At 32.0% G+C, this 144,179-nt stretch overlaps 1 pseudogene; it reads right to left on the reverse strand.

Moving 5' to 3' along the window:
- Nucleotides 1-20,388: 20,388 nt before the first annotated feature.
- Nucleotides 20,389-20,741, reverse strand: LOC100922975 (annotated as a pseudogene).
- Nucleotides 20,742-144,179: the final 123,438 nt, after the last annotated feature.

Here is a 144,179-nt window from a genome sequence, read left to right on the forward strand (position 1 = left end):
CTTTCATTTCTCCCACTTCTTTTTTTCTGCTTTCTGTCATATGTTACTTTTTCTTTATAGAATGAAAGCACCATGGGGATGTGGGAAAACAGGTTCACTAATACATTGTTGGTGGAGTTGTAACTAATCCAAACATTCTGGAGAACAATTTGAAATTATGCCCGAAGGACTTTCAAACTGTACATACCCTTTAATCCAGCAGTTGGTTTCTTCTTGATCTGCATACCAAACAGATCGTCAAAAAGGGAAAGGGACTGACATGCGTAAAAAAAGTTTTTAGCAACTCTTTTAGTAGTAGCAAGGAACTGGAAACTGAATGAATTCCCATCAGTTGGGGAATGGATGAAAAAGTTATGGTATATGAATATTATGGAATATTATTGTTCTATAAGAAACAATCATCAGGATGATTTCAGAAAGGCCTAGGAGATATATAAACTGAAGTTAAGTAAAATAGAATCAAGAGAACATTGTACACAGCAACAGATAATGTGATATTCAACTATGATGGTCTTGGCTCTTTTCAACAGTGAGGTGATTCAGGCCAATTCCAATAGATTTGTGATGGAGAGAGTCATATGCATACAGAAAGAGGACTTTGGGATCTGAATGTGCATCACAACATAGTATTTTTTGTTGTTGTTTGCTTATTTTTTCCTTTCTCACTGTTTTTCCTTTTTGAGCTGGTTTTTCTTATGTAGCATGATAAATGTGGAAATATGTATGGAAGAATTGCACATGTTTAATATCTATTACTTGTCTACTTGTTGTTTAGGAGAGGGTTGAGGGGAGGGGGGCAGAAAAATTTGGAATACAAGGTTTTGCAAGGATAAATGTTGAAAACTATCTTTGCATATATTTTAAAAATAAGAAAAAACTATTATAAAAAAAAAAAAAAAGAATGGAAGCTCCATGAAGACAGGAACCAACTTTCTCTCTCTTCATGTACATATTCCTGGAGTTTACATGGTGCCTGACAAATAATAAATGCTTAATAAAAGCTTCTGAACTTACTTTGAGGTCTATGAATAACAGCACACAAGTGAAAGATTTTATTAGACTGAAGAGATTTAATCTGTACTACTGCCAAAGGCAATACATTTCTTTATTGCTATTTGTTTTGTTTTGTTCTACTTTTCATTATTGTCTCCCATCACCTGTATAATATTAATATTGATATTCTTAATTTTTATTTATATTCTTAATAGAATAATAGAAGTGAGAAACTCACTTATTATATTTCCATTCTTTTAGTTGCAAGACATAGGAAAAGTCACCACTTCCCTAGGTCAGAAGGAAACTCAAAAGCTCTATAACACACACCTGAACAAGAATTCTCTCTGTAAAATACCTACCAAGTATTTATCCTACCTTTACTTAAATGAATTTTCATTTTAAGTAGTGGGAGGAGAATATTCTAAGATAACTTGCTCCAATTTTGGAGAGCTTTAATTGCTCAGAAAGTTTTCTGCAACTTGAATCTGCTTCTCTATGCAAATCCTGTCCCTTATTTCCAGTTCTGACTCCTGAAGAAAAAACAGAACAAACTGAATCCTTTCACAGGATAGTCTTTCAATATTTAAATAATACCCTCCATTTTGACTCATATATATATTAGTTTTGGCTTCCCAGCATGATCAAAAGCTCCTTGAGGACAGGTATGTCTCTCTTTTTTTTTTATTCCAGGTTAAACATTTTCAGTTCTTTCAATCATTGTTTTTATGATATGACTTCCAATTTATTCACTATTCTGTTGCCCTCCTTTGGATTATCTGTTTTTAATATGAAAAGGTTAGATAGCAGTTTTATCTTCAAACAAGTGGTCCAAGGCATGAGGCCATTTTCTCATTGGACTGAAATAGAAGTGGGAATTTGGCTGGCCCCCGGGTATCTAAGCAACTTTTTTTTAAAGCATTATACTAATTATCTCCTGGTGTTAAGAAGAGTTTAAAAAAGGTCTATTTCACTCAACCCTGAACTTCTTGCTGTGATGGGAGGGTATCCTATCTTGTGGTCAAATCACACCCAAGAAAGTAATCACACCTTGTAAAGATGATTCCAATTTTACCAGTACATGGAATGGATGCATGCTTATGGACCACACAAAATCCAGCATGTCTGAAAAATAAACAGCTCTTGTTGCAAGAGAACTCAGGATTCAAATAGCAGCCCTGAGTGAAACAAGACCTTCAAACAAAGGCCACCTTATTAAGGTCAGAACTGGAAATTTGTTTGTTTGTGTGTTTTTGTTTTGTTTTGTTTGTTTTCTTATTTCCTTTTTTAGAGTGCTCATAATGATTGGAAGCACTGTGAAGTTGTAAGCTTTACAATAAAAATTAATCTAGTCAGTAAACTTGTATGCTCTCAAAAGAAGCCAATTACAGATTTGATAGCAATGTCATTAATTTGCAGGAAAGTATCATGCCCTCACAACCAATGCATATGCTTTCACCATGATCAACCATGATCAGGTCAAAGAAAAAAATTATGAAAACCGGGATACACTTATGACTAATATGTCAAAGAAGGACAAGATTAAGCACAGACTATCAGACATTGCATGGAGATCTTTGAGAAGAATGGAGAAACAATTTCTACTGAAGACTTGTGTACCTTATGATCCTCTCATCACTAACATTGTCTTCCATTTTTCTAAATAAATAAAACTTCATGGATTCACTCTGTTAGCAAATATTGACATTTGATAAACTAAGTCATTGTATGGATAAGAGAAAGATAAGATGTGAGAGTGGTATAAATTATGTGATGTTTAAAATATCAAGAGGCATAGTTTCTGGGTAACAATTTTATTAAAAGAAATGGTCATAATTAGAGGAACAAAGGATAATCTACCTCAAATCAGTGGAAAAGAAAGGAATTTATAGCCAAAGAAGAACTAGAATACATTATGAAATGAAATATGATTAATTTTGATTATATTAAGTTAAAAAGTTTTTGTACTGTTTAACATGTATGGAACTGCCTGCCATCTAGGAGAGGGGGTGAAGGGAAGGAGGGGAAAAGTTGGAACAGAAATGTTTGGAGGAGTCAGTGTGGAAAAATTACCCATGCATATGTTGTGTCAATAAAAAGCTATAACTGATGAAGAAATTAAGACCTTTTCTAATCATATGAAAAAAATACTCTCTAAATCACTATTGATAGAGAAATGCAAATTAAGACAACTCTGAGGTATCACTCCATACCTCTCAGATTGGCTAAGATGAAAAGAAAAGATATGATGAATATTGAAAGGGAAGTGAGAAGTTGGGCTACTAATGTATTGCCGGAAGAATTGTAAAATTATCCAACCATTCTGGAGAGCAATTGGGAACTATGCCCAAACTGCTATCAAACTGTGTATACCCTTTGATCCAGCAGTGTTTCTACTGAGCCTGTATTCCAAAGAGATCACAAAAAAGGGGAAATGATACACATGTCCAAAAATGTTTGTGGCAGCCCTTTTTATATTGTCAAGGAATTGGAAACAGACTGAATGCCCATCTGGCTGAATAAATTATGCTACATGAATATAATGAAATATTGTTCTGTAAGAAACAATCAGCATGATGATTTCAGAGAGGCTTGGAGAGACTTACATCAACTGATCCTAAGTGAAGTGAGTAGAAGCAAGAGAACATTGTACATAGCAACAAAATTGTGATGATCAATTATGATAGATTTAATTCTTTTTCACAATGAGGTTATTAAAACCAATTCCAAAGGTCTTGTGATAATAAAAGCCACCTGCATCCAAAGAGAGGATTGTGAGGACTGAGTATAGATCACAACATAGTATTTACATCTTCTTTTGTTGTTGTTTACTTACTTATTTTTTTCTCATTTTTTCCCTTTTTGATCTGATTTTTCTTGTGTACCATGATAATTGTAGACATATGCATAGAATAATTGTACATGTTTAACATATATTGGGTTATTTGCCATCTGTGGGAGAGGGCTGGAAGGAAGGAGAGAGAAAAACATTTGGAACAGAAGGTTTTTGCAAGCATGATGTAGAAAACTATCTATGCATATATTCTGAAAATAAAAGGCTTTTAGAAATCAAAAAGTAATAATCATTTGACCCTCCCTTTCTTAAACCAAAGATCAAAATGGCAGATATTTCTTATATGTTTTGGAAAAGTGGGTGCTCTAGAGGGTACAGATTAATTCTGATTAATTAACAACTACTGATAGGTGGACTGATTCTAATAAAGAATTGGGAGAATGTCATCCTGTCACTCTTGAGCAAAGGGATTACCCCATGTCCAGACTACTAACAGTCTTGGGCTACATACCTAAAGAAAGGGTCTACTTCCATCCAAATTAACTTCAGTGAAACACAATAGATAAGAATTCATTTAGATTAGAAGTGTGATGTAATTGGGGTGGTTTAGTAATAGCCAGAAGGAGGAGAGTATTAATCTTATCTTCCATTAGCTCTGAGAGATTGGGCTTCAGATAAAGAAATACAACAGGGCAAAAAGTTAAGGTTGCCCTAATTTTAATAATTGGCTATTAATCTGAGAGAAAAACAATTAGAGAAACAAACATTTCTTTCAATGTGGAGCAACACAATAGACTGATTATAATATCCTCTTCAAGCTAAACTTTTGCACTCAACCTGAGGCAGCCCTAAAGCAAGATGACTACCAGAAGATTTAACAGATTAGAGTGCTTCTCTGAGTATAAACACTTCTTTAATAACTTGAAGGGAAACTTTAGCCAATATAGGGTTGGCAACAGTGGAGCAAAAAAGAAGTGGGCAACTTTCAGAGATTTGGTGCTAAGCTGCATGTCCATCAGAATACCCTCAAAGATAAATATTGATTTGATGAAATTGATAGGGTAATTCAGAATCAGATAAATGAAAGATGAGAACTCCACAATGTTTACCAGCATGATCATTAGTCTCTAAGAACTATAAGTAGTATTTAACTCCATCAAAAGTAAAATGCAAACAAAAAAGGAAGTCTTGTCTCACTAAGTAGGAAAATGGAATTAAGTAACCAGTAATTAAATTATCAGTAAACTGGTAGCTACAATGTAAAGCACCTTTATGATGGCCTAAAAGTAACTCTGTGAAGACTTTAGTTAGTGATAAGGCCATAATCCTGGAGAGATGAGCTGAACATTTCCACATGGCTTCTTAAGAGATTGTCATCATCAATACTAAAGCCATTGCCCATATATCTCAGTTTGAAGTCAATCTCGTTCTAATTGAATTTTCACTTGAAGAAGTTTAGAATGGCATTAGGCTTCTTTCATATGGCAATTTTATTTAATTGCAATTAAACTTCAATTTCTGATTGTATTTAAACTATTTAAACAAGGTGGAGAATCCATTGCTCATACAAAAGCCAACTGAAATCTGCTGGGTAATATGACAATCAGAGGTTATCTCTAGGAATTCAATGTTACCACCATTGCAGATGTACATTAAAGAAAGTAACAAGCATAGTGGGATCTCTCTTAGTCATTGCCTACAAGATTCTTACCAGAATTCTCCTTAAAAAACTGATTCTTCATCTCAACAATAGTCATCAACCTGAGAGTCAGTGTGACTTAAAAAAGGGCCAAAGAATAGTTATAGTATTTGTTGCTTGATGATTCTATAAAAAATACAGGAATGGAAAAGAGATCTGTATATAATGTTTATTGATTTAATAGTCAATACTATAATTCATTAGGTTTGTGGAACATCATGTCAAAATTTGGTTCTTCACAGTAATTAATCATAATTGTTTGTCAGTTTCATGATGGCATCTTTGTAGGGTTCAGGATAAAGGACAATATTGTCATGATTTTTCAATCATCAATGGAATGAAGCAGGGCTGTGGACTTGCACCCATGGTTTTTATCACAGTTTTTTTTTTTTTCCACAATGTTGTCAGAAGCTTTCTATGAAAATGAAAATGGTATTGAGGTCATCTATATCACTGACAATAAATCATTTAATTGAAAAGCATAGAAGCTGAGACTAATGTGGAGAGAGTTGATGCATTTCTTTTTGTTTGTAGATGACTGCAGTAAATGTCTCTGAGGCTTAGATATTAGAGTATGGACTCATTCTCTGATGTTTGTACTAATTTTGGCCTCAAAATCAAGAAAACAGAGTTTTTCTGCCCACCAGTATCACACTATTCATATGTGGAATCAAGAGTTACAACAAATGAAGAAATTTTGATTGTTGTAGATAAGTTCACTTAACTTGATAGTATACTTTCAAATGATGTACACATATACATAGAAGAAAGTTGATATATAGATATAGATATAGATAGTCAAAACTATATGTTTGAGAGACTTGAAAGAAAAGTGTGGAAGAGAAGAGGTATTAGATTGTAGCAAACTGAAAGTCTACAGATCTGTGCTAATTCCATTGTTGTATGCCTACGAAACTTGTAAATTATACCAGCACCATACCAGGAAACTGAATTATTTTCATTTGAATTGTTTTAGAAATATTAAGAAGATCATCTGGCAAGATAAAACACCTAATAGTGAGATCATTTTTTGAGCCAAAGAATTTAAAGTCTAATGTAGAGAATGCAACTCCAGTGAGCTGGCTATGTTGTTTGAATACCTAAAAAGACTATTTTACAAAGAACCCATAAAAGACAAACACTCACATAAAGATCAGAAGAAACAATAAAAGGATATAAAAGCCTCTAAAAAGCTTTTAAGTTGATTGTGATATATGGTCATCCATCAGCATGTGTCTGCATAAAAAAGTTATCATATATATTCTATGAGGAAAAATTATAGTAGCTCAAAAGAAATATTAAGTGTACAAATTTGAGCTATCATTATGCAAAGTGTTCATGTCGACTTTTTACGTCTAATCTATGGTAGAGTATTCAGAGTTTATATTGATCTGAGCAGTCATAGTCAGATATACTATATCTTGACCCTAGCAAAATCATGTCATTTTGGTTCTCTTCAAGAGTGAAGAACAACCAGCCAGCCAATATCCTAATTTTATTTATCCAACTCAGTTATAAGTTAATTGAAGGCACATATCCCATCATTTCCAAAATGTCAACAAAGTATTGAAGGAAGCAATCATTTATTAAGTATATATATATTTCACTCACTTTACACATATCTTACTTGTTCCTTATAATGAGGTGATTAAGATAGATATTATTATGTTCATTTGCACCTACCATTCTGGTCACTTGCATTGGCAATTTGTCAGAACCTCTTTTGTTTGGTGTCTTGTTCATGGCAAACATAGTCCTACCTACTCTCTCCAGACAAGAGCTTAATTTTCTGTGCTGGCAATTTGTCTTCTGTGCTGGCATTGGAGACTGCTCCACTGGTCTGCTCTGCTACTGAGTCAGAACAGAAGACTCAGTTGCTGATTGTCTGTGATTGAGACCCTCTTTCTGACTTTTCTGGACACTGTCTGACCTGGACTGAACATCTTTTTTACCCCAGTGAGACTGACCTTGAAGTTTTTCTAATCTATCTTCAGTTGGAGAGTTGTTTCATTCCCTTAGACTCTGTTCAGAGGCTTTCTTTCATTTGATTTTTGATGGAAACTGGGAAAACTTAAGCACCTTCCTGACATCATCCTGACATCTTTGTTCTTTCGCGGGATCTCTCCTCCTTTAAATAATGACCATAATACGTCAAAAACAAAAACAAACAAACAAACAACAACAACAACAACAACAACAACAACAAAAAACAGACTATGCCAAATGGTAAAGAAAGTTCTAAAAAACCCAAGGAGTATTGTTGGAAAGAAGCTTAATTACAAGAATCCACCAATTACTTCTTGAACAAGATCTCAAAAGTTATAACTCTAGGCAATATTATAGCCAAATTTCAGAGATCTAAGGTCAAGCAGAAAATATTTCAAGCAGCCAAAAGGAAAAATTCCAAACACTATGGAGCCACAATCATAATAAAACAAAATTTAGTAACTTCTACTCTTAAGGATCAAAAGGTTTGGAATATGATATTTCAGAGGACAGAAGAGCTAGGATTACAACCAAAAACCATCTACCCAGAAAAACAGTAAATTCTTTTAGGAGAAAAGTGTATATTCAGTGAAATAGAGGACTTTCAATCATCTTTGATGAAAAGACTAGAACTGAATAGAAAATTTGACTTTTATATAAAAAGCACAAGCAAAGCATAAAAAAAAATACCCAAGAAAAGAAAATCCTACATAACTTAATAAGGTTAAATTGTTTGATTTCCTACATAGAAGATTACCTGTACACATTATTAAGAACTTTCTCATTATAGGGCAGTTAGAAAAAATATTTATATACAAAGGACTTAGGTATAAGTTGAATATGAAGACATGATGTCTAAAAAATAATAAAATTAGGGGAGAATATAAATGGGGAAAGGGAAAGGGAGAGGCAGAATAATGTGAATGGAGTAAGTTATCCTCACTTTCATCAGAATTGACTCAAAGAGGGAATAAAATACACACCCAATTGGGTATCAAAATCTGTCTTAACCTATAGAAAAATCAGAGGGGAAGAAGATAAGAGAAGTAATAGGGTGATAGGATGGAATGCAGATTAAGGGAGAAGGTAGACAGAAGCAAAACACTTTTGAGAAGGAATAGAGTGAAAGGAGAGAAAGAGTAGAAGAAACAGGTAAAGATAGAATAGAAGGAAATAGTTATCAAAAATAAGTGGAAAATATTTTTATTATTGTTATTTTTTTTATTTTCAAGACACATGCATACACAATTTTCAACATTCACCTTTGCAAAACTTTGTGTTCCACATTTTTTCCTTCCCTTTTCCCCAACCCTCTTCTAGGGTTACATGTTAAACACATAATTATTATATATATATTTCCACAATTATGATGCTGCACAAGAAAAATCAAATCAAAAAGGAAAAAAATAAGTTTTTTTAAGGTGAAAGATTTATGTGTACAAAAATATTTATAGCAGTTCTTTTCTGGGAGCAAGGAAATGGAAATCAAGAGAATGTCCATCAATTGGGAAATGAGTAAATAAACTATGATATTTTATTATGACATATTTGTGCTATAAGAAATAATGAGTAATATACTATCAGAAAAAACTGGAAGGGGCAGCTATATGACATAGAGGATAGAGTACTAGCCCTGGAGTCAAAAGGACTTGAATTCAAATCTGGCCTCAGACACTTAATACTTATTAGCTGTATGACCCTGGGCAAGTGACTTACCCCCAATTGCCTTAAAAACAAAAAAAAAAAAACAAAAAAAAAGAAAGAAAAGAAAAGAAAAACCTGAAAAGAGAACTTTTGTGAAGAGTAACATACTGTGCACAAAATAACAGCAATATTGTAAGATGATCAGTTGTGAAGGAATTATCCATTCTCAGCTGTATAATGATCCAAGACAACTCTGAAGGATTTATGATGAAAAATGCTATCCAGAAAAAGAATTGACTGTATCTGAATACAGATTGAAGAATACATTTTTTAAAGTTTATTTTTATTGATTTTTTCCTCTCTCTTTGGGGATCTATTTTTTCTTTAACAACATAACTATTATGGAGATGTTTTGCATGACTACAGATGTATAACCTATATTGAATGACTTGCCTTCTTAATGAAGGAAATGAGAAGGGAGGAAGGGAGGAAATATGATTTTTTTTATTGACTTTTTTTGCTGAGATAATTGGGGTTAAGTGACTTGCCCATAGTCACACAGCTAGGGAGTGTTAAGTTTCTGAGGCCATATTTGAATCAGATTCTCGACTTCAGGGCTGGTTCTCTAAGCACCGTAAACCTAGCTGCACTAGGACTTGTTTTTAAAATGAATGTTAAAAATATTTTTGTGTGTAACTCAAGGAAAGTACTAAATAATTAAAAATAATACATTTTTCATAATTCAAAATGTGACAAATTCTAACTGTTGTTATTGTTGTAAGATAAGTACTTTAAGTATCATTATGTAAATGTTAATAGCTATTATTAGAATTGATTGTTTTAGGACTCTTTTTACTTGATACTGCAGCATCATTCTAGTATTTTTATACAAGATTTTTTAATATAACTATCTATAAATCAAGGTTCTTAATATGCAAATATGTGTATGGGGTATATATGTGAGTTTGAATGTGTAGATGTGGAGGAAAAAAAGTAAGAGAAAGAGAAAAAGTGAGAGAGAGAGGAAGCGTGAGCTCTTTTGATATCTAATGAAGCTTATAGACCTCTTCTCAGAATAAGGTTTTTAAATGAATAAAATAAAATATGAAAAATTTAAACTCCAAGCTTGAAATATCAGCTCTAATATCTGGCACATGACAGAGATATTATTTTTCATCGAGTTGAAGGGACAAGTTATTATTATTATTATGTGTTATTTATCTTGCCCCTTTTCAGCTATCAAATTTTTCTTCCTCCATTCCCCAATTACAACTTCAACCCCCATTACAATTATAAGTCAAGATGAACAAGAATTTGGGCTCTCTAAATATGACAGGTTTTAGCATATTTGCACAAAGTCAATAGATAGATTTAAATATTTAGTCTAGGGTACAGTTAATATCTATTAGCAATGACAAATATAGCAGGGGCAAAAGGAAAAAAAAACATACTTCATGAAAAGACCTGATGCATTAGAGTAAAAAAGAAGGCATGTTAATTCAAGCCAGAATTCAAAGGATAACAAAGTTAAGAAAGCATTAAAAAGATTTGGTCATAATGATCCAAAAGTTGGGATTCAGCACAGAGTAAAGAAGAATACACTCTGATAGGAAATGATAGATATCAGGTTAGTTTCACCTAATTTCTCCAGTTGAAATTGTTCTTTTATGGTAGATAAAAGTTAGATAAACTCTTTCCTTAATCTTCTGTATTGGTGTTGCTCTGAGTCTGAAGAAACTGAACCCTGGGAAATTAGAAATAGGACAGAGAAGTACAGCTTAGAGAAGAAATCTATAAAGATTTGGCATAGGGGGCGGAGCCAAGATGGCGGAGAAGATACACGCGACTTTCTAAGCTCTTCTCTTACCCTCTTTATCAATATTATATGGAGCCTCAAAAATAGTCTTGACTGCTACAATTCATAAAGATAAGAAGTAGAACAACTCACCAGCCGAAGAAAATCTGCAGTCTCGCCAAAAAAGGTTGGTTCCGGGGTCAGGGGGGAGATCAGCGCAGACTGGGAGAGAAATTAGGTTCCAAGGAGAGTCTCAAACCGAAAGTGAAAGCACAGATCTCAGCACAAGCGCACAGCCCCAACCCACAGTATGGGGCTTTTCCTTGGGGCAGTTGTGATCCTGCACGGCAGGAGGACTCAGCCCGGGTTAGCCTCCAATCTGCAAAGTGGGGAGCTCGGCTTGGGGCCATAGAGCTTTTCCAGGGCCGATTTGCATCAGGCAGAGACACTGGGGCAGAGTTCGGGGCGGTCTGTGGTCAGCTGCTAATACTCACAGTCCCACAAGAGGCTCCGGCCTGGGGCAGTGACACTTTCACCCCTTAGTCTCTAGCCAAGGGCAATCGCTAACCCACTCAGCCCAACTGGGCACTTTGTTAGCTTGGCCAGTGCTGAATCCACTTCCTGTTGGGGGAATGGAAAACTCTCCCTCAGAGCACTCCCATACCTCAGAGCCGGAAATCAGTTTACATCTTTCCCTGCTCTGCAGAGGAAGCTGGTAACCCCCTTGCCTAGGAGACCTACCCTAAAGGCTTTAAAACATGAATAAAAAGATGAAAAGAACGATGGACAGCTTCTATGCAGAAAAAGAGCAGGTCAGCAAACCTGAAGAGACCTCAAACAGCAAACATGCATCAGACTGTCCTCCTTTACATGATGCTCTCATAGAAGAGACCATTAAAAGTCTCAAAAGAGAGTTAGAAGATAAATGGGGAAAGGAAAGAGAAGCCTTACAAGAGAGCAACAACTTCCTGAAATACGAATTGGAAAAAGTAAAAAAATCTCAGGAAAGTAAGAACTGTGAATTGGAACAAATAAAGAATTCACTAGAAAGTAGGATTTGTGAATTGGAAAAAAGAAAGAATTCACAAGAAAGTAGGATTTGGGAATTAGAAAAGACAAAGAACTCTTAAGAAAGTAGGATCTGTGAATTGAAAGAAAGTAATTCACTAAAAAAAAAAAATTAGTGAAATGGAAAAAAATTCCACAGACCAAAACAATACATTTAAAACTCAATTGGACATATACAGAAAGAAGTAAAACAAGCTAATGAAGAAAAATAATTTTTAAAAATTAGAACTGAACAAATAGAAACTAATGATTCATTGAGACAGCAAGAATCAGTCAAGCAAAACAAAAAATGACAAACTGAAAAACCATGAATTATCTACTTGCAAAACGACAGACTTGGAAAATAGATTCAGAGATAATCTGAGGATTATTGGACTTTCTGAAAACTATCATGAAAAAAAGAGCCTAGATACTATTTTACAAGAAATCATCAAAGAGAACTGCCCAGATGTAATAGATTCAGAAGGTAAAATAGGCATTGAAAGAATTCATCGAACACCTTCTGAAAGAAACCCTAAAATAAAAACCCCAAGGAATATTGTGGTAAAATTTCCGAACTATCAGATAAAGGAAAAAATTTTACAAGCAGCAAAAAAAAAGACCATTTAAATACCGAGGTGCCACAATAAGGATCACCCAAGATCTGGCTGCCTCTACATTAAAGGAAAGAAGGGCCTGGAATATGATATTCCGAAAGTCACAAGAACTTGGGATGCAGCCAAGAATAAACTACCCAGCTAAGCTGGGCATTTTCTTCCAGGGCAGAAGATGGACATTTAATGAAACAAATGAATTCCATTTGTTTCTGAAGAAAAAACCAGAACTAAACAAAAAATTTGATCTCCAACCATAGAACTCAAGAGATGCAGAAAAGGTAAAAATAACTCTTGAGAATTGTATTTCTGTTGTGGATATACAAAAAGAATACATGTATAATTTGATTGTACTGATATAACAAAAAAAAGGGAAGTAGATATGGAAAAGGGATGATGGCAGAATAAGGTGGGAAGGAGGGATAAAAAGAGGGAAACCACATCCCACAAAGAGGCTAAGGAAACTTATCATATCTGAGGGAATTTAGAGAGGGGGAGGAACATTGTGTGAATCTTACTCATCAGAGTTGGCTCAAAGAAAAAATAATTGACATTTGTTTTAGAGAAAATTCTCTCGCCTCATTAAAAACGGGGAGAGGAAAAGGAAAAGAAAAAGAGTAATAAGGGAAGGAAGGGGGGAAAGACACAAAGGGGGGAGGGAGGGATTATAAAGAGGATAAGCATCGTGATACAAGAGGGGTACATAAGTTTAAAAGGGGAAAGAGGGTTGGGGAGGCAAGAATAAGTAAAGCATAATCTGGGGTTATTAGGATGGTAGGAAATACAGATTTAGTAATTCTAACCGTAAATGTGAATGGGATGAACTCCCCCATAAAGATGAGGCAGATAACAGACTGGATCAAAAGTCAGAACCCTACAATATGTTGTTTACAAGAAACACATTTAAAGCAGGGAGATACATATAGACTAAAGGTAAAAGGCTGGAGCAAAATTTTTATGCTTCAGGTGAAGTCAAAAAAGTAGGGGTAGCCATCCTTATCTCAGATCAAGCAAAAGTAAAAATTGATCTAATTAAAAGAGATAAGGAAGGAAACTACATCCTGCTAAAGGGTAGCATAAACAACGAAGTGATATCAATATTAAACATATATGCACCAAGTGGTATGGCATTCAACTTCCTAAAGGAGAAGTGAACAGAGTTGCAAGAAGAAATAGACAACAAAACTGTAATAGTAGGAGATCTCAACCTTGCACTCTCAGAATTAGACAAATCAAACCACAAAACAAATAAGAAAGAAATTAAAGAAGTAAATAGAATATTAGAAAAATTAGGTATGTTGGATCTTTGGAGAAAATTGAATGAAGATAGAAGGGAATATACTTTCTTCTCAGCAGTTCATGGAACCTATTCAAAAATTGACCATATATTAGGACATAAAGACCTCAAAAGTAAATGCAAGAAAGCAGAAATAGTAAATGCTTTCTTTTCAGATCATGATGCAATAAAAACTACATTCAACAAAAGTTAGGGGAAATAGACCAAAAGTAATTGAAACTAAACAATCTCATCTTAAAGAATGATTGGGTGAAGCAGCAAATTATAGATACAATTAATAATTTCACTCAAGGTAATGACAATGATGAAATATCATACCAAAATTTGTGGGATGCAGCCAAAGCGGTAATAAGAGGGAATTTTATATCCTTAGAGGCTTACTTGAATAAAACAGAGAAAGAAAAGATTAATGAATTGGCTTGCAAACTAAAAAAAACTAAAAAGACCAAATTAAAAACCCCCAATCAAATACTAAATTGGAAATTCTAAAATTAAAAGGAGAAATTAAAAATATTGAAAGTAAAAAAAACTACTGAACTAATTAATAAAACTAAGAGTTGGTTCTATGAAAAAGCCAATAAAATGGATAAGCCTTTGGTAAATCTGATTAGAAAAAGGAGGGAGGAAAATGAAATTAGTAGTCTTAAAAATGAAAAGGGAGAACTTTCCACCAATGAAGAGGAAATTAGAGAAATAATAAGGAGTTATTTTGCTCAACTTTATGCCAATAAATTTGATAACCTAAGTGAAATGGATGACTACCTCCAAAAAATACAGACTTCCCAGACTAACAGAGGAGGAAGTAATTGTTTGAATAGTCCCATTTCAGAAAACGAAATAGAACAGGCAATTAAACAACTCCCTAAGAAAAATCCCCAGGACCAGATGGATTTACATGTGAATTTTACCAAACATTTAAAGAACAATTGGCCCCAATGCTATATAAATTATTTGATAAAATAGGGAATGAAGGCTTCCTACCAAATTCCTTCTATGACACAGACATGGTACTGATACCTAAACCAGGTAGGCTGAAAACAGAGAAAGAAAATTATAGACCAATTCCTAATGAATATTGATGCTAAAATCTTAAATAAGATATTAGCAAAAAGACTACAAAAAAATTATCTCCAGGATAATACACCACGACCAAGTAGGATTTATACCAGGAATGCAGGGCTGGTTCAATATTAGAAAACTATCAATATAATTGGCCATGTTAATAACCAAATTAATAAAACCATATGATCATCTCAATAGATGCAGAAAAAGCATTTGATAAAATCCAACATCCATTCCTATTAAAAAACACTTGAGAGTATAGGAATAAATGGACTTTTCCTTAAAACAATCAGCAGCATCTATTTAAAACCATCAGTAAGCATCACATGTAATGGGGATAAACTGGAACCATTCCCTAATAAGATCTGAGGAAAAGCTGCCCATCTATCACCGTTACTATTTAATATTGTATATAGAAACGCTAGCTATAGCAATAAGAGCTGAGAAAGAGATTAAAGGAATAAGAATAGGCAATGAGGAAACCAAATTATCACTCTTTGCCGATGACATGATGGTATACTTAGAGAACCCCAGAGATTCTGCTAAAAAGTTATTAGAAATAATCCACAACTTTAGCAAAGTTGCTGGTTATAAAATAAACCTACATAAGTCATCAGCATTCTTATATATCACTAACAAAATCCAACAGTCAGAGTTACAAAGAGAAATTCCATTTAAAGTAACTACTGATAATATAAAATATTTAGGAATCTATCTGCCAAGGGAAAATCAGAAACTTTATGAGCAAAATTACAGACCACTTTTCACACAAATAAAGTCTGATCTAACCAATTGGAAAAATATTAAATGCTCTTGGATAGGGCGAGTAAATATAATAAAGATGACAATATTACCTAAACTAATCTATTTATTTTTTTTTATTTTTTTTTATTTTATTTTTTTTATTTATTTAATAGCCTTTAATTTACAGGATATATACATGGGTAACTTTACAGCAACTAATCTATTTATTTAGCGCTATACCAATCAGAGTCCCAAAAAACTATTTTAATGACCTAGAAAAAATAACAACAAAGTTCATATGGAAAAACAAAAGGTCAAGCATTTCAAGGGAATTAATGAAAAAAAAAATCAAATGAAGGTGGCTTAGCTGTACCAGATCTAAAATTGTATTATAGAGCAGCAGTTACCAAAACTATTTGGTATTGGCTAAGGAATAGATTAGTTGATCAGTGGAATAGATTAGGTCCAAGGGATAAAACAGTCAACAAATATAGCAACCTAGTCTTTGACAAACCCAAAGATCCCAGCTTTTGGGATAAGAACTTACTGTTTGATAAAAATTGCTGGGAAAATTGGAAACTAATATGGCAGAAACTAGGCATTGATCCATACTTAACGCCGTACACCAAGATAAGGTCAAAATGGGTTCATGACCTAGGCATAAAGAATGAAATTAAATAAATTAGAGGAACATAGGATAGTTTACCTCTCAGACCTGTGGAAGGGGAATGTCTTTATGACCATAGCAGAACTAGAGATCATTACTGATCACAAAATAGAAAATTTCGATTATACCAAACTGAATAGTTTTTGTACAAACAAAACTAATGCAGACAAGATTAGAAGGGAAGCAATAAACTGGGAAAATATTTTTACAGTCAAAGGTTCTGATAAAGGCCTCATTTCCAAAATATATAGAGAATTAACTCTAATTTATAAAAAATCAAGCCATTCTCCAATTGAAAAATGGTCAAAGGATATAAACAGACAATTCTCAGATGAAGAAATTGAAACTATTTCTAGTCATATGAAAAGATGCTCCAAGTCACTGTTAATCAGAGAAATGCAAATTAAGACAACTCTAAGATACCACTACACACCTGTCAGATTGGTTAAGATGACAGGAAAAAATAATGATGATTGTTGGAGGGGATACGGGAAAACTGGGACATTGATGCATTGTTGGTGGAGTTGTGAATGAATCCAAACCATTTTGGAGAGTAGTTTGAACTAGTCCAAAAAGTTATCAAACTGTGCATACCCTTGATCCAGCAAGTGTTACTACTGGGATTATATCCCAAAGAGATTATAAAGAAGGAAAGGGACCATATGTGCCAAAATGTTTGTGGCAGCCCTTTTTGTAGTGGCTAAAAACTGGAAACTGAATGGATGTCCATCAGTTGGAGAATGGCTGAATAAATTGTGGTGTATGAAAATTATGGAATATTACTGTTCAGTAAGAAATGACCAACAGGATAATTTCAGAAAGGCCTCGAGAGACTTACATGAACTGATGCTGAGTGAAATGAGCAGGACCAGGAGATCATTATATACTTCAACAACAATACTATATGATGACCAGTTCTGATGGACCAGGCCATCCTCAGCAGCGAGATCAACCAAATCATTTCTAATGGAGCAGTAATGAACTGAACTAGCTATGCCCAGAAAAAGAACTCTGGGAGATGACTAAAAACCATTACATTTGAATTCCTAATCCCTATATTTATGCACACCTTGCATTTTTGATTTCCTTCACAAGCTAATTGTACAATATTTCAGAGTCTGATCTTTTGTACAGCAAAATAATGTTTTGCAGGTATACTTATTGTGTATCTAATTTATATTTTAATATATTTAACATCTACTGGTCATCCTGCCATCTAGGGGAGGGGGTGGGGGGGTAAGAGGTGAAAAATTGGAACAAGAAGTTTGGCAATTGTTAATGCTGTAAAGTTACCCATGTATATATCCTGTAAATAAAAGGCTATTAAATTAAAAAAAAAAGAGAAAAAAAAAAAGATTTGGCATGAGTAGTAAATTGAACTTAACTATCATTAGTGTTTTAAAAGATAGAATCAATCTTTGAGGTAGCAGTCTCTGAAACTTACACTTGACTTCTGTGTATCCACATTCAACTAAACAATATCCCCTATACAACACAGAGAATTGATGTCAAAGAGAAAGTGTGCTAGAGTAAAAAATAAAATAAGCATATATAAATAAGGAGTCTTTTATTATAGACTTACCACTGCTATACTCTGTGTAACTTTTATCAAGTATTATCTTTATGGCGTGTTTTATTTTTGAAAATAAGATTTCTTGAAGATATCATAAAAAGGCCTTTACACTTAGAAGAAAATGGGTAAGAAAAACTAATGCTTCCATTTATCCATAGAAAGAATCTTTCACCAGGAAAAGTAGCAGATGAGACACCTAGAAGTTCACTATACACAAAATCCAAGAGAGGAACCAGTGGAAAACTATTATCAAATGTCATTATCAAACTACTAAATACAAATGCACAAAGTATAGGCAGGCATAGGCAATATCAAGTAGATATCTAAATTATCATTAATGACTGGTGAGATTATGTTTGTGATTCAAATAAAATTCTATAATGATATACTTCTTTGAAAAGAAACAGGAGAGGATGGATCCAAGATGGCAGAGAGGACACATGCATCTTTCTGACCTCCCGTACTACCCTCAAACTATTTACAAAGTTCAGCCTCTGAATCAATGCTGGACTGCCAGAACCCACTAAGATTGCCAGAAAAGGTCAGTTTTAATGGTGTGTGCAGGCACAGGAGGAGGCCAGGCCAGGTGCAGGCATAGGCAGGCAGATCAGCAGAGCATGGAGGAAGGCACACACTGACCAGACCAGGGGTGGGGCATGGTCTCCATAGTGGAAAATCTAGGGGGAGGACTCTACCACAGTGTTGGCTACTCTGGTTTGGTTACAAGCCAGTAGATCAGCAGAGAAACTATAAAGCTATAAAAAAGCTATAAAGCTATAAAACCTCCAACTAGTCTGACCCACACTTAACACCGTTATACCAAGATAAGGTCAAAATGGGTTCATGATGTAAATATAAAGAATGATAATATAAATAAATTAAAATAACATAGGATAGTTTACCTCTCAGAGGTAGGAAGGAATATGGGACCAAAGAAGAACTAGAGATCATTATTGATCACAATGTGGAGGAGGAAGGAATCTGCGACCAAAGAAGAACTAGACATCATTATTGATCACAAAATAGAAAATTGTGATTATATTAAGTTAAAAAGTTTTGTGTACAAACAAAACTAATGCAGACAAGATTAGAAGGGTAGCAATAAACTGGGAAAATATTTTTACAGTAAAAGGTTCTAATAAAGGTATCATTTACAAAATATATAGAGAATTGACTCAAATGTATAAGAAATCAAACCATTCTCCAATTGATAAATGGTCAAAGTATATGAACAGGCAATTTCAGATGAAAAAATTGTAACTATTTCTAGGCATATGAAAAGGTGCTCCAAATTATTATTGATCAGAGAAATGCAAATTAAAATAACTGAAATAACACTACACACCTGTCAGATTGGCTAAGATGACAGGAAAAGATAATGATGAATGTTGGAGGGAATGTGGCAAAACTGGGACACTGATATATTGTTGGTGGAATTGTGAATGGATCTAACCATTCTGGAGAGCAATTTGGAACTATGCTCAAAAATCCAGCAGTATTACTACTAGGCTTATATCCCAAAGAGATCTTAAAAGGAGTAACCCATTTGTGAAAAATGTTTCTGCAAGCCCTTTTTGTAGTGGCTAGAAACTGGAAATTGAATGGATGCCCATCAATTGGAGAATGGCTGAATAAATTGTGGAATATTATTGTTCTGTAAGAATTGATCAGGAGGATGAATTATGGGAGATGAGTGTGGACCACAACATACCATTCCCACTCTTTCTGTTCAATTAGAAAAGGAGGCATAAAGCTCACTGAGGAAAATAATTTCTTTTTTTTTTTAATTTTACATGGTTTCCTTTTATCCAGTTTGGATATAATCTTTTCCTGAGTTAAATCTACTTCAGCTTATAGATGAAATGAAAATGTAGAAAGGTCTACTTCATATTGTTGGCATATTTGTGGGCAACTCTTCTCTTATTAAATTCAAGCTTAATTAGCAAACAGAATTTAGATTCCATTTTCATAAGCAGTCAACTATAGAAAAATCCATGTGAAGTTTTATATAGAAAAGTAACCTAAGGCTAGGCAATGATTTCTACAATTATCCTTGAGGGAACAACTGTTCCAAGTGACTAATTTGAGCTTTAAAAAAATTAGAACAAGAGGAATTCTTGCAAATAAGTTTAAATGAATTTTATTTTAGACAACTTCTTCTTTAAAACAATGTCTCCACTCCAAACAAATTAAGGTCAAAAATTAATAAAGCTCAAGATGACATCAGTCCAAGTTTGCCCATATCCTGGTATTGTATAGAAGACAAAAAGCAGCAGCCAGTTATGGTGACAGGTGATTCAAAGTAAGAAGCTAAATTTTATTGCTAACATTTCTCAAATCTAAATCATCTTTAAAGAAAATCGTCTATGGGATCACACCATCCTGATAGAAATCCAAGAGAGCCACCATGCTAACTGGACTCATGTTTGCCCATGAAGAACTGATAGTTTGTTGTTGTTGTTGTTGTTGTTTTTTAATTAGCAAGGATATGTTTAATTTGTTCTGCATAAAAGTTTTGCTTTAGGTGGATTGTGTTCTTCAAATCTGCCTTTAATTGATTTCATCTAATCTTTGATATAAATTTTGTAGGACTCTTTTGTAAAACTAATTTCTTGCAGGTGATGGTTTATTATTATGTCAACTCCAGTGATAACAGTGACATTTGTTTCTTCATCCTCAGGAACTTCAGCAGAGGTATTTCCACCAATGAGAGAGTCATCAATAGTTCTGTCCTACTGATCATTTTCCCCTACACCTTCAGGCATAGATCTTGTAAATGTTGGAGAACATCTCATCATGATTGATGAGGTCCCAGTAGATGATCATATTGGCAGAAGGAGGAAGGCAGCACTAGCACTGTGAGGGGATGGAAGGGGTCAGGGCTTGGAAACAGCACAATGCATCCAGAGCATTGCTTAGGCACAGGAGGAGTCAGTGTAAAAGGCCAGGAAAATAATTTCTTAAAAATAAGAATTGAACAAATAGAAGGTAATGTCTTTATGAGAAATAAAGATACAATAAACAAAACAAAAATGTAGAAAAAAATGTTAAATATCTCAGTGGAAAAACAACTGATCTGGAAAATTGATCCAGGACAGATAATTTTAAAATTACTGGTCTACCTGAAAGCCATGATCAAAAAAAGAGACTGGACATCATCTTTCAAGAAATTTTCAAGGTAAACTATTTGCATAGTCTAGAACCAAAGGATAAAATAGAAATTGAAAGAATCTACCAATCACCTTCTGAAAGAGATGTCAAAATTGGAACTACCAGAAATATAATAGTCAAATTCCAGAACTCCCAGGTCAAGGAGGAAATATTGCAAGCATCCAGAAAGAAATAATTCAAATATGTTGGAGCCACAATGAGGATAACAAAATTTAGCAGTTTTTTCATTAAAGGACTGGAGGGCTTGGAATATAATATTCCAGAGACAAATGGAGCTAGGATTACAACCCAGAAAAAATGAGTGTAATCCTGCAGAGGAAAAGTTGTCTTTCAATGAAATAGATGATTTTTCAAACATTTGTGATGAAAAGATCAGAGATGAATGAAAAATGTGATTTTCCAATACAGAACTCTGGAGAAGCATAAGGAGGTAATCAGAAAAGTGATATCACTTTTCTGTTTTCATTCCTACATGGGAGGATGATATTTGTAACTCAATAGAACTTTCTCATTATTATGACAAAAGTATATAAATTTAGAGGGTATAGCTGTGAGTTGAATATTAACAGATAATATCTTTTTAAAATGATGAAATTAAAGGGTAAAAGAGAAATATAATGGGAGAAAAGGAAAGGGAGAAGTGAAATGTTTTAAATTATCTGCCATGAAAAGGAGGCAAGAAAAATCATTTACAGGGTAGGGGAATATAGGGAGGGGAGGATGAGCGAGCAAACTTTACTCTCATCAGAATTCACTCAAAGAGGAAATAACATACATAATCAATAGGAACATAGAAAGCTCTTTTCTGCAGGAAAATAAGAGGGAATGGGATATGAGAAGGGGAAGAAGGGGAAGGAGAGAGCACATTGAGGGTAGGATTAGGCAGTACCAAAACACTTTTGAGGAGGGACTGGATGAGACAGAAAAAAATGGAGGGAAATACTTTTTTTTTGAATTCTGAATTTCAAAGCAAATTTCTCTGATATTTCTCAAACATGGAGGGAACTCAGTCAAGTTTATAAAACATAAGAGACATGTTCCTACTAGTAAATGATGAAAAGATATGATCTGTGCTCAAAGAGCAATAAATTCATGCATATCTTTTGACCTAACAATACCACTACTTGGCATAAATATCAAAAGAGATTTGGAGAAAAAAAGAAAAATTATCTTTATTTACAGAAAATATTCATAGAAAAGAATTCTTTTCTCAGGGCAAAAAAAAATTGAAATTTAGGTGATGTCAATTATGGTGAAATAATATCAAAAAAATGAAGGAATGAAAAAGAGATGTGCACTCTTTCAATGAGGCAGAAAGTGGAAATTTTTCTCATCTTGAAATTCAAGGAAAAACTTTTATGGTAGAGGGGTAAATGGATGTGGTAGCAGGCAATGCCTAAACTTCACCCTGATCAGAATTGGTTCAAAAATGGAAGACTATGTATTCACTTGAGTATAGAAATCTATCTTAAAAAATAAAGGAATGGGAAGAGGGTAAAGGGAATAAAAGAAAAGGTAGTGATACTAAAAGGGAGTGCAGATTAAAGGAGGCAGTGTTGGAAGCAAAATAAACTTCTGAGGAGGGACAGAATAAAAAGAGAAGAAACAAATAAATGAGATAGAGGCAGACAATAATTAGTAATCAGATCTGTCAATGTGAATGAGATGTGTATCCCATGTGAATGGGATGAGCTCACCCATAAAATGGAATCAGGTAGCAAAATAGATTAGAAATCAGAATCTAACAATATCTTGTTACAAGAAACTACCTTGAAATAGAAAGACCCAGACTGAGTTAAAATAATGGGATGGAGCAGAGTGTAATATGATTTAGCTGAAGAAAAAGCCAAACATGATCTCTGGCAAAGGAAAAAAAAATAAAAGACTTAATTGAAAGGTAATCAGGGGGAAAATTACATTTTGATAAAAGGTACAACAATAATAAAATAATTTCAAAAAATTTCATAAGTTTTTATTTGATAAAGTATTTTTCAACTATATACTTACTGAGTGTAGAATTAAGTCAAATTTATAAAAATAAAGGTATTCCCCAACTGATACATGGTTAAAGGATACAGATAGTTAAGTTTTCAGAAGAAGAAAATAAAAATATTTATAACCATATAAAAATATTCTAAGTCACTACTAGAAAAATGCAAAATTAAAATATTTTGAGGTTCCACCTCATATTATGAGAAAAGGAAGGGATGAGGGAAAATAGATACACAAAAAATGAACTAATTCAGCCATTCTGGAGAACAATTTGTAACAATGAACAAATGGTCAAAAAACGGAAAATAGCCATTATTAGTTCTGCATCCCACACAGATTAAAAAAAAAAGACATTGATCTGTACATTCAAATATATTTATAAAAACTCTTTTTGTGAAGACAAAGAATTGGAAATTGAGGGCATGATCATCAATTAGAAATTGGCTGAACAAATTGTAGCATATGATTGTGATAGTACTTTTTTTCTATAAGAAGTAATGAGGAGACAGCTTAAAGGGAAAAAAAAACAACAATGGTAAGAACTATATGAATTTATGCAAGATAAAATGAGAACAAGGGCATCACTGTGCTCAGTAACAGCAATGTTGTAATTGTGATCACTTTGAAATACTTGGATACTTGGATACTTTGATCAAAACAATGATCCATAAAAATACCAAAGAACATGATGAAAAATTTTATCTCCCTACAGAGAAAAAAACTGATGAATTCTGAGTCCAAATTGCAATATAACTTTTCAAAAAAAAATTTTCTAATATGAAAATATTTTGATGATTTCATATGTATAATTGATTTCATTTTTCTTGCATTCTTAGAATGTATAAAAGGATATGAAATAAAGGGAAATAATTTGGAATTCAAAATTAAAAAAGAATAATATAAAATAAAAACTTATTAAAAACAACTGGTAATTCATTTAAAATTATTTTTATCTCATTTGAGTAATTGCTTACTTGTCAGTCTTCCATGTTTCTGATGGCTTTCTACACATCTAAGAAGGAAATCATTATCAAAAATGTTTTATATAAATCATCTTATACATTATTTTTCCTTCCACTACCACTCCTTTTTTGTGCCAGGAATGATATGTCTGCTTTAGAGTGTGAGTATGGTTTAAGGTATGGAATTTTTAGATTAACAATTAATCTACCAAGAATTGAATACTACATACAAAATAATTATTTAGAATGTATATCGATTACCATAATAATTAAAGTTGTATTGTATTCCAAGTAGCTAACCTAATAACAGTTAAATTTAAGTGAACTTTAAAAACAATACAATCTTGGAAGTGAAGAAAGAAACCAAGAGAATTAAGGGAACTTTGTCTTTCACACACAGACACATAAAACTTTGATAACTGAACTGATATGTAATGACATTGCCACTTATGCAAAAAGGATATTCTTTTGTTCAAAGACTTCTTGCTAGACAGTACAATATTTAATATTTTGTATAATTGAATATCATATTTCTAGATTTGTCTATGTGCTTGAGATTGATATTCTCTAGAAGACAGTTTAAATCACTGACTACAAAAAACTATTTTAGAAATGTTTTCCAATGAAAAAAAAAACCTAAGAATTATAAGAAAACAGAACTGAAGTTCATAGTAATTATGAGAAGTATATATACATATATATATGTGTGTGTGTGTGTGTGTGTATAGCAACTATTGTGATCACTAAACATTAATAGCTTAGTCTCTCTGATGACATATCCATTGCCATCACATTTTTGTCTTTTTTATGTCCTCAAAATATCATCAAGCAGAGTAGATTCCCAGATATCTAAATAAATATAAATAATCATTCATATTGTTGTTGCTACTGTTTGTTCTTTACTTTTGAAGGACAAATGACATCATGGGATGTTGTCTTGATTTGTGTGTGAATTGAATTTAAGAGAAGCAGAGTTGTACAAAGTCATCAGTCTCATTCTTTCTTCCAGAGACATTGATGTTCAGTCAAAAGCCAAATTTGTGATGGTTCAGAATGCAGTGGATTACTTTCAATGTCTGTAACAAGCTCTAAGTGCTACAAAGTCTCTATCTTTCTCTGCCTGTTTCTTTCTGTCTTTTTCTCTGTCTCTGTCTGTCTCCGGCTTCCTTTCTGTTTCTCTGTCTCTCTCTGTTTCTCTGTCTCCCTCTGTCTCTGTCTTTCTGTGTCTGTGTCTCTGTCTCTCTGTCTCTCTCTGTCTCTGTCTCTGTCTCTCTCTCTCTCTCTCACACACACACAAATGCACACGCAATTTAATGTTGTGTTCATCTTCCCCAGTGCAATTCCTAAATTATTTTTCTTTGTGACAACATAAATCATACAGGATAGTATACATACAGTACAGTATGTAAAACCATAAAAGCAGTCCATATATGATAATATCAGTCACTGGGCAAGGAATTTATTTACAGATTTTTGCCAAATACTATGGAATCCTGAAAATTAAAGGTGCTTGCTAGTATGCTAAACTCAGTAAATGACAGTACATGCATTCAGATGGAGGAGGGTTTTTTTTTTAATTTTTAATAGCGTTTTATTTACAAGTTATATGTGTGGGTAATTTTGCAGCATTGACAATTGACAAACCTTTTGTTCCAATTTTTTCCCCTCCTTCCCCCCACCTCTTCCCCTAGATGGCAGGTTGACCAATACATGTTAAATATGTTAAAGTATAAATTAAATACTATATATGTATACATTATATATTATTATTATATATTATATATACATTAGTTTAGGTAGTATTGTCATCTTTATTATATTTGCTCGCCCTATCCAAGAGCATTTAATATTTTTCCAATTGGTTAGATCAGACTTAATTTGTGTGGAAAGTGTTTTATAGTTTTGCTCATAAAGTTTCTGATTTTCCCCTGGCAGATAGATTCCTAAGGATTTTATATTATCAGTAGTTACTTTAAATTGAATTTCTCTTTGTAACTCTGACTGTTGGATTTTGTTAGTGATATATAAGAATGCTGATGACTTATATGTGGGTTTATTTTGTATCCTGCAACTTTGCTAAAGGTGTGGATTATTTCTAATAATTTTTTAGTAGAATCTCTGGGGTTCCCTAAGTATACCATCATATCATCAGCAAAGAGTGATAATTTGGAGGAGGTTTAATGAGTTTAATGAGTCAAATGTAGCTAGGAAAATAAAACAAATTGTACATTTTCCTTCCCCCACATGGCTATATCATCTGTAGAATATGTTGAATAGAACCAAGTCAAAAGATTCACCAGCCTACTCATTTTTTTAGCATAGGCTCAGTAACAATTAGTTTAGATCATTTCAACAAATCATAGAGCAACGCTGAAATAAGAAGTAACACCAATATGAAAATATAAGTTGCAGAAAAAGTTTCTTATCCACATTGGTAGAAGATTTTTCTTCCCTAGAAAGTTCACTGTATCAATTAAATCATATATTTGGATTAAAGATGAAAACAATATGATAAATAAAACTTGTAGTCAAAAAAATCTGTGTTTAAATTTGACCTTGGGCAATTATTGTGGGAATAGAGATAAATTACTTAATCATTCTAAATGTTGATGTTCTCACTTATAAAATACAGATAGGTAACATATAGCATTTACTAAAGAAGAATTTAATGCCATTCAAACAAATATCTGTGAAATCATTTGTAAATATTATGGTAATATGTAAGCATCATCATTATTATTAAGGTGAGTGCTGAGTCAAAATATTTATCTCCCACTAAGCCAAAGTGGCTAAGCCACTAAGCCAAAACTTTAAAATTTTTATTAGCTTTAAAGGTATACAATTTTTTTAAGAAATAGAAAATACAAAACCCATTAGTTTACTAAATTGTTGATATCTACTACAATTAAATTAAACTATTTACCAATATACCTTAAAATTGAATAAGAACAACTCTAATACTCTACTGTTCCCCACTTAATGAACAAATAAACGTTTTATTTTATCTGGTTTTGTGTATAGAGAAATATATCTATATGTACACATACACACATGTATGTCAGGAATAGGTGCATCAAAGGACTTATAAATGCTGTTACCATCCTTTCCCACAGTCACATCCCCTCTCTTCATCTTTTGTAGATAAGAAGTGTTTGCATTAAGTGCTCCATGTGGAAAAGAATCCAATATATTTGCCACATACTTTTTAGATACACTCAATATATCTACTGCACAAATATTTAAAATGTGAGGCAGTTTTATACATGTACTTGAAATATAATCTAGTTGTACATTTTAAATGACATAACACTGGCTAATGTGACAGCTTATTCAAATTGGACAAACTCCTGAAACTTTACTTCCTCCAGGAAAATTTCTTTAACTAATTAAAAAAAATGAAGATGATTCAAACTGACTCATAATTCCCACAGTTTTCATTTCTGTTACATACATATTCTCCCACATCAGGGGGAAACAAGAGGACAAACTTTGAATACACTAGTAGGGAGTCATATACATAAAGAAAACACATAGCCAAAACAACTTCTTTCTATCTGATTAGGTGAATTTTCTTCTCATAAGAAGCCAATTTTTTAACTCTGTGGATACAACATTTTAGTATACAGATTATGAAGTTGGAATTCTTGATATTTTTCCTTTCCAAAACTCATTTCTCAATTTCCAAGACAAGTTCACTGGAATCCAGTCATCTCTATTCTCTGATGCCAGAGATCATGATCCTTCCAGTTTATACTTGATTCTTTCTGTCTCTGTTTATGTCTTTTTTTCTCTGTCTCAGGGAAAGAGAAAAAGAGAAAGGTTGAGAAACAGAAGGATAGAAGGAGGGAAGGAAAGAGGGAAGAAAGAAAGGAAGAAAGGAAAGAGGGAAGAAAGAAAGGAAGAAAGGAAAGAGGGAAGAAAGAAAGGAAGAAAGAAATTTCAACATGTCAACTGTATTGTGTTGCATATGCCAATTTGTAGTTCCATCAGATCTTATTCACCATTTCAACAATAACATGTCATGGAACAATTTAAACAACTCTAAACAAAATGAAACCAGTGTTTGTAATGTTCATTAGAGTTGCAAAAATGAATCATAAAACCAATTGTTCTTTGTTGTTTTCTTGGTCTAAAATAAATATTAAAAGAAAATTATGAAAACTCTTCACTTTAGGATTTATAAGCTCTAATATAAAATAAATTTATTATCTATTCAAAATTCTTAATTAATAATTTACAGGGCAACAAATTAATACTGATCTACCTCTTTAGAGGATATGATTGCCATGCTTCTCAGAATGGTGACTAGCTAGAAGACAACTACTTCCAAGAGAAAGCTGTAAAAATCTCTTCCTTTAGAAAGAAATGAGGTTATGGTGCTAGACAAATATTCTTTCTACAACTTGAAAATCACTGAGTTGACTATTCAAGAACTGTTCAAGATTGACTTCCATGTGTTTGTGTGTTTCTTTTTGCACATTTTTCTAGTTTGTTCTTGTGTATGAATCTGATTCCATTTATGTTCAAGCTCTTCCATGGAATATTATCTATTTAATTAGTATAGTAAATAACAGCAAGTACAACGCTTGGGTCGTAGAGTATAGATGTGTAATAAATATTTCTCAGTCTGATCTAGGTCCTCCATTGATTTCTTTCTCTTTTATAAGAGTTGATTATGTTTTCTTTTTAATCTTGAATTCCCTTAACAGATACATTTTGGACATTATAGTACCTTTATATTTCAAGACTTTCATTTTGCTTGCTTTGTTATCATCTTGCTTTTTTGTTACCTTGTGAGAGAGATTAACATTATATAAATTTCAGACAATTAAGTCAGGAGAAAAAAAGAACAAATTCATTTGATGGCATCATAATTTTCTTTAAAAGAACAATAACCTATAAACTTTTTAAATCAGCAAATCTATTTCATATACAAATGCTTGACCTCAATCCCAACATTGGAGAAATGGTGCAAAAGGATTATCTCTCAATGGATTATACTAATAGTATGGATTCTGTTCTAATCATTCTATCATTTTATTTTTCTCTGAGGGATTAATTTTTTTCTGAGTGAAAAAAAGCTCATTGCTGTAGACATTGATGTTATACTCTCAATACTTTTTCACTGACCCTTACCTCTTGCTAGGAAATACTCCATCCCCCACAAAAAAGGGAGAATTGCTCATTGAGATTAAGTAGTGGGTGAAATTAAAGCACTAGGAAATCTAGTTTCCGTGTTGAAAAAGATAAACAATATCAAAGCAATAAACCAAGAGAAAATAATAAAGAAATGTAAACAACAGAAATGAATAAAAATGGCAAATCTCTTTGTCACCAACATAGTTCTTCATGCCTGGCCTCTTTGCAATATGAATAGAAAAATAAATTGTACAATCATGTCTGACTCTTTGTGACTCTATGGATCATAGCATTCCAGGCCCTTCTGTTCTTCATTATCTCTTGAAGTTTGTTTAACTTCATGTTAATTACTTGATGACATTATCTATCCATGTCACCCACTCTCTTTCTCTTTTCCTTTTGCCTTTTATCTTTCCCAGTATCAATGTCTTTTCTAATGACTTCTATCTTGTTATTATGTGGCTAATGTATTTAAGATTCTGCTTCAGTATTTGACCTATTAGCAAATAGCCTGAATTAATTTCTTTAACTACTGACTAATTTGATCTACTTGCTATCTAAGAGACTCTCAAAAATCTTTCACTGTACCACAATTCAAAACCATTAATTTTGTGGGGCTCCACTTTCCTTATAGTTCAACTCTGGGAGTCATACACTGCTACTGAAAAACAAACAAACAAACAAACAAATACAGATTTGGGGACATCACTGTTTTTAGTATGCTGACAATATTTTCCATAACTTTCCTTCCAAAGAGAAAGTGTCCCTCCCCACCATGGGTATCATCTGCAGTGATATTTGAACACAAGATGCCAGCTTTGACACTGCTTCCACTTGTTCCCCCTCTATTTTCCAAGAAGTGATAGGATCAATTGTCAAGATTCTATTTTATTTTGTTAAGCTTCAAGCCAGCTTTTACACTGTCCTCTTTTACCCTTATCAAGAGGTTTCTTAATTCCTCTTTACTTTCTGCATTCTAAGTAATAACATTTACCTATTTGAGGCTATTGATATTTTTCCTGGTATGCTTTATAACAGCTTTTGATTCATTTGCCCTGCCATTTCACATGATTTATTCTATATATGTTAAATAACATGACAATAGACAGCCTTCTTATGTTTCTTTTCTGAACTTCAATCAGTTTTAGTTAATAAAGCAAGAACAGTTCCTCCTCCCCCCCAAAAACCTTTGTTTTCTCCATAATTTAATGAATGTTGGCTATTTGATCATTAGTTCCTCTGCCTCTTTAAAAAAAAAAAGCCTGCTCTTCTGGTAATTCTCAGTTCAAATCTGGAAAGATGATGGAGTAAGGTAGGAAAATACCTAACTCTTTAAAATTTTCCCAAAAAGAAAATGAAATATTAACTCATAATGAAATTTGAGAACCCTTAAAAAGACTTGATCTCAGGGAGAGTTTTGGATAATTGAAATGAAAAACAAAACGAAATAAAACAAAACAAAACAAACAAACAAACAAAAAAAAACTTCTAGACAGACTTTATTGATTCAACAAACAAAAGACCAGGCATAAGTGAATCAGAAAGATGCCTCTACTTCAGGAACTTTCATATATTGCACTGCTATGTGCAAGAATAAGTGTGCACATACTTGACGAGTATAGTAACAGAAGTTAAAGTACCCTGCTGACTGTGGACAGTTACAGAGGAGTAGAATCCCGTTTTCAGTTCCAGAGCAGAGAGGTGAGATAAATTTTCCAGCTCCAAAAGGGACTGCAAGGGACAACAACATTTGTGGTGCTAGTATTGGTAGGGGTCTTGGCTGTGAATCAGATGTTTATAGGACTGCTTGAGTTTGGACCCTGAGACAGACTTCAGGAAACAATAATATGAAAAACTTGAAGCTGAGGCATCATTCCCCATGCCTCTGGAATAGAACTTAAATATAATAACAAGCTACTACTACTAATAATAATATGCTTGGGTAAGGTAGGGGAGGATAAAGGGGGGAAAAAAGAACAAAGAAACAAAATAAGTGTGCATCAGAGAACAAAAGAATCACATACAAGGAAGTAAAGATAGACACTCATGAATATAGTTTTTCTATCATATTTTAGAACTGATAATTTATTGTTATATATTTTTAGTAATCCTTGATGTTCTGATGAGCACATGACAATGTTCTGTTCTGTTTTGCTTTGTTTTCCTTTTTTAAAAAAAATGTTTTTATGTAAAAAGAGTTAAAATGATAATAATAATAATAAGTGAGCAAAAGAGAAAGAATCTAATCATGGATAATTACCCAGAGAAGATCTGGGTTCATACTCAACAAAAAATAGTGAAATTTTAAAAAGCTACTCCTATTTTTTAAAATGTCAAATGATCACAAGCCTAAAAAGTGTTCTTATAAGAACTTAAAAAGGTCTTTAAAAATCAAATAAGAAATGATGACAATAAACTGACCAATTGGGGGGAAAAGTAAATCTAAAAATATAAAGAAAAACATAACTCCTTCAAAACTGAAATTAGACAAAGGGAAACTAATGATGTTATAAGACACTAAGTAATAATAAAACAAAATCTAAATAATGGGGAAAATATAAGAGAATGTGAGACATCATTAGAAAAAACATCTGATTTAGAGTACAGATTGAGAAGAGAATATAAAAAATTGTTGAACTATTTGAAAATTATCATGAAAAATGAGTCAATACAATAATACAAGAATATATCAAGAAAAGTTGCTCTGGAGTTAAGAAAAAGAGCATAAAATACAAATACGGTGGAAAATCCTTCAATCACCACTTGAAAGAAGTTTTTGACAGAGATGACAATCCACAAGAACATCAAGGCCAAGTTTTGAAGCTTCCACATTAAGGAGAAAATACTACAAATAATGAGAAAAAATTAATTCTGTGAAGGTACAGTCAGGATAACACAAGATCCAACAGCTTCTACATTAAAAGAGTAAAGGACTAGGAACAACAACAACAACAAAAAAGAAACAAAGAACAAAGCAATTGCATTTGCAACCAAAAATAACTTATACAGCAAAGCTGAATGTAATACTAAATTAGAAAAAATACATTTAAGGAATTAATAGACATTCATGTAGTTGTGAGAAAAAGACTAGAACTCAATGGGAAATTCTACATATAAAATCTTGGAGAAAAAGAAGGCAAACACTAAAGACCAACCAAAAGAAACTCAGTTAGATCAGACTTCATTTTTCATATAGGAAAATGCAATCTGTACTCTTAAGAATGAATGATATCATTACTTGGAAATATATTTACTTTTACAAAACAAAATGTATTTACAGAAATGTATACTGAAAGTGGAGCTAAGATGATAGAGAGAAGCCAGGAAGTCCCCTAAATTCTCTCCAGTTCCCCCCAGGAACAATGTTAAATCTAACCTCTTAATTCATTCTGGAGTCTCAGAACTCATAGAAAGACAGAGTGAAATTGTCCATTTTAAGATATTTTAGAAGGAATTCAGGAAAGGTCAGTTTCATTTGAGTAACAGAGGAGTACAGTCTAACACAGGCACAGTGTGACCAATTTAGCATCAGCAACTGAAGTCCCTCAGTTCTGGTTTAGCAGGCAGTGACAAGGCAGGCCAGCTGGGAAGACTTCAGTCCCTGCACAGAAGTCAAATTGCAAATCCTGACAACACAGTACAACAGGTACAACTATGCCAGACCAGATTAACCTAGGGCAATGGGGAAGCTACCAGTACCTCCACCCCCAGCAAAGAAAGCCAGTATTGAGGCACCTGTCCTCTAGCAAAAGAAACTTGTGTCCCTTATATCCTAGGAGCAAAGCTCAACTTAAAAATAAATGAGCAAATACAAAGACAAAAAACAAAAAACAAAAAGGCTCCTGACCATAGAAAGCTATTATGGAGAAAGGGAAGATTAGAACACAAACTCAGAGGAAGACACCAATGGCAAAATGTCTAAATAAGGAGCCTTATAAGAAAAATATGACTTGGTCTTGACCCCAGAAAGTTCTGTTGGAAGAGCAGAAAGAAAAGATTTTAAAAAACAGGTAAAAGAGATAGAAGAACAATTAAGAAAAGAAATGAAAGCTATGCAAGAGAATTATTTTTTGAAAGAGTCAATAGCTTGAAAAAGAAAGCACAAAAATCATTTGAAGAAAACAACTCCTTAAAAAATAAATTTGGCCAAATGGGAAAAAATCCACTGAAAAAAAACACAACTATTTTAAAGGTAGAACTGGCCAAATAAAAAGGAGTTTTTAAAAACTAACTGAAGAAAATAATTTATTAAAGATTAGACTTGGGCAAATGGAAGTAAATTATTCTATGAGACAAATAAATGAAAAAAAAGAAGAAAATGTAAACTACTTCATTTGAAAAACAGTTGACTTGGGAAAGAGAGAGAATAAAATTTATTGGATTACCTGAAAGCCATGATAAAAATTGGAAAATATTTCCCCCCCCAAAATTAAGTAAAACTGCCCTTATGTCCTGGAACAAGAGGAAAATAGTCATTGAAAGAATACATTGATCACTTCCTGAAAGAGAATTCAAAAGGAAAACTCCAAGAAATGTTGTAGCCAAATTCCAGACTTATCAAATCAATGGGAAAATACTTCAGACAGCCACAAAAACCAAAATAAAACAAAACAATTCACATAACAAGAAACCATAATCAAAACCACCGAGAACATGGTATTTTCTACATTAAACGTTTGGAGGGCCTGAAATATAATATTCTGGAAGGCAAAGGACTTGGATTACAACCAAGAATCAACTATCCAACATAAATGAGCATAATCTTTCAGGGGAAAAAGATGGTCATTCAATGAAATAGGGGGACTTCCTTTTCTGATGAAAAGATGAACAGAAAATTTAATCTTCAAATACAAAATCCAAGAGAAGCATAAAAAGGCAAACAAGAAAAGGTAAAAACAAAAATAAACCTAATAAAACATATTATTCAATAAGATTAAACTGTTAACATTCTTCCTTGTAAAATTGATACTTGTAACTCCTAAAAACATTATCTCTATTAGAGCAGTTAGAAATAATATATAGAGAGAGTGTGTATATAAGTTGACTTTCTTGTGATTTAAAAAAATATATATATTACTGGAGAAAAGATAAGGGGAAGGTAGAATAAGATAAATTATATCACATAAAGAGGTCCAAAACAACTGTTACAATAGAGGGAAATAAGAATAAGAGCACTTTTTTAACTTTACTCTCATTTGGTACATAGATTTGGCTCAAAGAGGGAATGACATACACACTCAGATATAAAAATTTATCTTATTCTATATAGAAATAGTAAGGGAAAGGCAAAGAAAAGGAAAGAAGGAAAATTGATATAAAGAAGAGAAGATTAAGGAAGGTGGAGGTTAGAAGCAAAAAAAATATAAACTGACTACCTGACCAGAGAAGGAAATATAACATCTAAATAGAGCTATTTAAAAAAGAAATTGAAAAGATAATAAATAAACTTTCTCAGAAAAAGCATCAGGACAAAATGGACTTAGAAATGAATTCTATCAAACATTTGAAGATCTGCTAACAATATTAAATAAGTTATTTGAATACAAAGTAGAGTACTACCAAACTCCTTTTATGAAAAATATAATACTGATATTTCTATGTATATCTATCTATATTTATCCATATGTCTATTTATATTGATCAATCTATCTCTATATGTAAATATTAGAAAGAACAAAAACAGATAGACATGTATACACCACTTTCATAAGTGAATATAGATGTATAAATCCCAAATACTAGCTAGGAGACTACAATATAACACCAAGATAATACATTATGACCAAAAAAGGATTCATACTAAGAATGCAGAGATGGCTTAAAATAAAGAGAACTACTAACATAAATGGTTATATATCATAAACAAAAAATAACAAATATTATATATTTATATCAAGAGATGCAGAAAAAGTTTTTGATAAAACACAACCCTTATTCTTATTTAAAAACCCTCAAAACATTAATAGAAAATACGTTTTCTCCTTAAAATGATAAGCAACATTTGTCTAAAACCATTATTAAGCATTATTTATCAGGAGAATAAGTCAGATAGAGTATAATCTCTATCAATAAGATCAGGAGGGAAACAAGGATGCTCCTCAATATCATTTGATATTATATTAGAAATGTGAGTAATAATAATAAGAGAAGAAAAATAAGTTGAAGGAGTCAGAATGAGCAATAAGATAATCTACTTCTTTTTCAGAAAATATGATGATATACTTAGAAAATCCTTAAAAATTCAAGTAAAAAATAATGGAAACAATTATTTTAGCAAAGTAGTATGATATAAAACAAATCCACATGAATCACCTATATATCTCCAGTGATACCATGGAAAAAGAGATAGTAAGAAAAACTATTTAAAATAATTGTAGACAAATAAAATACATAAAATACGTGGGAGCACACCTATCAAAAAAAAAATAAAACAAATAAACCAACAAAACAAACCAAGAACTACATGAACATAAATACAAAAATACTTTTTATATAACTAAAGTCAGAATTTTTTAATGGAGAAGCAAAATTAATATAATAAGATAACAATTTTGCCCAAACTAATCTATTCAATGCATGTCAATTTAATTTTATAAATGTGCGTGTGTGTGTGTGTGTGTGTGTGTGTGTGTGTGTGTATATTTACTGAGTTAGGGGGAAAAAAGCAAAATTTAATTGGAAAGACAAAAGATAAAAAATATAAAAGGAAATAATTAAAAATTGTAAAAGAATAAGGTTTAGCAGTTTTCTTCTTTTACTAAGTATTGCTCAAAACAAAACAAAACAAAACCCAAGCAATCTAATTTCTCTTTTCTAATCTCTGAAGTTTTGCATTTTGTTTGGTATTTATATTTATTTCCTTTTCTACTTCGACTTTTGTTTTCCTTCTTTCTTAAGCTATTTGCAAAGGTTTGCCAGACATGCATTTTGCTTTTTTATTCTTTTTCTTCTCTGGAATTATTTTTGTCTTTATTTTTGCTATCCCCTTGTACAACGTTTCAAGCCTCTGTCTGTAGTTCTCCATGTGCTCTATCTACTAGGTCTAATCCCTTAAACCTATCCATTATCTCTATTTCATATTCATAAGGAATGTTATTTACATCACACCTATATAGTCTGATGGTTTTCCCCACTTTCTTCCATTTATTCTTGAATTTTACAATAAGAAGCTTATGGTTTGAACCAAAATCAGCAATAAGTCTTGTTTTAAGTAAATGTATAACTTTTCCATCTTTGACTACAAAGATATAATCAATCTGTTTGCATATTGACTATTTAACGATGTCATTGTATAGAGATGTCTTTTAAGTTGTGTAAAAAGTGTTTTTTATGACCAGTGAATTATCTTGACAAAGTTGTATTAGTGTTTTCCTTGCTTTGTTTTGTACTCCAAGGCCACATTTGTTTTTTATTCCAATTATCTTTTGATTTCCTATTTTTACTATATTATATATTTCACATATATAATACACACATATACTATATGCATACATATATATATATGTATAATAACATATATGCATAATAAAGAGAAACTGAAAAATTCATATTCAGATATAGATATATGCTTATAAATATATATATGTTAAATGTAAACATATACATACAGAACTGTTTTGTTACACAACTAATTAAAAACAAAGTAGTTGTCTGTCACTTGGTGAATGATTGAACAAACAATGGTACATACATACAAAATAGAATGTTATTGTGCTATAAGAAATGATGAATGCAACACAGTTTTGGAAGCCAGGAAAATGTATTAGTTGATAAAAAATGAAATGAATAGAACCAGAGAAAAAGTTACAATTATGACAATTATGTAAAGAAAAGCAACTTTGAAAGATATATATAACTGATCAGCACAATGATCAATCCTTAATTCACAATGTTGATGATGCTACATGCCATCTATCTCTTGTCAGAAAAATGATGAAGTAGACCTGCAGGATGAGGCATACATTTTCATATTATGTATGTGATGTTATTTTTCTTGACTACTAATTTATTAAAAGTCAGGTATTTGTTAATTGATGGCATATAGTAAATAGTAATGGAGGTGAAAAAATTAAAAGAGCACCAATAAAACATTTTTTTAAATACATAAGAGAAAAATAATAAAATTCAGAATGGAGAACTTACTCTAATTTTTAATACTGTGTTGAATTTAATACATACTGAAAAACTACATAAATGAAGTTCATGTATGATTTATGTTCTTATCATTTTCATGACAAAATTTTGCCAATGTTATAGCCATAATACTATGAAACAAAAAAAAGATAATTAACAATTATTTTGAAGAAGATAATGAGATAAGTTGAGATCTGAGATGAAACATTTATTCAATCTCATCCATATAACTTCCTTGTAGAGTGAGGACCTACAAATTCCAATCCTTATGCCAATATGACATTAGAATAGTCTTGTGTGACCTGGACCAATCTTGTTTTGTTTTTGTTTTTGCTTTTCTACTTACATATATACATATATCCCCACACAAACATACACATATATAAAGATATATGTATATATGCACATATATTATATCAAAATTTGAAATATTGAAAACCTTTTTTACTTTAATTGGGTTCAATTTTCATCATATCAGATTTTTTTACATATGAGAAAAAAATATGTAACACCTTACGATATCGTTCTTTTAAATAGTTGAACAAGTTACCAAGGAAAGTCATGAAATTTCATCTACTTGATAGCTTAAAAGGATAACCCTTTTCCACAAAAAAAAAAAAAAAAAAGAAAAGAAAAAAAGAAAAAGAAAACAAACAAAAACTCACTTTATACCTACAATGATTCTAATTAAGTCAATCTGTAGTCAGGAACTTGAAGTAGTTGATTTTTATAGTCTTTCCATGTTTGAAGTATTATTTATTTATTTTTAGAAATATTTTCTTGGGCAGCTAGATGGTGTAGTGGATAGAGTACTGACCCAGAGTCAGGAAGACCTCAATTCAAATATGGCTCCAGACACTTAACACTAACTGACTGTGTGACCCTAGGCAAGTTAAATGCTAATTCCCTCACCAAAACAAAAATAAATAAATGAATGAATAAATAAATAAATAAATGTGTGAATAAGTGAATAAATAAATAATGGATAAATAAATGAATAAGTATTTAAATAAAGTTAAATACATCCCAAAGAAAAAGAAAGCAAAAAGGCTATCTGATGATGCTATACAAATAAAAGGAAAAGGTAAGATATATCCCATTGAATGCAGAAGTCCAGAAAATAATAAGAACATATAAGAAACCTTATTTAATGATCTTAATGTATAGAAATCTAACAATACAATAGAATAGCAAAGATGAGATCTCTTTAAGAAAACTGAGACAAAGGAAACATTCTATGCAAAAAAGGACTTGATAAAGGACAGAAATGTTAAGGACCTAAAAGAAATAGAAAATAATAAGAAAAGGTGACACAAATATACCAAAGAGATATACAAGAAAAATTTTAACATCACCAATAATTACAGTGGTGTGGTTATTGTTCTAGAGCTATACATCTTAGGAGAACTAAGTTAAGTTGCACTTACTGATAACACTAAGCTAGTGGAGGGGATGGGATTCCAGCAGAGCTATTTAAAATCCTAAAAGATGATATTGTTAAAGTGCTGCACTCAATATGCCAGCAAACTTGGAAGACACAACATTGGTCACTGGATTGGAAAATATAAGTTTATGTCCCAGTTCTAATGGGGGACAATGCCAAGGGATGTTCAAAGAATAATTGCACTCATTTTTGATGCCAGCAAAACTGTGCTTTAAGATTCTTCAAACTAGGCTTCAGCAATAAATACAGTGAAAATTATCAGAAGACTAGGCTTTTTTGGAAGAGGCAGAGGAACTAAAGCCCTGGTTGCCAACATTCACTGGATTATGAGGAAATCAAGGCAATTTCACAAACAACAAAAAATCCCACAAAGAAAGAAACAAAATCAGAAAACTGCTCTTCATTGATTAAACCAAGACCTTTGACTATGTGGATCACAACAAAATGTGGCAAGTCCTCAAAGAGTTCTGAGTAGCAGATCATCTTATTTATCTCCTAAACAACTTGTTTATGGGCTAAGAAATGAGTAGAAGTGAACATGGGATAACTGATTGGTTTAAAATCAGGAAAGAAGTATGACAAAGCTGAATGTTATCACTTTATTTAACTTATATGCAGAGTGGATTATGTGAAATGTCAGGCTAGATGAATCAAAAGCTGGAATAAAAGTGAGAAAGAGACATATCAACAGTCTCAGATACATAGATGACACCACTCTGCTGAAAGTGGAAAAAAAACAATTAAATGTCTTGATGAGATTGAAAGGGGAGAGTGTAAAAGCTGGCTTGAAGCATTACATACCAATCCCACCCAAAACAAACAAATCAAGATTTGGTAACTAGCTCTATAACTTCCTGGGAAATAAAGGGCAAATAAATGAAAGCATTGCCAGATTTTAATTTCTTGGGCCCAAAGATCTCTGTAGATGGTAACTACAGTTATGAAATTGAAAGATGCTTGCTCCTTGGAAAGAAAGCTATGGCAAATCTGGACAGTTTGCTAAGAAGCAGAAACATTACCTTAATGAAAAAGGTCTGTGTAATCAAACCTCTATTTTTCCCAAATAGCAATGTATGATTGTGAGTGTTGTACTATAAAGAAAACTGAGCATCACAAAATGAATGATTTTGAGTTGTGATTATCAAGAATACTTATGAGAAAATATATAGAGAACTGACTCTAATTTATAAAAAAATCAAGCCATTCTCCAATTGATAAATGGTCAAAGGATATGAATAGACAATTTTCATATGATGAAATTGAAACTATTACCACTCATATGAAAGAGTGTTCCAAATCACTATTGATCAGAGAAATGCAAATTAAGACAACTCAGAGATACCACTACACACCTGTCAGATTGGCTAAGATGACAGGAAAAAATAATGATGAATGTTGGAGGGGATGTGGGAAAACTGGGACATTGATGCATTGTTGGTGGAGTTGTGAACGAATCCAACCATTCTGGAGAGCAATCTGGAATTATGCCTCCAAAGTTCTCAAACTGTGCATACCCTTTGATCCAGCAGTGCTACTACTGGGCTTATACCGCAAAGAGATACTAAAGAAGTGAAAGGGACCTGTACGTGCCAAAATATTGGTGGCAGCCCTGTTTGAAGTGGCTGGAAACTGGAAACTGAATGGATGTTCATCAATTGGAGAATGGTTGGGTAAATTGTGGTATATGAATGTTATGGAATAGTATTGTTCTGTAAGAAATGACCAGCAGGATGAATACAGAGAGGCTTGGAGAGACTTACATGAACTGATGCTGAGTGAAATGAGCAGAACCAGGAGATCATTATATACTTCAACAGCAATATTGTATGAAGATGTATTCTGATGGAAGTGGATTTCTTTGACAAAGAGACCTAACTCAGATTCAATTGATCAATGAAGCAGCTACACCCAAAGAAAGAACACTGGGAAATGAATGTAAAGTGTTTGCATTTTTGTCTTTCTTCCTGGGTTATTTCTACCTTCTAAATCCAATTCTGCCAGTGCAACAAGAGAACTGTTTGCTTCTGCACATATATATTGTATCTAGGATATACTGTGATATATTTAACATATATAAGACTTCTTGCCATCTGGGGGAGGGAGTGGAAGGAGAGGGGGAAAAAATCGGAACAGAAGTGAGTGCAAGGGATAATGTTGTAAAAAATTACCCTGGCATGGGTTCTGTCAATAAAAAGTTATTATAATAAAAAAAAAGAAAAAAAAAGAATACTTATGAGAGTCTCTTGGACAGCAAGGAAATAAAAGCAGTCATTAATTAAAGGAATTAATCTAGGCTGTTAACTGAAGCTGACGTTTAACTATTTTGGCCACTTAAGAAGATAGGACTTATTGGAAGTGTAGGGGAAATCCTGCTGTTGGGAAAGAATGGAGGCAAATGTAAAAGGGGAAGGCAGACAGTGAGATGGATAGATTTTATCTTTGAGCTAATGAACTTGAACTTTGGGAGAATTTGGAATATTTCACCCAAGAAATTTTTATGTTACTATGTACATAGATATATAAAATAACTATACAAATCAAACAATTACTGATATTAAATCAGACTATTACCACCCCCACATTGAATTATGAGACCCTTATATAGGGTCAGGACTCACAGTTTAAGAAGACGGGTTCTAAAACAAGAGAACATGGTACATAGCAACAAGATTATATGATTATCAATTCTGATGAATGTGGCTCTTTGCCACAATGAAGTGATTCAGACCATTTCCAATGGTCTTGTGATGGAAATAGCCATCTGCACCCAGAGAGAGGATTGTGGAAACTGAGTGTGGATCACAACATAGTATTTTCACTTTTTTGTTGTTTGTTTGCTTTCATTTTTTCCTTCTTATTTTTTTCCTTTTTAATATGATTTTTTTTCTTTTGCAGCATGATAATTATGGAAATATGTATATAAGAATTTCACATGTTTAATATACTGGATTACTTTCTGTCTAGGGGAGGGGATGAGGAGAAAGGAAGAAGAAAAAAAATTTGGAACACAAAGTTTTGCAAAAGTGAATTTTGAAAACTATGCATATGTTTTGAAAATAAGAAGGCTTTAAATTAAAGGAAATAATAAAGAAAAAAATTATGATTCCTCTTTCTATTTTTGCAAATAGTTTATGTATTGTTGAAAATAATTATTCTTTAAAAGTTCATAGAAACCCCTTATAAATCCATCAATTCTCAGATTTCTTTTCCTTTGGGAATTCATTTATGTATTATTTAATTTCTCTTTTCTGAGAATGGATTATTTTAGTTCTCTATTTCTTGTTCTGTTGATCTGACCATTTTGTTTTTGTAAGTATTCATCATTTCAATAAACTGAGATTTTATTAGGAAAAAGAAAAAAAGATGGGTCCTGTGGTACATGAAACCCTATAGAAATAAAGAAACATTTATTGGAGCTTAATAAATTAATTAATCCATCAGAAATATTAATAGATTCCTAAAGTTAGACTAGAGGAACAACATAGTATGGCACTGATCCATTTCTGAGCATGGATTTAACATACTTGTGTTCAAATGTCACCTCTAAAATTCCCACATAACTTAAGCCATGTCTTTCTCTCTCTCTCTCTCTCTCTCTTTTTTTTTTTTTTTGTATTGATTTCTTCTTCATTTTTATTTACATTCTTGAATTAGGCTAGAAAAAAAATCTAGAAATATCCTTAGTGAAAGTCTTTTGGGTCCTTTTATATTTTTGTCTCCTTTTCTCTCAATGTTATTTTTATATTTTATTTTATGCATTTATTTTTTTCTGATTTCAATAGTATTTTATTTTTTCTAATTACATGTAGTTTGCAACATTCATTTTTGTAACTTTGTAATTTTGTAATATTTTGAGTTTTTATATACAAAGGAGTATAAAATTATGGGTATTCTTTGACCTAATAATAGCACTACTAGGAATAAATTCCCAAAGAATTTTTTTTAAAAGGAAAAGGATCTATGTATTTATAGCATCTCTCTTCTCAGATCAAAGAATTGGACATTGAGGGCATGCCCATCAGTTGAGAAATGGCTGAATAAATTATTGTATGTGATTATTATGGAATATATTTGTTCTATGGGAAATGATGAATAGGTTACTTTTAGAAAAACTTAGAAGTCCTCCAAGAGCTCAAGCAAAGTGAAATGTACTTTGTACAAAATAATAGCAATGTTATGGGGTGATCAGCTGTGAATAACTTTGCTATTCTCAGCAATACAATGAAATAAGACTACTTTGAAGGACTTATACTGAAAAATGCTACCCATGTCCAGAGAATGAAGTGATTGTGTCTGAATACAAACTGACGGGTACTTTTTTTCTTTTACTTTTTTTAAGAGTTTTTTTTTGGGGGGGGTAGCAGAGTGCTATGCTTTTTTCCCCCCCTCAACATGACTTTTATGGAAATGTTTTCCATAACTCCATGTGTGCTGTCTTCAAAGATAGGGAGAAGAGAAAAAATCTGAAATTCAAAATTAAAAAAAAATGCTAAAATTGTTTTATATGTAACTGAGGAAAGAACTATATTTACTTACATATATACACAAATATAAATATAATAAAATTAAACATAATTTCCTTATATATAAGCAAGCATGCATATATGTACATATGTTTATATATATTTTTAAAAGATTTTGAATTCCAAATTTTTTCTCCCTCTCTCCCTTTATCTCTCCCCAAAATGGCAAGAAATCTGATATAAATAATACATATTCAACCATTTTAAACATATTTCCATATTTGTCATTTTATGAAAGAAAAATCAGAACAAAAAGGAAAAACTATGAGAAAGAAAAAGTAAAAACAAAAGGAGTAATAATATACTTAATTCACATTTATTCTCCATATTTCTATGATGCAGATGCCATTTTTCAACACAAAAGCTGTATCTTTTAATCTCTATTTGCATCAGGAATTCTCCAGACTTTATCATTTTATTTTATATGTTTTGATCATACCAAGTATTTAATAAATATATTGGATGGACCAACTATTAGTTTCCTCTATGGTGATGTAATCTAATTTTTCATGTATTTTCACAAAATTGGAGATGTATTCAGACTATTAGAGCACATCACTTCTGAGTTATTAGGGAAAAAAGAGAGTGATAAGAATCCAGAGGAATGGTTACAAATACTAAAACCACATAATAAAATATATTTCAAGTTTAAATCTTCTTCTGAAAATTGTTGTCATTGGAATAATCAGTCTATCAAGTGGAATGAAAACAAGGTCCTGGGTCAGATGATATTTCCCCTTTCTTTTATCTCTTGATGTCTGTTACAGGACCCATCTACCAAATCATGGCAGATGTTCTTCCAGAGGCTGCATCTGGCATTTTGGTGATTTACACTGACAATTGTATGAATGTTGGAACTGAAAGTGCTGAATTTCTTGGACACAAAATCAAGTGAAAGATTTATAGAGACTCATCTTAGTAAGTTGGGCAATTTATTGTTTATAAAAGAGGAGAGCAATAATCCATTATAAAAACATCCTTCTCTAACAAACTATGAACACAGCTTTCTCTTCACACCATTCTTTCTTTAGAAGAGAGTGGCAATAATAATGCTTCCTTTCTGTGATAGTTACTTGTATTTGGCAAACTATTTAGCTGAAAATTAGCCTTTTAATATATTTTAGCCACAAAATTTACTAAGTTTCATTGAAAATATCACATTGAAGATCCACAATATACATATTTCTAACTTCAGAGAGTAACATATCTGTATGTACAAGTCAACCTAATGTCACTGTGTCATTAGAATTTTCTTCAACAATAGCAAAGATTTTTTACTCTTAAGAACATAACAGATTATATCTCTGTCATTGGATCAATTAGACTAAAAGAAAAGGGAATGACAAGACTGAGAGAAGGAAGACCCCACGTCTCAGCCACAATGAAAAAAAGCATGTAAAGGGGTTATGAAAAGCAATATTTATGCAGATTTAGAGTCAGTTAATTCTCCAAAAAAGAATTTTAAAATGGACAGACAAAAACAGCTTGAGTAAAGAGAATGATCTTCATTCAAGGATGGAAAATGAAAAAACAATGAATATTTTAAAAGTAACAAAGTAACAATAATTAATTCTAACATTAACTAATATTTTAGTCGGTTAACAAGTATATATTAACTATCCAATATGTATCAGTCCATCAACTAGCATATATGTTACATGTAACCATATACTCCACAGAAAAAAAAGACAATCCATTACATCTATTGGCTATTCCTTTCCCTCATATGCAAATCTCCAGTCAGCTTATGTCACAATTTACCTGCCTTTGTTGTTTTCTTGCTTCTTTCCACAACACCTGAATCCCTTCCCCTTAGAACAGAGCCTCTTCAATAGAAATAGTCAGAGTCCATATTAATTAACTCATATCCTCATTTATCTTCTTAGGGCCCAATCCATTTTATTTGTGAATGAAAGAGTGTCAGATCTATCACTGTCTTCACTTTATCTTTAGGATAAACCTATTTCATGCTGTAAAACTTCATATGTCAACTGCTTTTCAAGTCAGGGCATCTTACCATCTGCCCATCACCATGTACATTCCCACACTTACACACACACACACACACACACACACACACACACAAACACAGACATCTTTGCCTTACATTGCTTGGCTTAGGTTGTGCACAATAATTAAAGGGGTGTGATTTCAGGAAAGAATAAATCATCTAAATGATCAATTCTGATGGACATGGATTTCCTCAACAATGAGATGATTCAAACCAGTTTCACTTGCTCAGTGATGAAGAGAGCCATCTATGCCCAAAGAGATAATTGGGAATTGAGGGTGGAACAAAACATACCATTCCCACTCTCTCTGTTGTTATTTGATTGTATTTTGTTTTCTTTCACAGGTTTTTTTTCTTCCTTCTTGATGTGATTTTTCTTGTGAGCCAAGATAACTGTATAAATATGTAAACATATATTGGATTTAACATGTATTTTAACATATTTAATATGTATTGGACTACTTGCCATATATGGGAGGAGGTGGAAGGAAGGAGGTGAAAAGTTAGAACAGAAGTTTTTGCAAGGGTCAATGTTAAAAAATTATCCATGCATATGTTTTGTAAATGAAAAGCTTTAATTTAAAAAAAAAGTTAATAATGGCCATATGGGGATAGGAGAAGGAAAGTCATGAGAGGCCCCATGTAGGAGGTGGTATTTCAGCTGAGACTTCAAATTGTAATTGGGAGAGAAGAAATGAGGAAGGGGAGGGAGTGAGGACATGCAAACTATGCAAAGGTACACACAAACATGTCATATGTAAAGAATAGCCCAAAAGTCCCTTTGGCTAGACCACAGAGTGCATTTGAGTTATTAATGTAGAAAAAGAATAGAATTGGAGGTAGGTACCAGGTTGTAAAAGGTTTTATATAACAAACACAATTTATCATAAAGGTGGTAAGAAGCCTCAGTTTGAACATCAGTCAAAGGCAGCTTTCTACCTTAACAAGGTAGCCTAATCACTACCTTGGACCAGAGCTTTAGTTATTCTCAGACACTTGAGGAATTTCATTCTCTTTTAAATGAAGAATTTGAACTCTGGGACCTCCAAGGCCCTTGCCAGTTCTAAATCTATCATTTAGATCTGTCATCTAAATTCTTCCTTCTACTGGGACAAAATCTGCCTCCCTACAACTTCTAACCAATGGTAATAAGTCTACTTTCTTAAAGCACAGCAATACTAGCTAGTTGTGCTCTCTTAGAAGGCCTCTGCACAAGTGAGGGGAGGCAAATGTTGGTTCAATATAAGAAAGAACTTGCTAACATCTCCAAATACTTTAAAAGGGTTTTCTGATCCCATAAGAGTGTGTACTCCCTCAGCCAGCTCAGCCTGTTTGAAAAAAATGTGTGCTTTGAGTAGCTTCAGAAGCTTCCATGAACAAAAAGTTAAGGATTTGGCTATCATCCTTTTGCTCCTACATCTCACTGCATACAGCGAGGCTGCATCTTGGAAGACAGGCACAGTTCACCAGCCTTACTTGAAGACTTTGCAGCTGGATGGTATTTAAAGCAGCAATTTTAAGTTCTGACTCCTACACTTAATATTGATATGATTCTGTAATCTCTCTGAGATTCAATCAAGTAAAAAAAATAAATTATCAAGGATCTTGCAAACCTTAAAATGATGTAAAACTATAATGGCTGTTTTCTGTAGTGGCAAGGTACTGGAAACTGAGTGAATGTCCTTCACCTGAGGAATGGCTGAATAAGTTATGGTATATGAATGTAATAGAATATTATCGTTCCATAAGAAAAGATCAGCAGGATGATTTCAGAGAGGCCTAGATAGACTTACATGAACGGATGCTAAGTAGGACCAAGAGAACATTGTACACAGCAACAAGATTATGTGATCAACTGTGATGGACTTGGCTTTGTTCAACAGTGAGATTATTCAGGGCAATTCCAATAGTCTTTTAATGGAGATAGCTATCAGCTTTCAGAGAGAGGACTATGGGGACTGAGTGTGAATCACAACATTGTATTTTCACATTTTTGTTGTTGTAGTTGTTTGCTTGTTTGTTTATTTCTTCCTCATTTCCCCCCTTTTGATCTGATTTTTCTAGTACAGTATGATAAATGTGAAAATATGTTTAGAAGAATTGCACATGTTTCTCCTGTATTGGAGTACTTCATAATCTAGGGGAAGGGGAAGAGAGGAAGGGAGGAAGAACAATTTGGAACACAAGATTTTGCAGGGGTGAATGTTAACAACTATCTTTGCAACTATTGGAAAAATAAAAAGCTATTAGCATTAAAAAATTTTAAAAACAAAAAAAGAATAAATCACATAAATCAATTAATAATCTCTGTTACTATCCAGGTCTTTATTCCTCTAAATGTGCCATCTTACCATATTATATGTAAATTTATTTTAGACAGGGATGGTGTTGTTTTATATTTGTATTCTAGATATTGGCATATAATAGAGACAGACAGACAAGCAAAGGAACAGAGAGAGAGATAGGGAGAGAGAGAGGGAGGGAAGAAGTGAAGAGAGAGGGAGGGGAAAAGGGAGAGAAAGGAGCCATTCAGATAAACTTATCATATTCATATAATTTAAAATAGTTTTTACATATGCTTGTATCACATGATTTAGCCTCCAGAAGACCAGAGTGGTAGTAAATAATAAATCTGAAACTAGGTCTCAGATACTTTGACACCACATACTACAATGCATTGTAAATTTTTAGACATTTGGCAGGGGAAGAAAACCAGCCATTTATTAATAACATATAGGTCAAGGATGATATGTCTTCAGCATGTGGATCAGCCCTCACTCTTATGCATCTAACTCACAGAACACTGACCATATCCTCATAATATAATAAATATAACATAGCATAACATAATATAATATAATGCAATAAAACATAATATAATATATATATATAGTTTAGCTGAAATACATTAAGGATCTATATGTTTAAAATTATTTTTGCCCATACTACACTTTGTGTGTTTTTTTCTTTGCTTTATTTATAGAATTACAAGTTCACAAAGTGTTAAGTTGAAGATAATTCAGAAAAATTCAGTGCAAGCCACATTATAGTTTTCTTAAAGGAGGCCCAGCAATGTAGAGAAATTTGCAAGAAGTTATACAACTTTGTGTTCTCTCATTGGTGTTCCACTTTCATTTTCTCCTTTCTATGTTTGTATTTATATGCATCTCTGTCTACTGTTTCTGTCTCTAACCCCTCCCATTTTAATGTCTCTCTTTTTTCTCTATATTCAGTTCCTATTCATCAATTTACTGTAAGAAAAGGTTTTTTGTATAAATCAATTATATATTTGTATAATATTTTAGTTCTTTCTTAGTTAATAAAATGAAAAAATCATCCTTAATTTTATTTTTACTTATGTAGCCCCATATTCATATGTATATATGAGAAATAGAGTGAGAGAGAAAAAGAGAGAGAGAGAAAGAAAAAGAGAAAGAGAAAATTTATTCATTTTTGATAGAAAAAAAGGACATACCTTTGCTGTAGTTCTGGTAAAAGTAGAGAAGTTGAAAGGAGAGAAGATTCCCCAATTGATAAATAGTCAAGGAATAGGAACAAATAAATTTCAGATGATGAAATTAAAGCCATTTATGGTCATATGAAAAATACTCTAAATTGCTATTGATTAGAGAAATTCAAATTTAAACAGTTCTGATGAATTACCTCACACCTCTCAAATTGGCTTAGATGACAGGAAAAGATAATGACAAATGTTGGAAGGGATGTTGGAAAACTGGGACACTAATACATTTTTAGTTGTCATGAAATAATCAAACCATTCTGGAGAGCAATGTGGAATTATGTCCAAAGGGCTATAAAATTGTGCATATCCTTTTATTCAACAGTGCCATTACTGGGCCTGTATCCTAAAGAAATCATAAAAAAGGGAAATGGATTCACAACTGCAAAAAATGTTTGTAGCAGCTCTTTGTGTGGTAGCAAAGAATTGGAAAAGGAATGGATGCCCATATATTGGGGGAATGACTGAACAACCTGTGTTGTTAGAAGGTAATAGAAAATTATTGTTCTATAAAAATGATGGAACAGGCTGATTTTAGAAAGACCTGGAAAGATTTACATGAATTGATGCTGAGTGAAACAAGCAGAACCAGGAATACACTGTACACAATAACAGCAAAACTGTGTTATGATCAATTATGAAAGGCTTAGTTTTTCTCAGTGGTTCAGTGATCCAAAGTAATTTCAATAGACTTTGGACAGAAAATGTCATCTGCACCCAGAAAAAAAGAAAAAACTAAGGAGACTGAATATAAATCAACACATGTTATGTTCACTTCTCTCTCTCTCTCTCTCTCTCTCTTTTTTTTTGTCATTTTTTTGTCTCTTCCATGTTTTTTCCCTTTTGCTCTGATTTTTCTCTCCCAACATTATTCATAAAGCAAACTGTGTTAAAAAAATTAAATTAAAAAAGAAGAGAGAGAGGAGAGCTAAAGGTAGTTTAAAACATCCAAACTGTAAAGCTGGAGAGGATAATGAAAATATTTACAGTGACAGAAGAAAGAAATAGAGCAGGAAAGCTTAGGAGAAAAGATTAGTAACTTACTCTTAGGTCGATTTTAAATCAGTGCTGAGATATCAAAAAAGAAGATAATTGAAGAGAGACAGAGGAACAGAATTGAACAGAAACAGAGGAACCCAATAGCATATGGTTGTGCAGCAGAGCTCCCCACCAAAAAAAAATAAAATAAAATCAGATTGTGGTTATTGGAGAGGGGTGAGGTAGGAAGAACATAAAGGAAACATTGCATTGTAATTTCACAATACAGGTTAGAAAAGAATACTAATTGTTGCTAAAGGAGGAAGAAAGCAGAATATAAAGTTACAAGTTATGTTTTAGTATGAGATTATTATTACTTGTTAGCATGGGACATGGATTTAAATGTTTCATCCAGATTAATAGAACAGAACTTTCTTCATAAGAGAGGGAAATGGAAACAGCAAGTGGGCTGGAGGGGCCATAAGTCGAACATTTTTGATGGGATAAAATTACGGAAAAATTAAGAAACCAGCCATTATTTTGAAATAGACTGGTAGATCAAAACAAGAAACCTAGGAAAGGTATTAGAGGAAATATAGAATTATTATTCTACTTTGAAGTAGAAGGGCATAAAGACAATAAAACAGAACTAAAATAGTTAGGATATGAATATTCAAACATTCTCAGGAATCTAGGTTAATATAAAACCAAATTATAGCAATTTATAATAAGTATAATTTATAGGAAAGAATGAATATATAATCTTTGTTTTAGGTTAGGAATAAATACCATTGTAAGGCTCTGGAAATAAAGAAAAAAATGTCTATAGCAAGGAAAGTGATATTTCAAACATATGATTTTTTTTCCTAAGCAGGAAGACATCATTCTCTCAAGTCTTCAGTAAGAGGAAGTCAGTTTAGCCAGAAGCTGACAGTAAGTTAAATAGATAGAAAGACATAAGACTGAAAAATGAACAAGACAGAGTGAGATGGTAAATAAGACGATTATTTGGGATTTAGAAAAGTCTCTATTTCCAATGATTTCAGTGACCTCTTCATGATCTAATAAACTCTCTTTCACCCACAGTGACTTTTCTCTTAATACACTATTTTCTTTCTTTCTTTTTCTTTTTTCCGAATCTTGGATGGCTTATCTTCAGGGCAACTGCTCTGTTACCATTAACGGGTAAAAAGGTGAAGCTAAGTAAGCAGTTGGAGATCTATGGGGCTTGATGCTAGTATAAAGGAGAATGTAAACAGAAGACAGAAGTTTAGTATGAGGCAGGGGTCCAGATAATGCTAGATGTGTTGAAAGAATACAATAAAATAAAGATAGGAAAAATGACCTTTTTCTCCTGTTCCACTAACCATTTTCAAGGCATATTGTGTCTGCTTTTGTGAACTGCACCAGCTACTCAAACTGCTGAGAATCAACCTGATTCAGTCACTAAAAGGGCTTAACCTCCCATCAGGAGGCTAGCTTACAGATCAGAAGTATCTCGTTCCACATGCAGTGAAGCAAAATCCTGGACATTAACAGTTTTCTCTTATACTGTTTAATCAGGTACATCTGTATGTGTAGGCACCTGATTGCTATTTTGTATAACTAAGATGTTAAGTGACAACTATCCCTGTGTTTAGTTTTCCCTATTGTTGAGCATGTTTTTACTTTAGCCTTAAAAAGGTGATAAGATAAAGAACTAATACGCTATTTACAAGGTTACTGTAGAAGGTATTTCTCTCCTGGGAGCAGAGAAGCCTGAAAGGTATGTGGAAAAAAATAGCATGACAGTAAGGACATTGATCACATGATCCTAGATAGTTTGTGGGAAAGATGGAAAGTAAACAGGAATTTACTGAAGTTTTCAGATGTAAAATGCCTACATCTCAATGAAAAAAAAAATGGAAAATGAAGGGGGCATATGTTTAATTCTGATACCTCAATAATATGAATTGGAAAGCATGTCCCTTTCCTCACTTTGAAAAGACACTAAGAATCCCTTGCTGCCACCTAAGTTCATGGACATTGCTGAAAAAGTTGGCATGGACAGGCGAGGGATGAACTCCAAGCTGTATTTTGAATTATTCATTCATTCAGTAAACATTTGTTAAGCACCTAGTATAAGCCAGTCACTTCCCTAAACCCTGGTGATTATGAGAGAGAGAGAGAGAGAGAGAGAGAGAGAGAGAGAGAGAGAGAGAGAAAGAGAGAGAGATATTTAAAAGGTAATCCTTGTCCTCAAGGAATTTATACTCTGATGAGTTCAAAGAAAGCTTAAATATCAAGTCTATTGACTGGTTTTACAAATAAAGAAGCATGAGGGGAGGCATAAGTATGGGGGAATTAGTTATCCAAAGTGACCCATGTAGTACAGAGTAGAAACAGAATTCAGACCTAGGGTGTCTGATATAAAATACAAGAAACTTTCCACTCTTATACTGTTTTCTAAGTGCTACCCTACTCACATAGGAGTTATTCCATTCAAAGGGAAGAAGCTTGTGGGCACATGTAAGATATATTCCTATGACTGGAGGAGTTCTTTGAGTTCATTTTGTGTGCTCAGTAGGTTTTATTTCACAAACATGTCGAACTTTCATCAGTCTTGTATTTGTATGTTTTCTTTTTATTTTATTTTATTTTCTTACCCTCCAAGCTCTAAGGCTAATACTTTAGTTTTTCTCCTAAAGGGATAAGCCTTCTATTAATCAATGGTGGTTATTTTTTTTCCATTTTTCTAAGAATAAGAATGAAAACTAAAGACCCTAAACATTTAGATGAAGAGAAAGAAAAAAGGGTGGAGGAAAGGGAGACAGGTTCTGTAACAGAATGTTTTGTGAATAAATGAATGATTTTTTTTGAAAAGGTGCTTATCTTGTTTAGCTCCATTTCCAGACAACTGTAATTCCCAAGGGGCTGTGAAACTTCTAAAAGAGAAAAGCAGGAAGAAGAGAGAATCAAGGAGAGAAGGCATAGATTTTGAATGAATTATTTCCCCAGAGCCACTGGCAGGAAAGAAAAATCCAGCATTCCAATATGTTTCTTGATTTCCAGAATCTATAGAACCACAGACTACTAAGTAGACTCAGTAGGAGACTGTTCTTTCCCTGTTAGAGCTAATATTTCATCACATAAAGCTCGCTAATACTGGTATATTCCATCAATTATATCTTCCACGATTACCATCTTGCTGGTTTTGATAAATAATTTTATTTTCTATAATGATCTTTTTGTGCTTTCAAGCATATGGTGAAGTGGAAAAACTAAGCTGTCAATCTAAGCAAGAGAAAGTCAACTATTACCCTCCAGGTCTGGGCAAATGTATTTTCCACATTATATACATGTCTTTGTTATGTGATACTTCATTACATATGTGACAAGAAATGTGCTGAACACTCGAAATACATATTTGCACTCAATACAGTCTCTTCTTTCAAGGAATTTACTTTGTTTTAGGGATAGACAATGTATGTAAAGTAATCACGGGAGAAAATATGACTGGGGTCAAATGTAAACATAGTTGGAGCCAATTAGTTATAGTGATCCATAACATATTCAACAATATACACAGTGTGGTATTCAGATAAAAGTTCCAACACTGAGAAGTTTCAGTTCCTTAGGCCAGTATCTCTGGGTGACTGATGACTCAGATGGTATACATATAATAGGAAGGCAGAATTGGGGCTCTAGAGAGTATAACATCATGCAGACCAGATGGCAAAAAGATAGGCAAGGTGGAATGAAGATTAATAATACTCTGGCAGTCTCTGGATTCCCAAGGGTATGGCTTAAGAATTTCCATGAATTTAAATAAGTGTGATGATATCATGAGTCCATTTGTATGAGTGGTATGTGAGTTCATTCCTTGTGAGTGTTAATTTATTATGAAGCACCTTTTATTGTGAAAATGCCACTGAGATTGGATGCCAGGATATTTCTCAGACATACTTTTGATTGAGCAGTTTTCAAGAGCATAGAATAATATTTCAGTAAAGACTGAATAATGATCTATATGGAATTGTTCCGGACTGTAGGCCAATTGTCTGGAAATTTGTGCAACCTAATAGAATATTTATTGAGTAAAAAAAAAAAGACCTGATATAGTGATACATAATCTTTATTTAAAAAAAGTTCCAACAAGTTTGGAACTTTGTTCAAATATATTGATCCTTGAAACAAATTGAAGCCTGTTGGTTTATTCTTGTTAACTCTGGATTAAGAATGCAAGCCCATAAATTGTTTTCCAGGTACAGTCTTCTGAAAAACTAGGGAAAAGTATGATAGAAAGGTTTAGGACTCTTTTACCCCTGACTTTATTCAGAAGTTCTTTAATTTCATAGCAAATAGTCATATCCATACACACTCATAGAAATGTCATCAAAGCATACTTATGAATTATGTTTAATGCTCTTTGTGGCTAGAAAAATTCCTAAGGCATCAACTTATGTTCAGGAAAAGATAGCTTGATTTTTGATAGAAATTTCATGGGTGGTATTATAAAAATCCTTTCATGCTCTTTGTAGCACCAAATGCGTATACTTTTTTTTTTGCATTAAAAAGAGGTAGATAGGTGATCAAACTGAGGAACAGAACAGAGAATGATTAAATTAGGAAGAAGATGAAAATATTTGTGGGCACAATTTGGCATGACTTTTTTAACATCATACTCACTCTTTTATGTTTCAAATCTTGGAATCACTTACCAGATATTTTTTAAAAATAAGAGACATTTTGTGTTTGCCAAGACATTAGTAATTATTCATTATAGCAGTTTGGGTTCTTCTTCCCCCCGCCCTTTAAATTCATTCCCTCTAATTAACAATGTGACATCTTCATGTTGGTTCAACAATGTTCATCAAAATGATGGAAAGTATTCCTTACTTTTACATTTGATTTCTCTTTTTGCAATTTTAAATTATTTTAACAAAGTTGAATTTAGAATTATACCTAAGTAATATCTCATATCTTCCTTGATTTTAAGTTTTAGAAAACACTTCACATGGATGATCATTAATATATGTGACTATTTTGTGCCTTGTTACTACTATTCCACCTTTCAGACTGAAGCTCTAGAGACAGTGCCCAATAGAAACTAAATCATTTAGCCCTGCTCTCCCTGAGATTATTTTATCCCTCTCCATATTTTCCACCTCTTACTCTGAGAAATATAATTATTTAAAACTACTACTGTCTTTCAAACGGCATCTCTTTTCATCACCCCATGTTTTATTCCCAAGCTATGTGAATTCCTAAGCAAAAAGATTCTTACTTAGCTACCATTGCCCATTACATTCAGACAAAGACAAATCACCTGATTCAGGATGTGAGGTGATGTCTGATTTCTTTCTTTTGTGAAAAATGTATAATGAACCAAAGAGTAAGATAATTTTTTTATTTCTTAAAAATAAATAAAATACCTATGAGCTGAAATAATTTTATTGGCACAGATTATGATTGAGCATTATTTTGAGAATTGTCTAAGGCTAGAATTGCAGAACCTTATGTTCTCTATGCTCATTTGTATATAGCATTTTAATAGTTAGAAGTACAAAACTCACAAATTTAAAACATTATTTGGAAACTGGGCAATGATTTAAAAATATAGCTTTCATAGGAGAACTTTAATGCATTTTTACAAATGAAACATAAATCACTGGGAATTGAGAGGTGCTGGTTTAGGGAATAAAAGGGGAAAGGACTAAACATTCATTTAATAGTTTATATGCCAGGCACTGTACTAGGCACTTTACAAATATCTTATTTGTAAATATGATTTGATCCTCATGGACAATCTAGTGAGTTAGATGCTGTAACTCAAATTTTATATTCGAGGAAACTGAGACAAATAAGATTAAATGACTTCCCCAGGTCACATAGCTAATAAGCCTCTAAGGTTGAATTTGAAGTTAGGTCTTCCTTTCTCAAGGCAAATACTACATATCCCATGTGCCATTTAGCTCCTCCAGGAAATATTTGGTTGCCTAGAGATATCATTGGTATTGTGTGCCAGTTCATGATGACTTGCTTTCAAGAATTCTTGATAAAGGATAATGATCTTACAATTTCCCAGTCACCAATGGGGTGAAGCACAGCTGTGAGCTTGGTCCATGCTTTTTTGCATGATGTTTTCAGCAATATTGTCAGATGTCTTGAATGAGCACAAAAATGGCATCAAGGTCAGCTATTGCAATGATCCACAAATGATTTAACTTGAAAAGGCTACAAGCCAAAACTAAAGTGGAAGGAAAGCTGGTACATAACTGTTTTGTTCATAGATGTTTATGCATTCAATGCAACTTCCCAGACAGAAATGCAAGAAAATATGGGTCAACTTTCCACCCCTTGTGCTAATTCCAGCTTAGCAATTAGCACCAGAACCCTAGGTTTTCCACCAGCCAGCACTATACCATATATACCATGAATTACAATAAATGTAAAAATTTTCAATGCTATGGATAAGTTTACTTTGGTAATATATTTTTCAGGGATGTCTACACTGATGATGTGATTGATCAAACCCATTGCTAGAACTAGCTGGGTATTTGGGAAACACAAGGGAAAATGTTGGAGTAAAAAATTTGTCTACCAAACTGGAAGAGCTATCAAGCCATGATGCTGACCTCACCATTGTATGTCTGTAAAACCTGGCCACTATATTATTGTTATGAGAGGAAATTCAATCACTTTCATTTGAATTGTCTTAGGAAGATTTTGCAGACCATTCGGCAAGATAATGTATGTACAAGGAGGTCTTTTCATGAGTTTAACTACCAAGCATTCAAACTCTACTGCAAAGAGCATGACTCTAATGGACTTGCCATGTTTTTCAAATGCCAAATATACTTTGCTGGAAAGACTACTATATTGAAATTTTAACTCCCTCAAATCAAGCTTTCACGTGGGAGTCAGAAGAAGTGAGACAAAGACCTTTTCAAGATCTCTCTGAAAAACTTTGGAATTAGTTGTGAGAGAGATTTGGGTCACAATGGCATGGGACCACCCACCACGGTGTGCCTTTATTCTATGAGTAAAACATAATTTTAGTAGCTCAAAAGAAACATGAGATTTATAAATTCAGATATCTCCACTCAAAATGTTCATATGTTCTACCTTTGATAGACCTTTCTGAGCTTGTATTGGTCTGATCAGCCACAGCTGGACACACTATACCTTGACTCTAATATAGTGATAACTCTAACAGTGATGTTTTCTAGCACAAATGATAACCATACCACAGTTACCCCTTTTAAAGGGATAGTTTAAGTGATATAAAGAGAACAACAAATATGGCATAAAGGTAACAGAAAGACAGCAGAATGTGAACAGATTGTATGATCAAGAATGAAAAGTGGAGGAAAGATTCAGCAGAAGGTCAAGAAACAGTTCTGTTAGAGCTTTGGAGAAATCATAAGCAGAAACAATCAACAGATATGAAGCAGTTAGTTGCCATTTACTAACAGAGCCCTTCAAGACTTGAAATTATAATAATAGTAACTACCTCTCAAGATTTTTATAAAAATAAAATGAAATAATGTTTAGACAGTGCTTTGTAAACCTTGAAGTGCTATATAAATGCTAGTTATCATTGTTGTTGTTGAGGCCACAGTGTATGGTGACTTTTGCCAATTGCTATTCCTTACTTACCTTTGAGTTTTGCCTTGGTTTCATTGATCTGCTACCTGTCTCCTAATAGATCAAATAGCCTCCTAATACTTTAATTCTACTCCTACCTCAGATTCAATTTGGTGTGCTGTTCTAAGGGGTTTTCTCTATAAAGTAGCATAGGCAGGGGAAAAGTTTCCATTGAAATAGAAATGTGAACTGGATAGGTAACAAAAACTATTACTCTCATATAGGAAAAGGAACACTGAGCAATAAAGAATCATAAAATAATTATAATGATTTGAGAAGGTAATATTGAAGTTTCAATGCAATATTTGTAAAAGAACTGTTCATTAGGCACATTTACATTTTATTTCCAGAGTATAGACTTGTCAAAATCAACTGGGTTTTGATAAGTGCTCTTTGTTGCCTATTGTCTTTATCTGTCTTTGTGATTGTTTCTGCCTGGCTTTCTCTCTGTTTGTCTCTGTCTTTATCTTTCTGTCTCCTTTTTCTGTTTCTGTGCCTGTCTATACTTCCTTTTCTCTCATACTGTTTATCTCTGTCTCTCACCAAAATGTAGTGACTGTGGCGCTTAAGTATTCCATAATCGATATATGCAAATTTTTTTTTGAGAATTCACCAAAGCTCATACAACAAAGAAGAAAAGAAAAATAGAAGGTGGCCCCATCCCAGACACAGACTTCCTTAGGAAGTCATGTGTTCATGATTTGCCACTCTGGTTTGAGTCAGGGCAGTTCCCCTCTGTCTCTTCTTGTAAGTTCATTCTTGCATAGATACTGAGACACTGATGGAAGAGAGTATGATTCAAGTGTGTTGTATTTATTATTCCTTTATTTGTTTTACTGCATGATTAATTGTGCTATTTCATTGGTCTAATTACTAAGTAGACATTTGTGTTTAAAATATAAAGTTGTCATAATTGTGAATATCTTATTTATGTAAATGAAATTACACTAGCAAGGTATCAAATGCTAAAATGAATTGGGGGAACTGTATTGTCCCACAATAGTTACCCATAGTATGAGAGAGTTTGAATGGAGTTGTGTATGGTGATGATCCTGATCTGCTAATCTGCAAGAAAGATGTAGTTAACAAGCCAATGCAAAGATTACAAGTCCACATATTAATATACAAAACTTTACAGCATCAGCCGACACTCCATACCCATATCCTTGGCTTACATATTTATTTAGTCATTAATCTTCATAACAACCTTATGAAATAGATATTGCAAATGTTATTTTCCTCATTTTACAGATAGGAAACTAAGGCACAAAGAAGTTAAGATTTTGACAAAGGGTACAAAGATGATCCTGGATGTATATTCTCCATTTGCTATAACTGATAGGTCCACATGTGAATGGCATTGTTGGCTGATTGGAGCACCTGTGTTTTCTTGTTGTCAACGCTTAGGACAAAATTAGCCTAAGCACCAGATAATCAATCCATACTTTGTTGCATCTATGTTGAATGAGTAATCATCAACAAACAAAATATCATGCACTAATACTATACTGCCTTCATTTTAGTCTTCATTTAAAGACTTTTCAAGTGGAATAGAGAAAAGTAGAACATAAAAATATGGCGAAGGAGCACCACAACACCAAGAACCATTTTTTTAACCTGCTGCATGCATAATAGATGCTTTTCCACTCCATTTAGCAAAGGACTATTCAGATCCTCAAACTCTGGACATAATAATCAATTTAGCTTTTAAACCTTTAACCATAAGAATTTTATTTTTTCTTTTTTTCTTTTCTTTCTTTATTTGTTTGTTTGTTTATTTATTTTGCTGAGCCAATTGGAGTTAAGTAACTTGCCCAGGATCACGCAGTCAGGAAATGTTAAATGTCTGAGACCAGATTTGAAACTCAGCTCTCCTGACTTCAGGGCTGGTGTTCTAACCACTGTGCAACTTAGTTGCCCCCAACTATAAGAAATTTCAAATGACTAAACATTTTCAATATAAAGGACTATTTCTACTCTTTTTTTATGAAGTTGTGTGTGTGTGCATTTGTGTCATGAGGCAGATGTATTTTGACTCTCTTTTTTTATTCTAATTTGATTCTCATTATCAGGAAAATCAATGCAAATTCTTAAATTGGATGAATTTAGTTATTTGTTTTGTAGAGCAACAATAGCCACATAGAAAAAAGATTGAAAGAAGACCATAACAGCAACATGCACTTGTGTCTCCATGCTATTATGCTCACGATGACATTTAAGAGGACACAGAACCATTTGGAGGCACTATACTTTTGCATGAGGAAAAGCATTATTCTTTTCTCATATAAAATTCTTTCAAGTAACCTAAAGAATCTTATTGGTCTTCATGTTAAAACTCAAACAGTGAAATGGGATTAAAAAAGTCAGCTTAATAGAAACATCCAAGAAGGGTAAATAGAAATCTAGGGTCCCTTACTACCTATATGATTTTAAGAAATTCACTTAACTAGTTGAGACTCAGTTTTCTCAACTGCAAAATGAGGAAATAGGCTTAGGCATTTATAACATCCCTTCCAGTTCTATATTCTATCATCCTAACTGACTTAACTTCTCTTAGTGTTTACAGTTTCTTTTTCTATAACATGAAAATAATACTACCTTTATAATTATATGGGTAAGTGAGAGAGAAGGGTTTGGCAAATACAGAGGCCACAATATACATGTAAAACATTAGGGGATTTTTTAAGGAAGTTTGGAGAACTCAAGCATATGGGTATATTATTCATTGGATTATCTTACTAAATAGTTGGTTCTCATTATACCTATAACACCAAAATCAAGGATGTAAGAGTCAAATGAGTTAATGAATGAGGGCACTTTGCAAAATTTAAAGTGATATATTAATATAAGATATTATTAATCCAGATAGTTTACCATATTTAATTGCAAATGAAACTGATGACAAAGAAACCTGTAAATTTACCAGAAAGGGAAGCAACAGAAAAAAAAAAAGTATTGCAGTACTGTTTAACCACACTTTTTTAAACCCACTCTAAGTAAAGTGCTTAAATGGAATACAAAAGTTTTACCTTTTAAACCATCTATTGTTTCTTCAATTAATATTTTTTAAGTTAAAGAATTCAAAGTAAGAGGAGAAAATGAAATATGGAAAATTTTTTCAAGATAATGAATGACATTCATGCAACAAAGATTAAAGTTTAGTGAATAATAACTATGTAAAAGGAAGAGAACAGGAAGGAACAGATTCATTTCTCATTTAGTTGCATAAAAAGAACTTTGCTTTAATGACTGTCATTTGAGATCCCTTGGGTAAATATACATTTCAGGGTTTCACCAACCAACATTGATGCCCACCGATGGAAAAAAAATGTAACTTGATACATTATGCCTATTTATGGATACTAAGTTGTGGTAATTGACTGAAAGATAGAATAATTCATTTTAAATTAAGCTTTAAAAAGAGCTTCACCAGAATTATTTTTTGTAAGGATGTCAAATTTAAAAACGTACTTAATAGATTCAGTTCCTTTCTCAAATATAACATAATATAAGTATGGCTACTTTTCAATGACTAATGTATTCAAAGAGGTTAAATTGCATTTACTGTTTTTGAAACCACTCAAAGCTTATACCTTACAAATCATTAAATTTGTATCATTAAAATCATAAAAATTATAGCTATGATAATAAGACAAGCATAATAGATAGTATGAATTTAATATTCTTTTTGATGTAGTTCACCAGATTGAAAAACAAAAGAGAAGTAATATTACTAATATGAGAATCTCCAAACGTTAGACATATATTGTGATACTAAGGAAAAATTAGACTACTTCCTTAAGTAATTTAAAAGTAGTTTCCAAAGACAGAAGTCTCATGAAGAATATGGTTTGATACTTGTATGAATCCAGTAGCAGCTTCCTTGGTATATCTTCCTCCTTTCCATGAAACTTGATAGACCCTAACTTCTCTGATATAGATTCCTGATATAGGGTTGATGAAAAGTTCAAACCATATGGATACAAGGTACTTCAGATTTAATGGTGTCAAAAATCACTGCAGTTGCTATATCTGGAGAGGAGGAGGAGCCCATCTAGAAAAACTAAGTACCATTATACCCTGTTGCATATTTTGTCATGTTGGGGTAAAGTGATTTTCATCACTTGTTAAATGTTCAGTGAATCATGATTTCCTCATTTCATTCCCACATTAAGGCTGAATTCAGGGGGCATTGACCTTCTAGTTCTGCCTACAACAAAGATATTCATCCATGAGTCTTCTTCTCTACTACATATACTGTATATACTATATACTTTGGTGCTAATTTCTTTATATTTAGTGCATAATTTTTTTGTTTTGAAGGAATAATGTTATTCATAGGGACCAATTTTCCATTTTATTTGTCAATTGAACCAAAAATCCATTGTTGTTTTTTTTTTTTAATTGTTTGTTGGTTCATTCATTCATTTATTCATTTACTCATTTATTCATGTTTGTTTGTTTGTTTATTTATTATGTTAGCTATTTTAGTGTTCTATGTTGCCAGATGGTACATTATAGAGAAAACTAGACTTATAGTCAGGAACATCTGAGTTCACATCCTGTTTCAGATCATTAGTATTTATGTGACCCAGGGCAAGTCACTTGATATTTCTTAGCCTCTGTTTCCTCATATGCAAAATAGGATAACAATAACTTGGACTTCACAGGATTGTTGTGAAGATCAAATGAAATTATGCACATAAAATGCTTTATGAAACTTAAAGACATACCTACATATGATCTTAATATTATTAATTGACTCTCCATCCTATATTATCTAGTGACTATCCCAAATCAACTCTTCATTCCAAAATCAGCCCACAACATGTCCCTTTCACCTTTCTGTGAAGAATATTTCATATGTATCAAAAACATCAAGTCCATAAACATGAGTACTCTACCCCTATTTTATATGTCAAAAAATCTTACTACCACCTATAATTTTTTCTTCTATCCTCTTAAGGTATCACCTATACTCATTTTCTTTTCAAATTTATAAGAAAAAAAATCTTCAAAAGCTCTCATGTCTCCTTATTTTAGTACTTTCAATCTAATTTCTGACTTCATTCAAATAGGCATTTGGCAGTCCTGCCACCTTACCATGTGTAGCTGCATCATCCACCAGTAACTAGCTCAATGACACAAAGAAAAAAAGACTTAACATGAGTAAGATTGCAGCCAACTATACCTCAAAGTACTACCTATACTATCATGATGAATTTGCAAGCTCTGAAGACTCAATGGCCAGGAAGAATGTCTGGTCAGATTCAAAATTATGATTTCATTTTCTCTTTGCCCCCTTCTTCCTTGGGAGGAACATACATTTCTTCCAAAGCCTATTTGTTTTTTTAGCATTTATGCATACTTTTGTTCATCTAGCTTTTATGTATATTTTTGTTCATCTAGGCTTTAAAAGCCAGAATTAAGACAAAGCTCAATTAATCACTATGTTTCACTGGGAAATGGCAGCCAAAGCATACGTGAATGGTGGAGAGATACACAGGATAAGATGTTTTATTACTACTGGGAACTTAACTTTCAAAATGAAGACTCAGAGATGTACAAAAGAGAGCTGTTATTGACTTACATTGTTCTTTCTTCCCCAAAGCAGAGAACAATGTGGATCCAGACTGTAGATACAAACAACCCTGCCATATTCTCTCGTGTTTTGGAGAGAAAAAAAGATATTGGTGCTCACTGGAAAAGCAAGAAAAGAATTGTACTCCTGAGGATGGGATCTCAAATTTAAAATATATATACTTTGTTTTTTATGTATATATATATATATATATATATATATATATATATATATATATATTTGTTCATTAACCCAGTATCTTCCTCCTATATTCTCTCTCTCTCTCTCTCTCACACACACACACACACCCCTACTATATCCATCCATCTATCCATAAGTAAATATATATATATGTATATATATATATATATATATATACATATATATATAATACACACATACCCCTACTATATCCATCCATCCATCCATAAGTAAATATATATATGTATATATATATATATATATATATATATAATACACACACACCTACTATATCCATCCATCTATCCATAAGTAAATATATATATATGTATATATATATATATATATATATATATATAATACACATACACCCCTACTGTATCCATCCATCCATCCATAAGTAAATATATATATATATATATATATATGTATATATATAATACACACACACACACACACACCTACCTGTTTATCTGTCTGTCTGTCTGTCTCTAATTCTCTGTCCCTATTTTAGTAGTCATTTCCAATGTGATTATCCTACAGGCATTCCAAATTCAGTACCATACTTTATCCATTTTTCCCTTCATCCCTATGGCTCCCTTATCCCACTGGTGAGTTCATTCCAGAATGTCCCTATTAAGGACGTATTCAGACCAGCTGCATATTACTCTTTAGACTTTACCTTCGTAGCTTCTTCCCATTGGTGTGATTCTCCTATAGCCTTCATTTTGAAGAAGGGCAGAAACCTGTTATATTTTATTCTCTGGACTTTTCTACTATACCCTTATTTTTAATCATTCACTTTCATTTCCCAGTTTCGCCTGTTATGTGTCATCCTACCTCAATAGAATATAAAGACTGCCTTCCCCCCCCTCACTGTATTCATATCTTTAGCATTATTATAAGTCCTCTCACCTAGTAAGCACATAATAAATGCTTGATTTAACAATTTGAATAAACAGGTCCAAATCAGAGTTTATTATATTTTTCACAAAATCTACTCATCTTTCTATCTTCCCTGTTTATATACATTCACCTACATTTACAATCTTGAAATAATGCTTTATTTGTCAATACCTTTCAGTCTCTAGAACTTACAGGTTCAAAGTCTTGCCAATTCTACTTCTACAATATCCCTCACATCTGTTCCTTTCTTTCTACTTGTAGTATAAACACCCAACTTTAGTTTCTCATCATTTCTTATTGTGCAAAACTTTCTAATTGGACTCCTGGTTAGTTGATACCTGCAGATAAGAAGACCAAGTTTAAATCTAAACTCAACATTTATTATCTATGTGGCACTGGAGAAATTATTTAACCTCTCCGACAGTTCCCAGAAAGATAAAGTGGAGATAATCATAACACCTATCTCTCTGGACTGATCTACCTCTCATAGTTCTTTAGTCAATTAAATGATATACTTGGCTGACAGTAGGCATTCCATTTTGAAATATAAAAGGCTTTTATTCTCTGTATTTCACTATTCTGTCCTCATGAGTATTTTTTGGACCATTAATAAATGCTTGTTTCCTGATTGTCTGCCTCTTCTATGTGTCCCTTTAATAATATATCCATTGCTGGTTCAATATTATGAAAATTATTAGCATAATGGACTATAGAAATAACCAAAATAACAGATGATCATCTCAATAGGTGCAGAAAAAGCATTGGACAAAATCCAACACTCATTCCTTTTAAAAACTCTATATAGTTTTCTTTAAAATGATCAGTAATGTCTATCTAAAGCCATCAGCAAGCACCATATATTGGGGATAAACTAGAAGCATTTCCAATAAGATCAGAGGTGAAAAAAGATTACTCTCTATGCCGATTCTTATTCAATATTGTATTAGAAATGTTAGCTTCAGCAATAAGAGAAGAAAAAAAGAAATTAAAGGAATTAGAGTACATAATAAACCAAATTATCACTCTTTGCAAATGATAATATACTTAGTGAATTCTAGGGAATCAGCTTAAAAAACTACTCGAAAAAATTAACATATTTGGCAAAGTTGCAGGGTATAAAATAAATCCATTAAATCATAAGCCTTTCTATATGTTACCAACAAAGTCCAACAGCAAGAAATACAAAGAGCATTTCCATTTAAAATAACTGTGAATAATATAAACTAGTTGGGAATCTGTCTGCCAAGAAAAAGTATCAACACAATTACAAAATAGTTTCCCCACAAATAGAGTCAAATATAAATAATTGGAAAAAATATCAAGTGCTCATGGACCGGCTAAGCTAATATAATAAAAATGACAATTCTATTTAAATTAACCTACTTATTTAATACCATACCTCTCAAACTGCTAAGAAACTATTTTACAGAGCTGTAAAAAATAATAATAAAGTTCATCTGGAAGAACAAAAAGTCAAGAATTTCAAGGAAATTAATGAAAAAAAAATGTGAATGAAGGTGACTTAGCTGTGCCGAAGAAATCATAAAAAAGGAAAAAGGACCCGAAAGTGCAAAAACTTTTGTAGCAGTCCTTTTTGCAATGGAAAAGAACTAGAAACTGAGTGCATACCCATCGGTTGGGAAATGGCTGAGTAAGTTATGGAATTTGAATGTTATAAAATATTATTATTCTATAGGAAATGATCAGTGAGATGATGTTAGAGAAACCTGGGGAGACTTACATGAACTTATGCTAAGTAAAATGAATAGAATCAAGATAACATTGTACACAGAAATAACAATATAATGTTATGATGAACTGTGATGGGCCTGACTCTTATCAACAATGAAGTGATTCAGGCCAATTCCAATAGACTTGTTATACAGAGAGCCATCTGTATCAAAAGAGAGCATTGTGGGGACTGAACATGGATCACACAATATAGTCTTTTCAACTTTTTTTGTTATTTGTTTGCTTTTTCTTTTCTTTCTCATTATTTTTCCTTTTTTGATCTGATTTTTCGTGTGTAGCATGATAAATGTGGAAATAAACATAGAAGAATTGTACACATTTCACATATATTGGATTGCTTGCTGTCCAGAGGAGTGGATACTTGGAAAGGAGGGAGAAAAATTTGGATCACAGGATTTTGCAAGAGTGAATGTTGAAAACTATCTGCATATATTTTGATAATAAAAAGTTATTTAAAAAATACCTCTGATGCTACTTCCTGAAAAACGATTTCATTAAAATCCCTACTTCTAGTCATTCTCATTCTCCTAAAAATATTTGTGTATATTTTACACATATATTTTAGTTGATTTATGTATGTTCATATGTATGGCCTATTTATACCAGTTGTGCATTTTTCAAATGCCTTTTGGATTCTCTATAATTCTGATTCTTTCAAGTTTCTGATGTTCCAGAATTCACATGTAAACACGAGAAAAATATTTATATTAAATTATGCTGTTGAAGTAATCAATTTAGAATTATAGAAGATACTAAAAGCATCCTAATTTAGATCTAAATATAATATTTTTTGCTATACAATTATGAGCCAATCTCAGTATTGACATACACAACCTTTTAAGGTACTTTTGTTCTAAGAGACCTATTCATCTAACTGCATTTTGTATTCTGGGTAATATGCATTCTTCATACATTTTATTTATTTCATAGTGGATATTCACTCTAATCTCCTTCAAATGACTGTGAATTTAATAAAAAGACCTTGGCATATATGGAAGAAATGATACTAAGACCTTTTCAAAGAAGATAATTTGGAGACTCTGATCATTAATCTTCAATCTCTGGAAACCATGTTCCTTGACAGTAGCCAAAGTTTAAGAAATAATACATCTCTCCATATTTTCTATTGGTATATGACCAAGAAGCCAGAGAATAACTTTAAAGTCTAACTTCATCTGGTCTAATTTCATTTTATACATAAGGAAATTTAAACTCAGATATATTAAGTTACTTGTTCAAGATCACAAAGAAAATAAGAGTGTGAAATAGGATTTCATATCAGGTCTTCTGATTCCAAAGACAATGTGAACTAACTTTTCTCTATAGCTGAATAAATTGTACCTTTTTAGGGTATAACAGAAAATACACTTTTTCAAGTTTCTGAGAAAGCTTTTTCAAATATCAATTCTCTCATTTATTATCGGTGTGACTTCATATCTCTGGATCTCAGTTTAATCATTTGTAAAATGAGTGTTCTGAACTACGCTGCTATTAATGTTTGGGATACATTTTGTTTTAATGGGAATCTTGAATTTCATACTCTTCTCCTATCATAATATATATCTCCATCTATAGATAAAGATATACATACATTATATATACACATACACATATATAGATACATACATATATACAAATACATATTACATATGTGCTCCCATATGTATACATGTGCATATATGCACACACATATTTATATAAAATAAAAATAATACAATAGCTTGAGACACTATAAAATTTAAAGAAAAAAATAAAACAATGAAATGTGCATTATAAATTTAAAGCAATGCAATTGAATTCATTATATATATTTTTGACTTGATTACTATATTCACCTATTTCTGATTGCTCTGTTCTTATTAAGATACTGACAAAAAATGTGAGGGAAAATGAGGAGAAAAGGAAAATTCAGCAACTTTATCATGCCCTCTAAGCAAATATAACATGAGTTAATCAAGATGACACCTGCAAATTATAATAACAATAATTCCATTAACATGTATTAAACACTTGCTGGTGGCAGTTGTGGTGGTTTTTCATTCTTACAGAATGTCAAAGTGACATCACAATCTTAGAATCAAGTTACAGTATGTTCAACTATAGCTGATCAGAGTAATATCAATCACTGGGGTCTCTCATAGTCATTGCTGGCAAGATTCTGTTAAGGGTCCTCTTTAATAGACTGATTCTATACTAGGAAGAAAGTTTTCTACTTAATAGTCAGTGTGGGTTAGAAAGATCTGAGGAACAGTCCATATGGTGTTTGCTGCCCAACAAACAATTATTATACTGTACTAGATGATGTCAGGCATAGAATTAGGAAGAGTCCTCTTCCTGAATTTAAATTCAGTCTTAGATATTTACTAGATGCATGACACTGGGAGGTAACTTAACTCTGTTTGTCTTATAAAATAAGTTGGAAGAGAAAATGGCAAACCCTTCCAGTATCTTTGTTAAGAATACCCAAAATAGATTCTTGAAGAGTAAAAATGACTGAAAAGACTGAATAATAACAACACTATACTAGTATAAATAAGGTTGAGCCCCTATCATGACAGAGAAATAAGATATATACACTTTAATTTATTGGGATAAATTTATGGATTCATCAATATGGCTGTACATTTTACCAGTACAATCAGACTATTCCTTGTCACGAGCAATTTATATCATTTTATATCATGAATACTTCATAGTATATCTGATATTCAGTAAGTCAAAGGGCTTCTCTATGCCCTTTAAGATTCTTTGTGTATTAGGGCAGTATTCAGACTCTTGATCTATGAGCAGTTCACATCTTTTTCCAAGCATTTATTATTGATAACTTTGCATCACATGATTCAAATAAATTTAATTAAAAATCAAAATACATTAGTTCATATTTTCTTTTTCTTAAAATATCAAAGGTTAACAGAATAAAAATTTTTCTATCACAAATCCTTAGCTTAGCACTTTGTGTTACTAAGATACATTACTTAAACTCTCCAAGTTTCAGTTTTTTTCATCTTCAAAATTAGGATGATGTTACTTGAACTTTCAAACTCACAAAACTGCTATGATGAAGGTGTTTTGTAAACTGAAAATCTTAACATAATCATATTACTATTGTTTTTAGCGTTGTTGCTGTTTATGGAGTAAAAGCAGTGAATTTTATAGGAATGGTAGGTAAGCCATTTCCCTCAAATCTCCATCTGTTACTTTTTGTTAAAGGAACATATAAAACTATATGAAAAATCTCATGTCATTTGGAGGAGGGGGAAAAATCCCTACACTATGCAGAAGAGAATACTAAAAAAAAAACAGTAAAAAAAACCAATACAACAAGACATTATAGTGAGTGATAGCATGAAGCATCACCACATCTGGCAACTTTAAGCAGTGCATCTGGCAATTTGAAGATAATAATTCTGCCATACTTGACAAAAGGTAGAAATATTTCTTGTCACTACAAAACAAGACACCTGTGAGGCCAAAGTCTGTATTTATAGGGCTAGCTCACACAGAAGTAGCAATCTTGAAGTCAATATAAAATCAACTAAGCCTTTAAAAATGAATAAATGAGATGAACAAAGAAATTTCTGGATTTGTGATCTACGAAAATACTAGATGCTCTCTCACTGAGATTTCATACTTTAAGGGATGAATATCTTTGTTCTTTTCAATCTCTTCACCCTTCCCTAAGGAAATGAAACTTATTATTATAAGTTGTTTTACTATAAATCAACTTTAAAGATATTAAAAGTATAGGTAAAAGAAAATCATTGCCATCATTGAGAATAGAGCAGTCTTCAATGGAATAAATATGAACAATTTTCATCATCCATCATGATCATTGAAAAATCTGAACTCAAATAAATTATAGGAATTTATTATTCTAGTAAGATCCATGTATTGTGAAACTAATATAAACAATCACAACAAAACTTTATCAAGGTTACAGTATATAAGATGAATCCACAAAAATTATTAGCACTTCTTTATAGTGCCAAAAATAAACAAAGAAAACAACAGCAAAATGTATAGAAAGTCCATTTAAAATAACTGGAGGCAGTAGGAGTCTACCTGTAAAGACATATATCAGGAATTATATGAATACAATTACAAAACATCTTTCACACAAACACTATGTCTAAAACTTGTAGAAATATCAAATTGCCATGGGTAAACTGAGCTGATACAATAAAAATGTCATTTTTCCTAAATTAATTTACTTATTCAGTACCATGACAACCAAACTACCAAAGAAATTTCATAGAATTAAAAAGTAATGATATTAATCTGAAAGATCAAAAGATCAATAATAACAAGGTAATTCATGAGAAAAATAAATGAAGGAAGGTAACTTAGCAGTACCAGATTTCAAACTACACTGTAAAATAATAACCATCAAAATACTCTGGTATAAATAAAAAGAAAGAGTGGTAGATCATTGGAGTATAGTAAGTACACAAGTACTACATGACCACAATAGTCTAGTATTCATAAACAAAAATGATCCAACTTTTTATTGTTGTTCAGTCATTTACAGCTACTCATGAGCCCATTTTGAGTTTTCATAACAGAAATCCTAGTTTGCCATTTCTTTCTCTAGCTCATTGTACAAATGAAGTATCTGAGACCCTTTTTAAATTCAGGAAAATGAGTTTTTTTCTGACTATAGCCAGGCCTTTTTCTACTATAATAAATAGTTGCCACAGAACAGCTTAATAAGTAGCTGCCCCTAGAACAACTCACTATTTTATAATATTTACTGGAAAAACTGGAAAGCAGTTTGGCAGATACCAGATATAGATTAACCTCTCATACCACAAACTTAAATAAGGTCAAAAAGAAAACATGATTGAATCATAAAAAACTACCTTTTTAGAACTACAGAGAAGCAAACATTTTTTGACAAAAGAAAATATAGAAAAGACTACAGGAGTCTTCTCTTCAGGAGAAAAAATAGATAATTTGATAAAAATGAAATTTAAGAGAAAAAAAAAAAGATTCCACCAAAACAAAACCAATGCAGTTCAAATTAGCAGAAATCCAAGAAAGTTGGAAAACTTTTATAAATTGATGCAAAGGGAGATGAATAAAACAAGGGGACCATAATGCACAGCAAAAATACTGCAGTGTTGAACAACGCTGTATGATATAATTATCTTAATCAATACAAGGACATGCAACACTTTTAAAGAACTCATGATGAAAAGTGCAATCCCTCTTTGGAGAGAAAATTGATAGTGTAAGTTGAAACATTTCTTTGTTTATTTTAATTCCTCTTATTTTTCTTGTTTTTTTTTTTTGAAAATATGGCTAATATGAAAATATCTTTTGCCTGACTTCACATGTCTATTTTGCATCACATTGTTAGCTTTCTCAATGGGTAGAGGAAGAACTGAAAAGAGATAGATAATTTGGAACTCAAAATTTTAGAAAAGATTTTAAATATAATTTAAAACAAATTTATTTTAAAAAGTCTTAAAGAGAATAAGGACAAAATATTTTCAAACATGTTATTAATTTTTCACACAAAATATTAAATTACAATATTTGTTCATCTTAATAACAATATTGTAAAGAATTTTTAATTATTCCTTCAAATCTTGTTTTAAACCTTTGCTACAGAGATTCAATAACCAAGTTTTAAGTTAGATTAACTACATTTTTGAATCATTTATAAGCAGATGAAAGAAGTGAATATTCATCTATGTTTATTAAATCATAAAACTGTTTTCCTAACAAATTCATCAAATAGGATGGATTTTTTGTTGAATTTCTAATTAATCTTTATTTTAATTTATTAATTACAAATTAAAATAGATTTCAAAATTACTGAATGAAATCCCTTTCAAACAAAAAATTTAAATAGGTAATAATATTCTCCATGATGTTCTTTCAAAATTTATTTATTTTCTCACTTTAAAATGTCATGTTGATTTTGAAGAGATAGAATTTTGGGGAATTGTATATTTTAGGACACTACTGATTACTGTGGTGGTTTTCCTTTGGGGGCCGTCTTAGTCTCAGTTGAAATAAATAATTACTCCAAAATCGTAGAGCTGGTAAAAATGCAAACATTTATTTCTCCTTACAAATTCGCCCAGTTAGTTGAGGCCTATCTCTCTGCCTGGCTCCAAGAGATCTTGTAGCTTTGTCCTTGGCTCCTGCCTCTGCTTTCTTCAGCCTCCAGCTCAACTCCGTCTCATGGCTTCTCAATCTCCAGTCTGTGGCGAGTAGTCTTTTCTTCCAGAGTGTTCTGTCTCAGAGCCCTTGTTGATGTTCCGGAGAAATTCCTCTAGCTCCAAGAGCTTCCTTCATTTATGTGATCTCCCAAAGGTTAACTCCACCTTCTGGAGGGAGAGGGATTCTGGGTTATCTCCCAGAGTGCTCTCTGGTCCTAAGGGAAGTGTGAATTCAGCTCTCATACTAGCCCTGAACTCTTGAATGAACTCCATTGAGTACTTAGATACTTGAGCTCTCTAAAGGTGTGAAAACAAGCATTGTTCAATGAGTTCCACTTAGTATCTTGTTTTAAGTTCTGGCCCAAAATAATTCTAATATTAAATTAACTCCAATGTCTTAACACTTTGTAAAGATTCCAACAATTACTACTTATTGTAAAATCAATCAAAAATATAGAACATTTTTTTAAATAGCTTAAGATTTTGAAGTTTAATGACAATTTTAAATATTTTATTGTGCAATAACAATTGAATCCTTGTGTGTTATAAAAGCAATTTATCATCTCCCTTCACATCAGTTCCTACACATAATTCCATGAAAGCATGTAATTTCCTCTTTCTCCTTTCCTCCTTTTTTTCATGTGAATGAGCAGAATGAGTTCCTACCACCTCTTATAGAGTAGAAAGATAGTGGTGAGACTATTTGGTAAAATATATTAAAAACTCAAAGTTTCTCTAGCCTAAGACTAGAGCTCATTTAAAGGCAAATATATTTTTATCTTGCTAAAAGTTTTATTTTATCGTCCTTTCTTTCATGTGATTAGGCAGAAGTAATAACTGCAAATTTTGGAAGTAGAAATTAGAGATACAACCAGGAGTTAAAATGCAATCTTTTATTGTCTCTTCCAAAATAGCCCAGTTAGTTTTCTTAGAGGCCTATCTCTTTGCTTGGTTCCAAGAACTCTTGCAGCTTGTTATTTATCACCTCCAGCTCCTCTGAATCTTGGTTCTACTCTTCAGAATCCTTCGATTTGCCTGATTGGAGTCTCTAGCTTGTCAGTCTCTGGAACTCACTGACTTCTGGCTTTCAATCTTTTTCAACTGACTTCTCCTGACTGAGCTCAGCTCCTTTTATGCTCTTTTAGAGGTGTAAACTCAAAGATTGACTCCTCCTCTGAGAGTGGGATTATGGGAGATGTGAATTCACAAAGTTACAAAATTAACTTTGTGAATCTCCAGTACTTGTGAACTCCAATGTCTTACCTCTAATGTGTAAATTCTTAAAGGTGTAAACACAAGCATTGTTTCTATCAATTCCATTGAGTTAACACCAGGATTCTAACAGTGGATGAAAGGGAAAGAAAGAATAAAGTAAAAAGTACATGACAGAGAACAAAAAAATAATCTACAAGGAAGAAAAGATGGACAGTTATAAATATAATGTCTTCTATTATTATGCCTGCTTTTTTGAAATAGAAGTTTATTGTTACATATTTTGAATCCTCCCTGATGTTCTTCCAGGTATATGATAATGTGTTTTTTTTTCCAGATTTTCCCCTCCTTCAGTATATGTTATACATGTTAAAATATACAATTTTTTGCACAAGAAAAATCAGATCAAACAGGAAAGAAAATAAGTAAGAAAACAAAATGCAAGGGAACAGCATCAAAAAGAGTAAAAACGTAATGTTGTGATCCACATTCAGTTCCCATAATCCTCTCTCTGTATGTAGACAGCTCTCTTCATTACAAGTTCATTGGAACTGGCATCAATTATCTAATTGTTGGAAAGAGTCACATTCATCAAAATTGATCATCGTATAATTTTCCTTTTTTTTTAAATCTTTCTTTTGTTATTTTGTTTTTTATTTTATATTTAATTTTAAAGAAATAAATATTTTTAAAAAGAAAGCTTTGTGCAATGATTTAATTTTGATCACACATTAAAAACATATATTGTTCTATGTAGCTAATTCTACACATCAACAGTAATGCTCATATAGGATTAGTTCATGTTTGAGATTTCTTAAAGTTATGAAGATCCCAAATCACTTGGAGCAATATTTCTTTATTTACTATCATGGTCCTTTGACATGGTAGTCAAATTTTTGATGATGGTGGCTAAAATAAACTCAAGGAAGACATTTTTGTCAAAATTTACAAAAACTGGGGGAGGAAGAAGAAAAAAACCCACAACTTTCTTACAGTGACCTTCAGAGATATATGTTTAATTCCTAGATGAGTATCTTCAGAGTCTTAATATGAGTATAAGTTAATATTTAATATAATTATTTTTGAGAACTGTTTTGTTATTCTTGTTTTTATTTTTTTAATTCCCCTGGGTTAGGCAGTTTCCTTGGGATATTGAACCCACTGAGATTCTTCATGTACTGCTCCCACTCTGTGTCTAATTTTTTTCCAATGCTTTCTTCACCTGAATGCTCTGTCTGCCAGACTCTTTTTTATTGCAATTTAGCTCAGTCTTATTCCCTTCTAAGTCATGTTGTGATGCTTTGTTGTTCAACATCTTTTCCACTTCTAATCAGTATTTTGCTCTCTGCCATCTTCTTCGTCAACTTTTTTCTCTCTAATGTTATGGAGAATTTCTTTGGGCTAAAAGTCCTAAGTCTATTGACTTTCTTGTTAAAATCTTATCAGTACTTAATTGAGATTATTAAATTAAAATTAAAAAGACACTAATGAGTCATACTAGATCCAGATTTGACACACCCACTTCTGAGACAACTAATGTGGAAATGGACAAAGCATTTTGTCGATTATCCATATTTCCATCTCAAACCAGCAAATCATATGAGGTTGACTAAGTCATAAAATTATATCTCCTGGGACCATTCTAAAGTGAGTGGCTAATGAGTCCTTTAAATATTCATTTATCTGACTTGATTCAATTCTGACTCCTTTTGTCTTCCATATGAAATTCCAATCACTGAATCACTGTCACAAAACCCATATTCAGCCTCCTCTGACATATTTATTGGAATCATCAACATTGTGTGTGTTATTTTTTTTTTCTCACCTGCTTCCTAGCTCATTTACCCCCATTTCCCCATTTGCTAACATCATATGTTCAGTCCATGGACCTCAATTTTAGGTATCATTCTAAAATATATAATTGGTTATTTTGAAAGATACAACTGCTTTCATAGACTATAGGGACTACATGAACTGGGAAAAAAAAAAAAAACATTTAGAAATCAAGAAGACAAAATCTTCAGGTTAGAAAAACATTAATTAGAATCTAAAGAATTAAATGACTCCACAGTATTGAACAGTTACTTCAGTTGCTATTGTTTCTTAATTGTCATGTCAGTTAAACAGAACTTATGGTTTGTAGAAATCTTCATACTTTCTTGTGGTTCTATAAGAACCACTGCACTCTAGAAAGTTTTGCAAACAATATGCTTTATTTTATCAGGTATATATGCAATCATGTATCTATGTATATATCCATATATATATATGTGTGTGTATATATATATATATATATATATATACATATATATGTATATAAATACACATTTCTAATAAAATATATGTATGCATATATTATATACATATACAGACTATATCTGTATATCTGTGTGTATGATTTAAGAATCACATTGATTCGATTCTCCCATCATTCTTTCCTATGTCCTCATGTAAATAACTATAATTCCATTTCTTACTACTGGATATGTGTTTCTTCTTCTTTCTTCAGGGTTTGAAAGTTCTACTTGAGCAGTCTGATAGCTTGCACCTGAAGAAATAAATTGTGCATTTAGTGCATATTTCATTTCTGTAGTATGAATGCCTGTGTACAACAAGTTTAAGGTATGCTTGACTTATCTCTCTTGATTTATAGTAACAATCTAAGACATCAGTGAATCACTTTCTTTTTCTTCTCTACAGAGCCTTGGGGTATTCTATTGTTTTTCTATTGATTGGGAGATATAAAGATTTGATGCAGGTGAATCAGTAATACTAAAGGCAAAGAGAAATAACCAGCAATGTTAGGCAGAAACTTCCCTATAAAACTGCTAGATGAAGAGTTGTTAAAAGAAATAGCTGCCTAAAGCATCTCATCTCATCTCACCTCATTCAGAGATAAATTTTATGCAGGAATCTATTGAAAAGGAACTGTCCATAGACTATTACCAACACAACCAACTACAAAAAATGATAGACATGATAATTATGAATAATTAAAAATATACCCCAACATAGTTCACTTTATTAATATGCAATTGAGTGATAAGATAATGAAATCAGAAGAAAAAAACATTCTGAATATTTGACATTAATATTTAACATTTTTATGCCTTTTTATATTTTCAGAGTCAGTTATTATGATTAATTAGTGAACTGCATAGTTCTTCCTTGAAGACAGGTCAAGTCCATTATGCCCATTTTATGAATGAAATAATAAAGGCACTGAGAAGATAAATGGTTTCTGCAACATATCCAAATAAAGAAGTGGCACTAGAAAAAAAAAGGAGAAAATGATATTTCATAATTTTTGTATTCAGTAATTTATGAGGAAAAATAGAATGGAGTTAGTATTAGAGACTCAGAAAATCAGGGTTTTAGTCTTAGCTCAAGTATTATGAATTTTAATTCTTTGAGACTTTCTCATCTATTAAATGAACATAATAATAATTAGACCTTACAAAAATTATAATTATATACAAATGCTCTATATGAATGAATTTGTTATCATTCTGATAATGGAAGAATGGTTTATGATCAAATATAAGACTGAATTTTCACTTTGATTTCAGATTTCTCTAACACACATAATTTATCATTTGCGATGACATTGTAGTAAAGCAGATAAATCAGACATCTATTTTGTCCATCTCTTCATGCTTTTAAAACATGTATTTCATTGATACATTTTGTTTAAGCAAACCCTTCAAACAACCCCACAACAAAATATATCCCTCAAAATACTTAAGCAAAACCACTTAACACAATAATTATATATTCCTCTTCTTCATCTTCATCTCTTCTTCCTTCTCCTCCTACTCCTCTTCTTCCTCCTTCTCTTCAACTTCCTCCTCCTCCTTTTTCTTCCTCTTCTTTTATTAGTACATTGCTGTCTGTCAACAGAAAGGAAGAATGGCTACTGTAAATGCGATAATTTGGCCAGTTTGACCAAGAGATACATTACCTAAGGGTTGCAGGGTTTTTGATTGATTTAGTTTGGTTTTTCTTGCTCTTTATTTACATTGGATAGGTGTGACACACACACATTTACATGTATATGCATATATATGCATACATTTACATATATACACACATTAATTATATATTCTACATGCATACATATACATATAGATGTGTGTAAGAGAATAGCATACATACATGCACAGAGACATGTATGAATCAGTGTAGTTATTCTATACATTTTTCTGTTGCCTAGAATTTCCTCCATCTGCACCTCTTCAAACGTTCTCAGGTTTCTCTAATTTTTCCCAATTTGTTGTTGATTATGGTACAATAATATCCCATTAGTTTCTTGTGCCACAGTTTGTTCTACCATTTCTTAATCTTGGAACACACATTTTGCTTCCAGGTTTTTGTCATTATATTAAAAAGTGCTGCTATGCTTTGTTTTGGTTTTCCTACAATAGAGGAATTTTCTTGTTATTAATTCCCTTGGATTATAACCTAGTAATCATATGTCTAGGTGAAAAATATGAAAAAATACAGTAATATTTCCTAATAATTTCAAATTATTTTTCAAATAAACTGGAAAAATTATATTTACACCAATAAATAATGAGCATATCTTATCAACAATATTCCAAGGATATTGGATAAATATCTAAGGATATTTATTTTGCTTCATCAAATTCATGGATGTAGGGTGATCTCAGAGAAATTTCATTTTTATTGCCAACTTGATTTTAAACAAACTTTTAGACAAACATAATTTGATGTTATTTTGTTTGTATATTCTCTCTGTGTGTGTGTGTCTCCCTCTCTCTCTCTCTCTTCCTTTTTTTCTCTCTCTTTCTTTTTTTTGTGTCTCTCTCTTATCCTGATACTGTAACAAATATTCCTTGCATTAATGTGAATCTATGTATTACTACAGCTAATTTGCTTTTATGTTTAAATGAAAATCAATTAGTTCTCATGAACCATACAATTCCTTCTCTATTTTGTCTATCTTTGACTTGGCTATCAGTACCATAATTGCTTGTAGACTGAGTTTTGTCAGAGATCTTATTTTACTAACTTATGGTGAGGATTATCTGTTATTTAAATGATTAATAGAAATCATTCTGTCAAGAAAAGTTACCCCCCCCTTTGGGAATTCATTTATATTTTACTTAATTTTCTTTCTGCAATTTTAAAATAAAAAGTCAATATTTCTTCCTTTACATTTTTGTAAAATTCAAGAGTTTATTTTCAGTTTTTTTTTATATACATTGGAGAACAATAGTTATGATCATTTAATTTCTTATTTATTCTTTATGAATTTATTCTAGTTTCTGGTCTTCACAATTCTTTTATTGTTACTTTGATGAATATTTCAAAAATTTTATTTTTAATTAAGAAAAACTATTCAAACCATTTTCATTTTCATAGTTTTTTTTTTTCTTTTTAAACATCTCTGATTCTAAGCACACACACTCACCAGAACACAAATCAGGTAAATAATCTTAGGGTGACAAATAGAACCATCAAAGCACCATTACTGAATATCCGGAAATAAAAGCCAAGAGATGGTTGATCAAAAAAAAAAAAAAAAAACATCTCTGCTTTTCTGTGCATGTTTTATTTTGTATGTCTTTTCATTTTTTTTTAATTTTCTAGTTTTTGTAATTGAATTTTTAATCTAGTGATTCTTTCTGTTTTCTCTTTTTTTGATATTTGGATTCAAATAGCTACATTTTCCTCATTAGACACTTTTTACCATGGCTCATATATTTTGAAATCTTGTTTTGTTGTTATTTTTCTTGTTAATATATTTTATTTCCCATTCTTTGACATATTTATTTTTTAGGTTATCATATACAATCCATTTAAACCTGAAAATAATACATTTCCCTGGATGATTAAAGTGTTTCGTGCATGTATTTTAGTCCATAAAGAAAATTGATGTTCCATAATAATTACAGATTCAGAAAGACCTTGGTTCTTGTCCTGTCTCTGATATCTACCATCTCTATGATCCTGGACAGATCACCTAACTTTTCACTTGTTCCTGGAAACTCATTAATTCTATGGAGTTCAGAAAAACTGATAAGCATTATTAAAATGGCTTATTTTCTCATCTGGTAGATCTCTATACCAATGAAATCACAAGTCTTGTCCTTATCCTATGAAGGATTATTTAATATTTCCTCATATTTTGCATGTATTTACACATTATTTATGCTCTGGTATATTATCATTTTTACAAAGGTGGCCTTTGGTATTTAAGATTCCTTTTCAATCCTTGCCATAGATAACATTTTCCACAATTCCCTTCTTGCTTATTTTTTTGTTAGATTTGTAAATCTGAAATAAGCATAATTAATAAAATTGCATTCTTACTAACTTATTTTTATTTATATTTAATTACTTCAATACTATTTCTTTCAGATTATATATATGTATATATATATATACATATTTATCATACAATTTCATTATCTATGATTCCTTTGAGCATAATGTTGATTTATGTGAAATAATAATTTTACTTAAAAATAAGCTAAAGAATAATATATCTTATTCTCTCTCTTTGATGTTTCCTGAAAGTTTCCTAAATGTATGGAATTTTTCATTTCCCCCCAGAACCTATTATAATGCCTAAAAAGTTGAATGCCTTCAAAATTATGATTATATATATATGTGTGTGTGTGTGTGTGTGTGTGTATAAATGTATAAATATGTGTAAAATATGTATGCAAATATATAATGTATATGTAAATATATAAATATATATGTATATGTATGTCATACTTAAAAAAGTATTTCTAATATAGGTAATATTTGGGAATTTTGTTTTCTGGATCAATTTAAGCCATTAATATTAAAAGATAACTGGTAAAGATATTCTTTTTTTCTCCTCATATAAATATATTATTTTATTCCATTTAAGAATAATCACTGGGTACAGAAAACTTCCTATTCTTGAAAATATTCCCATGTGGATTTCTTGATTTTGTTTTAAATGAGATTGTTTTTCTTTACATTTTCTTTACTAATCCATGAACAGAGTAAGGTTCTGAATCTATCTGTCCATCTCCACTCCCCCATCACAGTTTTAAAATAATATTTTCCTTATATTTCAAGAAACAGTAATAATATATTTGATTCACCTTTCTTCTTCATTTATCTGAAATGTGTCTGGATGATTATGCTTCCAATAAATAGCCCATATTTCTGTTGTAAGTCCAATTACCCTCATACAATATGAAGCTTCTAAGTGAGAACAGTCTTGACTTTTTAACAAGCAGGTAAACTCTTAAGTCATCATTTAACATTTCTTTTTTATGATACACAAACTTTTTTTTTTTAACCTTTATTAAGTTTCTGTCTTTTGTTGAGTTTTTTTCAAAGTTTCTGCTTTTGTGTTTGTTTATTTGCTTGTTTCTTTGTTTTTATAAAGGACTGCTTTGAAACTAATTATCTTCTTTAAGGCACATCATTTTTTCTCATGTAGGTATGATTAACTTTTCCTGAAATGATATTATGGTATGTGAGCTTTTTTATATTTCATATTTCCTTTTCTTACATTTATTAGCATCAATGAACAACCCTATATAAATAAATCAACCTGGCAGCTATTATTTTTATTAAATTCCTTTTTCTTCACCCTTGCATTTTTTTTAAAACTAAAACTCTGTAATTTTCACAATTCATCTATAGGTGAATTAAATTTGCTGCTCTTCTCTCATGCCAACCTATATAAACAAGAAGTCTTTAACTTTTTCATCTCTTTACAATATTTTCATAGAATTTTTCTATACAATCACAGACTATACTACTCAGCTTTCTTATATACATGTTTTTTTTGTGTGTGTGTGTATGTGTGTGTGTAGATATAGAGACACATAGATAGATAGATAGAATGTGTGTATATTTGATACCAATGATTCTTTGACTGATAAGCAACATTCTATTGGTATAATATTAGAGAACTGATCTTTTCTTCAAATTTTTTGCCTCTTTAAAATTGTATTGTTATTTTTTATTTTACTTTCTCTTATGTTTCATAATGCATTTATAGGTAAATTAAATTTTGATAATTCATCTAAACTACTTCTGGGGTTAGAGTCAAGATGGTAGCTAAAGTCAGGAAACTGCTTGAGCTCTCCCAATTTCCCTCAAAAACCACATGAAACCAGCCTCTTGAAGAGAGTCTGATAGAATGAAACCATTCTCCAGCTTAAGAAAGACTGGGAAAATTCAAGAAAGACCACTCTCAGTGAGTTGAAAAGAGTGTTCATCTCTGCTCAGAGAGACTCTGGGAAAGCAGGTGAGAGGAGCTTAACTTCCCTTTGGGTATTAATAGCATTTTTCCTTTATATTACTAAAAATCTTGAAATCATTCACAGCTGATTGTCTCACAACTTTGCTATTATTTTGTATACAGTGCATTACATTTGCTTTAAAGTTCATGGAGAACTTTTCTGGTTTTCTCAAAGTATCCTGATCATCATTTCCCATACAACAATAATATAACATCAGAATTACATGCCACAATTTTCCAGGGATTCCTCAGATGACAGAAGTCCCCTCAATTTCCAATTCTTGGGCTAAAAAAAGAGCTGCTATAAATATTTTTGAACATATACATCCTTTTCCTTTTGAAAAAAAATCTTTTGGGATTCATATCTAGTTGTGACGTTGTTACGTCAAAGAATATCCATTATTGGGGGCATGGCTCATATCTTTTATTTATTTATCAATTGGGGAATGATTTTTTTTTTATTTTTAATTTGACTCATTTTGCTATACATCTGAGAAATGAGGCCTTATTGGAGAATTTTTTCCATTTTTTTTTTTTTTTTGCAAATACTATTGTTAACTGTAATTTCTCTTGTGTTTATTCTATTCTCTCTCTCTTTTCACTCTGACCTTCCTCAAAAGTGTTTTGATATTAACCATGCCCTCCCTCAACACACCCTCTTCTATCAGTCCTCTCTTTCTATATTGACAGGCATTTTTCTCCTCATTAGCTTTTTATATTTCCTTTTGTACCACATTCAATTCTCTTCCCAATTTTTTTCTATCTCTCTTACTTGGTTTTCAAAATCCTTTTTGAGCTCTTCCATGGTCAGATACCAATTCTTATTTTTCTTGAAGGCTTTGGATGTTGGAGCTTTGACTTTATTTTCTTCTGAGTATATGTTTTGATCTTCCTTGTCACTGAAGTAATTTCCTATGGTAAGAATATTTTTCTGTTGTCTGTTGTTTTCTCAGACTATTATTACTAGGTTTTTACCTCTATGTTAAAGTAGGATTCTGTTTCCTGGATGGAGGGACCACTGTTCCAAGGTGTTCTCAGAGATCCTTTAAACACAATCATTCTTTTCTGCCCTGAAACTGTGAGAAGTGTCCTAGCTCCACTGTGGTTTTTAAGTTCTGGTGAAATAACACAACAGAGAACTCCCTCAGTGCTAATAAAGAGAGATCCAATGAGCTGAGACCTCCAAAAGCTAGTACTACTACCATCATCCATGTCCACTCCTACTTTGGTGATTTTCCTAAGACCCTATCACTCTATTGACCTTTCCTGTGGACTTTCCAAGCCACTTTTGGTGTCTCTGGGCTGCAAGGTCTAAAAAAACAGAAAATAGTGTTGCTGCTGATTCAGACTCCAGAAACTATTCTGCTTTCTTAACTGGGCCAGGGGACTTGGATAGAGTTGTGCTGCCCTGACCCAGCATTGTTACAGGGTTCTGGTGCCACAGACTTTTCCTGATGACTTTCCAAGTTGTCTTTGGCTGCAAAATGTTCCACTCTTTCTTTTCATGTCTTCTTGTTGCTCTAAAATTTGTTTACAGTCATTATTTAAAGGAATTTGGTGCAGTTTTGGGGAGAGCTAAGCAACTGTCTTAATTTACTTCACTCTGTTGGCTCTGTGTCCCTATTCTAATATTTTCATTCTTTTTCTGTATCTTTGTATTTCACTACTGTCATTTTCCTTTTCAGAACGTCTACTGCTTTTCAAGGTTTCCTGAGTCACTGATTTGTGTTTATCTCTTAGAATTGTTATCAATGGCTTATTACTTCCTCCTGTCTATTCTAATAAAATAAGTACTTTATCCATTGCATTCTCATACCTGGGGTTATAATTGTTATTTCAGAATTATTATTTTCTTTTAGAGATTTATTCTTACTTTATTTTTCCTTGTCAATAAATGAAAAAGCTTTTACTTACAATCTAATATACCCTGGGCACTGTGCTAAGCAGTGAATATTTGGGGAAAAAAAGTGATCCTTCTCTCAAGGATATTACATTGTAATAACAAAAAACAATACATATAGCAGAGGGGGGAAAAAAGCAATGAAATCAGGAGAGAGTAAAATCACAGGAATAGTTAATGGATCCACAAGGAAAAAATAATAATGTGCCCTTTTTGTTACAGAGGTAACAGTAATTTGATTTTTGCCATTAACTAAAAGGTGAAAAGTGAGAGAAGTTGAGAAGCTATGTGTGCCAAGTCAAGAAAAAGATATTACCATATAGCTAAAGCTTAGATAAGTATAGTGAGCTTTCCCAAGAGAGAACTGGGGACAGTGTACAGAAAGAAGTATAAATATGATGTTTATGATTTTATTAATTTAGAATTTCTTATTATTTAATCATGTCTTGATTTTGCTTTTTTTTTTCTGTTCCTTGTGAGAATTTCTTCACCTTCTCTTGTGGTTTTCCCTTTATTCAGTGCATTTCTCATTGTTTTGTGATAAAAAGAGAGAAATATGACTATTGTCAGAAGTCTGAGTGTTATTTCATCAGGCCTTAACATCCTTCTTCCTTCATTGTTGATTCTAGTGTTTCATATTCATATGCAAGTTTTATTCATTGGATGTTATTGAATGTCCTCCTATACTGAATAACTCCTTGATGTCTCTTGTAGCTAATTTATTCCATATAATTTGTCACCAAACATGAGGAATTTAAGGTTAAATATAGTCTAGTGTTCATAAAGCCTGACATGGTATGGCTATTAAGCAAATAACTCCTAATTTATGAAAGCTAACACAGTAAACAAGGACATTTTCCAAAGACTTACAATTTATCACTTGTAATCAAGGAGCAAAAACCCAATGCTCATTCCTATTAGAATGCTACTTTTTTTTTCAGCTAAAAAAAAAAAAAAAAAACTATGTAGGCTACAGATAATCCAGTTTTTAATCTCCATGATAACATATGTAATATCATACTAGCATTAGTGGATAATATGCACAGACATTAAATTTGAGTTATTTTCTCCTCTATACCATTTTATGCTATAAATTAATATTATGTTTTAACGATGGTGTTATTTCTTGGTGAAAATCATTATACTATTAGATTAGCAGAATAATGTAGTGAGTCAGTTCTGGAATTAAAATGACTAAAAATAACAGCCTGATCAGATAACGAGGAATGAGAAATAATGAATGTGATTTCATAAGTCAAAAACACATCAATATGAATAAAATAAGGGAAATAATGTTAAAAGACCAAAGATATTGGGAGTTGTAAGTTTCTTTCATCAGAACTTCAACTGAGGCTGCATGAGGTAATTCTGTATCAGTAGCACTTGGAGTTGTCATGAATTAATGTGCATCAGGAAAAGAAACATGTTTCCTACCAATTTTCTTGAATCATCAAAGTAAAAATGTAATTCTGCATGTTTGAGGCAAATTACAATCCATCTATAAATTACTGTTTTATAAAACTGCTAGAATTTCAGTATGTGCCAATGACTTGAGCATGATTAATAGGTAATAATGTCAGAGGTCATATTTAAATTCAAGTCTTCCTGACTCCAAGCCCCTTACTCTGTCCTCATACTTCATCTCTCTTTCTCTCTCTCTCTCTCTCTCTCTCTCTCTCTCTCTCTCTCTCTCTCTCTTTTTTCTTCAATTTCATTTAAACAAAGGATTACCTGTACACTTTGCTAACACATGATAATATCTTTGTTACCATCAAGACAAATAAGTGGTACAGTGAATAGAGCTATGGTACTGGAACAGGAAAGTTGAGTTCAAATATTATATCTGAAAACTACTAGCTTTGTGACATTAGCAAGTAATTTCACTTTAATTTGTCTCAGTTTCTTCAACTCTAAAATGGGGACAACAATAGTATTTACCTTATAGGATAGTGTTGAGGACCAAATAAGATTATAAAGAATTTATGCAGTACCTGAAGCATAATAGGCACTTAATATATGTTTATTCCTTCCTTTCCTCCTTCCTTCACAAGTTATTTCTTAGTGGCTACTTATGCTTTATGGGACATGAGGAGAAAGAGATTTAGCTCATAACTGATGAGACGAAGGACAGCTTAAAAACAGAAAAGTGATAGTTTCTTTGCAGGTAAAGTTGTTTTTTTTTTTTTTTTTTTTTTTTTTTTTTTTTTTTTTTTTTTTTTTAAGATTTCTTCAACTTCATACAAACTTACAACTACTTCCTACAGGCCACAATTACCAATGATGTTCTAGATGACATTACAGAACTTCTCATATGTGCTTTTATATTTATGGACAGAAGGTAATTTTGTTATGTTTTTCAAAAAATTGACTATATAATTGTGGATTACACCTTTGGGTTACTTCCAAAACTTAGACTCAAAGTTGAATCCTCAAACTTTTACTACTTTAGGATTTTAAGGTTAACCTTTCAAATATGTGTTTCTAACATCGTAATTCAAAACTCCCACTGTGGGCTTCCAATTGACTTTTAGCCAGTAGGTATAAATAACTGAGCAAGATAAATAGTAAAAATTATATCATAAAGCAATAGCTCTAAAATATTTCCTCCATAAACATGGTGTATCTTCTCTCAGAAATAGACTAAGCCTCTATGGGACAAGTGAGCTCAAATTTGGAAGCTTATATATATGAGGCACTGTTGTTACTGCTCATGCTTAAATCTGATCTTTTCATAGATTTTCCCATGCAATGTCTTTTGGGTACAGCATCTCTTCTTGCTAAGTTGGCCAGCTGGATTTCCAGGATGGTTCCTCCATAGATTCTCTTCTATGTTTCCAGTGGTCATATGACCTAAAGCTGCTTCTTACTCAACTGATCATCTTTATGTATACATGTTTGTATGGAGTGTGTATTTCTGGTCTCTTGATTGTGCTTATGTACAATCGGCAAATATCAAAATGGCAAATGGCAAATTGTCAAACTAATGAAGAAATTATCCCCTTTAGGCAAGATGATACTGGACGCTTTGGCCAATGAGGAGGAGGAGAAGGGACAAATTCCTTCCTCTACCCTCATTCTCTGATAACATCCTTTATAAAACTCTGTGATTCTCTTAGGGTTGAACTATGTACCTTTTTAAAGATCTGTTCTACCAAAGATTTTCTCCATTTATCTCCACAAGAGAAAGGTATGTATACATCTTAAACAGATCTGGGCATAGACCTTTCACATATCTTTGAAACTGGTTTATTACATTAATACCTTTTATTTATACTTTGGAATTTCTGAGCTCAGAGGCAGTAAAAGATTCATTCCTTTACACTTGGATGAGCCATTATTGTTTCATGTTCCCCCCAAATATAATATAATTCATAGTTTCATATTAGAATGCTTGCACTTTTTTCCCTCTGAATTTCATTGAGCTTATTTTCATCTCCCCTATACCACTCCCATGCAACTATTTATCTTTTCCATGTGTAAAGCAGCATACTTTGAAGTTAATAGATACTTTCCAAAAGGAAAAGATAAGACAAATCAATAATAAGATTTTGAAAGTCATAGGGCACATGTGAAAGCATTTTTAACATCAAGAATCAAAGACGTATTATCCAAAGCTAAAATGGAAAAAAATTATATATAAGTGAAACAATGTAGGTTTTTTGGAATTTCATAATAGGCTTTTAATATGCAGTTTGTGATAACACAACTATGTTAATTTTTTAAAAATCTAACTAAAATTTAAGGAATGAATAAGATGAAGTAGAATATCATTAAGAGTCCTTGTACAAAATATAAATAGGAGTACATTTCATAACAAAGTACATACTAATATAAAGAAGATATTCTTAAAACATCATAAAGTTTTGTTTTCATATATTGTAAACATATATTTTTCCTTTTTTGAAATGCTGCACTTTTGCTGTGTGGCTAACATAATACATTGTGATTATAACATATTTTTACATTTCACAAATGTGAAAACAAAAGCACTATTAAAATTTTGTTTATATTTTGAAAATAAAAGCTATTAATATTCTCTTTTATTTGGTAGGAAGAGAGGAGAAAGAACTTGTGGCAGAAAACAATCTATGGATTAGATTGAACACTATTCCTTTTTTTCTTAAATGAACTAGATTTTTGTGATTAAAATCAAGTAGACAGGGGAATAACATATTAGTAATGAGGGTGCAAAAATTCCAAAGGAATTACCCTATTGAAGGTAATACACAAAGCTCAAACTATTAGAGTAATATTATACTTAAAGGATTTTTTCACATAACAAACCTTAGTCACATATGATCAATATCACAAAGTCACTATGAAATCTTTAGTATTCATTACCATTTAGAGTGAACTTAAATTTCTTGTGTATATTTTGCTAAAAATGTATATTTCAATAAAACATGAAGCTTTAAATATAAAGTAAATAGAATTCTTTCTATATACTAATTTTTTTCCAGTTTGCTAAATGTTCTAAAAAGTTGATTCTATACATCTAATTATCAGTTCTTTCTCTGCATGCAGATATTATTTTTCTTTATATATGCTTTCTCGTTCATTTAGTTAAGTATATTGTCAAAATAACATTCATTCAAAGTCTTTTTTAAAACAATATTGCTATTAACTGTATAAAATGTTCTCTTAGTTCTGTTCAGTTTGCTCTTCATTGTTTCATGTAAATCTCTTCATATGTTGTTCTAAAATCATTAAGCTCATCATTTTTTATAAAACAGTACTATTCCATTAGAATCATATATCCCAATATAACATGATATCACATGACATGACATAACAATACACGATATGTGACATATTTGATATAATGGTAATTGACATAGAAAAATTGTGTAATTAACATGAACCAATATCAATAACAAAAACAACAAAAATTGGTTATATCATGTGGAGAAAATCCATTTTCAAAAAATTACACTAATTCTAAATAAAAACATTAGAAAGCTTGGAAATAAATGGTACTTATCTTAAAAAGATGAATGGTATCTCTCTAAAACTAAGAGCAGCTATTATCTGTAACTGACAATTTTGAAGCCTTCCCAATAAAATCAGCAGTGAAATGAGGATATCCATTATTACCACTCCTATTCAATACTATAAAGGAAATTCTTGGTGTAGAAATAAGACAAGACAAGAAATTAAAAGAATATGAATAGATGAGGAAGCAAAATCATCACTCTTTGCAGCAAATATAATGATATACTTAGAGAAAGCCAGAAAATAAACTGAAAAATAGTTAATAGGTTACTCAATATAAAATAAATCCATGCAAATAATCAAGGGTTCTATATACAACCAAAAAAACCTAATAAAAAGAGATAGAAAAATTCCATTTAAAGTAAGTGCAGAAAATATAAAATACTCAAAAAATTTACCTGTTATGACAAACCCAGGGATTATATAAAAGCAATTACAAAACAAACACTTTTCTCACAAAGAAAGATGAGAATGATCAGAAATATCATAATTGCTATTAATTAAAATACCAACAAAATATAATAAAAATATATATTCTCTTTTAATTAATTTACTTATGCAGTGCCCTATCAATCAAACTATGTAAGAATTTTTTTATTAAAAAAAAAAGCTAAAATTTTAAGATCAAGAATATCAAGAGAATCAATGGGGAAAAATTATAAAGCAAGATGGCCTACAAATATCAAATTTCAAATTATATTAGAAAGCAGTAATCATGGAAGAAAACTTTTACTAACTATGAAATAGAGTCGTGAATCAGAGAAATAAATTAGGTCTGCAATGCATAATAGTAAGTAACTATAGTAATCTAGTATTTGATAAACCCAAAGATCTCAGTTTTGGAGGTAAGAACACATTTGATAAAAATTGGTAGGAAAACTAGAAAGCACTTTAGCAGAAACTAGGCATCAAACAACATCTCATACCAAGATGAAGTCAAAGTGAGTATATGATTTAGACTAAAAAAGGTTATATAACTAAATTAAAGAAATATGGGAAAATATATCTCTTAATTATATGTGTAAGAGAAATTTTATAATAAAAAAATCATAGGTATCACAGGAAATAGAATGAAAAATTCTGATGAATAAAATTTTAAAAGTTGTGTACAAAAATGTACCAAAAAATCAAAAAGAAAGCAGGAAACTAAGTAGGCAAGAGTGAAATTTTATAATAATTTTCTTCTTTGACAAAGGATCCATTCTTAAATATTTAGGGAACTGAACCAAACTGGTAAAAATAAAATCCATTCTCCAATCGATAAATGGTCAAAGTATATAAAAACAGGCAATTTTTAGAAGAAGAAAAAAATCCAATCATATTTTTAAAAATATTTTAGATCACTGTTGAATAGAAAGATGTATATTGAAACAATCCTGAAATACTATTCCATATCTAATTGATTGATTATTATAACAGAAAAGGAAAAAGAAATAAAACTGTGTATACTCTTTGACCTAGACATACATACCACTATTATGTCTGGATCCCAAAAAGCCAAAGACATCAAAAAAAGAAAAGGAAAAGGCTACACACACACACACACACACACACACACACACACCATGACGTGTGTTTATATAAGTATGCATACATAAACAAATACATGAACACATATAAATGTATATATATATACATGTGTGTGTATACACAAAATGCATACATATATACATTCTTATTTTATCAATATATCATTTTTTTTAGCGTGACATGGAATTTGAAATTAAAGGGATGCACATCAATTGGGGAATATCTGAATAAGGTATGGTATGTAATTGTGATGGACTGCTATTGTGCTATAGAAAATAATGAAGGGTATGGCTTTCAAAAAACTTGAAGTGAGCAGAATCAGTAGAACCTTATGTACAGTAGCAGCAATATTAAAGACTTATCTAATCAACATACTGATCCAATACAATTCCAAAGGACTCATGATGAAAAATTTTATGTCTCTTCATGATATACTTTTAATTATAGATCAATTTTTTTTCATTTTATTCTGTTAATTTTTTTTTTTATCATGGTTAATATGGGTTTGGAGAGAAGAATTAATGATGATGGATTTACATTAGGATATAAAAGTTAATTCAGAGGCTCTCTAGATCCTTTTTAGCATTGCAAATATGGAAAGTGTGAGGTTTTCAATCTAAAAGTTACTACAAAATAGCATCAATACTTCTACTTCATCTGTGATTTTTATGATCAAAGATTAATAGGAATTCCTTTGCTTTAAAATATCTGAATACTGATATTAATGACTAAATTTCCCTAAGGATGCATGGGATTGTGTAACTGATTTCTTTCACTCTATTGAGGAGCTTAGAAGGATGATAAGATTAACTAGCCAATTAGCTAAAATAAAAAAGATTGACATTTAGTTGTCATTCCTTGAGCTCAGTGTAATGTTCCTTTTCTTTACTGCCACTCCAAAAAAAAAAAAAGTGTTTATAGATTTTCAGTATTTCACTAAGATATTCCTACTTCTTAATTTTGATTTTCATAAATTATAGTTAATTATAAAATGATATGTGACTCAAGTGTATTAAAGATATCAATGAGTAGTTAGACATACACAGAACTTAAATACATCTGAGGTCTAAATTTTTGCTCAGACACTAGCATTCTCTTTGAGTTTGGATGTGATTAGGTGGAACAGTGAGCACCCCCCAATATCATCTAAATCTTTATTAATCTATATTTAAAACATCTGCTGGAGTATCTTTGTTTCCCTGAAGATCAAACTATAAATCACCCAACACTTTCTCTAGCCACTGACTGCCACTTTGACCTCCTTTACATTCTATTACCACTCTTCCTTTTCTGTGCTTCCAAAAACAAACAGATAAACAAAATCAAATAGTCCTACAATAAGAACAAAAGCTTACTTTTTATAATGGTGGATCCCCTACCTTGGCTTTGACTTCTGTGTAAGGAAAAGGGAAATTTATATATATATATAGTGATGTAACATATATAAATATATTTGTTTTTTATTGTAATTCTCACAATTCAAAATTAAACTTGAAAAGATTAAAGTCTGTACCAAGTTTCTTTGAGAGAAAACCAAATGAGAGAAATTCAACTCAAACTGCAGAGTTCTTACTTAACATATTTTTTCTTTGTTAGTTGAGCAATACCCTGAATGGAAGTTAATGCATTTTTCACATTTGTTTTTATTATGCCAAACTTTTAAAGAACATCATCCCAAAATGGAAATAAATATATATAAAGATATGTGTGTGTGTGTGTGTGTGTGTGTGTGTGTGTATGGTTATGTTGTGTTGAATTTATGTATAATTCCATCACTCTCTACAAAACAAATACATTCTATGTTTTTTCATACATGGAAATGATCTTTGATGAAAGGAAATCTAGAGAATAATGGCCATATAGAGAGATTTTTTATTGTAAACTCTTCCAAAAGGCCCTGAGTGACATTCTAGTTAAACTTAAATTGCTTTGTTTTTTTTGTTTTTTTTTGTTTTTGTTTTTTTTTTGGCATAAAACATTTTAAATTATATTCAACTTGAATTCTGGGAAAACTTATAAACTTGAATTTCCAAATTATCTAGACATGATTACTACACCTTTTCACCCTAGGAGCTCACCTGGAAATAATATTATATCACATCTTTCTTCATAAGGGACTGGATTATATGAGTTTGACACATGTATCATCTGAAGTGAATGTTATTTGATTTAGTTGAAATTTTAAAATTCAGAGTCACCTTGATGCGGGAAAGATTCCAATCTTTGATTCTCAACCCCCCTAGCTAATGTAAATTACCCTTTGACTCACAAATCCTGGTCCCTTTGAATTCCAATAGAAGATGGATCGTGACCTGTCCCCACCCGGATCTGAGCCAACTTTGGGGCTACACCCCAAAGCCCCTCCAGCTAAGTCTCCGACTTAAAAGGACCACACTGGGAACCCCTCTTTGCAGAGATTCCAAACATGGCAGCCATGTGAGGACCCTCTGTCCACTGCCCTCCTTATCTCTACCTTCACCTATCTCCTACTTCTAAACTCAGTAATAAACCTCTTTTATTAATCTAGCTCTCTGGGCCAATAAATGCTTTAAATGGGAATTCCGTGCCTCTACTAGACCTCATATACCGCGGTATCCTTGCGCCGAATCCAAGGGGGTTGCAGGAGAACTCTGTTTGACTCCCTGTACCCCAAACCTGCCACTAGACCTTAACTAAACCCTAATTTCATTTAGGTACCCCAAATGTAGACCTCAACATGTGGTCTACACCTCAACAACCTGAGACCTAATTATTTCAAAACAATTTTTTACTTAATATTTTGTTTTCTCTGATTACACGTAAAGATAATTTTCAACATTCATCTATTTTGAGCTCCAAATTTTCACCCTTCCCTCTTTCCTTCCCTCTCCCCAAGTCAGCAAGCAATCTGATATAACTTATACATATAAAATTATGTTAAACCTATTTCCACATTAGGTATATTATAAAAGAAAATTTAGAAAAAAAGGGAAAATGATAGAAAAGACCAAAAAAATGAAAACAGTATACTCCCCTCAGCATTCAGATATCATAATTCTCTCTCTGGCTATGTTTAGCATTTTTCATTATAAGTCCCTTGGAACTGTCTTAGATGATTGCTAAAAAGAGAGGTCTGTATCATAATTGATCATTGTACCATGTTACTACTACTGTGAACAATATTTTCCTGGTACTGTTCACTTCCCTCAGCAACAGTTCATGCAAATCTTCCCAGGTTTTTTTGAAACCATCTTCATCATTTCTTAGTGCATGATGGTATTCCATTGCAGTCAAATGCTGGGACTTGTTTTGCCATTCTACAATTCTACAATAAAAACTGGATTTCCAGTTCTTTGCCATTGCAAGAAAAGCTGCTGTAAATATTTTTTCTACAAGTAGTCCTTTTTCTTTTATTTATTTATTTATTTTTGAGTCTCTTTGAAATGCGGAACTAGTAGAGGTATTGCTGAGTCCGAGAATATGCCCTTTGGGCATAGTTTTAGTTTGTTCGCCAGAGTGGCTGGGCCAGTTTGAAATTCCACCAACAATACTTTAAAGCCTCTATAGTTACATATCCCCTCCAGCAATTGTCACTTACCTTTTCTGTAACATTGGCCAGTCTGATAGGTGTAGGGTGGTGCCTTGAAATTGTTTTGACTTGCAGTTCTCTGATCAGTTCTGATTTGGAGCATTTCTTTTTCCCCATCTGACTATTGCTAGCTTTTGATATCTTCTGAAGACTGTCTGATCATGTCCTTTGATTATTGTCACTTGGGAATGGAGAGAGGCATTTAAGAATAAAGGGAAGTGAACCTGTAGAAACAGGGTATCCTTAAAACAGATTAAACAAAAATAACTTAAACAATAATAAAACTTTAAAGAGCATGGATTTTTAATAATAATGTTTTAAATAGCATGGATCTAAAAAAAAAAAAAAAAACAAACAATTCAGCAAAAAGCCATATTAGAAACAAGGATAAAAATATAAATCTAAGTCATAACTTTACATGTGAATGGATTAAATAATTCAATAAAACAAAAATTAGAAATGGAATAAGAAAGAAATCTGTTGTTTTTCAGTATTGTTTGGATGTTTTTTCTTTTCTTTCTAAAATTGTCATCTGGAAAGGGTCTGTCTAGTGAAAGGAGAAGGATACTCAAAGAAATTAAGCAATGTAACCACAAATTATCTGAATAAAAAAATAAAAAGAATATAGTTTCTTCCTTCCTATTTCCCTTCATTTATGCTTTTTTCTCTTCTTTCACCCTTTCCCTCCTTACCAGTGTTTTATTTCTGACCACCACCACTCTCCTTCTGTATAAACAGTTTAAGATTGAACGTATTAATTTTATTTATTTATATAATATATTATATATAATATTAATTATTAAACTTAGTAGTTTATTCTTATTGAATAATATGCTTTTTTTTCTATTTATGTTTTTATGCCTCTTTTCAGTATCGTATTAAAAAATTGAATTTTCTGTTCAGTTCTGGTTTTTTCTTCAGGCAACAGAAAAAGTCTCCCATTTCTTTGTGGCTACTTTCAGTATTTTTTTTTCTTGACCTGATAATTCTGGAATTTGGCTACAATATTACATGAACTTTTCATTTTGTTATCTGTTTCAGGAGATGATCAGTGGATTCTTTGAACAACTATTTAACCCTCTGGTGCTAGGCAGTTATCAAGACAGTTTTCCTTGATAATTGCTTGAAAGATGCTATGTTTTTTTCTTTCTTTTTTTTTTCCATCATGGATTTCAATTACTTTTATAATTTCTACATTAGCTGTCCTGAATCTCTTATTGGGATCAATTGTTTTTCCAATGAGGTGTTTTACATTTTCTTTTTCTTTCCATTTTTTTTTTCTTTACTTTGTTGAATTGATCCTTGATGTCTTATAGAATCATTTGTTTACACTTACTCAATTCTAATTTTAAAAAAGTTATTTTCTTCACTTACCTTTTGCTTCTCTTTTTTCATTTGGTCAATTCTTTTTAAAAGCATTGTGTTCTTCAGTCAATTTTTGATTCTTTTTTTTTTTTTTTCATTATTCTTCTGCAAAACTCTTCCCAATTTTACTTCTACCTCTGTTGATTTTTAAAATCATTTTTGAGTTCTTTCAAGAGTTCTTCTTGGGCTTGAGATGAATTCAAATTCCTTCTGTGGCTTCACCTGTAGGCTTTTGACATTGTTGTCCTCTTTTGCATTATGTTATTTGTCTATTTCCATAGTAACTTTCAAGGCTCTTCTATTCTTATTCATTTTTTAATTTTTATTTATTTATTTATTTTTTGCCTTTTAAATTTGAACTTTGCTCCTGGAGCACAGGAGATATTGTGCTAAGCTTCTTATTTTGGGAATTAGAGGCCTAGTCACTAACTTTCCAGGAGGGACTTCAAGAGCTTGTGGCTTGTCTGCTATGCTGGGGTGACCCAGCCTAACTGTGCTGCTTGTGCTAGGATTCTGGGGCTTACAGTTTGCTTTCTATACTGGGAGTAGAGGCCTTACAACTGACCTACTCTTCCACTGACCTGTGCCAGGATGGAGGGACCTGTGTTCCTGATCTGTGCTAAGAGCCTCCCGTTGGCTTGCCCTGACACTTGTCTGCCCTGCACTGTCCTCCCTTTTACCCAAGTTAAACAGGCCTTTTCTGAAATCTTTCTAAGTTATCTTAAACTGAAAAAATTGTTTCACTTCATCTTTTTGTGAGTCCTATCACTCAAGAATCTATTTAGAGGCTTGATTTTATCCCATATTGGAATGACATTGTAGGAATTTAAATATATCTATATAACCACACCTATCTCTATCTATCCATCTATCCACCTATCCATCTTTCTCTGTCTCTACCTCTGTCTCTGACTGTCTCTCTGTCTCTCTATCTCTGTCTATTTATCTTTTTCTGTCTCTTATCTCTCTCTCTTTTTATTTCTCTGTGTCTCTAAATTGTCTTGAGTCTCTTCTATGCAGCAGCATATTGAGAGAGTAATAGATTACCTAAATAGGTTGAATCCATTAGTTTGACTCTACCTCCTGATTAGGGCAGCTAGGAAATATATTCAATATTTCTTGGTATCACTTTGCAAATAATGATATTATATTCTTTATTGGTCTATGACACTTTAAAATGTTGATTGACATAGCTGAAGCATTCACTCATTAAAACTTGCCCTGAGACAAGGCCTATAATGACAATGATAAAAACGTCATCAATGAAATCATATCTCTTCAAAATTTTATTATACTAAAAATGATTTTTTAAAAGATGTTTTTGGGGGAGCACAGAGAGGGAAGAAGGTGGTGTGTCCTCATGATTTCATATTCTGTGGGAACCTTCTAACTTATAATCTTAGAAAAGTAGCATGTTGCACTAAGAAGTGACATAAATTTTCTAGGATCATAGAGCTTAAACTCAGATCAAAGAAGCTTTGAAATTGACAGTTGAAATTGAATGGATTTTAAAAAGGTCTTAAATCCTACCCCTTCATTTTACAGATGAGTAAATTGAAGCACAGAGAGTTTAATTTATTTTCTGAAGGTCACAGAGCCTAATTTTCTATTTGCTACTCTAAAGCTGTCAATTTTGAATCTTCTGACTCCAAGGCTATTCTTATACCTGTAATACAACACTATTATCTATAAAAAATTTTTTTAACTTGACATGCAAAGGTAATCTCTAAGCATTACAATTACTAAATAAGTTATAGTTCATGGTATATCTATGACCTAGAATCTCTCAGGGAAATAAGGCATTCAAGAATTAACCTTAGCTTTTTGTCGCATGATTAAACTCATTTAGAAACAGGGTGATTCATATCTATAATGGTATGAAGTTTTGGGAAATTATTTTTTCAGGCAGATGCTTTACTAGACTGAACTGGTTTTAAATACCAATACCAGAGTTAGAATGTGCTGAAGTCACAGCACTGAACTATTGACCTAGATTTTTTCAAAAATTGTGTTTTTCTCCAAAACCTGACATTTCCTTACAACTGTGACCCCACAGTTTACATCATGTCTATTTTTATTTTTAGAGGTTTGAAGAAGTTAAATGCTATAGATGGTCACACAGCTAACTTGTGTCAGAAGAAAGATTGAGGGCTAAGTTTTCTTGACTACTGACCTTGTTTTTTCATCATTGTACCACACAATACTTCTACTGGTCCCAGAAAAATATTCTCAATTTGGTGCTTATCATGCATTGTTAACCCTGCCCCCAAAGTTCTCACTATAAGGTAGGCTTTTGTGTGTGTGTGTATATGTGTATCTTTTAAAACAGGGATAAAAGGCCTACATCAACTTCGTGTTTTCTCCTAAGTCCCAGATCAAGGTTTACTTTGTTTGGACCCTAATTGGCTCAGAGTGAAAGTAAAAGGCAATCGTCTCTGCACAGAAAGTCTGAGAATGTTGCCCTCAAAGGTGGATTTTCTTTTGACTAGGTAAAAGAAGTCTTTCACTGTTTCCTTTTTCCCTGATTGGGCATTGTCTCAGCTAAACTGAGATCTGGTAAAGATTAAGATCTCCCACTATATCTAGGGCCATCTCCAGTTATCTTGATTTACATTTTGCACCTAAATCCAGGTGGTTCCTGAGCAGAAAGTGAGGTAAGTGACTTTTCATCACCCCCCCTCACTTAAAACAAATTTACTTACATATCATAGCATCCCCTCTTTGATATCAAGGTTCTCCTTGAGAGCAATGGACAAATAACAAGTATTAGCTAAATTTCATCAAAGCAAAAGATAATTTGTAGGCCCCAAATTCTCCAATTCTACTGAATAGTATAAAAACAGTTTATTGAATTTAAATATTTGAAGTGCTATTATTCTATTTAAAACAGAATGGTTGGAGAGGTACATAAGTATTTGGGACAATCAGAAGATTAGCATGGAAAATATTAAATTTGGAGCAACATATTTTACTATGGACAAGTGAGTCCACCAGGATCACGAGAAGGCAATCATGTTATATGCCTGAAGAAATTAATTGGTTCACCATGAAGAAAAAAAAAAAAGTAAAATAAAAAATAAAAAGATTTAATGACTATTTTCAAGTTTTGTTTTTTGTTTTTTTTTTTTTAAGGTTATCATAAGTTAAAAAGAGATAGATTCTCTTTTCTTTGTCTTATTCCAGAAGACCAAGTTAGGAGCAGTACACAGAAATTATTTCAGACCTCACTTCACTCTTCTACCAGTTAGAACAAACAAATATACTACTTTATGATTAATCACCTGGGTAATTTGTTATTTGGTCTTTTTGTTTATAATATAATTAATCCTGTTTTTCTAATTCTAAACTATTCTTTAATTCCTTACATAAATTGAATTTGATAATAATGACTGGTTTCTTGAATATATTTCTATATCTGTTTGACAGAGTTTGATTTAAAACTTTTGGATTGATATTTAATAATTACATTGGCTTTTATTAATTTTTTTTGCTTTTTCCTTTTCTGATATAGTTATTAGGACTATATTTGTCTCATCAAATGAGTCTGTTTTAAGTATTGTATTTTCTTTGTCAACTTTTGAGAATAATTATTTTACTGACAGACTGATTGTATCTCCTGCCCTTGTTATATCAGGGATTATATGATTAATTGTTAAGAAAATTCTATTTTATTGTACACTGAATGGAAGTTTGGATTAGAATGGTTTTAAATTCAATTTTTTTTATATGTTTTGTTTTTAATTTAAATTTGTTTTTCAATGTGTCCATTGCTCCTTCCCCTTTCAAAGAGTCATCTTTTTTGGCAAGGACAATAAAAGAAGATTTTTAAAAGAAATTCAAATAAACTCAAACATAAACTAGACCTGACATTATATATAATTATAAACATTCATATGCCTTCAGCTGTACAAAAAAGGTATAAAACTTTGGTCTCATACCTCTTCTTTGTGACTAAGTTTGACTATTATAATTTTATACCATTCTATTTTGATTTTATCTTTCATTAAAAATATGATAGTATAAAAACATTTACTAATTCATTGTGCATACTATTTTTAAATTTTTCTTATCTTTGCATCAGTTAACATATTTTTCAACACTTCTCTATATTCTTTATGTTCATTTTTTTACAAAAAAAATATCTTCCATCACATTTAGAAATCATTTTTTTGATTTTATGATTTTATTTGATGATTCCTTAATTGATAGGCATTGGATGACTTCTAATATGCCCTTCAGCTTTACATGAAATGATTCCCTTTTCTAGCCCTCTTTTCTCTATCCTATTCCAAATTCCTTGAATTAATCATCTTAGTTTCCAGGGGAGACTCTTTTGTCTAAAATTGCAGAGATTCTAGATATCTTTCATTTATACTTTACATTTTAGTTCTTAGTTCCTAGGATTTGTTATTTGAGCATCCACCTCTTATTTCTTACTTAGTCCATGTTAGTTACATCACTTTTTTCTATGGTTTGTTTTATTTGTACATTAATTTTATATAAATCCAGCTTTCTGTTTAATTGCATATAACTTTTATGCTTAACATATTACATTTTATGTGGTAGCAATAGTATTTTCCTCCTTGTATGTAACTTCTTTGATCTTCTATATTTTAATCAATATCATATTGCTTTTTTTTCCCCAACTAAATAGAATTTTTTCCAATTACATTTGGTTTTCAGCATACATTGTATAAGATTTTGATTCCAATTCTTTTTTCCTTCCCTTCTCCCCATCCCAAGATGGCAAGTCATCTGATATAAGTTATAGTTGTATAATTATATTAAACATATTTCCACATTAGGCATGTTGTGAAACAAGAATCTGAATAAAAGGGAAAAACTACCAGAAAGGAAAAATGAAAATAGTATGCTTCAATCTGCTTTCACACTTCATATTTCTTTTTTTTTTCCTGGATGTAGGTAGCACTTCCATCATGAATCTTTTGGAATTGTCATATCATTATATCACTTAGAAGAGCTAAGTCTATTAAAGTTCATCATCACACAACTGTGTGTATAATCTTCTCCTGGTTTTACTTACTTCACTCAGCATCAGTTTTTCCAAGTCCTTCCAGGTTTGTTTGTTTGTTTGTTTGTTTTTTCTGAAATATGCTTACAATACTGTTTTGAAGATTTCTTCTTCCCCCCCCCCTTTAAAAAACTAATTTCCTTGATATTTTTAACATTTTATTCCTTTCAATGATTTTTGTTGTATTTTTTTTTTTGGTTGGAGTTGTTTATTTGCTTGTATTATGTTCAATATATTTACATATGGATTTAAAATTTTCTTTCTCTGACTTGTCTGCTTAGGTAACAAAACTTAAGATAAGATATTCTTTGCTATTTATCTTTTTCTTCTCTTTTATTTAAACTTATAATTAATTGTTTTTAGTTTTTTGGATAGAATTCACTTGCAAATCTATCTGCTCTGACTTAATTTTCTTACCTGGGAGTAAATTTATACTTTATTAATTTTATTTCACTTATTTTTAATAAACATTTTTAAATTTGTGTTCTTTCTTATTGTGTCCTTTCTTGTCATGTTCTTTCTTTTTGAGATCTTTTTAATTTCTAATTCCAAGATTTTTAATTATTATTACTCCTCATCCCAATTAATTGATATTTTTCATCCTTTTTTATAGTAATTAAAGCTATTAATTCCCTCCAAAATAATATTTTAGAAACAATTCGTGACCTTTGACATGTTATCTTATTATTAATATTTTCTCCTAAGGTATTATCTATCATTTCTATGGTTTGTTCTTTGCTGAGTCAATTCTTTATGATTAGATTAAATAAATTGCTTTTTTCTTCTGTCTTTTTTGATGATTTTTATCATGTTGTAATTAGGAAAGGTTGTGTTTAATATTGCTAAATATTTTTTTTCTCCTAGTGAAACTTTTAAGCTCTAGCATATAATATTTATGGATATAACTATAGCTATAATGTGCTGTGGTCGCTAAATATCTATATCAATATCATATCTAGATATCCACATAGCTAATAGATATAGAGTTGAATAAGAGATAAAGTTAGATCTAAAACCTAAGAATTTCTTTTGTATTTCAATTAAGTATTTATATACAGCATATGTAGCCTTTCCAAAATTTGATTATATCCTTAACTTTTGCTTATGTATTTTATTCTTTTATTTTGTTTTATTAGTCTTGATTTTCTTTAATGAATAGCTATTACAGTTTTACTATTTTTCTACTTGTAATTCAATGTGTCAATAACTTCGCTATGCTATTTGTTACTTATATATTAAATATTAATGCTATTTTTACTATCTTAAAGTGCAACATAGTTCCTCTACATAATCATGTAATTATATAATGATTTACTGTCTGAGATCATAATTGTTACCCCTCGCTTTTTTACATTTTTCCTAAATTATAGTAAATTTTGCTCTGGTTCCTCATTATCATTGTCTCATATTACTTGAGAGTATTTATATTTCATGTTTCTTTCTTTTTTCTGTATATTCATGTGCAGTATTTTATCATCATCCTTTTTAATTTTGTAATATGGAAGCACTGGATTTTGGCAATTTCATTTCTACAAACTTTCCTTTGGGAATTTTATTCAGGAAGCAATAGATTTTTTTTCTTTCTATTTTTTAAAAATGATCACAAGATTGGGTATTTTTTCATCTTTATCATTTCTTTAAATATTTTATTTAGATTTGTTACTTGAACATGGTTTTCAGAAAGATATGCTTCTTTTCATTTGTTTTTTTATGTCATTATTTTTTTTCTTTTTTATTGTTATTAAAACCTTTTATTTACAAAACCTATGCATGGGTAAATCAACATTGACACTTGCAAATTATCAGAAGGCAAAAGCCTTCTGTTCCAAATTATCCTCTCCTTTCCCCCACCCCTTCCCTTAGATGGCAGGTAGTCCAATACATGTTAAATATGTTTAAATATATGTTAAATCCAATATATGTCTACATATTTATACAGTTATCTTGCTGCACAAGAAAAATCGGATCAAGAAGGAAGAAAAACATCTTAGAAGTAAAACAGAAACTCAAGCAAACACTAACAGAAAGAGTGGAAATGCTATGTAGTGGTTCACACTCATTTCCCATAGTTTTTTCTCTGGGTATAGCTGACTCTCTTCATTACTGAACAATTGGAACTGGTTTGAATCATATTGTTGAAGAGCTCCATGTCAATCAGAACTGATCATTGTATAATCTTGTTGTTGCCATGTATAGTGCTCTCCTGGTTTTGCTCATTTCACTTAGCATCAATTCACATAAGTCTCTCCAGTCCTCTCTGTATTCATCCTACTAGTCATTTCTTACAGAACAATAATATTCCATAACATTCATATACCACAATTTATTCAGCCATTCTCCAATTGATGGGCATTCACTCAGTTCCAGTTTCTTGCCACTACAAAAAGGACTGCTTACAAACATTTTTACATATGCGGGTCATTTTGCCTGCTTTAAATTTCTCTGAGATATAAGCCCAGTAGAAACATTGTTGAGTCAAAGAGTATGCACAGTTTGATAACTTTTTGAGCATAGTTCTAAATTGCTCTCCAGAATGGCTGGATGTATTCACAATTCCACCAACAATGTATCAGTGTCCCTGTTTTCCCACATCCCCTCCAACATTTGTCATTGTCTTTCCCTATCATTCTAGCCAAGCAGACAAGTGTGTAGTGCTATCTCAGAGTTGTCTTAATTTGCATTTCTCTGTTCAGTAGTGATTTGGAGCACCTTTTCATATGATTACAAATAGTTTCAGTTTCTTCATTTGAAAATTGTCTGTTCATGTCTTTGACCATTTATCAATTGGGGAATGGCTTCCATTCTTATATATTTGAGTCAATTATCTCTATATTTTAGAAATGAGGCTTTTATCGGAAACTTTGAATGTAAAAATGTTTTCCTGATTTATATCTTCCCTTCTGATTTTGTCTGCATTAGTTTTGTTTGTACAAAAACTTTTTAACTTAATATAATCAAAATTATCTATTTTGTGATCAATAATAATCTCTAGTTCTTCTTTGGTCACAAATTCCTTCCTCTTCCACAGGTCTGAGAGATAAATTAGCCTATATTCTTCTAATTCATTATAATATCATTCTTTATGTCTAGATCATAAACCCATTTCAACCTTATCTTGGTATACAGTGTTATGTGAGGGTCAATGCCTAGTTTCTGTCGTACTAGTTTCCAATTTTCCTCCAAGTTTTTGTCAAATAGTGAGTTCCCAAAAGCTGCATCTTTGGGTTTGTCAAATACTAGATTGCTATAGTCATTGACTATATTGTCCTGTGAACCACACCTATTTCACTGATCAACTGCTCTATTTCTTAGCCAGTACCAAAAGGTTTTGATGATCGCTGCTTTATAATATAGTTTTAGATCTGGTACAGCTAGGCCACCTTCATTTGCTTTTTCTTTTTCCATTAATTCCATTGAAATCCTTGACCTTTTGTTCTTTCAGATGAATTTTTTTGTTATTTTTTCTTGGACAGTGAAATAGTTTCTTGGGAGTTTAATTGACATAGCACTAAATAAATAGGTTTAGGTTTAGGTTTAGGTAATATTGTCATCTTTATTATATTTGCTCAACCCATCCATGAGCACTTGATATTTTTCCAATTGTTTAGATCTTAGTTTATTTGTGTGGAAAATGTTTTGACGTTTGGCTCATATAGTTCCTGAATTTCCTTTGGCAGATAGATTCCCAAATATTTTATACTATTAACAGTTATTTTAAATGGAATTTCTCTTAGTATCTCTTGCTGGTGGATTTTGTTAGTGTTGTATAAAAATGCTGATGATTTATGTGGATTTACTTCTCCTTTAGGAATTTCCATGCTATACAACATGCAAATATATTTAGTATTGACATTGCTTCATTATCTATGGTACCCTGTAGCAAGATATAGTTTCCTTTCTTATCTGTTTTATTAAGATCAATTTTTGCTTTTGCTTGATCTGAGATTAGGATGGCTAACCCTGTTTTTTTTTTTTTTTTTTTCCTTTTTTTTTTCTTTTATTTTTTACTTCACCTGAAGCCATTTACCTTTATTCTGTATGTATTTCTCTGCTTTAAATGTGTTTTTTGTAAGCAACATATTGTAAGCCAGAATTTTGGCTTTTAATAAAGTCTACTTTTCACTTACACTTTATGGGTGAGTTCACCACATTCACATTTGTGGTTAAAATTACTAATTCGGTATTTCCTGCCATCTTATTAACCTGAAATTATACTTTTCTCTTTTCTTTTCCCCTTTCCTTCCTCCCCAGTATTTTACTTATGAGCACTACTTGCCTCAAGCAGTCCTCCTGTTTTAGAGTGTCATCCCCTTTCTTATACCTTTTTTTTCTACTATTTCTGTTTTCCCTTCTATTTAGCCTACTGCTTCCTCTTTTCCCCTTTGCCCTCTAAAATTTTCTCTTTGAGCCAAATCTTGTAGAGGACTGATTTTTTTTTTAATTTAATAGCCTTTTATTTACAGGTTATATGTATGGGTAACTTTACAGCATTAAAAATTGCCAAACCTCTTGTTACAATTTTTCACCTCTTACTCCCCACCCCCTCCGCCAGATGGCAGGATGACTAGTAGATGTTAAATATATTAAAATATAAATTAGATACAGAATAAGTATACATGACCAAACCGTTATTTTGCTGTACAAAAAGAATCAGACTCTGAAATATTGTACAATTAGCTTGTGAAGGAAATAAAAAATGCAGGTGGGCATAAATATAGGGATTGGGAATTCAATGTAATGGTTTTTAGTCATCTCCCAGAGTTCTTTCTCTGGGCATAGCCGGTTCAGTTCATTACTGCTCCATTGGAAATGATTTGGTTGATCTCATTGCTGAGGATGGCCAGGTCCATCAGAACTGGTCATCATATAGTATTGTTGTTGATCTCCTGGTCCTGCTCATTTCACTCAGCATCAGTTCATGTAAGTCTCTCCAGGCCTTTCTGAAATCATCCTCTTGGTCATTTCTTACAGAACAATAATATTCCATAATATTCATATACCACAATTTATTCAGCCATTCTCCAACTGATGGGCATCCACTCAGTTTCCAATTTCTAGCCACTATAAAGAGGGCTGCTACAAACATTTGTGCAAGGACTGAAACTTTGAATAGGCATACTTGAATCTGATAAGTAAGAGCATTTAAGGATACTTACTTATTCAATGTAAGACAATGGCTCTATTAGCATATATTTAGATGATGGCTTTGCTCATGTTTGGCCCAGGCTGAATGGGTGATGGTGAGATAATCATAGAAAGAATTGGAGGGCTAAGGGAGAGAAGTCAGTGTGACTTGACTGCAGAACAAGGAGGAGGGAGGCTGGAGACTCCAGACTCCAGAATCCAGGATACATCTTTGGCCATCCATGTGGCAGCTTGTCTGCCTTTTTCACTTCTTCCCCTAAGGTAAATCCCCTTGATTTTTCCTGACTCTGGCTGACCCTGAGGGCCTCCTGGGAGCTAGCATGTACATTACTAAATCTGATGAGAATAAGATTCATACAATGTTTAACCCCTTCCTTTCTTTCCCTCAATTATAATAGGTTTTCTTTGCCTCTTCCTTAGATGTAATTTTCCCTCATTTAACCTTCACTTTCCCCTCCCTTTTTTTGTCACAAACCCCTTTCCCCCTCTAGTTTCTTTTTTATATTATAACAGTAAAATCAAATTATACATACACTCTCTGTGTATACCTATACAGAAATATGGTTCTCAAGAGTTCTTTTCTTTTTACCTTTTTACTTTTTTGTGATTCTCTTGAGTTCTATATTTGGAGGTAAATCTTTTTGTTTGTTTGTTTGTTTAGCTCTGGTTTTTTCATCAGAAATAAATGGAATTCATTTTTGTTTTGTTTTGTTGAATGTCCATTTTCTTCCCTGATTAAAAAAAAAAAAAATGTTCAATTTAGCAGGGTAATTTATTCTTTGCTGCATTCCAAGTTCCTTTACCTTTTAGAATATCAGATTCCAGGCCCTTGGATCCTTTAAGGCAGAAGTAAGTCTTGGGTATTCCTTATTGTTTTTTTTTTTTTTTTTTTTCTGGCTGCTTGAAATATTTTTTACTTTGTCCAATATTTCTGAAATTTAGCCACGGTATTCCTTGTAGTTTTAATTTTGGGGTTTCTTTCAGGAGATGTTTGGTGAATTATTTCAATGGCTATTTTATCTTATGATTCTATGACATTTGGGCAGTTCTCATTGATGATTTCCTGAAAAATATTGTCTAGATTCTTTTTCTCATCATGGTTTTTTAGAGAGTCTCTTAATCAATTAGAATGTCTCTCTTAGATCCATTTTCCAGTTCTGTTGTTTTCACAATTAGGTATTTTTCATTTTTTTAAATTTTGCTTGACTGATTCTTGTTGTGTCATTGAGTCATTCATTTCCATTTGTTCAATTCTAACTTTTAGTGAATTATTTTCTTCATTTACTGTTTCTCTCTCTCTCTCTCTCTCTCTCTCTCTCTTTTTTTTTTTTTTTTTTTTTGTATTTGTCCAACTGAATTTTTAAATGAGTTGCTTTGTTTGTTCTCTGCATTTTTTTTTCCATTTCACAAATTCTGTTTTTTAAGATGTTATGTTCTTTTTCCATTTCACAATGTTTTGTTTTGTTTTTTCTGGGAGTAGTTTTCTCTTTCCATTTTGTCAAATCTATCTTTTAATGAGTTATATATTTTTTTCCATTTCACTAATTCTATGTTGTGTTGCCTTTTCCAAACCCTCTTGTAAAGTTTTCATTTCCTTTCCCCATTTTTTTTTTAACTATCTTTTAAGACTTTTTATCATTTCTTCCAGGAGAACCTTGTGAGATGGGGACCAGTTTATATCACCTTTTGGGGTTAGAGATGATCTGCTTTTAGTCTCCTCAGGGTTTGCAATCTGTTCACATTCATGATAAAAACTATCTATAGTCAGAGCTCTTTTTGCTTTTTTATTCATTTTTAAAGTTAAGATCTACTTTTAGGGCAGGGGAGGTTTTCCAAGTTTCCTCTACAAATGGCCAAGGCTATGCTGAGTCCGTGCTGACTCACTCCCGTGCTGAGTGGATATGGCCAGGTCAAATGAATTTCTGGCATTTTGGGGTTCACTATTTACCTTTGTGTTTTTGTTGGATGTTTTATAACTTCTCTGCTGATCTACTGGCTTGCAACCAGGGCAGAATAACCAATATTGCTGTAGATTCCTGTAGATTCCTCTCTGTAGATTCTCTGCCAGGTGGTCTTCTCACCCCCAGGTCTGCATTGCTGCACTTGTGGTCTATGATTGGCCTACTTACGCTTGGCCCCCCTCCTTCTATGCCCAATTGAAACAGACCTTTTCTGGAAATCTTCAAAATTATGTTTTGCTGGTAATTTGTTGCACTCCCAATATTCATGGATTCTGCCAGTCCAGAACTAATTCAGAGGCTTGATTTGTTGTCGTGGGAGATCTGAAAGAAGCATGTATCCTCTCTGCCATCTTGGCTCTACCCCTGAGATATGCTCCTTAAATGTTCTTATCTTGAACTTTTTCAGGTTAGTTGTTTTACATAGTAAATATATCATATATTTTGCCTATTTTTTTTAAAAAAAATATTTTTCTTTGTCTAATATTTCTAGTTGTTTTCTGGAGTCAGTGAATTCTGTTAGATATGTTCTATTTTTTCAGGTAATCTACTATTTGGATGATTTTTTCATATAACATGCATTTTATAACTGTTTTTACCCTCTATTTTTTTGCCCCTATAGAACTATCATTTCATTCCTAAATTTCCATTATATTATGTTTCATTCATTATTGCATTTCATGTGATCAAGCCATTTTTCTGTTTTCTGCAATTATACTTACAGTTGTTGTAGGGTAATTCTTCTGAATTTGCTTCTTGTGCTTCTTTTACTCACTCTTATTCCTCCCCCCCCCCCCACTGTTTTTTGGGTCTTCTGGTTATATATAGTTTCAACCTTGTTGTTTGGACTAAGTTTATTGTTGTTGTTGTTGTTGTTGTTGTTGTTGCTATTGCTGTTGCTTATGCTGTTCTTTGACCATGCTCTCCTTCCCCTTATACTCTTTTCCATTTTTTAAAACTCTTAGATGAATTAGGGAAAAGCAGTTTAAGGCACTCTGCAATTTGGATTTTAGTACAGTTAATGCCATGAATGTCCTTTTTCCTTGATCCCTTGCTCCTGTCTTAGTCTCATGGTATTCTACCATAAGTTCAGGTCTCAACTGATTTCTTTCTCATTTATTTTGTATGATCCTCAATCAGAAGTCAGTTTCATCTTCTGTTTTGACACTGACAAGCTCCAGAGAAATATTCAAGATTTCAGTGTCTAAAGCATCCTACATATCCTTGGTAATAGAACCTGGATACTGAATTAGTCTTCAGTATTGCTCTCAGTCCCAGGGAACCAAAGAATAAGCAACTTGGTCCTATCTACTACCCACTCAGAATTTGTTTTAACCTTTAATTTTGTTCTAACAGTCCAGGATTTAGATCAAGTAAAAGTCACCAGATCATTAGGGCTAGTGCAGAGCTCTTTAGATCTCTGATTACTATAAAGTTCTTTTGAGAAGTATTGCCCCCCCCCCCCACTTCCCTGTTTCCACTAGTTTCCAGGCTTCACATTGGTTGTATGGCTTGAACTCTTTCCCACACAATCAAATGTTTCCCATTGTTACTTATAGAACCTATGAAGAGTGTCACTGTTCAACCTCTCTCTCAGCTTCTACCCTCTGCAGTCAACTTTTGGTCCAGTTGTAGTTTTGTGATGGCTACATGGGTCAATTGTGGGGAGGGGGAGGTTAGATTGCATTTGTGGGAATTTGGGAATATCTATTTCATAGAAATATTCATACAAAAATAATAAATGAGCACCAATATATATCTGTATTTTTATTTTTATCTTATATTGCTTGCTTTTTACACACATACACACAAACTCAAATACAGAGGAAACTGATTACTGCATTGAGAAAATGTCTGTTCTTTTTAATTTATTTTTTTTAAATTAAGAATTTTTTTAAAACAGAAAACTGACAACAGATGTAGTATAGCTGATGACAGAGTTCAAATTTAACATAGGTTGCTTTTCAGTGGAGTGATAAATGGAGTGAATTGTAGTCAATGAGACAATGAAAAAAGCAAAGCTTCCTTTAAACATTCCCTCAAGAATGACTTTCTCATGCCAGACCTTTTTATTATGTCCACCTGGACCAACTCATGCTTAGACAAAAATCTTTTTTTCATCAGAACTAATTTTAACAAGTATGGGTCCATTAGCCTATATATTTTGATTGAGTTATCAAGGAAAGGTAATCTAAATCTCCTTAAAATTGTGTACCCGAACATCACAACTTATTACAAACTGCTACAATTAAAAATCAATGAAAAAAGTTCAAAAGTCTACTTGTGTCTTTCTGCCTGTCATACTTTTTTCAAAAAGTACTGTTTTTTAATTGATGTAACCTCTGAGAAATAGTAAAGTTAGGTAAATAAAATTCATAAATTCATAAATTCAAATGTCATCAAAGAAAACAGAGTGCCTTGCTGGAAAAAAAAAAAAAAAACTGAGTATATTAAGACGTGCTAATTCTAACAAAATTTATCTGTAAGTAAATAAATACCTATAATAAATTAACTTGTCTTTGTTAATAATTTACTTGTGACCTTGACCAGGTTGCTTGTGATCTACATTGCAAAATTGTGGGGAAAAGTAACTATTTCTGCAAGGCAGATGCTTTATCTGAGCTAAACTTTCCTAGGTATATAAATTACAGAGCAAAAAAGAATTAACAGTAATATTGAACATCAACATGAGAATATATGCTCAAAAATGTTATGACTATGGGTATTGGGCAATGATATATATTGATGGCAGACTTTCTTGGGACTCTTCTATCTTTCTTTATTTCCCCAAGCTGACATATTTATGCCTTTTTATACTTTGAGATAACCCTTATTTTCTCAGCAATATGAGTACACAAACACACACACACACACAAATATCTACATCTATGGCTGTACGTGCTAATGCAATGTCAAGCAATGTGACTTGACATGTACATACCATATTTCCCTTTATGGATAAATTATGTGGCAAACACAGAGTATCACATTTCTAAAACTGAAAAGAACCTCAGAAGTCACCTATTTAAATTATCTTTCTCTTTGTATATGAAGAAAGTGGGGTACTAATAGGCTAAGGAGCTTGCCTAAAACATAAAGTTAGCAAATACCAGCTATGTTTTCAACTCAGCTCTTCTGATTCAAAAATTAGTGTTCATTACACTTTTATCATTTGACCTTTTTAGGTAAATCACAGGGAAATCCTATCTATTTTAACAGAGCAAAAAAGAGCAAATAATAAAAGCCTCACAAAATGCAACTAGCCTGACCCACAATGTCAGTTCTCTCCCTTAAAAATGGTAAACATCTTTGACAGATACTTGATTTTGATCTGCACACAAAGATTCAAAATAATTAAAAACTAGTTAACATTTGAGTATCTTCTACTTATTAAACAAATATGTCCATAAATTTGCAATTTTTCTAATTTTTAACAAGAATATTCAATATTAAGAACAAATCCTCTTATTTTACAGATGACTTGAATAACAAAAATGTCCTTAACTGGTTGCCTAGGTGAGCATCAGAAAGCTGGAGAACTGGTTGAAATATTACTCATTCTATTTTTGAATGAATTTAAATATTCTTCCTTATATTTTGATCATTTTAAACTGTGAAAAGCATATTTTTCCACTAAAAACAACCACAACTGCTCCATTTCCTCTCATTCTTTATGATTCTTATCCAAGTTTACTTATATGTCTCATGCAGCATATCTATTCAACATTAGAGAAAGTTTCTATTTTGTTTTGTTTTTTGGAGGGGGCATTTCAGGGATATCAGGGATACAAGGTTTTCTACTCATCCTTCATTTGTATTATGGGGCTGCCTCATGCACATATCTTATTTTTATAAAAATAGTGTTTTATAAAGCACTTTTGTTTTCATGGATTAAAAATGTACTATATTATATCTTCCAATGATAGCACTTAGTTCTACTGTCTAGAGCTCTATTGAATAATGGTAATTATCCTTGAACATGAGAATATACCTTTACCCTTGCCCCTTTGCCCTCACATTACTTAAGATACCACACCTATTTGTAAAGGGTCACATGTATTTCTGGAAAAGAATGAGTAGTCTTGGCCAAATCTAAGCTAAAGTATGATAATAAACAATATTGGGGGTTAAAAAAGATTGTTAAGGAACATTTAAGTGAACAGATTTCTGTCTTATATGGAGACTGAAGGATGTAACTCCTAACATCACAGGAATAGTAAAATTATTTTGGAAATAGTGAGTAGTAAGCAATGTATGCTAGTTTGATACTTTCATGATAGCATAAAGATATATAAAAGAATATAAAATAAGGAAAAATTTCAAAGAAAATAAAGAAACTTTCTGATTTTGGGAAGCATTTGAATTGCTTACTACAGAGGCAATTGAGAGAGGAATAATGAAACCCAAAGATATGAATGATAGTAGACTAAAACAAATTGATTGAGATTACAATATACCACAATGAGCATATTTAACAGAAAGGTCTAGATTATGAAAATATGTTTTGAAGAGTAAAACAATTCATAATAAGTTCCAATCTACAAAGAAGTATCTAACAGGAAAACCTGAATTTTACTAGTTGTAGAATGCCTTTACATGAAACAAGAAAAGTTAATACCTCTAGTCACCTATTCTCAAAGATAATAGCTAATGTAAAGCCTACTGAGGAAAAAAAAAATAGCAGTAAGTATTTTTACTATTATTTAAAAATATTCTTTTTGTACTTTTACCTTAATACTTTAATTACAAATCAGTTCAGTTCAGTCATTTAGAGTTATGTCCAACTCTTTGTGATCTCATTTGGAGTTTTCTTGGCAAATATATTGAAATGGTGTTGAAATACATGGGAGCTGTTGGAATACATGCGAGCCTCCTCTAGTAGTTGCTGGAGATTCAACCAAGACCGACAGAATGGATCTCCTCTTGTGAAAGGAGGATACAAAGAGACTAAGAGGCAATTGCTGTTCTCTGATCTTTCTGACTGAGAGGCTGTTGCATTGTCTGACCTCTCTCCTCTTCCCTCTATCTCCAGTTTATCTCATTCCCAGTCTACAACACCTGTGTCAGCAAAGGCTGTCCTACAACTCCTTCAGATCTTATAATTCACAGCTGTGGGGGCTCTTGGAAAACTGATCTGTCCCTTAATAAAAGGGTTGCCATTTTTTTTCTCTAACTCATGTTATGGATGAAGAATTGAGGCAAAAATGATTGTGACATTCTGAGGATCACACATATAATAAGTTCCTGAAAACATATTTGAGCTTATGAAAATGTGTCTTCCTGAATCTAAGTCTAGTGTTTTATCTGCTGTACCACTTGGTTACCTTTTTCTTTCTTTCTTTTTTTAATTGACCAGTAATCAAAAACAAGTAATTGAAAAAGGAAAATTTAAGAGGATCCAAGGTCACAATAATGTGATTTAAAGATCTAAATTTAAAAATTTTAAGATTTAAAGACTTCAGCAAGATGATGCTAAAGAAGAAATTATATCTTCAAAGTATACTTACATGCTTATATTACATGCACTCAAGACATGAAGTCAAACTTGTTTTAACAGAATCAGATTCCACCAAAATAATATTGGAAAAGGAAGATCAATTTAGTAACGAGAGATCACTTTTTATCTAGGCTCAAATTGCCTTTTTAGTCCATTCAATTTATGCTTATAAGACCTTATGTGGAAATAAATGTGAAGATGAGAAAGGTAGAATATAGCTTTACTGAACATTGAAATCTAAGGACTCCAAAAAAAAAAAGGATGTTTGATCCATCAAACATATTTGAGAGCTAATACCTTTGAAAGTTGTGAAAGAGTTAGCACTCTATGGACTAACAAAGTCTATCAATTCTTTGGCTACATAAGAACAATGCTGAAGTTCAGTTAAAGCATCTTTCATGTCAGGAAAAGTAGGACATCATGTTTCTGGTGTGTCTCGACTTAAAAAAAATTCATACATGAAAATCCATATGTCATTACACTCATAATTCACTACCTTTCTTGTAAGCAGTTCAAAGCATGGCTCATCATTGGCATTCTGAAGTCATGATCAGTTATTACATTACATCCAGTGAATGAAGTGCCTAGTTTCAAGTCAGAAAAATGTGTATACAAATATGATCTTAAAGCATTAGCTAGCTGAGTGATTTAGACAATGCATTTAACCTGTGTTTTTCTCAGTTTCCTCATCAATAAAATGGACATAACCATATCACCTACATTCCACAGCTGCTTTCATAACAAAATGAGATATTTGTAAAATGTTTAGTTTAGTGTCTGGCACATAATAGGTGCTATATAAAGATTAATTATTCTTCATAAGAATTGAAAAGTTATTTTCCTTTATGTAACTTTGATTTCTATCCAACAGTTAATAGTCCAACATTTATCCAAGCTGAAACCATTTTGCATACCGTTTTCCAAACATATGGTGAGAATGATAAGTGGACATTGCATGCTTTTATAAGATGCAGATTTGGTACAAGAACTTTGAAGAATAGGCATGTTTTTGATTCTGGCTTCAAAAGAAAGACATGCATACTCTCTTCAGGGATTAGTCAATCAATAAGCATTTCTTAAGCACCTACTATGTTCCAGTCACCATAATAAGCCCAAGAGATAAAAAAGAGACAAAAAAGTCCCTGACATCAAGGAACTTACCACCAAATTGGGGAGACAGCATGCAAAAAAAAAAATAGAAAGAAAAACTGAATTAGATAGATAGATAGATAGATAGATAAGAAAAAGTAGGCACTGGAATTAAAAGGGATTGGGAAAGAGTTCCTATAAAATATGGAGTTTTAGTTGAGACTAAAAGGAATCCAGGCAATGAAGACAAAATTAGAAAGGAAGCAGAAAACTGCTTTACATACAAGGGTTCTAATAAAGGTTTCATTTCTAGAATATATAGAGATTAACTCAAACTTATAAGATCTGTAAACTGTAAACCTCAAGAAGCAGGAAGGTGATGTTGCCTTGTGCAGTAATAAGGAAGCTAGAAGATAGGGAGGATTTAAGAGAAAGGATAATTCTCTTTCAGACACGATTAGTTTAAGGTGTCTACTCGATATTCAAGTTGAAATGAATGAAAGACAGTTGGCAATCAGAGATTGGAAAGAGGTTCCAGTAAGATGGATAGACTGTAGAATAACAGGCATAGTAATGATAAGTTAAATATTGCCACTTGACTTAGTATAGAGGTAGAAGAAACTAGTTTTGGTTTTTTTTTTAATATTGTTGCCATTGGTCAAACGGCAGTTTTATGATTTGGATAGTATAGCTATGATGGGGTGAATAAGAAAGACTCCAGGTTCTTTATGGACAATAGTAGCATTAACAGGAGAGAACCTGAATTTTACTATCCAAACTACTCCTTGAGGTAAGCATGGAGAAGCACTAATAGCATCTTAAGTAGTCTATTTGTTGTCTTTAGTGGAACTTTTTTGCAATTATTCACCTATTACTAGATGAATTCTTAACATTGAGATAATTATCATTACCCATAACTGTAGTATCCAGTGAGAAGGTCAAGTTACAATGTCAACCCCCAAGATTATTTCTGCCCCCCGAAAAAAAGTAAAACCCTACCTGTACAAAATTTTTGCAGTTTCTTAAGGAACTGCCCACATTATGGCAGCAAGTTCACTAGGAGATTTACTTGCCTTTATGGCATCTTCCCCCTTAATGGTGTCTTTCACTTTATTAATTGTCTTTCCTTTTACTAATAGATAAAAGTCTCATGTGGAAAATTGCCTGATAAAATCTTTGTCTCCTTGTGAAAATGATATAAACCAACAAATTTTTTGAGAAACCCCATAACACAGGCCTGAAATGCTAATATATTTTAAGGTCCAATCTATACTCCCCAACATTTGTTGGACTGTTCAGGGATAACCTGAAACCCAAATATAATTTTGGTGGTTCAATGCTTTTGTATCCCCATACTCCATCAGTTACAGCACATATTAGTTGGGCCGATTGAGAGCTCAAAAACATCATTAGGCTTTCTTCAGTACCTCCAACAATGATCCTTCTTCCTTTCTTAATTATTTAAAAAAAATTTTTAAAATATCATGAATGTAAGGTAAAATTTCAGAGCTATTTTACTTTCAGTTTTTATTAACATTAGTGATTTGGATCATTTTAATATAAATATTGGTAAGGTGTATGTCTTTTTTGAGAACTGTCTATTCATATTATATTCTTTTTAATATTTTTATTTTTCCCAATTACCTGTAAGACATTTTTTACATTTGTTTATAAATTTTGAGTTTCAGATTCTCCCCTTTCCTCCCCATACCCCCATTGAGAAGGTTTTAGAAAACATTTCTGTAAAAGTCATGTTGCAAAAGAAAACATACAACTCCCCTTCCCCTATTCTTACCACTCCCCCCAAAAAATACTCAAGAAATAAAGAGTAAAAAAAAGTATGCTTCACTCTGCATTCAGATACAATCTCTAGGTATGGATAGCATTTTCATCATCAGTCTTTTGGAGTACACTTGGATCATTGCATTGCTGAGAATAGCAAAGTCTTTCATAGATGATCATTCCACAACTTTGTTTCACAGTATATTTCACTTTTATTGAGCTCATGGAGAACTTTCCAAGTTTTTCTGAGAGCATCTGCTCATCATTTCTTATAGAATAATAATATTGCTTCATAATCCGATACCACAATTTATTCAGTCATTATCCAAATGATGAGTATCCCTTCCATTTCCAATTCTTTTGCCCTGAGAATAGAGGTGCAACAAATATATATACATATAATATGTATATGTAAAAGTTTATGTATGTATATATGTGTGTGTGTGTGTTGGTGTGTTCTTTTAAAAAAAACTCTTTGGGGATTCATTCTTAGTAGTGCTATAGTTAGGTCAAAGCATATGCATGGTTTTATAATTCTTTGCACAAAGGTCATATCTTTTAATCATTTGTCAAATGGGGAATGGCTCATATTTTTTTTTAATTTGGTGCAGCTACCTATATGTTTGAGAAATGAGGTCTTCACCAGAGAAACTTGATTCAAAATTATTTTCATAATTACTATGAATTACTACTGCTATATAATTACTATTGCATTTTTCTTTTAAGTTATCCATGACCATCTATCTTAGAATACTAGTTGATTTCTAGATCAGCTATGGGATCTCATCTTGGATGTCATTGTAGAGTACTTCCAATTTTCATTCTTACCCACTTATTGTGTTCACATTGGTTTTACTTTAGAATGCTTATCCTAGAATCTTCTTGTTTATTTTTGTGCAATTCTAGCATTGCCCTGTTTCTATAAGCTTTTCTTTTTGTTTTGTTAAAGTTTTCTTTTTTTGCATTTATGTGGGAGATCAGAGTTCCTTTACAGTTTTTTATGTCTATTTCTCAAGGTTATATGTTTAATTAAATGTAGGATTGAATTTTTTATATTTAGTTTTGGTTTAAGAGATTTCCTTATGATTTCAGTTTGTTCATATAATTTTGTATGCCCAGGATACTAGTTATATGTTTTCAGGCCATCTTCAAATTTGAAAAGCATGCTGTTTATGTCTTTATCAAAATCATAAATTAAATTATTGGATAGATATACTAGAGGAAAGATTACTGCAGTATGCTATTAGATATCTATTTCAAAATTACTATCAGTTCATTAATTAACAATAGTGGGGGACAATTCTTCAAGTACTTACATTTCCATCTAGTTATGAGAATCTGGAATGATTGATACACTGAAATGTTCTCATTACTTAACAACGTTATTCTTTTTTAAATATATCTTGTCTTACCCATGATGGAATCATAAGTTTTCTAAAAGGTCTTGTTGACATTCAAACATGTTATAAACAGAATTTTCTAATTATAAATGTAACAACTGTAATAAATATTCACATTCTTTTAAAAGGTACTTCCTTAAAGTCCATATTTAAGATCAACTAAAATTATTAAAATGTACCAGAAATTATTTTAGAAGCAAAAAAGCAATCATTGTTTATATCACTAAATTGAATTCAAATTATGATTAATTCAGTCCAATCTTATTTGATTCAGTTTAAATCAATGATCATTTATTAAGTGCCTAATGTGTGTGAGACTTGACTCAATGCTATAAGTTTCAAAGGAAAAATGAAAACAACAACAAATAAAAACAGATTCTGATTTTAGGAAGTTTATATTCTGCTCTCATTGTGTTTTAGTTTGGCTTATAAATTGGACAACAAATCATCAGCTAAGTAAGATTACTTTATTTATTCTTCAACAATTGTCACATATTTCTTCAGTGAAATTTATTGGACCAACTGAAATATTTTTCTCTTTTTCTTCTCTCCCTCCCTTCTTTCTCCCTCTCTCTGTTATTTCTTTCTTCCTTTCCTCCTTTTCTCCTTTCCTCTTTCATTCCTTCTCTCCTTCCTTCTTTCCTTCCTTCCTTCCTTCCTGTATTTTTTTTTTAAACAGAAGCTGAACAGATGAAATGCCTAGGGAATTGGAAATGCTTTCTGTGGAGGCTATAGTACTTGATTAATCCATTTCTAGCAGTGTCTACATTTTTTAGCTTGAGGCTATACTGTCAAGGTCATTTATTTGACATAACAAATTCAAAACAAATAGGTAATCTTTTTTTTTCTGTTTTCTCCTTTTTATGAGTTTCATTACATTTCATTCCCATTTACCTTCCAGAGATATCTTAAGGGTTAATGAAACAATGTTTTGCAAAGCACTTTCAGTCTCTCAGAGAAAGTAAGGTATTAAGAGCTTGATATCAGTAGCAGTAAAATACTAATAGCAATCATCTCTAGAATTTATTTTAAGAAAGCACATCTTAACATATTGACTAGAAATTATTTTTTTATTCACTGGCAAATTTTATATAGTGAGGTTTAATCACCAGATGAAAACATTTTCATTCCTTCCAAAGATTCTCTTGTTAAATATATAATTGAAGTAATATTTAAGAATCATATATTTTAGAGAGTAGAGAGGATGAATTGACTCATCAAATATACAAGATGCAAAAATTATGAGGGAAGATTAAAGCAATTAAAGTTTAAAGTAGCTCTAAGGACTTTGGACACAGTGCATGTAAACAAATGGTCTATGTTATCTGAACATTTAACTTTTCAATTCTGACTGTGATTGACTGTGAGTTCAGAAATAACACATAACCTTCAAAGTATGCACAGTTTTAGTGTTGTTCTTTAAAACAATTGTCAAGTTCTATTTTTTGTTAACTTTTCAACAATATAATTATCAGCTTTTTTTTTTTTTTGCTATTTTTGGTAGTTTGGATTTTGTCCCTAATTCCTTCCTGATCTTTGATCTCTTCCTATGATAAATTCTATATTATCATCCCACAATGACCTTGCTTATTAAGGTTTTTTTCATATTGTGATAAGAAAGAATATTATATTTTTTATTTTGCCATTTCACTGATTTAGGATCTTGTTCATATGGATATTATGTTCAATAATGCAAATTAACACTACTTTAATTTGAGATACTCCTCATGAATTACTGTAAACAAAACCATTCATAACCTGATGAACAGGCTATTTATAACATATTCTAATTTATGAAATCTGGTACTTCTCAAAAAGGCTTAGAGACTCTTCTTCACTCTTCTAAATGAAATATTTTCTGATGTTCTCCTTTCTACCATCAGCACCATCTTTTGGTGCCATCTTTCCCAAAGTGTCTTTTGGTTTGCCTTAATTAACAATATATTGCTGTATATATGTGTATGTGCATTTGTTTCTATTCAATTGTAAGCTCCTTCTAAGTGGGGGTTTAGCAGAATGATTGACCATTAATAAATGCTTTTTGATTGACTAAATGATTGATTAGTTCTACAGCTTGTTGGGATCAGCCAAAGCTCAATACTCATGGGTCTTTGTAGCCTTTAAGAACCTAGGGTTATTTCTCTTTCAGTATCAGGCACTGTAGCAAGACCTTAGTGAAAGATTATATTAAATATTCTCACTATTATATTGGAGTAGAGAGGAGATTTTCAAGTGAGAAAAACCCAAGTTCATGCCCATCTCTAATATATACTGGCCATATGATTTTAGACAAATAACTGCAACTTAGAGTGTTCTAGGAAACATTCTAAGACTATGAGGCAGATCTTCATGTCTGTGAAAACAATGTGATAATCAATTTGGTAGAGGTCACTTAGTTGACATAATGGAGAGAGTACCAGTATTGATTAGGAAGAGCCATCTTCATGCATTCAATCTGGCCTCAGATATTTACTAGCTATGAGACCCTGCACAAGTCACACCATCCTGTTTGCCTCAGTTTCCTCACCTGCAAAATAAACTACATAGGAAAATCCAAATTGCATTGGGATCTTTGACAAGAAAACCCCAAATGGGGTCATGAAGTGTCAGACACAACTGAAAAATGAGTCCAAATAAAGGAGTACTCTCATAAAGGAGTTACCTGTACTAGTGAAATTACAAGTCCTATTTCTATCTCATCTTGACAAATATTACTATTTTCTGAGATTAGATTACATTCTGACTTACTGATCATTTGAGAATATTTATTTTAGCCAGAGTAAATTTCAGGAGTAAATTTAGCCTGAGTATTTCATGATGACTATTGTTGAAATATGAAAAGAAAAATACATTTTGGGCATCACAAGAAAACCATATTTAAAAACATGGATTCTAAGATCCACAGTTTAAACAGGATGTTTATCCTGAGGAAGCTCATATTTTGTTTACTCTTAGAAAATTAGTGACTGATACTTTGAAGCAAAGGTCTAATATGGACCCTCCCCCCAATCCCCCTAGCTCTAGAAAAAGACATTTTTATAACTCAACAGCAAATGAAACAGATATCTTGAAGCTGTAATTATGTTCCTTCTAAAATAGAGATTACATTACTCTTAATGTTCACTTGAGTAAAAGATGTAGTACACTTAACAAAACAAAATGTACATATATATATATGTCCAAATATATGTATAAATGTATACATATATACATAAATATGTATATATACACATAATCTAAAGAAACAACTTGATAGTTTTGTTTTTAAACATCTAAAATGAATTTGAACCATCATATAAAATAAATTTGTGGAACATTTGATGTACTCCCATTATTCAATTCATCTCAACATTTCCTAGTCACAGATACATATCTAAAATAGTGATAGTTGTTAACTCTCTTATCTTTAAGAAAAAACTCCTTATAAATGAATATTTCTTTTATTTTAAATAGCGTTACTTGGAGAAGGCATTTATTATATTGAAATTAAAATCACTCAGCTTATATGGTTTCTGTCTCCTATATGAGCAGTTGCATAGATGTCTTTGTACTTGTTGCAAATACCAAGGCAAGGCAAGGAGAGGCAATAAGAATTAAGTGCTTGCTGTCTTCCAGACACTATGCTAAGCTATGGAAACATAAATTAAAGCAGGTACAAATGTAGTTCCTTCCTCTATGGGACTTATGTTCCAATAGAGTAATATTTATATTAGTTATATTTCTTGTACAAAAGGAAGCTGGAATCTCAGATTGTATCAGTGGCTTAATGAGAGAGAAATTTGAAGCTACATAGCACAATACAGATAAAGGAGAAGAACAAGGAGTACAAACTAGAGGATAATAGAGGTATGGATTGCTTGATTAGCTACCTAACATTAAGATTCTTGGAAGAAACAGTCAATCATAGGAAGAGATCAGCGGGGTATAGGGAACTTCTATTGAGTGAAGTCCAGTAATTAGATTAATTTCCCGAATGAAGAAATTTCTGGGGCATTGTTCAAAAGTTCTTAGAGAGATTCTGGAGAAAGGATGCATCGGAGGTAAAATGAAATTAATTTAAGTCAAAATTTAAGCCTGAGGTTTACCCTCTGCCTATCATGACACAGAGTTTATAACCTTGAATAAATAGGCTTCATATTTGTTATCACCTTGCAATTTACATTTTTTAAGACGCTCCATTCTGTAAACTGGTAGAAGAGAAAGATCTGGGGAAAGGTCTCTGGGAAATCTGTATTTCCCAATGTCAGGTCCTTAATCTTGACATGAAATTATATATATAAAACTCATTGGAATTTCCTGACTGGTTGAGGAAACAAAAACAATCTATATTCAAAGAAGCACTTGTAATTTGACTAAAATTCATCTGAATTTAATTTCATTGTATGTCATAGTATGAATTCAGAATTTAGTCCTCATGACATCTCTAAGGCACTTTTCCCCTCTAATTAATTTGTAAAAATTATATTCATAACCTTCAATAGAATAAATTGATGCATGTTTTTTAAGAGAACAAATTGCTCCATGATAGAATATTCTCTTGAAGGGTAGAGCCTAAGTATCTTCTTTAATACTTAACTCCTACATACCTGTAAGATTGTTGTGTTAAGAGTTCAAAAATGCATAATGACTATATTTTTATATAATGTTCCTCGTGTAATGATGGGTATTCCCATAATGTTATTATATATTATTACAATATTCTAAAAATAAACTACAGTATCTTCAAGTATAAAAAAGAAAAATATCAATTTTCCTTTCATGGAGTTCATTTGTCTTGCTGTTTTTCTTCCATCAATGAGAAAAAAAAAATAAAGTGTCACTTTTAATTTAAAATTTAAATTTAAAATCACTTGTAAAGCTTTCATCATATAGAGGTCAAGCTTGCATGGAAAAGGCAGGAACTCATCTGAGCTCTGTGAAAAACCCTTTAGAATATCTTTAAATGCAATCATAAAACAAATTTTGGAGCAACAGAACCCAGGAAAGGATGAAGTGAAATAATTTTCTAGGCAAAGACAACTTAGAAGGTTAACAAAAAATGATCTGTCATACTGGGGTCAGAATGGAGTTCACTCCAATGCAGGTTCTGACAGCAACACTTTTTTTTATTATAGCTTTTTTTGTTTACAAGATATCTGCATGGATAATTTTTCAGCATTGATAATTGCAAATCCTTTATTCCAACTTTTCCCCTCCTTCCTCCCCACCCCTTCCCCAGATGACAGGTTGAACAATACATGTTAAATATGTTAAAGTATAAATTAAATACAATATATGTACACATATCCATACAGTTATTTTGCTGTACAAAAAGAATCGGACTTTGAAATAGTGTACAATTAACCTGTGAAGGAAATCAAAAATATAGGTGGACAAAAATAGAACGATTGGGAATTCTATGCAGTGGTTCATAGTCATTTCTCAGAGTTCTTTCGCTGTGTGCTCTATTGGAACTGATTTGGTTCATCTCATTGTTGAAGAAGGTTATGTCCATCAGAATTGATCATCATATAGTATTGTTGTTAAAGTATATAATGATCTCCTGGTCCTGCTCATTTTGCTCAGCATCAGTTCACATAGGTCTCTCCAGTCCTTTCTGAAATCATCCTGCTGGTCATTTCTTACACAGCACAATAATATTCCATTATATTCATATAACACAATTAATTCAGCTATTCTCCAATTGACGCACATCTACTCTGTTTCCAGTTTCTGGCCACTACAAAGAGAGCTGCCACAAACATTCTTGCACATATAGGTCCCTTTCCCTTCTTTAACTCTTTAGGATATAAGCCCAGTAGTAACACTGCTAGATCAAAGGGTATGCACAGTTTGATAACTTTTTGAGCATAGTTCCAAATAGCTCTCCAGAATGTCTGGATGTATTCACAATTCCACCAACAATGCATCAATGTCCCAGTTTTCTCACATCCCCTCCAACATTCCGCATTATCTTTCCCTGTCATTCTAGCCAATCTGACAGGTGTGTAGTGATATCTCAGAGTTGTCTTAATTTGCATTTCTCTGATTAATAATGACTTGGAGCATCTTTTCATATGGCTAGAAATAGTTTCAATTTCTTCATCTGAGAATTCTGACATCAACACTTAATTGAGTAGAGACATTTAACTTATCCTACAAGAAAGTAGAGGGAAAGGGAAAGAGAAGTGTTGTGCATGATAGGATGGAGGGCATATTTAAGGATATGATGGTCAGAAGCAAAACCGTTTTGAGGAGGATCAGGGTGAAAGGAAAGAGAGAAAATAAATAGGAGAAATAGGATGAGAGTGAGTACAATTAGTAATCATAACTATAAAACTTTTCAAATCATTTCTCTGATAAAATTCTTATTTCTCAAAGATATAGAGAACAATAAAAAAAAAGATTCTTTCCTTAATTGAAAAAAAATAAAACATATGGATAGTCAGTTTTCAAGAAAATAAATCAAAAATATCTATAGCTATATAAAAAATACTAACAATATGTTTATAATTATTATGAATGTTTTTATAGTCTTCTGGGCATAGTTCTAAAGTGCTCTAAAATAATAAGCTGAATCAGTTTACAACTTCACCAGCAATGTATTTTCTTCTCTCCACATCCCCTCCAACATTTGTCATCCTTTATTTTTCTGTATTATTAGTTAACCTAAAAAGGATGAGGTAGTATCTATTGTTTTAATTTGCATTTCTCCAATAAATAATGATTTAAAGCATTTTTTTGTCATGTGGCTATAGATATTAGACTTATACTTTAAGGAGGACATTGATAAGAATAAAATTTACACACACACAAACAGATCAATAGATATAGAGATATATAGATAGGCATATATTTCTAGATGTCTAAAATGGGGATATATTTCTAGATATATAAATATCAAGATACTACATGAATATCTATATACCTCTCTCTATATATCTCAATTTCTATGTATGTCTGTATGTATGTGTATACACAACTTTTATGATAGAAAAGAATTAAATAAAAAGTCATACATGCTCATTATTTAAGGAATAACTAAATAAACTGACATATGTGTGAAAGATCTACATGAACAAATTCATATTTAAGTTAGCACTTTAAAGAAAACAATGTCTTCAGCAACATGAAAATCAAATAGTTCAAAATTATTAAGAAAAAATAAACATGACAAAATGATATCTATGAAAAAAGTATTTATACAGGTAGGTAATACATTATTCATATTTTCAAACTTTTTCAATGTAGTCATCTGTTATGCTAATTTTATTTTATTCATCATTTATTTTTTTTGGGGGGGGGGAATCTTAAAATACTATTGATTATATGATGTGACTATCTGGGAGGCAAGAGCAGGAGGTAGAAGACTACTGAGAGAAAAAAGGCCAGTGATAAAAACTAATTTTAAAAAGTTAATGGTAAAGATTATTAGACTGTGAGCTTACAAATTTAAAATTCATTTTGTGTATGAAATTCCTAATGAAAACACACAAACACAGAAAAAAACACAAAAACAACAAAAACAAAAACACCTTTATTAACAATAACTACTTAACAATTAGAATATTGTTTGAGGGCATTTGAAGATTGTTGTTTGTCCAGTTCTCATAGTCAATAAATCTTGAACTTGAGACAGAAGCTAGCTTTGAAATGTCTCATGATTCTTTTTAAGTTTCTCATTAAATGTCATAAGAGTTCATATTGAGTCAAAATTAAGAAAATATTTTTGTAACCCTCAACTAAATTTCAAGCCCTTTTTTTTAACCTTCTTATCCTTGATTGATATTCCTTTTCCTGGAATTCAAAATTTTAAATAAATAGATACTTAGATAGACTAAACCTTTTTTATGTGAATCATTTCAGTTGAAAATAAAGATGCTTTATCCATCTATGAATCTTTCCATTCATTGATTTACTTGCTTATTTATTATTTATGCCAGACATAGACACATATGGATATATATATATATATATATATATATATATATATACATATATATCCTCATCCATCCATCATTGAAAGCAGTGTCATCATCAGAAAACCTTTGGAGACCAGCTGGTCTAATCTGTTTTCAAACTGCCAAAGCCAGGGTTAGAATGCTACTTTAACCTTAGCCATTGCACTTGCCTCAACCTATTGTTGCCTGAAATTCCCTTATTCATTGGAAAAAGAAACTTAGCATGTTTAAATATTTTATTCAACCAGGGGTGAATCAGTTCAGCTAAACATGTTACCACTGATATAAAAATGTGATGTGAGGTGGCATTTGGTGTTGAGAGATACAACAAAGGGAAACATTTTGCTAGAGCAGGGGTTTCTGGGTTGATTTTGTCAGTGATGTGGATTCTATATTCTAAGTCTGCTTTGCCCTTGCCAAAAGTTGTCACTGCAGTCAAGGGGATTTAATCTAGGGAATTCCTGAGTTCAAGAAACTGAACAACAACAACAAAAACAAAACACATCTTAAAATCTCAACAACTTGGAAATACAAATCTTGTGACGCCTTTTCTTTTCCCCCGTATTATATACTCAAGTTTTCCTTCCTCTGTCAGTAAAAGGAAACAGCATCAAATTTCACATGAAACTTGGAAAGATAATGAAATTCTGACAAAATACCATGATAAAAAGAAAGACGAACAAGAACACAAAAAAGGGAAAAAAGTATATTTCCTCTATTTTTACAATCCTATCAAAATTTAACAATAAAATGAAATCTATTTATTTATGACTTCATTTTTATAAGAAACAATGTTTAAAAGAAGTGGATAATTCAATCCAATTGACTCTTTAGGAATGATACATCAGGAGGTATCAAATCAATTTTTTATGTAACCTGTAAGAACATCTAAAAAGACATATTTCATGCACATATGACACTTTTTTTCAAGAAATTTAGAATGTGTAGCTATATTCCCTCTCAAATATCTCAGTGAAGAGGGAAGTTATGAATTAAAACACCAATTTAATAGCTTTTAAACAGAATGTGAAATTAAGAATTAAAAAAAAAAAAGTAGAGAGGCAAAAGAGGAAAAGGACCAAAAAAGAAGGTGGTAATATTGTCTGGGAAATCTTAATCAGTTAGCCGTGGATTAGCATAGAGGATCCATTAAAAGGTAGGAGCAATGAGCTTTAAAAGAAACCTTAGTGGAGGAAAGAGAGCATAGAGGAAGGAGCAAATCACTTTAACAAAAAGAAGTTGGGGCTTGATATGAATAAAAATCAAAAAAGGATGGATAAAGGAATGACACTTGATAACATAAAGCCAAGTCCAAAAAAGAAGGGTAGCAGCTGACTATCTAAAGCAACTGGTGCCTGGCAACTGTGAGAGAAAGGGAAATATCCCAGAGAGAGAAAAGGAGGAATGGATAGCACACAGAAATGTCAGCTCATAAGTAGTGACAATTGTGTAGTTTTCCTGCTAAAGACAAGGGTCATTTCAGAGGGATTTAAGCTTGAGAAATCACAGAGGCAAATGGATATAATTTTTTTAATAAACTTGAATCTTTTTAAATTATTTCATCATCCCATAAAATGTAAACCAATGATTTAGTAATATAAATACGTGGGTATGGTTTCAGGTATCTTTTATTTGTATTTGAAATAAAATATTAGCAGCATTTCTCAAAGTGTAGAATAAGTTATTTTTTTTAAAGGAGATTTTCTTTGGTCTAACCCTTCCCATGGAGTACAGCATTTTGTTATGTTACATAAACAATATTTTGCAAGTAAACTAGCTATATAAACTATCCAGTTGTGATCTTCCAAGTGCCTAAGGAAAATAATCGCATATTAAATATAGCAAATACGTCAAAACATCTCTAAAGATGAACAAAGAAATAATCAAAAACATTTATTCTCTTCTATAAACAAGAGAGAGATGTCATTTGTATCAAAATATTTGTTTCCCTGCTTAACACTACTAAGTCAGACCATGACTACTATGCCTACTCTGTGAATAAAGTCAAGTTTTTTGTTTGTTTGTTTGTTTGTTTTCTTATTCAACATGACTGCTTAACATTTGGGCTTTGAATTTTACTAATAGAGTTTTTCAAACAAGTTCATTTACTTCTGAAAGTTCTATTTCTTTAAGAATACCCAATAATTGGCTATGCAAGATCTATGACTGAAAACATTGGCTTTAAAAAACTGCTAGGCTAATTCAATCCCCATCTGTATCTTGTTTTAAAAGAATATAAATTCTAGACATCTTTGGTGAGCCAGGCATTTCATCATCTACTTTCACATGACTGAGGCAGTGGTTGTGTTTTCTTAATAAATAAAATAAATATTTGAATCTCCATGGTGAGTCTTTACAATATCAGGCTGTGTTGAAAGTTTACATGTTGTTCTCAGGTTTGTGTTCATATGTGTAAGACACACACATACTTTCAATCAATAATATTTCTGGATCAACAACATGATTCCCCACCATTTATCCTCATTCTACACAGCAGAATAAGATGGTTTAGAGCTGCCACCATACTCTGGTGGAGAGGGGAGGAAAGTAACCTTGCATATTATATAGAGAAGATCAGGGTGGAGAAGGCAAAAAAGGTAAAAAACACACCTTGTGCTGTTACTAGCTGTGTTATTGTTGATTTATGATACATATGAACAAAAATGGTTAGAACATCAATGTCTAAAAGAACAGATTTATGTCTAGGATACTACATTATTTTTCAGCATCATTCAAAGTCCATCATTCACAGCAAAAGAGCAAGACTCTTAAAAGAAAGATTTGTGACTGATGTGCTACACTCAGTGGGTGAATGCTCAGGTACATTAGTATCATTCAAAAAATAACTGAAATCAGTCAAACAGTGAACCATACATAGTGACACATTGGTTGTTCCCAGTGGATTTGTTGTTCTTGTTTTTCTTCCCTTTATTCAAGATTTGTGAAAAGATGATACCAGTTAAGTTTAGTAACTGAAAGGGCCAAAGGGAGCCATGATATTAAGACAAGCTTTGTAGCTGACCTACAGTTCAAATGAAAGTGATGAAAAATATAAAACTGGGGAAATGTACTTCATTTATACTTTAATTATTTTGAAGCTCATTTTTGTATAAATGAGGCCAACTTGAAAATAATTTAGTTTCTATAGTTAAGGATTTTTTTGGTGAATATGAGAGAAGCCCCCCTCCCTTCTTTCTCAGATTTCTATAGCATCGTTTGTTCACTCTTCAGTGTGTTTATTGGCTTAATTGTAAAATGCTAGCAGGGATTTCTTTCCTTTCCTCTTCTATTTTTTTGAGGCAATTGGGATTAAATGATTTGTTCAAGGTAAAACAGTTAATGTTTTAAATGTCTGAGGCAGGATTTGAATTCAACTTCTCCTGACCCCAGCACTGATGTTCTATCCACTGCTCCATCTAGCTGCTCCATTTGTGAGAATTTCATGATCACATCACCCAAATCAAAATGTTATAGCAATTGTAAAATTAGATGTTCATTTGTCAGAGACATTGAAAGATCTAGAAAGATCTTTATTATCCTGGAGGTAGAAATGGAATAAGGAATTCATTCTGATCAGCATTTTTTTTTCCCTGAAAGGGCCTTTTAAGTGTTACCTCCTATTCCATTCAGTTTCCACAACTGTAAAATGAGGTTAACAGCAACATCAGCTTACAGGGTTGCTTTGAAGATCAAATGAGACAATATTTGTAAAGCTTAGTACAGATAGTAGGTACTTTATAATTCCTTGTTTACTTATCCCTTCTTTTATTGTGAAAAAATTCAGCTGAATATATCTATTTGATGACATCTTAAGAATAGCAATTATGTCTCAAATTGTCTCAGGACTCATCAGAAACTATTTATGGGTTGACTTAGAGCTTCAACAATCCTCTGAAATGAAAGCCAGCATCAAGCTGAATCAACACAAATATGCATTAATATTATTGCTGTTGTTGCTGCTTCTACTGTTATTTTTGCCTATTTGCATTCACCCTATTTGTAGCTTAGCTGAGACTCAGATCTTGGATTTGAACTCTCAGTAGAGATGAGGCCAGAAAATAAAGATCTGAGGGCTTAAGACTTTATCCTAGATATAAAGAACAAGTAAGATGTATAAATTAGTAAAGAACAAAGTCCTAGAATTAAAGATAGAGGTCCACTATATTAATTCTGAAGTGGGGTAACTAAGAAAGCAAGGTTCTTCAAGACCTAAGACCTAAAGTTAGATTCCTTAAAAAAGTGCCCCTGACCTAGATTTTTTGCTTTCTGTTAATTCATTTGCCCCCCTACTTACTAGGAGACAGAAATAAATGTAAGGTCAGTCCCCTCCACAGGTGAAAGACAGCTAAAAGGTCAATTGCCTTAATCCACAAATCTGGTTCACTTGACCCTAAATATCTGTTCTACTGAAATGCCAAAAAACTGAAATGTTCACCATTATGAATCCATTCTCCTGAATTAAGACATTATGTCACAGAAGTTCTAGTTTAAAAGCATAAATAAAATAATTTTGTGAAATATGCATATTTTTGTCCTATCATATAGACTCCATGAAATAAAACCGTGAAAATTCTCTTTTTGTTTCATCTCACAAAAAAAAAAATCTATGATTACTGGCATAAGCATAGGAGATACTTTACAGGAAGACAGATTTTAAAACATTTTGTTCCACTGAATCAATATTTTGTTGTTTTAACATTGGAAAGCAGTATGATGACATCTATTATTGAATATTATGCAGTTGACAAATTATACAGATGTGGCCATCTGTAGAATATCATGTGAAAACAAAAGTCTACTTATTTTGTCCTTATACAGTCAAGTATATATTTAGGGGGGGCAGAGAGTGTGTGCATGTGTGTGTGTGTGTGTGTGTGTGCATTTGTGTGCATATGTAGCTACAGTTCAAAAAGGAGACTAATATATCCATTGGTAATTGAGGATATATCCTCAACTTTGTCTTTTTAGTCTCAGTAATAAAATAATCTGAGATTTTTTTACAGACGTCTTAGTAGCTTCCCCTTTACCAAATTACTTCATAATGATACTTATGTATGTACTTGTGTATATTAATCTAATTTAACTTCTTTACCAATTGTTGTATTATTGCTACTTTCTCACAAGATATTATGAATTGAGCATGTTAGAATCCAAATAGCATGACTCTACTCTCCTTCATGAGACAGCTAATTATTAAAACTTTTATTTACATTTTCCCCTATTTCTTAACTTTTATATCCTTTTTTTCCCCCTTTAAATGCCATCAGGATGACTCAGTGGGCTTCTTGTTAAAATTCCATTAAATTTTATTTTCCTTCTACTAGTTCTTTATTGTGTGCGTGTGTGTGTGTATGTGTGTGTGTGGGGGGGTACTAATATGATTTCCAGTATTCTACCACTTTCTTCCACACAATTTTACAAAACAGATTGTTTATAATGAAAATTATTATTTTGAAAATCATTATTTCCTTTGGCTGTCATATTTCTTTGTTTATCAAGGAGATCAAGTATTTGTTTGCTGAGATGTATTATAGAATTTTGTAGCCTAATTGTTATAATATTCATTATATATATATATATATATATATAATTTTTATTAGGAAATTATTATAATTGGTATTTTTTCCTGCTCCTGAGTGCATGTCTCACTTTTGATATGAATAGTTTGTTTAGCAAGGACAAGTTAGAGTTTATGATGTCACAGGACCATAGATGTGCAGTTAGATGGAACTTCAGAAGATATTTAGATCTACTCCCTCATTTTGTAGATGTGAAAATTGAGATCTGGGGAGTTTAAATGAATTGTCAAAGGTCATACAGGTAGGGGATGTAACAGGTGGGATTTGAATTCAGATCCTCTGACTGTAGAAAAAAGTTCGGTTTCTCATATTACTTTTATTCTTTATCTTCCTTTTATTTTTTTCTCTTACCAATTCAGTGGGTTCAACTATGCACAGGCAATTAATTTAAGACTGAATCTGCCAGCAGAAATAAGGGTTTTACAATGCATCCAAATATATTCAATTTAAATTTTGTTGCTTTTATATTATTAAGGCCTCAGGATGTCAGCCTACTCCTAATTTTTTGGAGTTTTTTTTGATGAAAATACTCATGATGTCCAGGCATAAGGCTTCTGTATACTCTGCAAGACTTTAGTCTTTTTGCTTGCTTATTTCTGACTTGTATTTTCCAACATTTTCTATCATCTTCTCTTAAGCCATTTTTCAGTGGAGTCACTGAATATCAAAGTATATGCAGAATTGTAACTTATTTTATTCATCAATATTTATTGCAAAGGAAAAGAAACTTAAAATCTTATCAATATCTTCATAGAATTCTTCTAATGCTTTGTCCTCTGTAGAACTTCTTGATATTTATATTATATTCATAGAATAATAGTCAGAAATGTAAGAGTTGGAGGAGAACTTATTGATCAACTAGATGTCCATTTAATCCCTTTATTTTAAAAATAAGCAAATATTTATCACCTGTAATCAGAGGATAGTTGATCAGATTAACTAGATGTCACCTAAAGGTATATAAGATCCTGGGAAGAGAAATAGGTCAGGCAAACTTCAGTGAAAGGAATTAATCAAGAAAGTTCCTAGACTAGAGCAAAGTAAGGGACCCTGGAGCATAGGAGTACTATAAGTGCAAAAAAGAAATTGGAAAGGGAACAGGGAAGGTGAGGAACACAACATTTTCCTACGTCACCATTTAGTGTAGGGCTATCCCTGGGCCAGAACCACTTTATTTCTTTAATTTTTTTACGTCTTAATTTTTAGCTCTCAATATAAAGTTTTGATACTTGAAGTTGTTAATTGTCATGGATTGAATCAGTACTTACCCTACAACTTCAAGATGTCACTAAATATTCAGTCTCTTCCAAATAGGTATTTGGAAATTTTTCTCATTCCTTCTACTATTACTGTAACACATTGTTAAATTGCAGCCAAATTATAAATCCTAGCCAGAAATACTATTATATATTATAGTCATTCCTCTTAAAAATGGAGAAATATAGCTATCATGTAATGCTTAACTCTTTCTAACTTGCTAGTAAGACAGAAGATACAGAATCACAGGTAGAGTAGTAGGAATACCAGATTAAATCATTAACTATACCAGACTAGGTATTAAGAAGATCTAGATTCCATTCCTTTTTCTACCACTTACCAGACCTATGGTTTTGAGTTAATTATGTAAATTTTCTAAGCTTTATTTCCCTCAGCTACAAAATGGGGATAATAATTCTTACCTTACAACGTTATAAAAAATATAAAAAAAAGTTTTTTGAAAATTCCTTAACACTATATAAATTCACAATAAAATTTTTGTTGACTTTGGAGAGAAGATCAAAAGAGCTGTGAATGACATTCCAGGCTCCATTTCATCCATTTGGGAAAATAACTTTTTAAAATTTAATTCTTATATGAATCTATAATTCTCTGTAAGTATCTGTAAGCATCACCACAAATATAGAATATAATCCCTCTCTGCCTCTTCATGCTACTTTTTTATTGTCCTGGAACTTCCACAATTTGACCAAAGAAATTTTATGTAAAGTTCATGAAGCCTTTCTATAATTGTTTTAGTATTTTATGGGTATCATTATATCCTGAATATCCTACTCTTTTCACTTTCTAATAATAAATGGCTTTGATTTTATCTTTTATATCACTTTACTGATATTTACTGAGGAAATATTGCAAAGACAGAAGTTACAAAGCATTTCCACTCAACTTTTTGGATTATCCTCTCACTACTTTGAGTCTTAGAGAGAATAGGCTCAGCCTTAATGTTGTTCCTCCAAGTTATTTGTCCCAATAGCTTCATTTCCAATTATGGCATAGATATTGTATGAGTTGCTATTTCTTCATTTTGGTTATTTTACATCTAGTGCCTTATTAGGTCAAGAAGGTTGCTTTGGATTTTGGTCCTCATAGAATTTGACTATCTACAAATTTTGCCATAGAAAACAGCTCTCAGATATCTCCTGGTTTGTTTTGTTGATATTTCAAAGTTCACTGTGTTGCAGCCTAGAAAAAAATACAAAGAAGTAAAAAAAGAGACATATTCACAAGGTACATGTCAATTTTAGAAGAGAAATTTAGACCTTAAGCCCTTTTTCATGACCGAAAGCTTATGGATTTTTTTTTTTACTTGAACTAACCAGGCAGGAAAGAAAGCCCAGTTCATCATGGTAATGCTTTTTGTAATCAGTCTCAGTTACAGCTCAGAAATCAATTGATATGTGTTTCTTTTTCATATAAAAAGACTCGAAACAATATATTTTATATTCTAAGTATCTATTGGGATACTGTATTAAATGGATTATTTTATGCATAATCTTAAAGACTAGACTACTTTTGGCTAATCCTAGTCTCTTTTACAAACAAAATATAGAGAAAGTAAGTTTTGGGAATCAAAAACTATCTCCTAAAAGAGATGATAGTAAATTGAGCTTTAAATAGGCCACACAATTCCAAGAGGTACAGGTAAAGAGTGAGAGAATATTAAATTTGGGAGACAACATACAAGATGTAGGAAGTGTAGAGACAAGTATGAAACACACGTAGTTCATATTAGGAAATTTATACTGCAGCCAGATTTTTCCTCATATATTTTCATTTTTATAAGGGTGTATGTATGCTAACAATCCTCCATTGTCTTATAAACAAGTTTATACTTTAAATCAACATTAATAGTACCTGCCATGCCTTTTGCCAAGGAGTTAAGGGACTTACTGGCCAAGACAGTTTCTAGGCTTCATTGGCTCCCTTGCATGGCAAATTGTTTACTATTATTTAAAGATCTCTAAGAAATAGTGAATGTCAGGATCAGTGAGTGTTTTTAATTTTATTCATTCTTATGTTATAGATATATATTAATTCTTTTAGAGCTGATTTTTTCATATGTCTATGTATGTGTCTATCTTTCTCCTAATTTGGCTTTTATTTTGACCTTTGCTCTAATTAATCAATACCCTACATGTACACAGACAATTGATTTTTGAAATGATTGCTATATCCATCACCAGTTATTTTGTGGATTTTAAGGTGGTCATTTTAAAATACTATATCATGGTTATTTTGTTTAATGCCTCACAATCTTACCTATTAAAGAAACAATGATTTTTTTATTAAAACTTTTTATTTTCAAAACATATGCATGGATAATTTTTTTTTTTTTTTTTTTAAATTTTTTTTATTTAATAGCCTTTTATTTACAGGATATATACATAGGTAACTTTACAGCATTAACAATTGCCAAACCTCTTGTTCCAATTTTTCACCTCTTACCCCCCCACCCCCTCCCCTAAATGTCAGGATGACCAGTAGATGTTAAAATATATTAAAATATAACTTAGATACACAATAAGTATACATGACCAAAACATTATTTTGCTGTACAAAAAGAATCAGACTCTGAATTATTGTACAATTAGCTTGTGAAGGAAATCAAAAATGCAGGTGTGCATAAATATAGGGATTGGGAATTCAATGTAATGGTTTTAGTCATCTCCCAGAGTTCTTTTCTGGGTATAGCTAGTTCAGTTCATTACTGCTCCATTAAAATGATTTGGTTGATCTCGTTGCTGAGGATGGCCTGATCCATCAGAACTGGTCATCATCTAGTATTGTTGTAGAAGTATATAATGATCTCCTGGTCCTGCTCATTTCACTCAGCATCAGTTCGTGTAAGTCTCTCCAGGCCTTTCTGAAATCATCCTGTTGGTCATTTCTTACAGAACAGTAATATTCCATAATTTTCATATACCACAATTTATTCAGCCATTCTCCAACTGATGGACATCCATTCAGGTTCCAGTTTCTAGCCACTATCAAAGGGCTGCCACAAACATTCGTGCACATACAGGTCCCTTTCCTTCTTTATAATCTCTTTGGGATATAATCCAGTAGTAACACTGCTGGATCAAAGGGTATGCACAGTTTGATAACTTTTGAGCATAGATCCAAACTACTCTCCAAAATGGTTGGATTCGTTCACAACTCCACCAACAATGAATCAATGTCCCAGTTTTCCACATCCCTCCAACAATCATCATTATTTTTTCCTGTCATCTTAGCCAATCTGACAGGTGTGTAGTGGTATCTTAGAGTTGTCTTAATTTGCATTTCTCTGATTAATAATGACTTGGAGCATCTTTTCATATGACTAGAAATAGTTTCAATTTCTTCATCTGAGAATTGTCTGTTCATATCCTTTGACCATTTTCAATTGGAGAATGGCTTGATTTTTTATAAATTAGAGTTAATTCTCTATATATTTTGGAAATGAGGCCTTTATCAGAACCTTTGACTGTAAAAATATTTTCCCAGTTTATTGCTTCCCTTCTAATCTTGTCTGCATTAGTTTTGTTTGTACAAAACTTTTCAGTTTGGTATAATCGAAATTTTCTATTTTGTGATCAGTAATGATCTCTAGTTCTGCTTTGGTCATAAAGACCTTCCCTTCCACAGGTCTGAGAGGTAAACTATCCTATGTTCCTCTAATTTATTAATAATTTCATTCTTTATGCCTAGGTCATGAACCCATTTTGACCTTATCTTGGTGTACGGTGTTAAGTATGGATCAATGCCTAGTTTCTGCCATATTAGTTTCAATTTTCCCAGCAATTTTTATCAAACAGTAAGTTCTTATCCCAAAAGCTGGGATCTTTGGGTTTGTCAAAGACTAGGTTGCTATATTTGTTGACTGTTTTATCCCTTGAACCTAATCTATTCCACTGATCAACTAATCTATTCCTTAGCCAATACCAAATAGTTTTGGTAACTGCTGCTCTATAATATAATTTTAGATCTGGTACAGCTAAGCCACCATCATTTGATTTTTTTCATTAATTCCTTGAAATTCTTGACCTTTTGTTTTCCATATGAACTTTGTTGTTATTTTTCTAGGTCATTAAAATAGTTTTTGGGAGTCTGATTGGTATAGCGCTAAATAAATAGATTAGTTTAGGTAATATTGTCATCTTTATTATATTTGCTCGCCCTATCCAAGAGCATTTAATATTTTTCCAATTGGTTAGATCAGACTTAATTTGTGTGAAAAGTGGTCTGTAATTTTGCTCATAAAGTTTCTGAATTTCCCTTGGCAGACAGATTCCTAAATATTTTATATTATCAGTAGTTACTTTAAATGGAATTTCTCTTTGTAACTCTGACTGTTGGATTTTGTTAGTGATATATAAGAATATATAAGAATCCCCAGGACCAGATGGATTTACATCTGAATTTTCTGAATTTTACCAAACATTTAAAGAACAATTGGCCCCAATGCTATATAAATTATTTGATAAAATAGGGAATGAAGGAGTCCTACCAAATTCCTTCTATGACACAGACATGATACTGATACCTAAACCAGGTAGGCTGAAAACAGAGAAAGAAAATTATAGACCAATCTCCCTAATGAATATTGATGCTAAAATCTTAAATAAGATATTAGCAAAAAGACTACAGAAAATCATCTCCAAGATAATACACTATGATCAAGTAGGATTTATACCAGGAATGCAGGGCTGGTTCAATATTAGGAAAACTATCAATATAATTGGCCATGTTAATAACCAAATTAACAAAAACCATATGATCATCTCAATAGATGCAGAAAAAGCATTTGATAAAATCCAACATCCATTCCTATTAAAAACACTTGAGAGTATAGGAATAAATGGACTTTTCCTTAAAATAATCAGCAGCATCTATTTAAAACCATCAGTAAGCATCATATGTAATGGAGACAAACTGCAACCATTCCCAATAAGATCTGGAGTGAAACAAGGTTGCCCACTATCACCGTTACTATTTAATATTGTATTAGAAACGCTAGCTATAGCAATAAGAGCTGAGAAAGAGATTAAAGGAATAAGAATAGGCAATGAGGAAGCCAAATTATCACTCTTTGCCGATGACATGATGGTATACTTAGAGAACCCCAGAGATTCTGCTAAAAAGTTATTAGAAATAATCCACAACTTTAGCAAAGTTGCTGGTTATAAAATAAACCCACATAAGTCATGGATAATTTTTTCAACATTAACCCTTGCAAATGTGTTCGGATTTCCCCCCTTTCCCCATCTTCTCCCTTAGGTGGCAAGTAATCCAATATATGGTAAACATGGCATAAATATATGTTAAATCCAATATATGCATACACATTTATACAATTATCTTGCTGCACAAGAACAATGAAATTAAAAAGGAAAGAATGAGAAAGAAAATTCAAGCAAACAACAAAAAGAGTGAAAGTGCTATGTTGTGATCCACACTCAGATGCCACAGACCACATTCTGTATATAAGATGGCTCTGTTTATCATAGGATCATTTGAACTGGCCTGATGAGTCTTATTGTTGAAAAGAATCACAGGTATCAAAATTGATCATCATATAGTTGCTGTGTAGAATGATCTCCTGGTTATGCTCATTTCACTTAGCATCAGTTTATATAAGTCTCTACAGGCCTCTGTGAAATAATCCTGCTGATCATTTCTTACTAGAACAATAATATTCCATAACATTCATATACCATAACTAATTCAGCCATTTGCCACCTGATCGTCATCTACTCAGCTTCTTGTTTCTTGCCACAATAAAAAGGACTGCCACAAACATTTTTGCCTATGTGGGTCCCTTTTCCTTCTTTAATATCTCTTTAGGATACAAGTCCACTAGAAACACTGCTAGATCAAAGAGAATGCACATTTTGATAGCCCTTTGGGCATAGTTCCAAATTGCTCTCTGGAATGGTTGGATCAGTTCACAACTTCATTAACTATGTATTAATGTCCCAATTCTCTCATATCCCCTTGAACATTCATCATAATCTTTTCTTGTCATCTTGGCCAATCTGAAAATTGTGTAGTGGTACATCAGAGTTGTCTTAATTTGCATTTCTCCTATCAATAGTGATTTAGAGCACCTTTTCATATGACTAGAAATTGTTTTAATTTCTTCATCTGAAAATTGCCTGTTCATATCCTTTGAACATTTATCAATTGAAGAATAGTTTGAATTCTTATAAATTTGAATTAATTCTTTATTATAGAAATGAGGCTTTTATCAGAACCTTTGAATGTAATCCCAATTTATTAATATTTGTCCAATTTATTGCTTCCCTTCTATTACTGTAAGCATTAGCTGTGTTTGTACAAAAACTTTTTAACTTAAAATAATCAAAATTATTTATTTTGTGTTCAATAATGGACTCCAGTTTTTCTTTGAACACAAATTTCCTTCTTCTCCAAAAATCTGAGAGGTAAACTATACTTTGTTTTTCTAATTTGCTTATAATATCACTCTTTAGGTCTAAATCATGAACCCATTTTGACCTTATCTTTGACCTTATCATATGGTGTTAGGTGTGGGTCAATGCCTAGTTTCTGCCATAATAATTTCCACTTTTCCCAGCAGTTTTTGTCAAATAGTGAATTCTTATCCCCAAAGCTGGGGTCTTTGGCTTTGTCAAACACCAGATTATCATAGTTGTTGACTATTTTGTCCTGAAAGCCTAACCTATTCCATTAATTGACTACTTTATTCCTTAACCAGTAAAAATGTTTTTGATGACCACTGCTTTATAATATAATTTTAGGTCTGGCACAGATAAGCCACCTTCATTTGTATTTTTTTTTATTAATTTCCTTGAAATTTGAACTTTTGTTCTTCCAGATAAACTTTGTTATTTTTTTTTCTTAATCTGTAAATTAATTTCTTGGAAGTTGAAGCAATAATTTTAAGTTTAAAGGTTTTAGATGAGTCCATGAAAATAAAATTTCCAACATGATTTTTTTTTTTTTTGGCCATCTTCTCTCCGTATATAGGAATCATTGCTTAACAAGGTTTTAAGACTTAATTTGGAGAATATTTTCAAAACATTTGCAGAATTTCTCGACTTGTTTATCTTCTGCAGCAGATGTTGACCAATAAACAGCAATTATCTTCATTCTGTTTATTTGTTTACACTCATTGTGATCTTGACAAGGTGAGATGATCAAGTAAACAATGAAATGAAGTTTTTATTGCCTTTGGGCACACAATGAACTAAATTCTGCCAACTGGTTTATTCCTGTGAAGCATGCTAGTTTAGTTGTAATTTCTTTATCTCTTCTGGTGCTCTGTATAGAAAGGATGCATTTATTTTTAAAATTTCTCAAGGAATGTATCAACTCATCAATTAATGGAAGAAGGCTTTCTATAAATAGACACATTGATATTTATACATGATCTAAAAAAAAACAAACAAACAAACTTCATGCCCTTTTTGCCCCCATAATAACATCACCCAAAAAGCAAGTCACAGTGAATTGTAACCCTTTTGGGAATTTTACTATATTGTAGAACATCTTTTCTATATGATTTAATACCTAATAGTCAACATTCTAGTGATAAATTTGTACTTATTTGGTTGATTTGATCCTCAGAAAAAAAGTTTTAACTTTTCTCTCAGTTCCATTTGAAAAAATGTTACCTCTTAGCACTTATAGAGCTTTAGGTCTACTGGGATTTGTTTTTGCACTAAAAAAAAATCAACAATATTTTTTTTTAAATTAAGGACTAATTTTTATTCCAGACACTGAATTAAATGCTGAGTATAATACAAATGTGAAGCAGAATTATCTCAGACCTCAAAGAACTTACCTTCTCTCTAGGAAGACAATGCATGCATAATAAGTAAATATATAATAACTCAAAAAATAAATATAAAGTCATTTAAGAAAGAAAACTACTAGCAATTAATGGATCAAAAATGATTTTTATGGAATATTATGCATGAATTGAGGTTTGAAGAAAGTAACTTCTGGGAGGAGATGAAGAGAGTGTTTTCATTGTGTAGACAAAACAAAGACATAGAATTAAGAAAGAGAGTTGTATTAAAGGAACAAAAATCTACATAGTATGGAAAAGAAGCAATATATAATAAAGCAGAAAAGATAGGTTGGGGCTTAGTTGTAAAGATTTTAAAGTATAAATGGTTTCCACAGACAGTTATGCCATAATAAAACATTGAGCTTCCTGAAAAGCACCAGGCCATGCTGATTAACTCAATTAAAAAAAAACAAAAAACAAAAAAAAACCCTGAAAACAGAGTTTATAAGGAAAATGAGGGTAAGAGCACAAAGCTCCAAAACTTCATTAATGACACATTAAAAATGAAATAAAGCTCATAAATATGATGGCATAGTTTTGTTCTAAATGATTAAAAAATACATACATATTATAATAAACAATAAGTCCTCTAAGGCTTTTGGCAATAACTTGATCTAATGGAAAAGAGGTTTCAGGGTTGAGATGGGAGCCTTTCTTGGCTCACAGCTCCAATTGGACCAGAAGATATTCAATAAATATGGCACTTTGTCTTGACAAAGATTTAAAGTTTGCTTGGGGAAATGGGCATTAATGTAACTTGTCAATTATTATGAAGTTATACAGGTTTTTGTTTTGGATTTTTGCATGTTTCATTGTTTTTCAAAGAAGAAATTGGACACAAGCAAGCAAAAATTTGAGTTACACTTAAAATGTTTGCTAACATATCAATTACACTGGAATAAATTTGTGTTTTCAAAACATACATTTTAATCAGAACTTACTCTGTTTTATAGTACAAGTCATAGGGAGCCACCAATGTTTGAGTCAGTAAGTCAAAAAACATTTATTGTTTTATATATTCCAAGTACTATGCTAAGCATTGGCAATTACAAAGGAAAGAAAATGTCTTTTTTTCTGTTTTTACTGTTTATTTATTTATTCACTTTGCTCTCAAGGAGATGATGTTATAATTATGGGGATTTAAATAATTAATTAGGCATTTACTATAAGTTCTGCACAAAGTAGACAGAAGATAATCTCTATAGGATTCATAACATGGGGAACCAATGGAAGTCTGCTTTAAAAAAAAATATGGGAATTGAAGTGGGTATTGAGGCAAGCGAGTGAAAAAGAGTCTATAGTAAGCAGGAAGAGCATTTTAGACATATTAGAATAGCTAGTATAAATACATGGGGTTGGAAGATTGAGTATCTTATTCAAAGAAGAGCAATGAGGCTAGTGACACTAAATCATAGAATACATGGAAGGGAATAAAGTATAGGGAGACTGGAATTAAGAAGGCCTGAGTTCAAGTTGAGCCTCAGATTCTTACTATTGTGTAACCTTTAGCAAGTCACTCAATCTCTGCTTATCTCCATTTTCTCCATTTTAAAAAAGGGCTGATAATAGCACCTAATCCATAGGGATGTTATGAGGAACAACTGAGATAATATTGGTCTTTCTTTTATGTTTTAGGTGATTTAAATTTTTTTCAATACTATTTTATTTTTCAACTACATGTAAAGATGGTTTTCAACATTCATTTTTATAAGACTTTGTGTTACAAATTTTTCTTCCCTTCTCCCTTATCTCTTCCCTCCCCAATACAGTAACTAACCTGATATAGACTAAATATTGTAATGGGCTGAAACTGAGCAGATGCACTTGGACAGCTGAGCACTAAAGGCTAATTACTTATTGGACAACACTCTATTAGCATATGCTTGGAAAATGGCCCCCACCACTATTCTGTGCTGGCTTGATCTGTTGGTGTATAGAGGGATTGGGAGGAGGGATTACAGGGTAGAGTAAGACAAGTGAGTGTGACTCCTGGTGGAATGAGAAAGAGAAGATTCCTGTGTCCATTCCTCTCATTTTGACCAAGAATAAAGACCAAGGATTTTTGCTTGTCCTGACTCTGGCTGATTCTAAAACATCCAGGGCATTAACTTGATCCTCACAAAATATGTGCATTCTTTTAAGCATATTTTCATATTTGTCATGCAGCATAAGAAAAATCAGACCAGAAGGGGGAAAAATGAGAAAGAAAAACATAAACAAAAAAAAATTGAAAATACTGTGCTTTGATCCATATTCAGTTTACACAGTTTGCTCTCAGGTTACATTTAGCATTTTTCATCCCAAGTCTATTATCTTGTGTTATGGGCCAGAACTCAGTACTTGAAACAAGGATTCTTACAAGGTGTTAACTTAGTGGAATTGATAAGACAATGGTTATCTAGTTTAGCATGATGATTGATAGTTCTCTAGGTCAATAAATGTTCTTAGTACTTAATATAGTTCTACAAGATTGACATCTTTTCTACAAGATTCACACCTATGATAATGTAATTATAATAGAGTATATAAGCTGGGACAAACCCAGCCAGATTCATCTATTCTATCTCACAACACTGTGGTGGCAGGTCTGTCCTCCTCATTTCTCCACTGAGACCAAGGCCCATCTGAGACAGAGACAGACTCAGAAGGTCTCAGAGACAGACTTGGAAGGGGACAGGAACAGATTTGGGGGGGGGGGGAGAAAGACAGCGGCTGGAGGCTGGAGCACAAGCTCTTAGACTGAGACAGACTTCAAGACAGAGACCATGGTAGTGGTGGTCCTCCTGCCTCCCCCAAAGAAACCAAGATACATCCTGGAGGACCTCAAGAAAGCTAGCCTGGACCCCAGGCAAGGAAACTAGACTTTGAAGGAGATAAAAAAGATTTTGGACTTTAACACCTGGCTATCCTCGTGGTGATTACTCTTCTGAAACTCAGGCTGGTCCAGAGACCTCCAGAAAACCAACTGAACACTACAATCTTGAGTCACCTCATTGTTGAAAAGAGCAAAGTTCATCACTGTTGATTATCACACAATCTTCTTGTTATTCTATACAATGTTCTCCTAGTTCTGCTTACTTCACTCAGAATCAGTTCACATAAGTCTTTCCAAGCTTTTCTAAAATCAACCTGCTCATCATTTCTTATAGAATAATAATATCCCATTATCTTCATATACCATAAGTTATTCAGCCATTCTCTAACTGATGATCATTCACTCCATTTCCTATTCCTTGCCACTACAAAAAAGGTTTCTACAAATATTTTTGCACATGTGGGCCCTTTTCCACCTTTAATATTTTCTTTGGGATATAGACCCAGTAGTGGTGCTGCTGGATCAAAGGATATACATAGTTTTATAGACTTTTAGTCATAGTTCCTAATTGCTTTGAGGTAATATTTGTGAAAACAAAAAACAAACAAACAAAAAACACTTAGCACATATTTGACACAAGTGCTGTAAGTACTTATGCCCTTTCATTTCTACTTCATCTCAAGTATAAACTTTAGAATGTCACTGGGATTGCAAACTTGATGTTGAAAAGATAGTATTCTCAAGAAAAATAGAAAAGTTTGGAAGTGAAGTGGGTTGTAGAGAAAATATAAGTTCTGTTTTGGAATAGTTGAGTTTGAATTGCCTAGGGAATATGATTTGAAATGTCTGATAGATAGTGGGCAATGTGGTAGTGGTGTTCAAGAAGAAGACTGAGGCTAGATATGTAGGAGAGATATCATATTTTACTCCACACCATAATGAATATTTAATTAGAATTGGAATATTAAGTGCTTAGTATATGCTTATATGCTGACTAAAATGAAGCTTTTAAAAATCCTAAAATAGTTTTTAATTCCCTCCATTAAAGAACAAAGATTTTATATTATTGATAAATCACATAAAAGTGCTAAGATTTACCTGATAATAAGGAATAATTCTCCTTTAAATAGAGAGCTTAATTCTATTTAATTCTAGTTTATAAACTCTGATAGTGTCTAAAGACCTGGTGTTTTGTTCAAACTTTCAATGGGTAAGAACATATTAGTCTTGCATTAATTGCCTTTTTACTATACCAGTTGAACTGATATCTTCATTGATTTAATTTCCCATCTTTTCTGATTTGAATTTGTCCAAAGAAATAGTTCCATTTTAAAAGCATGGTTGTGGTTTTAAATGTTATTTAATCATGTCCAGTTGAACTGATTTTCGAGGGAACTGCTGTTGCTTAATTTTATTTTTAATTGATAAAATGACAATGGATTCTGACTCCACTTTCAAATACTATTAAAATAAAGCATTCTTTTGTAAATTTATCTCCTTTGGTTACCTAGTTTGTCAATTATAAAGAGATTCACAGTTCTACTGAGTATTACCATTGAGTGATTAGTAAATACTACAAAATTTTACATTACTGATTTTGTTCTTGTACCACTTCTGTCACTACTTCTGCCTTTCTCCGAGAATATCCCTTAATCTGCTTTCTTCCAATCCATATATATTATTTTCTTTATGAGTAGTTTTAACTCTAACAAACAAGTATCCCCTGAGTTCCGATGACTAGTCTTGTCAACAAAGAGGAGGTGATACAAAACTTTTCCTTCCTTTTGATATACAGGTAAAGGACTATGCATTATTGCAATCCCTGTCAGATATTGGTCAGTTTTCCTTCTATTTTTTTTTTTTTTTTTACAAAGGAGGGCTCAAGTGTTTGTGGTGTTGTATGAAGAATAGAACATGTTTTTAAATTATTATGATATAAAAACAAAAGATCTCAGAAATTTTTTAAAGAGCTGCTAATCCAAAAGCACTTTTTT

Source organism: Sarcophilus harrisii, chromosome 1, assembly GCF_902635505.1.
Source record: "Sarcophilus harrisii chromosome 1, mSarHar1.11, whole genome shotgun sequence".
Lineage (NCBI taxonomy): Eukaryota > Metazoa > Chordata > Mammalia > Dasyuromorphia > Dasyuridae > Sarcophilus > Sarcophilus harrisii.